This window comes from Hyperolius riggenbachi, chromosome 12 (genome assembly GCF_040937935.1).
Source record: "Hyperolius riggenbachi isolate aHypRig1 chromosome 12, aHypRig1.pri, whole genome shotgun sequence".
Classification (NCBI taxonomy): Eukaryota; Metazoa; Chordata; class Amphibia; order Anura; family Hyperoliidae; genus Hyperolius; species Hyperolius riggenbachi.
In genome coordinates this window covers 20,556,063-20,677,958 of record NC_090657.1, presented here as the reverse complement: position 1 = coordinate 20,677,958, position 121,896 = coordinate 20,556,063, and the positions used below count along the sequence as shown (strand labels likewise).

Genomic DNA, 121,896 nt, shown 5'->3' with positions numbered 1-121,896 from the left:
TGTACAACTGACATGCCACTTAAGCTAGCCATATCAGTTGAAAGGATCCGCACCATCTAAAAATAGGTATTTTATTAAAGCTCTTTAAAACATCATAGGCAAAATTCAAGTGCGGCCCGGATCACCATTGACGCACAGCGTTTCGGATATAATCCTTCCTCAGAATGGTTCCAGTACACACTGTTATATTCACGCATGTTATGCCCATTAAATACACAGGTAGAGGACCTGATAGAGGACTGCACCCTATCTCAACAATTTGCATATATACATATTCATGTCAGCAGGAGCCAATAGAAATGTACCAACTATTTGTAAACAGTATAGAGACCATCGTGCAAGAAGCAACCAATCAAATAAGTTACATCAGGCTGATCAGGTCAACGAAAGATATGCCGAAAGAGCGTTCCCTGGTCCATGTTCCCAGAATCGTTTACCACGGGAATGGACGTAAACGAGAATTTGAACGATTGTGCTAATAAGCGTGGGAGTCTATGGGGATCGGCGCCGGGATCCGTCACGGTGGTCGTGATCGCTGCACGTTGCTAAACATCATTTAGCTAAGACACGAGGAGAACCTACAAACTCTGTGCAGATAGTGCCCTGGCTGGGCACCCCGTGCTGCCAAGTTTGATGGAATTGGAAGCAAACTGATCTGTTTGCTCTGAATCTTGAAATACAGAACCATGTAGAGTCGTGATTTCAATAAATTTCCATTGGATTGGACTAGTCTGATCAGAACCAGACCACTCCATGTGAAAGGACTGGACCCTTGCTTGAGCCTTTGATCAGATTGTTCAGCAATAAGCGATGAATGGTTTGCAGATTCACTATTGTTTGACCAGATATAGAGGATTCCACCATCCCTAGCGCTCTGTCTCATTGGACACCAAGTTGCTGAAAGCAAAAGTTAATTTCTAACTATTATGGAGGTGGCTGAAGCCTTGTGTTCTTCTGATCCCTCCAGGGGAGCATTTTTAGGGTGAGTAAATCACAAGCTCCAGACACAAGTAACACAATAGCACAAACTAACAATTTAAGTGTTAGCTTAGTGATAATTGCAGACAGCTACATGTCACTTGTGAAATGTTCAGGGCTGTGAGGGGGTCACCAGTCCTGACCCCAGGCCTGACCTCAGCATGAGACATGAAAGGCTCTAATAGGTGGGGCAGTAGGCCTCTCAATCACTGCTAAGCCTCTGGCCTGGCAACATTTGAAGACCTGATTGCTACTGTTATGTAGATGACTCTGGCCCTGGGGCTGTCCATTCACATTATCTTAGGGAAGCTACTTATAGAACAGGTCCAGCACAGATAATCAGGGCTGCTCACCTCCTAGACAGGAAGCAGAGGGTGGATATGAAGACAAGAACCTTCACAGCCATTCAAGGTTTTATTCCCCTTAATGGTGACCTCAAACAACTCCCCAGTCTTAAGAATTTACAGCAGGAAAGTCCTGGCGGTTCTGCGGTTTTCCCCAGATCTGATAGTGTTAGTTTGGCCAATTTATGTGGAAACTCCAGAATGTTATGTTGGAAGAGCCAAAAGCAGCCTTAAAAATGTTCAAAAGTGAAGTATTGCCACCTTAAAGTAAGCCTAAAGGGCGATGAATGTGGAGGCTGCCATTGCTAACGCCCTCTAAAAATTCTACTTGCCTAGCTGTCATGCTGAACCCCTGTTTGTAATACTTGGTTGTACCTATGTTCCCCGTGTCGTCTTATTGTGCTTTGTAAAGCTCTGTGGAATATGTTGGCGCTATATGTTGGAATATGTTGGCGAATATTTTGGCGCTATAGAAATAAATAATAATACTTGCTGTTACTAAGTATGCGGATCAGGAGACCTCACGACTATGTGCTTAAAGGACAACTGAAGTCAGAGGGATATGGAGGCTGCCATATTTATTTCCCTGTAAGCAACACCAGCAGTGGGTAGCGACAAGCAGGAAATCATACAATAACGATAATCATAGCTCAGTGACATCTGGATCTAACCCTATTAGGTTAGCAGCAGCCCAAAAATAAATTGTGTCAGTACACACTACCAAGGGCTATCTCATATAAGCAATGCTGAAGTTCAAAAGGATGGTACCCTTTAACTTCCACTAGGGCTTATTTTCGGGGTAGGGCTTATATTTCAAGCATGCTCAAAATTCAGGGTAGGTCTTATTTTCAGGGAAAGAAGGTAACAGATGGACCCATGAATCTGCATGAGGAAAAAGGTCCGCTTACCACTGGGATCCACGTCTCTGCTACCGACTTAATGCCCCTGCCTCGCCTGTCTCACGCGTTCCGCAGATCCCTCAGCTTCCTCGGAGATGGGGGGAGTAGTGTATTGGGGGTCCATTACATTATGTGTCAGTAACGTATTGCTTATATGACATAGCCCTTGGTGGTACATTTATTTATTTTTGGGGCTGCTGCCAACCTGAGATTCAGACATAACTGATCTATGATTATTTTTACTACTGTTATAAGTATTGTATGATTTCCTGCTTGTTGCCACCCACTGCAGTGTTTTTAACTGTTTTTACTCGGGAATAACCTCCCTAATACACTTTGGTACACTGGACAATTGTTTTTGATTCGTTCCTTGCTATATGCATGACTTTGCTTTGTCTCACTGGTTTCTTTGCCCCATCTTTGGCAATTTATTTGACTTGGCTCTACACGTGTTTGTAGTGATCAGTGTAATTTACCAGAAATGGGAGCAGGCGAGACCTTGTAAGGGCGCCATAAATCACTCGATTTTTGGCATTGATATCTGGCCGTTTACAATAGATTTCATGCTGAAGTCTATTGGAAATCTGTCTGCAGTGTGTGGGCAGGCAATAGATGCCTCTCTGATCAGATGCAGAGAGAGATCCATTTGCAGCTGAATACTTATTGGAAGATGGATCAGAGTACCTCACAGCGACCCCTCCCGAAGAACGAGCGTTCTTTGATCCATCTTCCTACCCACGGGAACACGCTACGGCACACGCGGCACTTTGCGCAAGAGTCTTAAAGATACGATCTACCTTGACATACATAATCGTTGCAAAGCATTAGTTTAACTATGTATACGTACCCCTATCACAAGATCGTGACAGATCATTCGTCATTCAAAAAATTGCTGGTCAGCTGAAACATCCCACAAAAGGTCGTGACGTTGGTACGAGCCCTGGGGGTCGATCTGGTGGCATGGCACCTGCAGTGGACCATAGATTGCACAGAAGATCTATTGTGCAGATGTGTTCTTGTTTTGACATCCCATCTGATTAATTACTAACTGAAAAAAAAAAAAACAATCAAAGTTTGGCTGTGTGTCAGCATGGTTGACTGAGAGTCTTGCCTGACTCAAGTGGAGGAAGGGGGGGGGGGGGGATAGGCTGCCAGTGAGCTGCTCACCTCTTCCTATACCTGATCAGATTGCTGTAAAGAACAAGCAGATGGTAAGAAACACCTGAGAAAACAGACTATATAATCCCTCCCCCAGGGTAGGGTGGGGGGGGGGGGGGGGTGTCATTGTCACAGTCAGTAGGTGGAACACAATGCCTACCCTGAGTAATGTCTCATCCTGAGCTTTGAACAGACAGCTGTCACTCTGCCTTTCATTGACAACATGCCAGGACACTGGCCAGGGATGTGGAGAGATACCCCAGCTGGGACACGCCAACAGTCACATCTCTCTGAACCTAACAGTTGCCAACTCTGATGACTCCCTGGAGAGTCATGGATAGTCTGCTGCACCTTCATACAGTTTAAAGCAAATTCAACCAATGCTTAGGCCCTGTTCACACTTGCGTTTTGGCAAGTAAACGGACCGGATCCTGATCGGATCAGGACCTGATCCTGATCAGAACCGTACGGTTCCGATCCGGATCCGGTCCGTTTGTATCAGGCATGCATCAGGCTGCCATCCGGATCCGTGGGCAAACATTAGTTAAATTTAAATTAAAAAAAATGTTGGGGTCAGCAGAAGGTGCACCTGGTGCACATGTACAATCAGGTTCCTCCGCTGCAGGCCTCACCTCCACCTCCGACATTCTGCCAAACAGCTCCAGCACGTCTGTCACTGCTGCTCCACTCCAGACATGCTGGGCCCATGTGTCCCCATCCGAAATGGCCGCTTGGATACGCCTAGGAAGTGGGGTAGAATGTCAGGTTTTTGTAGGCAGTGTGTTCTGTGCCTTCCATTTCCCATTGGTTTCTGTGTTCCGGATGGTGCTGTCAGGCTCAGGTCCGGCTCCGGTCCGGATGCATGGGCCGGAGATCCGGACCCAAAAAATAGCGCATGTTGGAAAAGAGTCCGGATCCGGTCCGGCTCCGTACTCTACGGAACGGACGCGTGTGAACGTCTGCATAGACTTTACATTGCTATGCGGAACGTACGTTCCGTTTGTACAGTATGCGGTTCGGATCAGATCCGGAAAATCCGGATAGCGAACGCTAATGTGAACCGGGCCTTATACGTGGCTTGTTAATTGGGGCTGCATGACTCTGCATTGCACCTCTCTCTCGCTGCAGAGTTTGTGGGCTGCACTGGAGCCAGAGTAGACTAAGGCTCGGTTTCCATAGGTTTCGCTGGATGCAGCTACGGCAGCCAGAGCGTTTAGTCATCAAAGTACCCAGCATGGAAACTGGCCACCATGGCACCTCTCAGTAAATGTAACTGCAACATTTTAGGATGCACCGTTAAAGCACACCTAAACTGAGAGGGATATGGAGGCTGCCAGATTACCCGGCTCGCCTGCTGAGCCTCTGCCTCTAATACTTGTAGCCATAGATCCTGCAGATACAATACAATAACATTTATAAAGCACTTTTCTCCCATAGGAATCAAAGCGCATAGACATTGTATTGTCTCAGGGCAATACACAGTTGCAGGCTGGGACCGTGTTACAGAGGAAATAGTCAGGTGTTCATAAATGCCAGACCAAACCGGTGGCTTTTCAGTTTGGACTTAAAGGCTTCCAGTGATGGAGATGTCCTCATTGGGTGTGGTAGGTAGTTTCAAAAGCATAGAGGCAGCATGACAGAAGGCTCTGTTTCCAAAGGTCTGAACTCCCTATCCTTAGTGCTGCTGGCTGGGACTGGAGCTGCGTTGCTGTTGAGCACTGACTTCCCGATAACAAGAACCTCAGTTTTGTTGACATTTAGTTTTAGCCAGTTATCATGCATCCACTCCTGAAGCTCAGCTAAGCACACGTTTATTTGTGGAGTAGGGTCTATGATGCCAGGTTTGAATGATAAATATAGCTGGGTGTCATCAGCATAGCAGTAGTATGTCAAACCATGTTTTTGGAAGATTTTTCCAAGTGGCAGCATGTATATGGTGAACAGCAAAGCTTGGCTTCAAGTTGGAGATACACAGCCTTTTCTTAAAGAGGAACTTCAGCCTAAACAAACATACTGTCATTACGTTGCATTAGTTTTGTTAATTAAAATAGATAAGTAATATAATCTCTTACCCACCCTGTTTTAAAAGAACAGGCAAATGTTTGATTTCATGAGGGCAGCCATCTTTTTGGTTAAAAGGAGGTGACGGAGCATGAGATACAGTTCCAAATGTCCTGTGTGCTGGTCACCCCTCCCAGTTGCTAGGCAACATGAATAACAACATAGGAAATCCCATCATGCTTTGCACAGCATCAGGGCAGTTTTCTTTGATGGGTGGAGCTTAGCTAAAAATGCAGCTAAAAATGATACTTTGGTAAGAAAAACAAAGTTCTGACGCTGTTAAACTGTTAAAGAAACACCAAGCCTTTTCAGTTCTGCTGAGTAGATTTTTAGTCCGGAGGTTCACTTTAACTTTCATAACTTTCCCCAGAAAGGGGATTTTGGAGATAGATGTAGATGTTTAGAGCATCTGGGTCTAAAGGATGGTTTCTTGAGTAGCTGTCTGATGATTGCTTCTTTCAAACAGGTGAAAAACCTTGCTGCTTGTAAGGAAAGGTTGACTAGTTTATGGAATGCTGGTCTACATAGTTCAGTGCATTTTAACATGAACTTAGTTGGGCCAGGGTCCAGGTCGCAGGTAGTCTGACGAAGGTTTAAAAAGATATGTAAGATACCTTCTTCAGTAATTACCTTGAAATCAGAGCATGGTGGTAGGCTATTTTCACATCCATTATATGGTTCCACATAGGTTTCCGGTGCTGTGAATTAAATGGCAGATTGTACGGAGGAGACTTTGTCTTAGGAGAAGAGGGCACATTTCTTACACAAGTCCTGTGAAGGTCTGATGATGAGTTGCAGAGATTGTCAACTGTGCGGAAAAGCTGGGCTGGTCTGTTGGCTGCATTTGCAATCTCTTGAGACAGGGATAAGGACTTTTTCTTGTTGATCAGTATTTGATATTTTTTCACCTGAGCAATTAGGGAATGTTTGTCTTTAGAGGACTGATGTTTGCCCCTCTTGTGTTCCAGTCTGCGCCCCTCTGTCTTTAATTCTTTTACAGAGTTGTCGAACCAGCAAATGTAGTGTACAGCAAATGTAGTGTAGCGGTGCGGAACAAAAGCAGCTGAGTCATAGTGGTTATATGACCATGGAGTCAAGGCCTAAGTTGTGATCTGACAGTCCATCAAGATTGAGGTTGTTCTGCAGGTTTTGGGGGCGACAAATCTTTCAAGGAGTGTCAATTTATCAGTTTTTTCACTTGGTGTTTTACAGCTAGTGCTGTAGGGGATCAATAGAGGGTGTGGTGGTCTGACCAAACTACTGGATCAATTTCCACATTGGATATTAATGGTGTTTTTGACTGAAGTGTGACTGCATTTGCACACATGCTTGTTTCTGGTGTGAGATTCAGACGCTACTGCAGCCAAAGAGATCAGCAGGGCTGCCTGGACATTGGGATTGTTTAAAAGAAAATAAATATGGCAGCCTCCACATCCGTCTGAGTTCAGGTATACTGAAAAGCAGTCTCCACCTATCAGCAGACGAGAGACAAGATGGCTGCCCAGCGGCCTCCACTGATGAGAGCAGCACAGGGGGATGCAGTGATCAGGACACAGTGACTGACCTCTGGCCATATTGTACTCATCTGACAGCAACTGTGGACAATTATAAGAGTATGGATTTTATCTGAATGCCGGGGTCGCCTGGCCTCGGGCGCTGGAAGCTGCTTGACTTAAAGCCGCGCAGGTCTTTGAAGTTACAGGAGAAGAATTCTCGGGGCAATCACAGGAGCTTGAAGATGGCAAATTGAAGTCGGTGACACAATGCCGCGTTTCTGCTCACTTTAACACGATAATTCTTCTCTTCCTGTGCAAGGTGTGAGCCGCGGGCCCTGCAGGAAATGTTACCCCTGCTGACAAGGTAGCTCGTTTCAGCATTAACTCTCCATCTGCTGAGTGAAGGTTGCTGAGGTCACGGAGTTTGAGATAACTGCCGGGAAGAATGGTTACAGCAACAACTGACAAACATGAAGAGCTGATGAGGCCCAGTAATCGCAATAACGTTTGATCTGGCAGCATGCTGGCACTCTCTCGCAACACCCCATCACCTGCATCCAGATGTGAAGAGTGCAGAGAGGGGGGGGGGGGGGGGCACGACTGGCCAATCCTCAGATATCTCCTGGAAAATCTGGACTTGTGCGTCAGAAACTCATCAACCAGTCTGCTGTTTGTGGCCAGGTCATCAGTCTGATACAGTAAGTGCTACTGGGTGACTGATCTAGGAAAAGGTGATAGGCGGGTGCAGTGGTTAGCGCTCTCGCCTTGCAGCGCTGGGTCCCCGGCTTCAATCCCGGCCACAACACTATCTGCACGGAGTTTGTATGTTCTCCCCGTGTCTGGTGGGCTTCCTCCGGGTGCTCCGGTTTCCTCCCACATCCCAAAAACATACAGATAAGGATTAGATTGTGAACCCCTCTGAGGGACAGTTAGTGACAAGACAATAAACTCTGTACAGCGCTGCAGCAGATGTCGGCACTATATAAATACGTGTGTATATTTATATATACACTGTATATATGTATTATTTATATAATACTGGTAGTCCCCGACTTACGAACACCCGACTTATGAACGACATGCATTCTGTGTTTCCATGGGAACAAGTAAAAAAAAAATTGTTTTTGAGAAAATCGATTTAAAAAAAAAATTCAAAGAAAAATGGCTTTTAAAGTTGTATAAGCAGGCACAGGGGTCAGAGGTGACACAGGGGGACACTGGAGGCACAGGGGGGCACAGAGGAGGTACAGGGGACAGAGATGGCACAATGTTCTGACTTAAGAAAGGATTCAGGTTAAGAATGAGCCAACAATCCCTATCTCGTTCATTAACTGGGGACTACCTGTGTATACATAAATAAATATGTATTTTTGTACTGAAAAATGTGTTTGACTCTAAACTTTATTAATAATATTTAAATTAATCATTTCTTATTTTCAATAGTTAACATGAAGCCAAGCTTAATTAACATAGAGCCAAATTAATCCATGCCATGCACTGATGAGGATCAAACAATCCGAAACAGTCTGTATGCATGTTGGATTATTATGGCTCTGTACAAATTAAAGGGGAACTGAAGTAAGAGGTATACAGAGGCTGCCATATTTATTTCCTTTTAATCAATACCAGTTGCCTGGCTATCCTGCTGGTCTATTTCTCTGCAGTAGTATCTGAATAACACCAGAAACAAGCATGCAGCTAGTCTTGTCAGATCTGACAATGTCTAAAACACCTGATCTGCTGCATGCTTGTTTAGGGGCTATGGCTAATAGTATTAGAGGCAGAGGATCTGCAGGACTGCCAGGCAACTGGCATTGCTTAAAAGGAAATAAACATGACAGCCTCCATATCCCTCTAACTTCAGTTGTCCTTTAACAAGCTGACACATCATTGCATTCCAGCAGTTCTGGAGGTGTGTTTAGCTTCTAAGGGTACAATGGTTAATTTGCATATATTCAGCAGTGATGCACTGGGAGACATCTCAAGCTCACTCCAACCTGAATTATCGCAAATTCTTTCTGTTTTAAGAAAGCAAACTTTTGTTTTTCTTAACATCTTAGTAAGGGGGCTTTTAGGACCATTGTAGCCCCTCACACACTCCAATGAGTTCTGGGTCACCATGAGCTTGCTGGGTAGTCTGTACCTAACATGAAGGAAAATGAACAAGCTAAAAAAGGACCAGTGTGGTTTGAATTATAAAACAACAAATTTTTCTTATGAAATATTTATGGTATGGCTGACTAGGGGTGTGCCAGAGGCGTGAGGGGTGTGGCTCTTTCTCATCTGAGAGAGTTGGGTGGTATGGAAAAGAGTCTGAGGTCGCATTCACAGTGGGACGGTATGGTCGCGCATTATTAAGTCTTATAACGCAGCTTACCGCACTGCAATGATAATCCTATGCTCACAGTGCGACGTTAGTCGCATTAAAAAAAATGTTGCGTTGTGGTAACTCACTGCTTGCAGTGCGTTACCTCTTAACGCAGACACGTTGCGACTTTAACGTCGCATGAAACCACAACGTCCCACTGTGAATATGTCCTTATTCTTATTTACAGTTATATAGCTTTTTTTCATCATTCTTTCATATTTGCAGACTAGAAACCACACTCTGCCTCTTAGGCCGATTTCACAGTGGGACGTTACAGGCGCAGGTTACAGCAGCCTGCAACGCAGCCCAACTCACAGCAATGAAAAATCAATGGGCTGTTCACAGTGCCCATGTTGCTTTACATTGTTCTAAGAAAGTGCAGCATGCTGTACGTTATACACGGTTTTAGCCGCGTTAGACTGTTTGCACATGCTCAGTAATGTTGTTTTATTGTTTTTTGTGTGCAGGAGAGGAGGAGGGGAGAGACTGCTATTTTGCCTAGCCACATGGCTAATTAATATTCACTGCACTGCAATGCCAGTTCTCTGCCTGCTAGCAATGATTCATATGAATCATTCTCTGCCTGCTGGCAATGATTCATATCAATCATTGCCGGTTCTCTGCCTGCTAGCAATGATTCATATGAATCATTGCCGGTTCCCTGCCTGCTAGCAATGATTCATATGAATCATTCTCGGTTCCATGCCTGCTAGCAATGATTCATATGAATCATTCTCGGTTCTCTGCCTGCTAGCAATGATTCAAATGAATCATTCCCGGTTCTCTGCCTGCTAGCAATGATTCATATGAATCATTGCCATGTTTTCTGCCTGCTGGCAATGATTCATATGAATCATTGCTGGTTCACTGCCTGCTAGCAATGATTCATATGAATCATTCTCGGTTCCATGCCTGCTAGCAATGATTCATATGAATCATTCCTGGTTCCCAGCCTGCTAGCAATGATTCATATGAATCATTCTCGGTGCTCTGCCTGCTAGCAATGATTCATATGAATCATTCCCGGTTCTCTGCCTGCTAGCAATGATTCATATGAATCATTCCCGGTTCCCTGCCTGCTAGCAATAATTCATATAAATCATTCTCGGTTCTCTGCCTGCTAGCAATGATTCATATGAATCATTCTCGGTTCTCTGCCTGCTAGCCATGATTCATATGAATCATTGCCCGTTCTATCGAACGAAAGCGGCGCACCAAGAGCCGCATAACGAGGCTCTATGTAGCGTCCACCTTTAGCACCACCATACGTTGCGTTAGGGGAACGTTATGCGACCTTAACGTCCCCTGCAACGCAACGTCCCACTGCGTAAGAGCCCTTAAAGTGGACCCAAATTAAAAATACAAGATTTCAGAAATAAAATGTATTTTCTAAATTATAATAATAAATAGCAGCCTTTTTTCAGCTGCATGATGACAAATATAAAATATTTTACATTTATTGGAGAAACCACTCCCTTCCTTTCATATTGCCGGGACAGAATCCGGCAAACTGGTGGAGTAGATGGTGTCCGGCAAAGGAGGAATTGCTAATGGCTGCCCCCAGTATAACCCTAGTTATGAAAAGAAAAGGGTGAAAAGCATGCACTGAAATGCTCATAGGCTTGAAGGAGTGTTTATTTATCTTTGTATGTGTCAGAGTGGTGCTACTAAATATTTTGAATTAAAAAAAATGTTTGGTTTGGGTCCGCTTTGAGCTATAAACAAAACAGAAATAATAACCCTTTGAACTTCCCTGCAGTAAAACCTTATCACAAGCTGCCTCTCACTGTTTCTTGGCTGTTAAAGTGCTTCAGAAAACAGGGCTTCATTGTACCCAGTGGGTCATAGAGCTCAGAGAAGCTTTTGCATAGATAACTGGTAAAAAAAAGTTTTTTTTTAACTCTTTGTACTGAAAAATGTGTTTAAAGCGGATACGAGATGAAAAACTAACTATAACAAGTAACTTGTCTATATATCTTATTTAAAGTTTAGATAGTTTACACAGCAAATCTGTCTGCATACAGCTTCAACAGTTTATGATGATTTATTCCTGTGATACAATGAGAGCAGCCATGTTCTGTTTGTCACATTACACAGAGGCAAGCTGATCTGTATCTCCAGCCCTCAGCCTGTGAAATATCCACTCCCCTCTCCTCCTCCCCTCTGCCTCTGAAATCTCTGGCTAGTAACCTCCCATCCTCCTCCTGCCCAGACTGAGCTCCCATAAGCCCTTGCTACTAAGGCTCAGAGTGCCAAGGCTCTCTGGAGAAGCTGTGGGCGAGGCTTGTTTAGTTTATAGGGAATTAAAACAAAACAAAAAAAAGTATTTGGCTTGAGGAATGCCCTATAAACTATGTGAAAGGAACACAATTATGCAATGAGTAAAAGTTTATCTCGGATCCACTTTAACTGACTCTAAACTTTATTCCCATCCTTTAAATTGATATATTTCTTTTTTGCAATTGTTAACATGAAGGAAAATGACCCAGGATAAAAGGGGCCAATGTGGTTTGAATTATAAAATAACATATTTTGTTTACAAAATCCTTATGCTATGCGTGACTTGAGGTGTGATTAGAGGTGTGGCAAGGGCGTGGCTTAAGTGTCCCTCTTTCTTGTCTCAAAATGTTGGAAGGTATGCATTTCTTGCGACCAACGAGCGCATAACAACTGGACATGTGTGGTTAAGGTTCATGCATGCCCAGTAGTATGAAGTTGTGTACAACGTTTTTCCTGCATGAGTGCTGCGTTCTACTGGGCATGTGCAAATCTTACTCACACATGCCAAGTCAGGATGTGCTCATCCATGGCTGGAAGCGTGGCCAGAAGAACCTTGAGCCAAGTACGTTCAGAGGAACCATTCACTAGAATGGTGACCTGTCCATCGAATGGTCCCTCTAAACGTATTCGGCTCAAGTTTCTTGTGACCACACTTCCACCTGTGGACGAGCGCATCCTAACTTGGCATGTCTTTGGATGTACTTTAATACCTTGACTTTGAAGATAACGCTGGTCACATGACCCTTCTCCTCATCCCGCAGTGATCAGTCAGTATGGATTCCGGTGCCTCTCCCTCTCCGGACACGAGCAGTAATTCCCTGTACTCCCATGGCTGTTCTGTAGCATGAGGTTTCTCTGCTTGTCATGGCGGCGACCCTGCGGCCCATCTTGTGCTCAGATATTTCACAGCGAATGCCTCGTCTCCATGGAGGCCACAGACCTATTTCCATCAGGGATTCTCCCTACTGAGCTATTCACTTCTGTAAATGAGAAAAGGAGGGGCGGCCGCAGCCCAGGCTGGGAAATCATGGCATAGGCTTGTCACAGGGAGGCCAACGGAGAAAGGATGTCTGTATGCGGCTAGCCATAGACTGGTAGATGTACAGATTGGGGGGAATCTGCCTGTTCATACAGCCTGTCACACCTGCACATAGAATTGCTGCAAAGTTGTGCCTTATCCAATAAACAGAATGGCAGTAGCATGCTTAAAGGGCCATTATCACATACAATTGTAAAATATAAAATACAAGAAAACACATACTGTAAATAAAAAGTAAACTTCTCCCCGAGTAAAATGTACTATAAATTACCTTTTTCCTTTGTTGCTGTCACTTACTGTAGGCAGTAGAAATCTGACAGAACTGAGAGGTTTTGGACTAGCCCACCTCCTCATAGGAGATTTTAAGGGTTTACTTTATTTTGAAAAGCACTTAGTGAATGGCAGTTGCTCAGTCCAACTGCCAGAATAGTGTGAAAACAGGTAGGGGAGGGGGAGGCGGCCTGCATCCTTGTATAGATCCTTTTCAGGTAATGCTTTTGTAAAGGATATATTAAATACTGAGAATCCCCCATAAAGAGATGGACTAGTCAAGAATCTGTCAGATTTCTACTAACTGCTGTAAGTTATAGCAAGATAGAGGAAAGGTAATTTATAGCTCCTTTTACTCTGGAAGAAACATACTTCTTATTTGTATGTATTTACATGTATTTTAAATCTTTTACATTTTTCACGATAGTGGTCCTTTAAAGATTACCGTTATATACGGCATAGTTCAGATAAACTTGGTATTTTTGTGATTTTACAGAGGTAGACATGATGGTCACAGTATGTTTCCACATCCTTCCCATAGCTGCATGGGAGCTACCATATTGCTGGAGACATCAGTACTATGCTCAGAGCAGGGAGAGTCCACTTCATTTTAAAGCCTGCAATGCGCAATCATCTCAGCCTCACACAAAAGGGATTTCTTATCGCTTCTTTGTTCTGCATGGCTGTCCTAAATTGCGTTGGTGTCAACAGAAAGTTTCTGTAAGCCTAAATTAGATACCCATGTCAGCACAGGACCTTGACTAATGTTAAAGCAGTAGGATTAGCCATACTATGCCAGGGAAAAAAAACACGTATAAGTAGATAAATACTTGATCTACTTACATAACACCTGTATTGTACTGTCCACGTTTTGATTTCAGTGAATGTTATATAGTAAATGATGAGAATTCTGTTCCTGGTGGGGGCCATGTCTTTTGCCCACAGTTAAGGCTAACTCGTGATGTCATTTCTGCCCTTTACTTTTTTTCTTGTCTAATCCAATCGCTGAGTCGCCTCAGCCTTGCTTGTGAACGAAAGTGAATAGGGGATTAGGTTTCAGATAAGCAGCTGGCAGGGAAATAAAGGGAAGAGGAGGAATAGATTATAGATAAAAAGAACCCCCAGCATGCAATTCTTTGGCACGACTACTAAAGAGCCAGTGCTCTTTAACCCTCCTGGCGGTTAATTTTTTTTGCCATATAGGCAAAAATCCTTTTTTTTTGTTTGTTTCATGTAAAGCTACCAGAGTGGTAGCTACATGAAACACCACTAGAGGGCACATGTGTCCCTCTAGTGCGATCGTCGCCGGCATCAATAGCAAACAGGGGAACGCGTATATAACGCGCTCCCCTGTTTGGCTTCTCCTGTCGCCATGGCGACGATCGGAATGACGTCCTGACGTCAGACGCCTCCGATCCAGCCCATAGCGCTGCCCGGAACTCATTGGTCCGGGCAGCGCAGGGCTCTGGCGGGGGGGGGGGGGCCTCTTGCGCCGCTGCGTGCGGGCGTTCGCCGCAGAGCGGCGGCGATCAAGCTGTATGCGCGGCTAGCAAAGTGCTAGCTGCGCGTACAGCATTTTAAATGGAGCAAATTGCCCCACCAGGGGCTGAGATATCTTCCTGCGCGGCATAGCCCGAGCTCAGCTCGGGCTTACCGCCAGGAAGGTTAAGTATGTGATAACTCCAAATCATAACAGCAGAAAAAGTTTTGAAAGTTTTTAATGCAGCATTAGCATCTTTATCACTTAATACACTCAGACCAGTTGCTGTTGAAATTTGATTTTTATGGTGACGATACCGCTTTAACATGGACCACTGTGTATTCGGTCCGTTTTCTTGTTGGGTGACTAATATCTACAGGAAGGTGTGCTTCTTTCCCCTTTCTCTATAGAATCTGGAAATCTCGTCACCCTGGTCTTGTTGGGAATCTTTGAGCTATGTGAGGGAGGTTTCAGTTGGGGGTTTATATAAAGTTGTGAAATCAATCTACTGATTGGATGGTGCCATGTATTCTCGCCACCATCGTTATCGGGGAAATGTGAGGAACAGGAACATAAATGGCTGAATTCACTTCTTTTTCAGGAACACAACTGTTCACTAGTCATTGTGTGGAAGGGATTTTAAAGTGACACTGATGCGGAAAAAACCCCCGTATATAATGAACTGTATTTGTAGTACGGATACCGTAATTCATACAACATTAGTAGCAGAGAAAAGTGTCTCACATTTTAATTTTCAGTTACAGAGCTTTTTTTTGTTTTATAACATTGCTTCATTCTCTAATATTTGCAGTTTACAAACTACAGTATAATCTGTATTTTAAACTATGAAACAGAACAGGAAAGTTCAAAGGGTCATTGGCTCTGCAATAAAACTTTAAACAAACAAGAAACAGTGAGAGACAAGTTGAGATAAGTGCTACAGAAAATAGCACTGCTCTCTGACTAAATTAGTGGGAGAGCCCAGAGACGCTCTTTTGCATAGATTACAACTTAAGTTTCTTAACTCTTGCTGTACCGGAAACAATATTTAAAGCATATCTGTACTACTTATGTTCTTTTTTTTAGCTATCATAACTTTGTTTTTCACTTTAGATTCCCTATAACGTTCACATTGTTTATATAGCTAGCCAGAGACCCTAGTATTATTTAGCCAGATGTAGGCCCCCCCCCCCCCCCCCCCCCTGTAGATGGCCAGAGAGACCCCGTTTAGGTAGCCAGATAGTCCGAGTTTTGGGTAGCCAGAGAGACCCCCTGTTTAGGTGGCCTGAGTTAAAGAACACCCAAGGCGAAAATTAATAACATAAACGATTGTATGTATCTTCCGTATCTTAAAAATGACTTTTTAAGATATTCCACAGTTTTATTTTATGTTTAAATCTACTTTTTAAGTTTTAACTGTTTTATTGTTTTTGCTCAATGACACATTCATTGAAGTATGCCAGAGCTAAAATCTATGAACTATTGACCTTTTTTTATCCCTGTCCTGCTCTCAGAAGCTATTTTCTGCTAGGAAAGTGTTTTATAGTTGGAATTTCTTATCAGTGAGGGTCACACTGTAGTCACTTCCTGTCAGGAATGAGTCAGCCACTTACATACCTGATATTTAACTCTTCCAGGCAAAGAAAGAAAAAAAGGAACACAGCATAGTTATTTGTGTGCTAGGCACTGTACATACACGTCTATCTCATCATGTCACGTGTCACCTCGGGTATCCTTTAAGGCCAGGTTCACACTTGCGTTGCACTGGCAATTGGATCCGTGAAAACTGATCTGATCACCGGTCGATCGGATCCATTTTCACTCAGTTTCCATTCCGCTGCTTACGTTCTGTTTCCCCCCCCGACACCTACCCCCAATGTGTATTTTTCTATTTAGAGCGGTCCGTTTCTGCACTAGTGTGAAGAAACATTTCGTTTCCGTTCCATTGGTCCAGTTGGTCTGGAAAAACTGGTGGTGCAGAAAACTTGCGGTCCGTTCAGCGGAACCTACGGAACCGATCCATTCGAATGGATGGATGGATGGATGTGAGGGGTTCCAGAGGTTAACATTGGATCCGTTCGCATTCGTTCTGTTAGTACAGTATCCGTTTCATTCCCGCAAATGGACCATTTTTTAACGCAAGTGTGAACCGGGCCTTAGGTAGCCAGAGAGGCCCCTTCTTTAGGTAGCCAGAGAGTCCCCCCACCAAGGCAGCCTGAGGGCCCCCCTATTAAGGCCCGCCGATAAGCACTTTGCTTCCGCTCAACCTTCAGCCGCTGCACCCAGGGCAATGCCCTGCTTTGCCCGCACCTAGAAACAGGCATGATTACATGGACGCCACAAATCCCTGGTAATCGGTAGTGTGCAGCTCCTGAAATTCTGATAACCAGATTTGAACTTGGAATCCAGCACTGCAAGGCAAATGTGCTATCCAGTACACCACAGTTCCGCCATATGGTGTTTGGAGGAATATAATGTGTGCAGTATAGAGGGAGCATCCAATATCCCACCGATTATTGCGGGTGATAAAGCCTGGAGTATTATAGATGCTTCCCCCAGCCCTGTCCTTTCATCTCCAGCCCCCATTGTTGAGAATTTCCTCTGGCCACTAACAGATAAAAGGATTAATCACTTCAAAGGGAAGCATGACCCCCCTCCCAGCTACTCCAGAGTGGGCAATCAGGTAATTAAGCAATAAGTCAGCACAGGTTCTTTCTCTAGCAGAGGCCAACAGGTTTGAAGCTCAAGTGACAGCAATTCATGGATGGGATGCGGGTTTGAGAAATGTGTCCAATCATCAGAAAGCTGTAAATGGGATCATCAGGTAAGCTGTAAGCTGATACTAAACTCTGCTACCAGGAAAAACCTGCAAATACCTTCAGAAGTTTCTCTGCAGAATATTTGCTTTACACTTTCACCATGTCTATTTCACCTGTCCCAAAGCTGATGACACTGGTCTATAAATGTCCAGAGAAATGACATCACAGGACCTCAATCCAGAATGATGTATGCTGCCTGCAGTCATGCAGGCAATGTCGGCTGCCCTGTCACTGGAAATATAGGTGAGTATTCCCCAGTTTCCCCTGCAGTGTAAAGAAGAGTTATTGGTAGTAATTGGCTCTCACTATTATTATGCAATTAGATATTATTAGACAATAAATAAGGATACAGGATCATGCAAGTTTACAGAGACCCAGCAATTCAAGTCTGAATTAGTCCATTAGAAGGGTGTCTTGGCTGGGGTGAGACTAGACCCTGCCGAAGGCTTGCAATCTAAAGGGAAGGGGGAGGGGCACACTAGGTAGGGCTGCGGAATAGGTACTCAGCTGAGATAGTTAAGGGGGGGGGGGGCTGGCCATCTCAAAGAGTGGTGTTTTGAGGGCTTGCTTGAACGTTGTGAATAAAGGTGAGAGTCTGAAGGGGAGAGGGTGGGAGTTTCATAGGGTGGATCTGGAGAAGTCCTGCAGGCAAGCATGAGAGTGAGGAATACTTGGGACGGTCTGGCGGAGATCACTGGAGGTCCAAAGGAGGTGGGCAGGTATATATCTGTGGAAGAGATGTAGGTTGGGCAGGCTCTTGTGCAGACATTGGAGGTAATAATTAAGGCTTCATAGCCCATACTGGAAGGTTCTTGGCAGAGCCGCCACCTCTACCAAAAATCTATCCGAAGTGCCAGATCAGCATTGTCCTCATTAAGCCTTCCGCTCTGTGGCAACCCACGCTTCATCTTACCTGCTCCATATCAACTGGCGCATTGCTGGCCTAGATCCTCCTAAGGTTTCCCACATCCAGTACCACCGCTGGGCCACTGGAAGTTTGTGGCCAGGCTCCCGTCCGTGAACGAGCATGGCCGCACTGTGCAGTAGCATGGAACCGTTTGGGCTCAGCTTTTCCTGCCAAGCCCGAGCAGCTATCTGGCCTTGTCAAAGAGTTTTAGAGGGTCCTAGCTCTGGAGCAGCAAGGGGGAAGAGTAAAGTGTCTGGATTATCCAGAGGCTGCCCTCTACTGAGGTAAGTATCCATTTGGGGCACTATTTTTCCCCTTTAGATTTCCTAAAACTTGCAGTGAAATCAAACATATGAGATATTTAATTTTATGTGTAGTAGTAATGGTAAATACAAACTTCCTGGAGTCTCACATTCTCACAAACAACCATGTCAGTGTGACATAAAAACTGGTTCATTCAGCTCCCACACAGAGAGAAATTATTACCTTTTGAACTTTTCAGCACTATCCTGTTATCAGGAGTCTTTGTTCAGTCATGGACAAGTGTTTTGGCTTCTATTTACTTTCCAGGAAAGTGTCTGCTGCCTTCCACTGCTAATCTAACTGAGGATAGGTTGGGTGGAGACCAGCAAGAGATATGGCAAGGTTAGGATACAGGCCAAGGTCAGTGTTCAGGTAGAATATTGAGAGTAGTCAGATGGCCCTGGTCAGTATCTGGAGCAGGAGAAGTGGAGTCATTCAAGCCAGGTGAATAATGGGAGCAAGCACTAAGCACAACAGGAACAGCAATGTGCATTCAGGAAATTGGAGTGAGTGCTGTCAGGAGGTGTTTGACCTGTTATCTACATAGTCCCATGCATGTGTCCCCGCATGCATCAACATGCACAAAACCTGACATGACGACGTGCATATTTTCCCAGCCACAGTCATAAGACCATAGGTGGCAATGCACACATGCAGGAGTCTGCATAGGAGCCCGGGGAGTTCACCTAGGGTTATGCCTAACAACATCAAGCTTCAGATTTTTACCGTAGTCTCTTCTGTACTGATAAGTAAGGGTAAAAACTTCCTTCATGCATTACCAAGGAGGCAAATTCATTCTGCACCAGGACAGTTGGTCATACAGGCGCATAGAGAACTAACCTCAGAAAAAAAAAAGATCAAGCCGTACTGAAAAGAATTATTGTTGTACAGTACTGTGTGCCCGGAGAGGGGCTTTAAAGGAATACTGTAGGGGGGTCAGGGGAAATGGTCTAATGGTCCCCCGCAGACATCCTGTGCCTGCGCAGCCACTCACCAATGCTCCGGCCCCGCCTCCGGTTCACTAATGGAATTTCAGACTTTAAAGTCAGAAAACCACTGCGCCTGCGTTGCCATGTCCTCGCTCCCACTGATGTCACCAGGAGCGTACTGCGCAGGCACAGACCGTACTGGGACTGCGCAGTACGCTCCTGGTGACATCAGCGGGAGTGAGGACACGGCAACACAGGCGCAGTGGTTTTCAGACTTTAAAGTCTGAAATTCCAGAAGTGAACCGGAGGCGGGGCCGGAGCATCAGTGAGTGGCTGCGCGGGCGCAGGATGTCTGCGGGGGACCATTAGAAGCCCTGGGTAAGTTCAACTCATTTTCCCCCGACCCCCCTACAGTATCCCTTTAAGCATTATTTTTATGTCTCCGCAGGCCCTGTCATCTTTATATTTGTTATAGTGCTCAGCATCAGTGCTCCTCACAGGGCATGCTGGGTGGTCATGTGACCAGTGTGTGATCTCATCACTGCAGACATCCTTATAGCACTCACTCTGTTCCAGCTCCCATCTCTCTGTTTTGTGCAGCTTGGCGACACTTCCCGGAACTGCGACTCCTCTTGACAAGTAGAATGAGTCCACATTCTCCCGCCCTTCCCATTCACCGTCTACAGAACACTTTGATATCCAGTATGGGATGCAGAGATGAAACTGTTGGGTGAGTAGACACTGGGTCATATTCTTACTGTATAGTGTTTACCTGCATGTTCTGCTGATTGGCTGGCTTGTATAGATGCAGCAGCCAATCAGCAATCACCTTGGTTTTGGCTGCTGCCAGATGATGAAATGTAATTGGTTGTTTTGCATGTGTTAAATGCTCAGAAAAGTGTGCACGCCCAATGATGAATGGTAGGAAAGATGTCCAAGAAATCCAGTATTGATGTGTGCCTCAGTCAGCCAGAGCATGGGATGCTGCCAGGACATTGCACTGCCAGGGCCTGACACTCTGCCAACGCACAGCTCTATGCCAGTAAGGGCACTCTGTCATAATATGGCACCAATTCAGGAACGGGAATATGTCAGAACATGGCACTCTGCCAACACACGGCAATATGTCACACCTGTTCATGGCACAGAATATGAAATTATGACACAACACAACACTGCCATCAATGCTTTACATTCTCAACATATGGTACACGTATCTTGGAGGAGGTTAGTCAATCCATTATAGTTTGTTTTCAGATTAAAATACAATAAACAAACCTAAATGACTATTTATTGTCAACTGAAAGCATCAAGGAATGTTTGAAAAAAACATTTATAAGCAACGATGTTTTACACTCAGGGGTGTAGCAATAGCCATAGCAACTGTTGTGGGGCCCTGGAGCAGGGGGGGCCCAGGTTGTACTTGATGTGTTCACTTAAAGGGACACTGTAGGGGGTCGGGGGAAAATGAGTTGAACTTACCCAGGGCTTCTAATGGTCCCCCGCAGACATCCTGTGCCCGAGCAGCCACTCACCGATGCTCCGGCCCATCCTCCGGTTCACTTCTGGAATTTCAGACTTTAAAGTCTGAAAACCACTGCGCCTGTGTTGCCATGTCCTCGTTCCCGCTGATGTCACCAGGAGCGTACTGCGCAGGCACAGACCATACTGGGCTTGTGCTATACACTCCTGGTGACATCAGCGGGAGCGAGGACACGGCAACACAGGCGCAGTGGTTTTCAGACTTTAAAGTCTGAAATTCCAGAAGTGAACCGGAGGATGGGCCGGAGCATCGGTGAGTGGCTGTGCGAGCACAGGATGTCTGCGGGGGACCATTAGAAGCCCTGGGTAAGTTCAACTCATTTTCCCCCGACCCCCCTACAGTATCCCTTTAATATTAACTTTCCGTTTGTTTCTCCACCCTCTGACATTGGGCCTGATTCACAAAGCTTTTCTGTTAAATTATCTCACCGTATTTATTAATTCACAATTTATCTCTCCTTAAATGACTGAACTCAAGATTTATCTCTCCTTATCTAACTTAACTCGTGGTTTAGCTCTCCTTATTTGACATAACTCATAGTTTAGCTCTTCTTATTTGACATAACTCATGGTTTAGCTCTCCTTATTTGACATAACTCATGGTTTAGCTCTTCTTATTTGACATAACTTATAGTTCAGCTCTCCTTATTTTACATAACGCATGGTGTAGCTCTCCTTATTTGACATAACTCATGGTGTAGCTCTCCTTATTTGACATAACTCAGTTTAGCTCTCCTTTTGTGACATAACTCATGCTTTAGCTCTTCTTATTTGACATAACTCATAGTTTAGCTCTCCCTATTTGACATAACTCATGGTTTAGCTCTCCTTATTGGACATAACTCATGGTTAAGCTCTCCTTAGTTGACATAACTCATGGTTTAGCTTTCCTTTTTTGACATAACTCATGGTTTAGCTCTCCTTATTTGACATAACTCATGGTGTAGCTCTCCTTATTTGACATAACTCATGGTGTAGCTCTCCTTATTTGACATAACTCATTTTGTAGCGCTCCTTATTTGACATAACTCATAGTTTAGCTCTCCTTATTTGACATAACTCATAGTTCAGCTCTCCTTATTTGACATAACTCATAGTTCAGCTCTCCTTATTTGACATAACTCATGGTTTAGCTCTCCTTATTTGACATAACTCATGGTTTAGCTCTCCTTATTGGACATAACTCATGGTTAAGCTCTCCTTACTTGACATAACTCATGGTTAAGCTCTCCTTACTTGACATAACTCGTGGTTAAGCTCTCCTTACTTGACATAACTCATAGTTTAGCTCTCCTTATTTGACACAACACATAGTTTAGCTCTCCTTATTTGACACAACTCATGGTTTAGCTCTCCTTATTTGACATAACTCATGGTTTAGCTCTTCTTATTTGACATAACTCATAGTTCAGCTCTCCTTATTTGACATAACTCAGTTTAGCTCTCCGTATTTGACATAACTCATATTTTAGCTCTCCTTATTTGACATAACTCATGGTTTAGCTCTCCTTATTTGACATAACTCATAGTTTAGCTCTTCTTATCTGACACAACACATAGCTTAGCTCTCCTTATTTGACACAACTCATGGTTTAGCTCTCCTTATTTGACATAACTCATGGTTTAGCTCTCCTTATTTGACACAACACATAGTTTAGCTCTCCTTATTTGACACAACTCATGGTTTAGCTCTCCTTATTTGACATAACTCATGGTTTAGCTCTTCTTATTTGACATAACTCATGGTTTAGCTCTCCTTATTGGACATAACTCATGGTTAAGCTCTCATTAGACATAACTCATAGTTCAGCTCTCCTTATTTGACATAACTCAGTTTAGCTCTCCGTATTTGACATAACTCATATTTTAGCTCTCCTTATTTGACATAACTCATGGTTTAGCTCTTCTTATTTGACATAACTCATAGTTTAGCTCTCCTTATTTGACATAACTCATAGTTTAGCTCTCCTTATTTGACATAACTCATGGTTTAGCTCTTCTTATCTGACATAACTCATGGTTTAGCTCTTCTTATTTGACATAACTCATAGTTTAGCTCTTCTTATTTGACATAACTCATAGTTTAGCTCTCCTTATTTGACATAACTCATAGTTTAGCTCTAATTATTTGACATGACTCATAGTTTAGCTCTCCTTATTTGACATAATTCATGGTTTAGCTCTTCTTTTTGACATAACTCATGGTTTAGCTCTTCTTATCTGACATAACTCATGGTTTAGCTCTTCTTATTTGAAATAACTTATGGTTTAGCTCTCCTTATTTGACATAACTCATGGTTTAGCTCTTCTTATCTGACATAACTCATGGTTTAGCTCTTCTTATTTGACATAACTCATGGTTTAGCTCTCCTTATTTGACATAACTCATAGTTTAGCTCTCCTTATTTGACATAACTCATAGTTTAGCTCTTCTTATCTGACATAACTCATGGTTTAGCTCTTCTTATTTGACATAACTCATGGTTTAGCTCTTCTTATCTGACATAACTCATGGTTTAGCTCTTCTTATTTGACATAACTCATAGTTTAGCTCTCCTTATTTGACATAACTCATGGTTTAGCTCTCCTTATTTGACATAACTCATGGTTTAGCTCTTCTTATTTGACATAACTTATGGTTTAGCTCTTCTTATCTGACATAACTCATGGTTTAGCTCTTCTTATTTGACATAACTCATGGTTTAGCTCTCCTTATTTGACATAACTCATAGTTTAGCTCTCCTTATTTGACATAACTCATGGTTTAGCTCTCCTTATTTGACATAACTCATAGTTTAGCTCTTCTTATTTGACATAACTCATGGTTTAGCTCTCCTTATTTGACATAACTCATAGTTTAGCTCTTCTTATCTGACATAACTCATAGTTTAGCTCTTCTTATTTGACAAAACTCATAGTTTAGCTCTCCGTATTTGACATAACTCATAGTTTAGCTCTCCTTATTTGACATAACTCATAGTTTATCTCTCCTTATTTGACATAACTCATGGTTTAGCTCTTCTTATTTAACATATCTCATGGTTTAGTTCTTCTTATTTTACACAACTCATGGTTTAGCGCTCCTTATCTATTTATCTCATGAGTTATCTCTCCTTATTTGTTTATCTCCTGCATTAGCACTCCTTACAGTTAAGGTGAAAAATAAGCATCCTTTGTGAATCAACCTGAAGGTCTCTTAGCCCAAGAACTATACACAGTGTACACTGCACGGGAATGTAAATTGCCCAATCAATTCATATCCATAGGGCAGGGGCAGGTGGCATTGCTCAAGAGTGCCTAGTTGTGAGGGCCCCATAAATCATTTTGCTGTGGGGCCCCATAATTTGTAGCCACTGATTATGCCTAAAAATATATATGGGTGAAGGGGTACATGAGACAATAATATTCTCAGCAGGGCATGCAATGGGGAGAAAATGAAATGGTCGCGCATCTAACCAAGATGCACCTGATAGGTACTCACTGCATAGGGCTAAAAAGCCTCTCAAAGGCACAAGTGTGCTTATTGCAGTGAAACAGGTGCATTAAGAACTAATGCATCTCACAATACAAACAATGGAAGCAAATCCATGCGTTACACATTATGCGGGGACCAATCTCAGCAGGGGGTACCTGGCCAATGTAGCCAATAATAAAAGAGTCCATGCTATAATAATGTTGAGAAACACTGCTTTATGTCACCACTGTCCATGATTTTATGACCATCCACCAATGCTGAGCGCAGAGCTGCTGATGGCCCTGTCGGTGCCCGAGGCAAGACGCCTATTATCTCCCCAAATCTTGTGAATAGGAAGATCGGAGACCACTTACCACTTAACGACCGCCTAACGCCGATAGGCGTCGGCAGGCCGAAGTGGTGTTTCCAAACGAGCGGCCGTTCCATGTCAGTTCACGGAGGGTGTCTCCGTGAACAGCCTGCGAGCCTCCGATCGCAGCAGCACCGTAAAGGAGATCGGCGATCCCCGGCCTCTGATTGGCCAGGGATAGCCGGCATCTGAAGCCTATCAGAGGCGGTACAGGATGGATCGCCGTCCTGTGCCGCCCATAGCGAGAGGGAGGGAAGGAGAGGGAGGGAGGTATATCGCTGCGGAGGGGGGCTTTGAGGAGGCCCCCCCCCCAGCTCGGCCACAGAGAACGGCGGTGATCAGACCCCCCAGCAGGACATCCCCCTAGTGGGGAAAAAAGGGGGGAAGTCTGATCGCCCTGCCACAATCCAGATCTGTGCTGCGGGCTGGAGAGCCCACGCAGCACAGATCAGCCAATACAGCCCTGGTCCTTAAGTGGTTAATTAGTTTTGCAGGCATCAGTAAAAAACAGGTAATATAGGGAATGATGATTTTATCTCAAAATAAGTCTATAAAGGATACACAAATTACTACGAGGACTGACGCGTCTCTCTGTCAGGTGGATTCATTAAAAATCATCATGCGCACGCTACACTCGGTAGTGCTGCATAGAGTGCTCTCCTAAATTACGCGCGCTCCTTCCTAGTAACAGGCGCGCCTTTTATTTCACACGAGATGTGAAGTAGCGCAACCGCGATACTTTACTAGTGCAGTTACTACTGCGTTAATTAACAAACCTTTTCCATAACTGTTATGAGCGATGTGTATCCACTTTTATAAATATATGAAGTAAAACCTTGGATTGAGAGTAACTTAGTTTGAGAGCATTTTGCAAGACATGATATAAGCAAAGAACGTACACGGTACGTGTGCCACGTCATCACAACTGAGGCGATAGCTCTTCTCCTTTTGACGCTGCAGGATTGTACTTAAGGCCTCTTTCACAGTGCGACGTTAAAGTTGCACGTTAGAAAATGTTTTAACGCAGACTAACGCACAGCAATAGTAAGTCTGTGCGACATTCGCAGTGCACACGTTGCATTGTGTGTAACGTGTAGCAATATTTAGAAGGTGCTGCATGCTGTGCGTTTAGCAATACATTTGCTGCGTTGTGTGTTGCACATGCTCAGTAAGTTGTTTTTTTAAATGTAACGCATACCCCTGTTTTGTTCCATCAGTATGCGACAAAAACGGCGCACCGAGAGACACATAACGCAGTGCAAAATAACGTCCAATTTCATAACCTACATGCGCTGTGTTAGGGGCATGTTGTGCGACCTTAACGTCGCATCAAACGCAACGTCTTAGTGTGTAAGAGACCTAAAGGGACCCCGAGGAGAAAAAATAAATGAAATCGCTACTTACTTGGGGCTTTCTCCAGCCTACCGTAGGTCGGGAGGTCCCCCGGTGTCCTCCTGGCTCCTCTTCCAGTCCCGCTGGCGCATACAGCACCAGCGACGCCCGGGTGTCGGTCTGACGCTACGCGTCATCGTGGCAGCCGGCGTGACAGTACTGCGCATGCGCAGTTTTACCGTGCATGCGCAGTACTGTCACGCCGCTGTAATGACATATAGTGCAGCCCCGCATGCGAAGTAAGAGCCTACATCTCTTTTAATTTTTGTGCCACAGTAAATGTCACAAATATATCTGCAGCCACATCACCACCAACACTCCCCAAATTCTCAGGGTAGGGAGGGGACCCCCCGAACTACCACTGTGCCAAATTACAGCCCCCGAGCACCACTGATTCCTGAGATAGGTTTGCTGTAATCAATCCCAGAAACCAGCGGGGCTCGGGGGCTGCAATTTGACACAGAAGTAGATCGAGGGGTCCCCTCCCTACCCTGAACATTTTGTGAGTGTAAGTAGTGCGGAAGTGGAGATATTTTTGGGAAATAAAATTTAAGTTCCAACTGAGCATGCGTGAAGCTCAGTGAGAAGGCTGCTTCCTGGCTGCACTATCTGTCATTACACCGGCCGGCGTGATGACGCACAGCGTCAGAGATAAAGTTGAAGAGAAATCGAGAGCCCAATATGGTGTAGTATGTCAAAATTGATTGGATAAATGAAACAGTGAGATGGTAATACTCACAAACACGGGTTACCGCTCAGGTAACCACTCATTAGGCAGGTGAGGAGATTAGACCTGTCCTCACTCAGGATTAAGAATTCGCTCTCTGTAGATAGGAAGAAAGGGGGTAGATCACCCCTCCACCTGGGGTGGATTCAAATATATTGGTAGGTGAACAGAGGCGCCAGAAGGATAAAAATACATAACATTTTAAAAAAATTGCTGGGAGGAAGTGGTGGACTCGCCTCCGTTAAAGCAGACACCAAGGACTGTAAATATATAGATATACACATTTATTGAAAATACCCCAAAGATGCAACGCGTTTCGCGGGCACAGCCCACCTCTTCAGGCAATAAGCAGGGGATAAACAACAGCAATTCAGTTATAGCAAGCAGAGCACCTCTGTGATAGCGTCAGAGATAAGGAAGCTGCAGCCCGACTCCGGGTCGGGCGTCGCTGGTGCTGTATGCGGCAGAGGGACGGTGAGAGGAGCCAGAAGGACGCCGGAGGACCTTCCGACCTACGGTGGGCTGGAGAAAGCCCCAGGTAAGTAGCGATTTCATTTATTTTTACTCCTCAGGTCCCTTTAATCTGAGAGTAGGGACACTGCAGTGCAGTGTTGCCAACCGTCAGTAAAATTACTGACGGTCAGTAAAAAAGTCAACAAATCTGGGCTGTCAGTAAAGTCCATGAAACACTTTGTGGTGTCAGTAAAAAAAACCTGTCTTTTTCCCAGAAGATCACAGCACTTACTACCTATCAGTTCACATATCATTGTGGAATGTACACTGCTCTAGCTAAAGGTGGCCATACATCTGTAGACTTAGCGGCCGATCAACCATCAGATAAAACAATTATTATTGATATAAAAATCGATGCCACCAAGAGCATACCTAATTGACAATCAAACCAATTTCGGTTGCATGTACCGATCGCATTGGATCAATCGGACATGCTGGAAAATCTCAGGTTGGCATGCTCAATCGAGTGCGTGCAGCGGCAAGGACTGCTATAAAACAAACCTGACGGAAACCCCCGGTCACATCCCCCAAATCTAACTGTATCAGTGTCCCCTGCCCCCCCCCCCCTTAAATATGCCGTGCATTAATACTTTATCTGTCCGGTGTCCGCCACTGCACCTTTCTTCCTCATTCGCACCCCACGTGGTTGCCGCTGTATTGCACGTGGGGCGCACGTGTGATATATTTCATTTCAGTAATATTAGATGTCAGTAAAAAAAAGTGTTCTGTCAGTACATTTTTTGCGCTTTGCCAGTAAAAATTTATATCCAAGGTTGGCAACACTGCTGCAGAGTCACATTTCCATGGAATCCTCAAAGTAGGCAAAAGCAAGTGTCTTTGGATAAGTTCCTTGTGAAAGCCATACAAGGTTTACTACAAACATGGATGGCTGATGATGATAAACTATGAGGGCTGGTGCACACCGAGCGGCTTTTTCAGCGTTTCTGCGGATCCGCTTGGTCAATGTATCTCAATGGGCTGGTTCACACCAGAGCGGGAGGCGTTTTGCAGAAACGCATACTCCCGGGGTGAGGCATTTTTTGGATTGTGGATGCGTTTCTGCCTCAATGTTAAGTATAGGAAAAACGCAAACCGCTCTGAAAAACGTCAGTTCAGAACGGTTTTGCAGGCGTTTTTGTTACAGAAGCTGTTCAGTAACAGCTTTACTGTAACAATATCAGAAATCTACTACACCAAAAACGCTTCACAAAACCGCAAAACGCTAGCTGAAACGCTACAGAAAAATAACAAAAAGCGTTTGAAAATCTGCTAGCATTTTGCGGATCTGCTAGCGGGTTTTGGTGTGCACCAGGCCTGAGAAAGATTTTTGTAACAGGTGGTGATGGGTATTTGTCCCTCTTTCAGGACTGATGTGCAGACCTATATAAATATATACCGTATATTTGTTTACTGAAAAATGTGTTTAATTGAAGCTAAGCTTTATTCTTATCCTTTAAATGTATATATTTGTTAATTTCATATTTGAATATGAAGGAAAATGAAACAGGATACAAAGGACGACGTGTGGTTTGAATTATAAAGCAACAAATTTTTGTATAAAATGGTTATGGTATGGATAGTGGCTGGATAGTGGTTAAGAGCTCTGCCTCTGACACAGGAGACCAGGGTTCAAATCTCGGCTCTGCCTGTTCAGTAAGCCAGCACCTATTCAGTAGGAGACCTTGGGCAACACTCCCTAACACGGCTGCAGCTCTGGCGCTTTTCCGCCAGGAGAAAAGCACAATATAAATGTTCTGTCATGTCTTGTGTATGCGTGATTAGGGGTGTGTCAGAGATGTGACTAGTAGCATTGCTTAAAGTAAACACAAAACAATGCGATAAACAATTGTATCTGTCCTCCTTCTAAATATGACCCTTTTTTTTAGATATCCAAGAGTTTTATTTTATTTTTAAATCCACTTTTGAAGTTTTTACTGTTTCACTGTCTGCTCAATAACAGATTTATTGAAGTATGCCAGAGCTCAAATCTATTAACTATTGATGCTTGTTATGTCTCTCCTGCTCTCAGAAACAATTTTCTGACAGGAAAGTGTTTTATGGTTGCAATTCCTTATCAGTGAGGGTTATGCAGTGGCTGGATGGTGCAATGGTTAAGGGCTCTGCCTCTGACGCAGGAGACCAGGGTTCAAATCTCGGCTCTGCCTGTTCAGTAAGCCAGCACTAATTCAGTAGGAGACCTTAGGCAAGTCTGCCTAACACTGCTACTGCCTATAGAGCGCGTCCTAGTGGCTGCTGCTCTGGCGCTTTGAGTCCGTCAGGAGAAAAGCCCAATATAAATGTTATTTGTTTTGTCTTGTCTTATTCTGTCTGGGTCAGACCCAGTCCTGACCCAGACAGAAACTGTCATTTGCATACCTGATGTTTAACTCTTTCAGGTAGATAAAGGAAAGAAGGAACACAGCATAGTTATTTGTTTGCTTGGCACTGTACATGTCTTTCTCATCATATCACATGTCACCTCGGGTATCCTTTAAGTGCCCCCCTTTCTTATTTCAGAAAGTTAGAAGGTATACATTCCCTGTCATTCTCTATGAACAACGAGCCTGTTGGTGGGAGACAGGCAAGTGTTCGGACAGATATGAGATGACGTGAGAGAAATGTGCTGTTGATGAGGAATTGTTGATGTAGTATGTGATTTGTTGGTGGTCCCAGGATCCCTCCACCAGCCCAATCCTGCTTTTATCTGTTGTCCTGGGAGGTGTGGGAGGGGCTCATATCTTCCTGGAAGATATTACATTAATAACTGATCCTGGTTCCGTTACACCACAGAATGGTCCAGCAGAAGAACTGGCTGTATCAGTGCCATGACTAGTCGAGCCCAATTTATCAAGACATGGGCAAAGTAAAGTAGATCGGTGGCCCAAAGCAACCAGTTAGAATCCTTGTCGTTTAATAGCTGAAACCTGGTTGGTTGCTCTGGATAGCTGTTGCAGTTTCTTCTGCACCTGCCTTGATAAATTCCCCCCATGCCTCATTGAGTGACCAAAATATGAGGTTTATTTAACCCCCTTGGCGGTATGAAAAATACCGCCAGGGGGCAGCGCAGCAGTTTTTTTTTTTTTTTTTTTAAATCATGTAGCGAGCCCAGGGCTCGCTACATGATAGCCGCTGCTCAGCGGCATCCCCCCAGCCCCGCCAATCGCCTCCGGCGATAGGCGATCAGGAAATCCCGTTCAAAGAACGGGATTTCCTGGAGGGCTTCCCCCGTCGCCATGGCGACGGGGCGGGATGACGTCACCGACGTCAGCGACGTCGGGACGTCATTGGGAGACCCGATCCACCCCTTGGCGCTGCCTGGCACTGATTGGCAAGGCAGCGCAGGGGTCTGGGGGGGGGGGGCGCGCACCGCACCGGATAGCGGCGATCGGGCGCGCGGCGGCGGCGGCGATCGGGGTGCTGGCGCAGCTAGCAAAGTGCTAGCTGCGTCCAGCAAAAAAAAAAAATATTTAAATCGGCCCAGCAGGGCCTGAGCGGCACCCTCTGGCGGCTTACCCCGTGTCACACACAGGGTTACCGCTAAGGAGGTTAAAGGATACATTCAAGGAAAAATAAAAAACAAGACCTACTTACCTGGGGCTGCCTCCAGCCTATCTGTCCCTAGCCACAGCTCCAGTGTCCCCGGATCCCCTGCGTTGCAGATGCCGGCCTCACCAGGTTTTCATCTACAGCGCCTGCACGAGGCCGTGTCGCTCGTGATCGCACTCAGGTTGCCTAGAGTGTTCTGTGCAGGTGTAGAAATACTGAGCCTGCACAGAACGCTCTTGACTATGGGTGCGCGATCGCAAGCAGTGCGGCCGCTCGCTCACGCCATGTTCTGCTGCTACATAGCACCGGTTCTGCGATCTTCCCTGCTCGGGTTCATGCTGGAGATTCCAGTGTAATAGTGTAGTGAACAAAGTATGATCGCTACTTATCTTTAGCACCATGAGGCCTTCTGTAATGGCCCATACTCACGGGCAACATTTCTGGCCTGTCGCTAGCACACAGGAGCGTGTGCGCGACAGGCCGGCGACAGCTCGTCGCCAGGTCCCTCCGCATACACACGGCGCAGGGACCTGGCAACTGATGCGGCGGAAGCTGTCGCTGTTGTTCCTCCCCCCGCCGGCGGCGCCGGAAGCTCAATGTATTCCGATTGTTGCTGTCGCTAGTCTGCATACCCACACGGACTAGCGACAGTTGCGGCGGCAACTGTCACCAAGCGATTGACCGCGCCAATCGCCTGGCGACATCAGCGACGAGCGACTGTTCGGGGTGCGCGCCCGTGCAACACCTCATACTCACAGGCGACCTGTCGCCACAACACGCGCGCCGCGTGTTGCGGCGACAATTGTAGCCCGTGAGTATGGGCCATAAGACTGTGAATCTATTTTAGATAAAAAATATAACTGTTCTGGCATTTGAGCAGGGCTGCGCACTGTTCTGGAGTTTGAGCGGGGCTGCGCACTGTTCTGGCGGTTGAGCGGGCCTGCACACTGTTCTGGTGTTTATGCAGGGCTGCGCACTGTTCTGGCATTTATGCAGGGCTGCGCACTGTTCTGGCATTTATGCAGGGCTGCGCACTGTTCTGGCATTTATGCAGGGCTGCGCACTGTTCTGGCATGTATGCAGGGCTGCGCACTGTTCTGGCATTTATGCAGGGCTGCGCACTGTTCTGGCATGTATGCAGGGCTGCACACTGTTCTGTCGTTTACAGTATGCAGGGCTGCGCACTGTTCTGGCATTTATGCAGGGCTGTGCACTGTTCTGGCATTTATGCGGGGCTGCACACTGTTCTGGCGTTTATGCAGGGCTGCACACTGTTCTGGCATTTATGCGGGGCTGCACACTGTTCTGGCATTTATGCGGGGCTGCACACTGTTCTGGCATTTATGCAGGGCTGTGCACTGTTCTGGCATTTATGCGGGGCTGCACACTGTTCTGGCATTTATGCAGGGCTGTGCACTGTTCTGGCATGTATGCAGGGCTGCAAACTGTTCTGGCATTTGAGCAGGACTGCACACTGTTCTGGCATGTATGCAGGGCTGCGCACTGTTCTGGCATTTATGCAGGGCTGCACACTGTTCTGGCGTTTATGCAGGGCTGCACACTGTTTTGGCATTTATGCAGGGCTGCACACCGTTCTGACATTTACAGTATGCAGGGCTGTGCACTGTTCTGGCATTTATGCGGGGCTGCGCACTGTTCTGGCATTTATGCGGGGCTGCACACTGTTCTGGCATGTATGCAGGGCTGCACACTGTTCTGGCATGTATGCAGGGCTGCACACTGTTCTGGCATTTATGCAGGGCTGCGCACTGTTCTGGCATTTATGCAGGGCTGCGCACTTTTCTGGCATTTATGCAGGGCTGTGCACTGTTCTGGCATTTATGCAGGGCTGCACACTGTTCTGTCGTTTACAGTATGCAGGGCTGCGCACTGTTCTGGCATTTATGCAGGGCTGCACACTGTTCTGGCGTTTATGCAGGGCTGCGAACTGTTCTAGCATTTATGCAGGGCTGTGCACTGTTCTGGTGTTTATGCGGGGCTGTGCACTGTTCTGGCATTTATGCGGGGCTGCACACTGTTCTGGTGTTTATGCAGGGCTGCACACTGTTCTGGCATTTGAGCGGGGCTGCACACTGTTCTGGCATTTATGCAGGGCTGCGCACTGTTCTGGCATTTGAGCGGGGCTGCACACCGTTCTGGCATTTATGCAGGGCTGCAAACTGTTCTGGCATTTGAGCAGGGCTGCACACTGTTCTGGCATGTATGCAGGGCTGCACACTGTTCTGGCATTTATGCAGGGCTGCGCACTGTTCTGGCATTTATGCAGGGCTGCGCACTGTTCTGGCATTTATGCAGGGCTGCGCACTGTTCTGGCATGTATGCAGGGCTGCGCACTGTTCTGGCATTTATGCAGGACTGTGCACTGTTCTGGCGTTTATGCAGGGCTGCACACTGTTCTGGCATTTATGCAGGGCTGCACACTGTTCTGGCATTTATGCAGGGCTGCGAACTGTTCTGGCATTTATGCAGGGCTGTGCACTGTTCTGGTGTTTATGCAGGGCTGCACACTGTTCTGGCGTTTATGCAGGGCTGCACACTGTTCTGGTGTTTATGCAGGGCTGCACACTGTTCTGGCGTTTATGCGGGGCTGCACACTGTTCTGGCATTTATGCAGGGCTGCACACTGTTCTGGCATTTGAGCAGGGCTGCACACTGTTCTGGCATTTGAGCGGGGCTGCACACTGTTCTGGCATTTGAGCGGGCTGTGCACTGTTCTGGCATTTATGCAAGGCTGTGCACTGTTCTGGCATTTATGCAGGGCTGTGCACTGTTCTGGCATTTATGCAGGGCTGCGCACTGTTCTGGCATTTATGCGGGGCTGCGCACTGTTCTGGCATTTATGCGGGGCTGCACACTGTTCTGGTGTTTATGCGGGGCTGCACACTGTTCTGGCATTTATGCGGGGCTGCACACTGTTCTGGTGTTTATGCAGGGCTGCACACTGTTCTGGCATTTGAGCGGGGCTGCACACTGTTCTGGCATTTATGAAGGGCTGCGCACTGTTCTGGCATTTGAGCGGGGCTGCACACTGTTCTGGCGTTTATGCAGGACTGCGCACTGTTCTGGCATTTGAGCGGGGCTGCACACTGTTCTGGCGTTTATGCAGGGCTGCACACTGTTCTGGTGTTTATGCACGGCTGTGCACTGTTCTGGCATTTATGCAGGACTGTGCACTGTTCTGACATTTATGCAGGGCTGTGCACTGTTCTGACATTTATGCAGGGCTGTGCACTGTTCTGGCATTTATGCAGGGCTGTGCACTGTTCTGGCATTTATGCAGGACTGTGCACTGTTCTGGCATTTATGCAGGGCTGTGCACTGTTCTGGCATTTATGCAGGGCTGTGCACTGTTCTGGCATTTATGCAGGGCTGTGCACTGTTCTGGCATTTCTGCAGGACTGTGCACTGTTCTGGCATTTATGCAGGGCTGCACACTGTTCTGACATTTATGCAGGGCTGTGCACTGTTCTGGCATTTATGCAGGACTGTGCACTGTTCTGACATTTATGCAGGGCTGTGCACTGTTCTGACATTTATGCAGGGCTGTGCACTGTTCTGGCATTTATGCAGGGCTGTGCACTGTTCTGGCATTTATGCAGGACTGTGCACTGTTCTGGCATTTATGCAGGGCTGTGCACTGTTCTGGCATTTATGCAGGGCTGTGCACTGTTCTGGCATTTATGCAGGGCTGTGCACTGTTCTGGCATTTATGCAGGACTGTGCACTGTTCTGGCATTTATGCAGGGCTGTGCACTGTTCTGGCATTTATGCAGGGCTGTGCACTGTTCTGGCATTTATGCAGGGCTGTGCACTGTTCTGGCATTTATGCAGGGCTGTGCACTGTTCTGGCATTTATGCAGGGCTGTGCACTGTTCTGGCATTTATGCAGGGCTGTGCACTGTTCTGGCATTTATGCAGGGCTGTGCACTGTTCTGGCATTTATGCAGGGCTGTGCACTGTTCTGGCATTTATGCAGGGCTGCGCACTGTTCTGACATTTATGCAGGGCTGTGCACTGTTCTGGCATTTATGCAGGACTGTGCACTGTTCTGACATTTATGCAGGGCTGTGCACTGTTCTGACATTTATGCAGGGCTGTGCACTGTTCTGGCATTTATGCAGGGCTGTGCACTGTTCTGGCATTTATGCAGGACTGTGCACTGTTCTGGCATTTATGCAGGGCTGTGCACTGTTCTGGCATTTATGCAGGGCTGTGCACTGTTCTGGCATTTATGCAGGGCTGTGCACTGTTCTGGCATTTATGCAGGACTGTGCACTGTTCTGGCATTTATGCAGGGCTGTGCACTGTTCTGGCATTTATGCAGGGCTGTGCACTGTTCTGGCATTTATGCAGGGCTGTGCACTGTTCTGGCATTTATGCAGGGCTGTGCACTGTTCTGGCATTTATGCAGGGCTGTGCACTGTTCTGGCATTTATGCAGGGCTGTGCACTGTTCTAGCATGTATGCAGGGCTGCACACTCTTCTGGCATTTGAGCGGGGCTGCAAACTATTTTGACATTTGAATGGGGTGGAAACCATGTTTTGTTCTGTATTGCACAGATGTGCAATTAGCATAATTAGGGCGATATTCATTGAGGTTAGATATAAATTCATGCTTTGACAGGAGGATATAAGCCATGCATTTAGGAAAGAAGGGGGTATGAGCCATGGTTGAAGCAAGATAGAAGAAATATAAGCATGCACTGGGGACAGAAGATATATAAGCCATGCACTGGGAAGAATATAAGCCATGCACTGGGGACAGAAGATATATAAGCCATGCACTGGGGAGAATATAAGCCATGCACTGGGGACAGAAGATATATAAGCCATGCACTGGGGAGAATATAAGTCATGCACTGGGGAGAATATAAGTCATGCACTGGGGACAGAAGATATATAAGCCATGCACTGGGGAGAATATAAGCCATGCACTGGGGACAGAAGATATATAAGCCATGCACTGAGGAGAATATAAGCCATGCACTGGGGAGAATATAAGCCATGCACTGGGGGCTGGGGAGAATATAAACCATGCACTGGGGAGAATATAAGCTATGCACTGGGGGCTGGGGAGAATATAAGCCATGCACTGGGGAGAATATAAACCATGCACTGGGGGAGAATATACGTCATGCACTGGGGACAATATAAGCCATGCACTGGGCACAGAATATATATAAGCCATGCACTGGGGAGCATATAAGCCATGCACTGGGGACAGAAGATATATAGGCCATGCACTGGGGACAGAAGTCATGCACTGGGGAGAATATAAGCCATGCACTGGGGAGAATATAAGCCATGCACTGGGGGGAATATAAGCCATGCACTGGGGGGGATATAAGCCATGCACTAGGGCACTGGGGAGAATATAAGCCATGCACTGTGGAGAATAAAAGCCATGCACTGGGGAGAATATAAGCCATGCACTGGGGACAGAAGATATATAGGCCATGCACTGGGGACTGGGGAGAATATAAGCCATGCTCTGGGTAGAATATAAGTCATGCACTGGGGAGAATATAAGCCATGCACTGGGGACTGGGGAGAATATAAGCCATGCACTGGGGAGAATATAAGCCATGCACTGGGGAAAATATAAGCCATGCACTGGGGACTGGGGAGAATATAAGCCATGCACTGAGGGCTGGGGAGAATATAAGCCATGCACTGGGGGCTGGGGAGAATATAAGCCATGCACTGGGGGCTGGGGAGAATATAAGTCATGCACTGGGGACTGGGGAGAATATAAGTCATGCACTGGGGACTGGGGAGAATATAAGCCATGCACTGGGGAGAATATAAGCCATGCACTGGGGAGAATATAAGCCATGCACTGGGGAGAATATAAGCCATGCACTGGGGAGAATATAAGCCATGCTCTGGGGAATATATAAACCATGCACTGGGGAGAATATAAGCCACGCACTCGGGAGAATATAAGCCATGCACTGGGGAGAATATAAGACATGCACTGGGGACAGAAGATATATAAGGCATGCACTGGGGAAAATATAAGCCATGCACTGGGGAGAATATAAGTCATGCACTGGGGAGAATATAAGCCATGCACTGGGGAGAATATAAGCCATGCACTGAGGAGAATATAAGCCATGCACTGGGGGGAATATAAGCCATGCACTGGGGAGAATATAAGCCATGCACTGAGGAGAATATAAGCCATGCACTGGGGGGAATATAAGCCATGCTCTGGGGAGAGAAGATATATAAGCCATGCACTGGGGAGAATATAAGCCATGCTCTGGGGAATATATAAACCATGCACTGGGGAGAATATAAGCCATGCACTGGGGACAGAAGATATATAAGGCATGCACTGGGGACTGGGGAGAATATAAGTCATGCACTGGGGAGAATATAAGTCATGCACTGGGGAGAATATAAGCCATGCACTGGGGACTGGGGAGAATATAAGCCATGCACTGGGGACTGGGGAGAATATAAGCCATGCTCTGGGGAATATATAAGCCATGCACTGGGGAGAATATAAGTCATGCACTGGGGAGAATATAAGTCATGCACTGGGGACTGGGGAGAATATAAGCCATGCTCTGGGGAATATATAAACCATGCACTGGGGAGAATATAAGCCATGCACTGGGGAGAATATAAGTCATGCACTGGGGAGAATATAAGCCATGCACTGGGGAGAATATAAGCCATGCACTGGGGACTGGGGAGAATATAAGCCATGCACTGGAGACAGAAGATATATAAGCCATGCACTGGGGACTGGGGAGAATATAAGTCATGCACTGGGGACTGGGGAGAATATAAGCCATGCACTGGGGACTGGAGGGAATATAAGCCATGCACTGGGGACTGGGGAGAATATAAGCCATGCACTGGGGATTGGGGGGAATATAAGCCATGCACTTGGGACAGAAGATATATAAGCCATGCACTGGGGACTGTGGGGAATATAAGCCATGCACTGGGGACTGGGGAGAATATAAGCCATGCACTGGGGACTGGGGAGAATATAAGCCATGCACTGGGGACTGGGGAGAATATAAGCCATGCACTGGGACTGGGGAGAATATAAGCCATGCACTGGGGAGAATATAAGCCATGCACTGGGGACTGGGGGGAATATAAGCCATGCACTGGGGACTGGAGGGAATATAAGCCATGCACTGGGGACTGGGGAGAATATAAGCCATGCACTGGGGACTGGGGAGAATATAAGCCATGCACTGGGGAGAATATAAGCCATGCACTGGGGACAGAAGATATATAGGCCACGCACTGGGGACAGAAGTCATGCACTGGGGAGAATATAAGCCATGCACTGGGGGGAATATACGCCATGCACTGGGGGGATATAAGCCATGCACTAGGGCACTGGGGAGAATATAAGCCATGCACTGTGGAGAATATAAGCCATGCACTGGGGACAGAAGATATATAAGCCATGCTCTGGGTAGAATATAAGTCATGCACTGGGGAGAATATAAGCCATGCACTGGGGGGAATATAAGCCATGCTCTGGGTAGAATATAAGTCATGCACTGGGGAAAATATAAGCCATGCACTGGGGACTGGGGAGAATATAAGCCATGCACTGGGGGCTGAGGAGAATATAAGCCATGCACTGGGGGCTGGGGAGAATATAAGCCATGCACTGGGGGCTGGGGAGAATATAAGTCATGCACTGGGGACTGGAGAGAATATAAGTCATGCACTGGGGACTGGGGAGAATATAAGCCATGCACTGGGGAGAATATAAGCCATGCACTGGGGAGAATATAAGCCATGCACTGGGGAGAATATAAGCCATGCACTGGGGAGAATATAAGCCATGCACTGGGGAGAATATAAGCCATGCTCTGGGGAATATATAAACCATGCACTGGGGAGAATATAAGCCATGCACTGGGGAGAATATAAGCCATGCACTGGGGAAAATATAAGCCATGCACTGGGGAGAATATAAGCCATGCACTGGGGAGAATATAAGCCATGCACTGAGGAGAATATAAGCCATGCACTGGGGGGAATATAAGCCATGCACTGGGGAGAATATAAGCCATGCACTGAGGAGAATATAAGCCATGCACTGGGGGGAATATAAGCCATGCTCTGGGGAGAGAAGATATATAAGCCATGCACTGGGGAGAATATAAGCCATGCTCTGGGGAATATATAAACCATGCACTGGGGAGAATATAAGCCATGCACTGAGGAGAATATAAGCCATGCACTGGGGGGAATATAAGCCATGCTCTGGGGAGAGAAGATATATATAAGCCATGCACTGGGGGGAATATAAGCCATGCACTGAGGAGAATATAAGCCATGCACTGGGGGGAATATAAGCCATGCTCTGGGGAGAGAAGATATATAAGCCATGCACTGGGGGGAATATAAGCCATGCTCTGGGGAGAGAAGATATATAAGCCATGCACTGGGGAGAATATAAGCCATGCACTGGGGAGAATATAAGTCATGCACTGGGGAGAATATAAGCCATGCACTGGGGGGAATATAAGCCATGCACTGAGGAGAATATAAGCCATGCACTGGGGGGAATATAAGCCATGCTCTGGGGAGAGAAGATATATAAGCCATGCACTGGGGAGAATATAAGCCATGCTCTGGGGAATATATAAACCATGCACTGGGGAGAATATAAGCCATGCACTGGGGACAGAAGATATATAAGCCATGCACTGGGGAGAATATAAGCCATGCACTGGGGACAGAAGATATATAAGGCATGCACTGGGGACTGGGGAGAATATAAGTCATGCACTGGGGAGAATATAAGTCATGCACTGGGGAGAATATAACCCATGCACTGGGGACTGGGGAGAATATAAGCCATGCACTGGGGACTGGGGAGAATATAAGCCATGCTCTGGGGAATATATAAGCCATGCACTGGGGAGAATATAAGTCATGCACTGGGGAGAATATAAGTCATGGACTGGGGAGAATATAAGCCATGCTCTGGGGAATATATAAACCATGCACTGGGGAGAATATAAGCCATGCACTGGGGAGAATATAAGTCATGCACTGGGGAGAATATAAGCCATGCACTGGGGAGAATATAAGCCATGCACTGGGGACTGGGGAGAATATAAGCCATGCACTGGGGACAGAAGATATATAAGCCATGCACTGGGGACTGGGGAGAATATAAGTCATGCACTGGGGACTGGGGAGAATATAAGCCATGCACTGGGGACTGGAGGGAATATAAGCCATGCACTGGGGACTGGGGAGAATATAAGCCATGCACTGGGGAGAATATAAGTCATGCACTGGGGAGAATATAAGCCATGCACTGGGGAGAATATAAGCCATGCACTGGGGACTGGGGAGAATATAAGCCATGCACTGGGTACAGAAGATATATAAGCCATGCACTGGGGACTGGGGAGAATATAAGCCATGCACTGGGGACTGGGGAGAATATAAGCCATGCACTGGGGACTGGGGAGAATATAAGCCATGCACTGGGGACTGGAGGGAATATAAGCCATGCACTGGGGACTGGGGAGAATATAAGCCATGCACTGGAAATTGGGGGGAATATAAGCCATGCACTGGGGACAGAAGATATATAAGCCATGCACTGGGGACTGGGGAGAATATAAGTCATGCACTGGGGACTGGGGAGAATATAAGCCATGCACTGGGGACTGGAGGGAATATAAGCCATGCACTGGGGACTGGGGAGAATATAAGCCATGCACTGGAAATTAGGGGGAATATAAGCCATGCACTGGGGACAGAAGATATATAAGCCATGCACTGGGGACTGTGGGGAATATAAGCCATGCACTGGGGACTGGGGAGAATATAAGCCATGCACTGGGGACTGGAGGGAATATAAGCCATGCACTGGGGACTGGGGAGAATATAAGACATGCACTTGGGATTGGGGGGAATATAAGCCATGCACTGGGGACTGGGGAGAATATAAGTCATGCACTGGGGACAGAAGATATATAAGCCATGCACTGGGGACTGGGGAGAATATAAGTCATGCACTGGGGACTGGGGAGAATATAAGCCATGCACTGGGGAGAATATAAGCCATGCACTGGGGAGAATATAAGCCATGCACTGGGGACTGGGGAGAATATAAGCCATGCACTGGGGAGAATATAAGCCATGCACTGGGGACTGGGGGGAATATAAGCCATGCACTGGGGAGTGGAGGGAATATAAGCCATGCACTGGGGACTGGGGAGAATATAAGCCATGCACTGGAGACTGGGGAGAATATAAGTCATGCACTGGGCACTGGGGAGAATATAAGCCATGCACTGTGGATTGGGGGGAATATAAGCCATGCACTGGGGACAGAAGATATATAAGCCATGCACTGGGGACTGGGGGGAATATAAGCCATGCACTGGGGGCTGGGGAGAATATAAGCCATGCACTGTGGATTGGGGGGAATATAAGCCATGCACTGGGGACAGAAGATATATAAGCCATGCACTGGGGACTGGGGGGAATATAAGCCATGCACTGGGGACTGGGGAGAATATAAGTCATGCACTGGGGACTGGGGAGAATATAAGCCATGCTCTGGGGAATATATAAACCATGCACTGGGGAGAATATAAGTCATGCACTGGGGACTGGGGAGAATATAAGCCATGCTCTGGGGAATATATAAACCATGCACTGGGGAGAATATAAGCCATGCACTGGGGAGAATATAAGCCATGCACTGTGGAGAATATAAGCCATGCACTGGGGAGAAAATAAGCCATGCACTGAGGAGAATATAAGCCATGCACTGAGGAGAATATAAGCCATGCACTGGGACTGTGGAGAATATAAGCCATGCACTGGGGGGAATATAAGCCATGCACTGGGGGAATATAAGCCATGCTCTGGGGACAGAAGATATATAAGCCATGCACTGGGGGGAATATAAGCCATGCTCTGGGGAGAGAAGATATATAAGCCATGCACTGGGGGGAATATAAGCCATGCACTGTGGAGAATATAAGCCATGCACTGGGGACTGGGGAGAATATAAGCCATGCACTGGGACTGGGGAGAATATAAGCCATGCACTGTGGAGAATATAAGCCATGCACTGGGACTGGGGGGAATATAAGCCATGCACTGGGGGGAATATAAGCCATGCACTGGGGGAATATAAGCCATGCTCTGGGGACAGAAGATATATAAGCCATGCACTGGGGGGAATATAAGCCATGCTCTGGGGAGAGAAGATATATAAGCCATGCACTGGGGGGAATATAAGCCATGCACTGTGGAGAATATAAGCCATGCACTGGGGACTGGGGAGAATATAAGCCATGCACTGGGACTGGGGAGAATATAAGCCATGCACTGTGGAGAATATAAGCCATGCACTGGGACTGGGGAGAATATAAGCCATGCACTGTGGAGAATATAAGCCATGCACTGGGACTGTGGAGAATATAAGCCATGCACTGGGACTGGGGGGAATATAAGCCATGCACTGAGGAGAATATACGCCATGCACTGGGGGGAATATAACTTATAAGCCATGCACTGGGGGGAATATAAGCCATGCACTGGGGGGAATATAACTTATAAGCCATGCACTGGGGGGAATATAAGCCATGCACTGGGGGGAATATAAGCCATGCACTGGGGGGAATATAAGCCATGCACTGGGGAGAATATAAGCCATGCACTGGGGACAGAAGATATACAAGCCATGCATTAGGTCAGGGGGGAAATGCAGCCATGCATGGAGCACAAGCGGAATGCAGCCACACAGAGGCAGGGTTGAGTGAATGGAAGGACAGGCTCTCTTTGATGTGGAGTTGGAGAGGAGTGTCAGGAAATTTGGTATAGAGGGAGCAGAGGAGGGGGGAGGAGGAGGGAGCTGGATGGATTCTCAGCTTTCTGTACACATCATTCTCTGCTGCTCTGCCTGCAGCTCTCTGCCGCCTCCTGTAGTGCCAGGCTGGGGGGCTGCACACATGTGAGGGGCACCCTGGCACCCCCTGCAGGGATGGTAAGCTGCTTCCCTCCCCCTCCCTTTGATGCAGTTGTCCTTTGAAGTGTGTGCTGTGTGTGATACAATGTAGCAAGGTGGATAGTGTGACAAGTCCCTCCTCTCATCTCCCTCCGCCTCCTCCTCCTCTCTCAGCCTCCTATCATCATACCCCCCTGTCATCTCTCAAGAAGCTGTGCAGCTTGGCCAGGGGTCACTTCTCAGCCAGCACTGTGGAGGGCCCATAGCCCCATCTCTGGGTGCCCTCCCTGCCAGGACTGCCATGGGTGCTGAGGCCATCAGGTAACCCTGGGCTGGGAAGGGCTGGATGCATTTGCTGGGTGCCCATGCCATGCCCCTGGCCTCTGGATCAGGTGTATTGTGAACCTGGCTGTGGAGCGAGTTCTGGACACATCCTGCTGCTTTTATCCAGCTATTTGCCTTTATTTGCTGTCTTTGCTGATCCCTCAGCTGTGCTTTGTGTTGTGCTGGAGGTTTTGCATTGCTGTTGTTGCTGTAAGTTGGAGGTATTACTGGTAATATTAGAGCTGCTTGATGTCTAGCCGGTGTGTGGCTCCTGTGCTGCCTTTGCTATTTGATATATATTTCATGGCTTTGCATGTTGTTATTGCTCCGGTGGGGTTTAATGTTTCGTATAGCCAGGATTGCTGTACGGTATGTCAGCAGGGATATTATGCTGGGCTGTGTGCTTTTTTGCTGTTACTTTGTGCTGCTTGGTCACCTTCAGGATGAAGCATGTTTTACCAGTGATTATTCTTGTAGTATGTCCTCTATGGTGGTGCTGTGAAGCTGGGACTTGTTGTGCTTTGCGGTCGGATGGGTTCTATGCCGTCAGGTGGGAGCTTTGATGCTGGGGCATATTGAGAAGACGAGTGCCGTAAAGCGGGGAAGGTTCAGTACAGGCAGTCGGGTGGTGTGTGGCAGGGAAGGTGCTGTGCAGGAGGATGGGTGCTGTGCAGGAGGATGGGGGCTGTGTATGGCAGGGAAGGTGCTGTGTATGGCAGGGAAGGTGCTGTGCAGGAGGATGGGTGCTGTGCAGGAGGATGGGTGCTGTGCAGGAGGATGGGTGCTGTGTATGGCAGGGAAGGTGCTGTGCAGGAGGATGGGTGCTGTGCAGGAGGATGGGTGCTGTGTATGGCAGGGAAGGTGCTGTGTGGGAGGATGGGTGCTGTGTATGGCAGGGAAGGTGCTGTGTGGGAGGATGGGGCTGTGCAGGAGGATGGGTGCTGTGTATGGCAGGGAATGTGCTGTGCAGGAGGGTGGGTGCTGTGCAGGAGGATGGGTGCTGTGCAGGAGGATGGGTGCTGTGTATGGCAGGGAAGGTGCTGTGTGGGAGGATGGGTGCTGTGTATGGCAGGGAAGGTGCTGTGCAGGAGGATGGGGCTGTGCAGGAGGATGGGTGCTGTGCAGGAGGATGGGTGCTGTGCAGGAGGATGGGTGCTGTGTATGGCAGGGAAGGTGCTGTGTGGGAGGATGGGTGCTGTGTATGGCAGGGAAGGTGCTGTGCAGGAGGATGGGGCTGTGCAGGAGGATGGGTGCTGTGTATGGCAGGGAAGGTGCTGTGTGGGAGGATGGGTGCTGTGTATGGCAGGGAAGGTGCTGTGCAGGAGGATGGGGCTGTGCAGGAGGATGGGTGCTGTGCAGGAGGATGGGTGCTGTGTATGGCAGGGAATGTGCTGTGCAGGAGGATGGGGCTGTGCAGAAGGATGGGTGCTGTGTATGGCAGGGAAGGTGCTGTGCAGGAGGATGGGTGCTGTGTATGGCAGGGAAGGTGCTGTGCGGGAGGATGAGTGCTGTGCATGGCAGGGAAGGTGCTGTGCAGGAGGATGGGTGTTGTGCAGGAGGATGGGTGCTGTGTATGGCAGGAAAGGTGCTGTGCAGAAGGATGGGTGCTGTGCAGAAGGATGGGTGCTGTGCAGGGGGATGGGTGCTGTGTATAGCAGGGAAGGTGCTGTGCAGGAGGATGGGTGCAGTGCAGGAGGATGGGTGCTGTGTATAGCAGGGAAGGTGCTTGAAAGGCAGACTGATGATCAGGGAAGGTGTTCTGTATAGCAGGGAAGCTGTTTCACAGGCAGATTGGTTACTAGGGAAGGAGCTGTGCAGGCAGTTGGATGCTGTGAAGTAAGGAAGGAGCTCAGCAAAATGTTGGGTGCTAGGAAGCAGGAAAGGTGCTCTGCGGGCAGTTAGGTGCACTGCAGGTGGTTGGGTGCTATGAAGCAGGGAAGGTGCTATGAAGCAGGGAAGGGGCTCTGCAGGCGGTTAGGTGTTGTGTAGGCAGCTGATTACTGTGTATAGCAGGGAAGGTGCTGTGCAGGCTGTTGGGTGCTATGAAGCAGGGAAGGTGCTCTGCAGGCGGTTGGGTGCTATGAAGCAGGGAAGGTGCTCTGCAGGTGGTTGGGTGCTATGAAGTAGGGAAGGTGCTGTGCAGGCTGTTGTGGGCTATGAAGCATGGAATGTGTTCTGCAGGCGGTTGGGTGCTATGAAGTAGGGAAGGTACTCTGCAGGCGGTTGGGTGCTATGAAGCAGGGAAGGTGCTCTGCAGGCGGTTGGGTGCTATGAAGTAGGGAAGGTACTCTGCAGGCGGTTGGGTGCTATGAAGCAGGGAAGGTGCTCTGCAGGCGGTTGGGTGCTATGAAGTAGGGAAGGTACTCTGCAGGCGGTTGGGTGCTATGAATCAGGGAAGGTGCTCTGCAGGCGGTTGGGTGCTATGAAGCAGGGAAGATGTTCTGCAGGCGTTTAGGTGTTGTGTAAGCAGCTGGGTACTGTGTATAGCAGTGAAGGTGCTGTGCAGGCGGTTGGGTGCTATGTGTAAGCTGAGTGCTTGACTACTTCAAGCAGAGAATATGTTGTGAAGCAGGGAAGGTTGGTGACTGTGGAGCAGGGAAGGTTGGTGACTGTGGAGCAGGGAAAGTTGGTGACTGTGGAGCAGGGAAGGTTGGTGACTGTGAAGCAGGGAAGTGAATAGTGATCTCCAGTCTTTAGCTGGGTGGTTTCTTGTGATCGGAATCTGGGAATGAGAAACAGATGCCTCAGAGAAGCTCGGCTATGGCGGGGAGATGTCTGTGGCATAACTGCCTCTCTGTGCTTTCCTCTGCCTCATTATCTGTGTCTGATACCGCGCTAAACCCACCGCATCTATCTGCTGGCACCTGTGCGTTCTGTATTCAGGAGTCATTCTGAATGGTGTGTGATATACATTATATATCAACCCCTGCTAAAAGATCTGTCTGTCTGTCTGTCTATCTATCTATCTATCTATCTATCTATCTATCTATCTATCTATCTATCTCTGGTCTGTGTGGATGGAGAGGGTTAAGCCTAAGCGCTCACACTGTGTCCTTTGAAAGTGCTCTGTGATTTGCATTGTGTATGTCTGTGGCTCTCTCTGCCAGTGAGGAGTTGAAAAGACTGTTTACTCTTTCTTTTGATGTTGGGCGGATCTGGTTTTGATTAAATCAATACTTTCTTTTCATTTACAGAGGGAAGAAGGCTCACAGGATCCCCTGCTGACTTGAGAGAGGGAGAGCAGATTACAGAGGAATTTCACATCCACAATAGCAGCCAGAGAGCCATGAACAGTGCCTTGCTGGTGACTCACCTCTCGGATGAGAACAGCAGCTTTAGGGAAGACGCCCCACGTCCGCCAGTGCCAGGAGAGGAAGGCCAAGCACCATGCCAGCTGCCAGCACAAAGCCAAAGATCAAAGCCTGCGCCACTTTCTGATACCCACCGGAGAAATGAAGATGGTTTGGGGGAGCCGGAAGGCAGTGCGACCCCTGACTCTCCTCTGGCACGGTGGAATAAGTCCTTGCATTGCTTGCTTGGAGATCAGGATGGAGCCCATCTTTTCCGAACCTTCATGGAGAGGGAGAAATGTGTGGATTCTTTAGACTTTTGGTTTGCCTGCAATGGTTTCAGGCAGATGGACATCAAGGACACCAAAACACTAAGGGTGGCCAAGGCTATCCACAAGCGCTACATAGAGAACTGCGGCGTTGTGTCCAAACAGCTGAAGCCTCCGACCAAAGTTTTCATCCGGGACTCCGTCAAGAAACAGCATATCGATTCCACTATGTTTGATCAAGCTCAGGCGGAGATTCAGGTTCTTATGGAGGACAACGCTTATCAAATGTTCCTCACCTCCGATATATATCTTGAGTACGTCAGGACTGGAGGAGAGAACACAGCTTACTTCAATAATATAGGACCGGGGAGTTTGAAACTTGTGAGTGGCTATCTACCCACTTTAAATGAGGAGGAGGAACTGAACTGTGTGGACCTAAAACCCAAGAGCTCGCCATCAGTGGTGGCTCTGTCCAGTAAATCACTGAGGGCTTCAGCAGCTTCCCGAGCCAAGGAGGCCTTGGACCACTGCTACAGGTAGGTGCCAACCTCCATATCTGTGCTTCATCACCATCCATCCATGTTTATGGTTTTTCCATGGGGCATGTGGAGTTTTGTAGCTGTCCTTATTCCACGCATAGTTCCAGGGATAATTGAGTCATGGTTCCCTTCAGTAGTGCCGTTACACTGTTAATAATCCGTTCTCCGTGGTCACTGGTGTTCTGTACTGCATTACTGGTAGACGTTACCGTTAAATGTCCTCCTTAGTTTCCCCCTCATCTTTATGGGCTCTGCCGTTGTGACAGAAGCACAGGCAAGATCGCAGATGCTCATTAGCTCTATTACCGCCGACTGATAGTTCTCATTGTTTTAGTCTTTGGTGAAGAGAATGTTTGGCTGTCGTTAAGCGCTGGAGAGCATTTCAACTTACTTGGTCACGGTTTTCAGGAGTAGATATTGTGTTACGCTCATCATACAGCTGGTTCAGATACCAAGTTCACTGTCCATTGGTGAGGGTGCCACTAACTAGGTGACAGGGTCATATGGATACACACACAGCTGGTACCATGCTCACCCCAGGTGACCCTCCTGTGGAAGTGCTTACTGGGTGGAGGAGGTCGCCCCCTGCTGACACAGCTAGCACATACACCAACAGTGACAGCGCCAGGAACCACGCTGTTTCCCGCAACATGGAATATCAGACTGGATTGTCTGAAGAGCTGACATTTTATATGCATATACATACCATTTCATAATCAAAATAAACTTATAGACTGCCAAAAATGTTATAAAATACATTTTCAACATTTATATTGCTTTGCTCCATCTACCTACTGGAGAAGGCATATTGATATATCTTGTAGGTTATTCCATTGCTGACCTGTCTGGAGATCAGTAAAACATTGCCCTGTTTTATCTATTGCTTGATACGTGCATATGATATATTTTCTGAACACTATCCCATTACTGACCTGTCTAGGAGTCTGCACAGTGTTGCTTTGTACCATCTCCCCTCAGGTGCATAGTGTGTATTCTGAAGGTTTTTCCAATATTGGGATCTCTAGAGACTTGCAGAACATCGCCCTGCCCCATCTACCTCCTGATAGGTATACATTATACTGATTATTGGTTCTACAGTGTAACTGCAGAACATGGCTTTGTCCCATCTCCCCCCTGACAGGTACTTATTCTGCAAATTATTTTATTACTGACGCCTCAATATACTTGCAAAGAATTGCTGTTCCCTTTCTGCCTCGTGACACATAAAAATTGTACATTACATAGACCAGCGTTTCTTAACATGTTCAAATACTATATCCATCAATGAAAAATGGGGTTTGCTGACCAATTCCCCCCCATGTGAACAACATCATCTCAAGTCCATCTGAATACATTTACATTTGTTTGGTGTACTCAATATTGGTGTATAATCCATTACTGACTTCTCTAGATACCTGCAGAACATTGATCTGTCCCAGGTATCTCCTGACTGATAGAGTGACATAGTTTTCAGATTATTCCATTGCTTGGCTCTCAAGATATCTGCAAAACATTGATCTGTCCCAGGTACCCCCTGACTGATACAGAGTGATATAGTATTCAGATTATTCCATTGCTTGACTCTCTAGATACCAGCAGAATGTTGCGGACAGATACCTAGTGATATATTCTGTAGATTATCCCATTGCTTGCCTCTCTAGATATCTGCAAAATGTGTCTCTGTCCCATTTTTTTTTTTTTGGACAGAATTGATATACAGATTCCCATTGCTTGCCTCTCTATATATCTGAATGTTGCGCTATCATACCCTATGTGGACAGATACCTAGTGATATAAACTGTAGATTATGCCATTGCAAGCCTCTCTAGATATCTGCTGAATGTTGCTCGGTCCTATCTTCTCTGGACAGATACCTAGTGATATATTCTGCAGATTATCCCATTGCTTGCCTCTCTAGATATCTGCTGAATGTTGCTCGGTCCTATCTTCTCTGGACAGATACCTAGTGATATATTCTGCAGATTATTTCATTGCTTGCCTTTCTAGATAGCTACTGAACCTTTCTCTATCCAATCTTCTCTGGACAGATACCTAGTGATATATTCTACAGATTTTGCCATTGCTTGCCTCTCTAGATAGCTACTGAACCTTTCTCTATCCTATCTTCTCTGGACAGATACCTAGTGATATATTCTGCAGATTTTGCCATTGCTTGCCTCTCTAGATATCTGCTGAATGTTGCTCTGTCCTATCTTCTCTGGACAGATACCTAGTGATATATTCTACAGATTTTGCCATTGCTTGCCTCTCTAGATAGCTACTGAACCTTTCTCTATCCTATCTCTGCTGGACAGATACCTAGTGATATATTCTGCAGATGATGCCATTAATTGCCCCTCTAGATATATTGCAATGTCCCATCTTCCACCTGACATACACATAATGTATATAGTGTTTGGATTATGTCAGTAACAAACTCTCTAGAGATCTGAAGAGCGTGGCTCTGTCCCATCTACCTCCTGACAGATATCTGTATATTCTGCAGATTATTGCTAAGACTCTTCATTTCCTGGAATAATTATGTCCCGGAACCTCGGGAGGCTCCGGGTCACTTGACTGTTGGAACTGGGGTAGCACCCTGTCATATCATTTTGGTGGAGGTGTCTGGTGTGGTGCTGGAAGGGTTAAGCCGTGAAAGGCGGAGGTTAATTGGAAGGAATGTTGGGCCTTTGAAGTGGGATGACTTGGAAGAAGATCACCCCTCTGATCTGGGCCTCAGAGAAACCCTATAATGGATCCAGTATGTAGTTATAGTCGGCTCCGCTATTATCTCTGCATTCATTTCAATGTCTGATTCCGAGATGAAAGTAAGACTTCCCATCATATCTACAAAGCTCAGCGACAGTCCATTTATAGACGCGCCCGCGTGTCTCACACGGTCCGTTATGTGTTTCACACGCGTGTCCCTGGAGCACTTCCACACACGTGTAAAGGTGAGTCCTCTCAGCCAGCGCCACCCCCACAGCTTCCCCCCAATAGGAGTAGCTGCCTACGCCTGGGAAGGTGGCAGAAACTTACATTATTTCCAATGTATTCATAGCTCTGACATATTCCACAGCACTGTACAGAGATCACTGATACATGTACCCCATCTGCACCAGAGGAGCTTACACTCTAATGTCCTCAGAATAGTCACACACTACTATTTATTATACATTATATAACTCTGATATATTGCCCAGCACTGCACAGAAATCACTGATACATGTACCCCATCTGCATCAGAGAAGCTTACGCTCTAATGCCTCAGAATAATTACACACTACTAATTATTATACATTATATAACCCTGATATATTGCACAGCGCTGTACAGAGATCACTGACCCATTCACACTAGTCTCTGCACCAGAGGAGCTTACACTCTTATGTCCTCACCACACTCACACACTACTACATGTATAGAGCTCTGGCATATACAGTATCACACCTCTGTACAGAGGTGACCGATCCACTCCCATCACTCTCTGCACCAGAGAAGCTTTCACTCTAACGTCATCACACCCTACTATTTATTAATATACATTGTATAACCCTGATATATTACACAGCAGTGTACAGAGATCACTGACCAATTCCTATCAGTCTCTGCACCAGAGGAGCTTACACTCTAATGTCCACACCACACCCTCACACTACTACATGTCTATAGGTCATGCGTATATCACAGCGCTGTACAGAGGTGACCGATCCACTCCCATCACTCTCTGCACCAGAGAAGCTTTCACTCTAACGTCATCACACCCTACTATTTATTAATATACATTGTATAACCCTGATATATTACACAGCAGTGTACAGAGATCACTGACCAATTCCCATCAGTCTCTGCACCAGAGGAGCTTACACTCTAATGTCCACACCACACCCTCACACTACTACATGTCTATAGCTCATGCGTATATCACAGCGCTGTACAGAGGTCACCGACCCACTCCCATCAATCTCTGCACCAGAGGAGCTTACACTCTAATGTCCTCACTACAGTCACACGCTGCTAATATTATTATTTATGTTTACCTTTATATAGCTCTGACGTATGCTGTAGCTCTGTACAGAGATCACAGATCCGTTCATTTAAGTCTGCACAAGAGGAGCTTACACTCTAATGTCCTCCCCACACAGGGCAATCCAATGAGCTGCTATGCTTTCTTATTTACAACAACAACAAATAGCATTTGTAAAGCTTTGCTGTTTTGATCCTTAGTATGGAACACATCCTGCAGGTCAAGTGATAGTTACAGCTGTATTCCCAGTTGGAAATATTGGGATGACCTCTTACTAAAGCTAGAGGTTATATTTGGTAACTGAAGACCCCATAGACAGGCAAACAGGTTCATTCCAATAGCTGCGATCCAGGTTTGGGTATCAGTATTTCAGTGCTGGTAAATGTTGTTTCTCTTTTTCCTTGTAATATCACAGGCCCACATTTCATATGAAACTAGGGATGGTTATTGGTCTGTTCTGAGGGTATAGAGTCAAAGTTTATGGTGAGAATTTTGAGAGTGACCATGATTAGGCTACCCCACCTGGGGGACCTGAACGAGGCTGGGGACCTGAACGAGGCTGAGGACCTGTCACCTCTCATCTGTCCAGGATAGACCACGGCATCACCGGTCTTAGGTCATTATCATATTGGAAGATACATTTCTTCGAACCATTTGAAATTAACTTGTTCCCTTAGTGTCAGTTTTGAGCCTAAGCTGAATACATTAAGTTAGTTTTACACTTTATAGCTGACCCTGGTTAACAATATCTTCTCCACTTTTTACACAGTTGGAAACATTATTCCATATGTGGTTCACAGTGGGGTGTAACATCCACAGTGGATATCATTTGGGATATTTTTCCAATGATATCTCCGTCATTCTGGGCAGAGGATAATTGGCTCATTTCTGTAGGACAGAGTTTCCAAACTGGTCCTCAAGTCCCACCATCAATTCATGCTTTGTAGTCCTCTACACAGGCAGTATGTCAACTGTGTATATGTGAGGTTTACCTGCAGGACACACAATGCTTATGGATCTTGAGACCTGGTTTGGGAAACACTTTGATTATTAAATTGTAATGTCCGTTGGGGTCAGAAAGTATTTCTGCTCAATAATGGTGGAAAGTGGATGGAGTGGGGGGGAAAGAGCAGTGTGATACAAAAAACATAAAGTATAAAAACCTTAGTAGACCAATTCAACTTAAGAAGCTTACGTGGAATTTCCCTTTCTCGTCTTCCTCTGCTGAATGTCCAATTTGGGGTGGAGTCAACTATCCGTCAGACCATTCAATAATGATTAATTATTTTCACCATCACAAGATTTCAGAGTAGCTTCTTTAGCCAAACCAAGTCTAGTGTTTTTTTCTGAAATAAGCAGGGATATACCAATGTTTAGAAGGACCTTTGTATGTCGCTACTTCTGTCCTAGATTCTGGCAGTGTCATGTTATTTGACACCCAAGTAAGAGACTTGATAGTCAGTCGTCTGATCTCATTTCTCCTGTAGGTCCTGCAAGAGGAGTGGTGACCCCATCAACCCATACCATGTGACCTCCGGATATGTGTTTGCCCCAGCTACCAGCGCCAATGAGAGCGAGATTTCTAGTGATGCCATGACGGATGATTCCATGTCCATGACGGACAGTAGCGTGTAAGTGACCTTTTAACTCTTCTACCTGTTGTTTGCTCTGTAGGTCACAACTGTACGGCCCTCCTAACTTCCTGTCCCTCATCAGGACCTCTTTCGCGAAAATCGTACAAATTTAAATTCCATGTAAACATATTCAAAAAAGAAGTACTCTTCTTCCAGAGTAAAATGAGCCATAAATTACTTTTCTCCTATGTTGCTGACACTTACAGTAGGTACCGGTAGTAGAAATCTGACATTACCGACAGATTTTGGACTAGCCCATTTTCTCTTGGGGGAGTTCTCAGGGTTTTCTTTATTTTTTAAAAGCACTTAGTGATTGGCAGTTGCTCCGTCCAACTGCCAAAAAAGTGTGCAGCGAACAGGGAGGCCGGACCGCATCTTTGTATAAATCTTTTTCAGGGAATGTCTTTATAAAGGCCGTGCTGAAAACCCCCCCATGAAGAGGTGCACTACCTAAAACCTGTCGGTAATGTCAGATTTCTACTACCTACTGTAAGGGACAGCAACATAGGAGAGAAGTAAAGTATGGCTCATTTTACTCAGGAAGAAACGTACTTCTTATTTGAAAGTGTTTTAAATTTTAAGATTTTCGCGACAGTTCCTCTTTAAGTGCTTAAGAAAACAGGACCGTATTTGATCCAAGTTGGATCAAAAAGCTCACAGAAGCTCTTTTGCATAGATAACAACTGAAGTTTTTTAACTCTTCCTGTACTGGGAAACAATATGAGACTCTTTTCTTTGGTACTAATTACACATACAATTCACAATCTCATAAGTTTATTTTCGCTTCAGGTTTGCTTGAAGGGTGACGATGATCTGGCCAGATTTTGTTCTATGGAGAATATCCACTGGTTTACATTGTCATTTTTCTCCACCTCTAACCTGGCATTACTTTAATAATCCTACCACTTACTGTAGGGTTTAACATCTAATAGCACTGAAAGTGAAGGAAGAGTTCTGCTTACAGTAGAACTTGTAGAGAGTAAAATATGGAGGCTGCTATATTAGTGTCCTGTTTTAAGAATGCTGTTTACTTAAAGGACCACTATTGCGAAAATGTAAAATACATGTAAACACATACAAATGAGAAGCATGTTTCTTCCAGAGTAAAATGAGCCATACATTACTTTTTTCCTATAATGCTGTCACTTACAGTAGGTAGTAGAAATCTGACAGAACCGACAGGTTTTGAACTGTTCCATCTCTCCATAGGGGATTCTCAGCATGGCTTTATTGTTTATAAAGACACTCCCTGAAAAAGATTTATAAAAAGATGGTGACCAGCCTCCCTGCTCACCGTACACTTTTTTGGCGGTTAGACGGAGCAACTGCCGTTCACTAAATGCTTTTGAAAATTAAGAAAACCCTGAGAATCCCCAATGAGTAAATGGGCTAGTCCAAAACCTGTGATTATTTCAGATTATCTAATACTTACTGTTAGAGACAGCAACATAGGAGAAAAGTAATTTTTGGCTCATTTTACTCTGGAAGAAACGTACTTCTTATCTGTATATGTTTACATATATTTTACATTTTAAGATTTTTGTGACAGTGGTCCTTTAATTGCTGTGACAGTGGTCCTTTAATTGTTGTGCTGCGGTTTTGGCTTCAGTATTGTCACATAATGAACAAGCATGCAGCCAGCGGTATCCTCTGATCTGCATATTTGTTCTGTACTTTGTGATTTAGAATACAAGAATCTAAAGGAGAGTATAGCGGCCTGAATATCTACCAAGTGATCTCCGAATGGTTTGGAATGGTCGCTGTACCACCCTGCACCTCTTGATTTTGTATGGATTTCTGCAGAAATCTGATCCAGAGTAAATAGAGAAACTGCAGATGCCAGACGTAGCTATGGGGCATCGTCCCTATGGCACTCCTTATTCCTGCTAGGACACAACATTTATCATCATGCCCAATCATACTACTTCCTGGTATTGATTGGAACGTCATCAGTCAGGCCTATAGGCAGAGGCGGAACTACAGGTGAACAGACCTTGCAATTGCAGGGAGTAAGGGGACCCCAGACATGGCCACATTTCAGAGAAGGCCACATAGGCCATGGCCTAGGGCACCAGGAAAGCAAGAAGCGGCAGTGGGGTGCTAATTGTGTGCAGTGTGCTATACATAATTAAGAATCAAAATTTGGTACATGGTATTAAGTGTTTTCTTTTTTTGTTTTGTTTTTTCTTTGAAGTGCACTGCCCACTATCAGAGATAAGCAAGCTTGATTTTGCGAGAAGCAAACTCGTTCTGGGATTGGGGGGGGCTGTCACTGTATAAGCAAGTGTTCAATTGTCTATGCCGTCATTGCCTTCCTTCTGATACGATTCACGCTGCTCTCCAACTTCTGACACTTCTGTCTTCACATTTCTGCTGTCACCTGCTAATCCCTACAGTCACGCACTAACTGTCCTCAGTGGAGTTTACAATCTCATCCCTGCCATCATGTCGCTAACTGTCCTCAGATGTGTTTACAGTCTAATCCCTGCTGTGCTTGGGGCGGCTAAGATGCTTTTGGTCTGAGGGCAGCTGATGATAGTGGGCCTTGGGAGGTAAAAAGTACACATCCTGCCCTGACCCCAGATACTACTTCACCCCCTATGATAAAGGGGTCCATCCTTCAGATCAGGTGGTTTTGTGGCTATACAAAGGCTATTATGCCTTTGAAGATTATGATGGTCACACTTGATTTATGAACCTTGTGAGATGGGCCTCCAGGCTGTGAGGGTCACCAGAGGAAGGCAAGAGAAAGGGTGTGAGCATACAGAGGGGCTCCGGCTGATTCATACAAAGTGCTTGAATCTGATGATTGGTTTCCTTTAGAAGCAGAGTATTGGCTAGTCAATCTTTTAACATGAAGTCAGCTTTGGCTACTGCCAGGGGAGATTTTTGGGAAATTCTGGGGTCATGCTTCTCTATGGTGAGCCACAGACCAGTGTCCATGCAGAGGGCAGATGATCATTGTTGGAGCTGATCATTTGTGGTCAGATGAGTTTTGTATATCTGTACAGTAATTGCTTGTTCTCTAGAGCCCAATGTTCTCAGGGAATAATCATCAGCCATGTTTTCTCAGCCTGTCTGTGATGTTCTCCTCCCAGACAGAAGTCTCCCCTTTCTTCCCTCCCAGACAGAAGTCTCCCCTTTATCCCCTCCAATAGCTGAGCCAAGTTGTCCTGTCTGTGCAGAGACTGCTGGTCAGGCAGAGAAGTCAGATCAACCTCTCTACATCCAGCCACCACCTAATGTCTCATCCTCAGTGACTGTCCTGCTGGGACCCCACCCCCTTCCCTTCAGACAATCCCCCCCACTGCTCCATATATGAAAAGGCTTTTCTGCCCACAATGGCTGATTAAACCATCAGGGGGCAACTACAAAGCATTCCCAGGTCCCCCTCCCCTCCTCCCTCCTGTATTCATTACAGCTTCAAATAAACCTGTGATGTCACTGTGAGCATTGTCAGCTGCTCCCATCCATCTCTGTCCCGGCCAGCTCTGCTCAGAACCCAGCCTGGGCATCCACTACCCCTGAGGCATGTACTGCCAGCTCTGCCTTATATATTTAACCTGGGCATCCACTACCCCTGAGGCATGTGCTGCCAGCTCTGCCTTATATATCTAACCTGGGCATCCACTACCCCTAAGGGATGTGCTGCCAGCTCTACTATATACATATCTAACCTGAGCATCCACTACCCTTGAGGGATGTGCTGATATATATATATGAAGTTTTCCACATTTTGTCACATTACTGCCACAAACATGCATCAATTTTATTGGAATTCCACGTGAAAGACCAATACAAAGTGGTGACCATGTGAGAAGTGGATCGAAAATCATACATCATTCCAAACATTTTTTACAAATAAATAACTGCAAAGTGGGGTGTGCGTAATTATTCGGCCCTCTGAGCCAATACTTTTTCAGAACCACCTTTTGCTGCAATTACAGCTGCCAGTCTTTTAGGGTATGTCTCTACCAGCTTTGCACATCTAGAGACTGAAATCCTTGCCCATTCTTCTTTGCAAAATAGCTCCAGCTCAGTCAGATTAGATGGACAGCGTTTGTGAACAGCAGTTTTCAGATCTTGCCACAGATTCTCGAATTGGTTTTAGATCTGGACTTTGACTGGGCCATTCTAACACATAGATATGTTTTGTTTTAAACCATTCCATTGTTGCCCTGGCTTTATGTTTAGGGTCATTGTCCTGCTGGAAGGTGAACCTCCGCCCCAGTCTCAAGTCTTTTGCAGACTCCAAGAGGTTTTCTTCCAAGTTTGCCCTGTATTTGGCTCCATCTATCTTCCCATCAACTCTGACCAGCTTCCCTGTCCCTGCTGAAGAGATGCACCCCCCACGCATGATGCTGCCACCACCATATTTGACTGTGGGGATGGTGTGTTCAGAGTGATGTGCAGTGTTAGTTTTCCGCCCCCCATAGTGTTTTGCATTTTGGCCAAAAAGTTCCATTTTGGTCTCATCTGACCAGAAAACCTTCTTCCACATGTTTGCTGTGTCCCCCACATGGCTTGTGGCAAACTGCAAACGGGACTTCTTATGTTTTCTGTTAACAAAGCCTTTCTTCTTGCCACTCTTCCATAAAGGCCAACTTTGTGCAGTGCATGACTAATAGTTGTCCTATGGACAGATTCCCCCACCTGAGCTGTAGATCTCTGCAGCTCATCCAGAGTCACCATGGGCCTCTTGACTGCATTTCTGATCAGCGCTCTCCTTGTTTGGCCTGTGAGTTTAGGTGGACGGCCTTGTCTTGGTAGGTGTACAGTTGTGCCATACTCCTTCCATTTCTGAATGATCGCTTAAACAGTGCTCCGTGGGATCTTCAAGGCTTTGGAAATCTTTTTGTAGCCTAAGCCTGTTTTAAATTTCTCAATAACTTGATCCCTGACCTGTCTTGTGTGTTCTTTGGACTTCATGGTGTTGTTGCTCCCAATATTCTCTTAGACAACCTCTGAGGCCCTCACAGAGCAGCTGTATTTGTACTGACATTAGATTACACACAGGTGCACTCTATTTAGTCATTAGCACTCACCAGGCAATGTCTATAGGCAACTGACTGCACTCAGACCAAAGGGGGCCGAATAATTACGCACACACCACTTTGCAGTTATTTATTTGTAAAAAATGTTTGGAATCGTGTATGATTTTCGTTCCACTTCTCACGTGTACACCACTTTGTATTGGTCTTTCATGTGGAATAAAATGGATTCATGTTTGTGGCAGTAATGTGACAAAATGTGGAAAACTTCAAGGGGGACGAATACTTTTGCCACATCTACCTTATATCCGGTCTGGGCATCCACTACCCCCTAACTATTGTGCTGCCCCCTCTGCCTGTCATCTAAACTGGGCAGCCAATTTTCATGCTGCAGCTATATTGTTGGCTTGGCAACAATGTTGTGGGGTTCCACTTACAATTCTAGGGGATGTCTTCTGTATGGTTTAGAAAATCGTTAGTGATCATCTATCCCTTGGTCAATGATACCTCCTTTGAATACACTCCTGGTTCACAATTGGCACAGGTCATGGAGCTCAGGACATCTTCTCATTGGCTGTCAGGGAACATCCTGTCTATCAGTATCACTGTTCCTGTTCTCTGTGTGAAGTGTTAAACCAGTTGCCATTTAACCAAATTCATATCAGGAACCTGGCAACCTACCACCTATGTTCCAGCTCCCGCTTCCTCTCTGGTTTGCAGCACCTCTGAGGAACCACAGGTCTCATTTGGCTGTCTGAATATTCTGGACCTTCTAGTTCCCTCTGTTCTGAGATCTGTAGTGTCGTCCTTGTGAAGCAGGGAGCTGCAGGTTCCCCCTTTCCTTTCCCGCAGGCTATTTATATTGATTCTGTCCTAAGATGACAGCACTGCACATCCCTCAACAGGGTGCTGTAAATTCCTACATATTGTTCTCTTTGTAGGTCCAGCTCATCAGAAACATTTTAAGTGTTACAAGTCTGACCCCTACTGGCTGTGGTATATAACACTTTCTGACATAAGTTTTGATGGACTCATGATGACTGAATTACAATTTTGGTTTAAAGGGAAGGTTCAAGCAAAATAAAAAAATGAGTTTCACTTACCTGGGGCTTCTACCAGCCCCATGCAGCCATACTGTGCCCTCGTAGTCACTCACTGCTGCTCCAGTCCCCACTGGCAGCTTGCCGACCTCGGAGGTCAGCGGGTCGCATTGCGTACATTTTTACGCATTCCCGCCAGTGCAGGAACATTAACAAATACATTTTTACGCGTTACTGGTTGAACCAGCGGGAATGCGTAAAAATGTACGCAATGTGGCCCGCCGACCTCCCAGGTCGGCAAGCTGCCAGAGGGGGACTGGAGCAGCATTGAGTGACTACGAGGGCACAGGATGGCTGCATGGGGCAGGTAGAAGCCTTAGGTAAGTGAAACTCATTTTTTAATTTTGCTTGGACATTCCCTTTAAGACTGTGACAGCCAATCTGTAAACCGCTTCAATGTACCACACGCAAACAAAAACAGAATTTGTGTGATTTGTTGGTGATTTATGATACTCAATGTCTGTTTTTTTTAAGTAAAAGTGGCTATGCGTGCAATGGATTGGCCGATCAATTGATTGGCCGATCAATTGATTGAATTTACCAATGAGCTTATAACCCTAGCAGACCTGATCAATGAACTTCCGATTGAGTTCAGACAGTTTACTGTGCAAAGTGTAACTGGCACAGCAGTCATTTTTTTGTCCGGTCAGTAGAGGGCGAGGCTGTGAGAATTTGGCGGCTGTGTAGCTTAATGCGCCATTGAGTTGAACCACACTTCAGGGCAGAAGTTCATCCATTCTTAGTCATATTACTACTGAAATCTGATTGAGATTGGGTGGTATAAGATGGAAAATGAATTGCTATTCTCCAGTTGATGTCTAAATGTAAGGAATGAATAGTTCGCTGGCCACTATTATCCTGCGTATGGCTCGCTTTGCTGTACCAAGAATGTTTTTTGGGGAATCGGATAGACCGAAGAAGGTTAAAAATGTCAGTCAGGCTTTGTTGCTGTTTGGACCCACCCGGGGGAGATTTTCACTTCCTGTTCTTTCCAAGGATGTCACAAAGGACAGGAAGTGAAGGGGACATTTCTACAACAGGGGCACAGCAATACCAAAAGCTTTTTTTCAAGCACGGTCCTTGTTTTTATAGCCGTCTTATTCCCTGTTGATGATATTGTCCCTCTCATGGGTGTCACATGTGACAGGAAGTGACACGGGCATCAGTGAGAAGGTGGCAGTGGTTGTGAGTTTTTGGCAAACTTATGAAATGTTCTGCTGTGTTTATGCTCCATTTCACTCATGTAATGTGAGCGGAGATGCAGAGGTAGAAGAAAGTCTATAAACGTTTATATTTGTGGAGCCTCTTAAACTATCCATGAAATGTATAAGAAGGTGAAGGGGGTATCCAAAAACTTATATGTACAGTAAGGCTGGGTTCCCACTTACGCATAGCAAGAACTGACAGTGATCAGCTCCTATTTTATATTTAGGAGCTGATCACACTTGACAGTCTGCAGTGGATCCATTGGATCGTTCATTGTTGCAGTAAGCAGGCCGCACTTCTGTGCAGTCCGCAATAATCCCTGGCCAGGCTGATGCGTTCCCCCATATAACATATGGGGGTAACACATCTGCCCCAGGCTCCAGCCGGACCACAGTGGACCATCAGAATTGACATTACACTGTCCCCTCCCGCTGGCCGCATGTGATCCAGCAGCAGAGGCTACAGATGGGAATCGTACCGAATACACAAACAGTTTAGCCAATTGACACCCATTATGCAACAACAACAACAACAAATAACATTTGTAAGGCGCTTTTCTCCCATGGGATTCAAAGCGCAGTTGTTGAACCATGCTGAAGCTGTGTATTGTCTTCAAGACAATACACAGGTGGGTTACTTGTAGATGCTGGGTTACTGGTAGATGCTGGGTTACTTGTAGATGCTGGATTACTTGTAGATGCTGGGTTACTTGTAGATGCTGAGTTACTTGTAGATGCTGGGTTACTTGTAGATGCTGGGTTACTTGTAGATGCTGGGTTACTTGTAGATGCTGGGTTACTGGTAGATGCTGGGTTACTTGTAGATGCTGGGTTACTTGTAGATGCTGGGTTACTTGTAGATGCTGGGTTAGGTAGGTTACTTGTAGATGCTGGGTTACTTGTAGTCGCTGGGTTACTTGTAGATGGTGGGTTACTTGTAGATGCTGGGTTACTTGTAGATGCTGGGTTACTTGTAGATGGTGGGTTACTTGTAGTCGCTGGGTTACTTGTAGATGGTGGGTTACTTGTAGATGCTAGGTTACTTGTAGATGCTGGGTTAGGTAGGTTACTTGTAGATGCTAGGTTACTTGTAGATGCTGGGTTACTTGTAGATGCTGGGTTACTTGTAGATGCTGGGTTAGGTAGGTTACTTGTAGATGCTAGGTTACTTGTAGATGCTGGGTTACTTGTAGATGCTGGGTTACTTGTAGATGGTGGGTTACTTGTAGATGCTGGGTTACTTGTAGATGCTGGGTTACTTGTAGATGGTGGGTTACTTGTAGATGCTGGGTTACTTGTAGATGCTGGGTTACTTGTAGATGCTGGGTTACTTGTAGATGCTAGGTTACTTGTAGATGCTGGGTTACTGGTAGATGCTGGGTTACTTGTAGATGGTGGGTTACTGGTAGATGCTGGGTTACTTGTAGATGCTGGATTACTTGTAGATGCTGGGTTACTTGTAGATGGTTGGTTACTTGTAGATGCTGGGTTACTTGTAGATGGTAGGTTACTTGTAGATGGTGGGTTACTTGTAGATGCTGGGTTACTTGTAGATGCTGGGTTACTGGTAGATGCTGGGTTACTTGTAGATGCTGGGTTACTGGTAGATGCTGGGTTACTTGTAGATGCTGGGTTACTTGTAGATGCTGGGTTACTTGTAGATGCTGGGTTACTTGTAGATGCTGGGTTACTTGTAGATGGTGGGTTACTTGTAGTCGCTGGGTTACTTGTAGATGCTGGGTTACTTGTAGATGCTGGGTTACTTGTAGATGCTGAGTTACTTGTAGATGCTGGGTTACTTGTAGATGCTGGGTTACTTGTAGATGCTGGGTTACTTGTAGTCGCTGGGTTACTTGTAGATGCTGGGTTACTTGTAGTCGCTGGGTTACTTGTAGATGCTGGGTTACTTGTAGATGGTGGGTTACTTGTAGATGCTGGGTTACTTGTAGATGGTGGGTTACTTGTAGTCGCTGGGTTACTTGTAGATGGTGGGTTACTTGTAGATGCTGGGTTACTTGTAGATGCTGGGTTACTTGTAGATGCTGGGTTACTTGTAGATGCTGGGTTACTGGTAGATGCTGGGTTACTTGTAGATGCTGGGTTACTTGTAGATGCTGGGTTACTGGTAGATGCTGGGTTACTGGTAGATGCTGGGTTACTTGTAGATGGTGGGTTACTTGTAGATGGTGGGTTACTTGTAGATGGTGGGTTACTTGTAGATGCTGGGTTACTTGTAGATGGTGGGTTACTTGTAGATGCTGGGTTACTTGTAGATGGTGGGTTACTTGTAGATGCTGGGTTACTTGTAGATGCTGGGTTACTTGTAGATGCTGGGTTACTTGTAGATGCTGGGTTACTTGTAGATGCTGGGTTACTTGTAGATGGTGGGTTACTTATAGATGCTGGGTTAGGTAGGGTACTTGTAGATGCTGGGTTACTTGTAGATGGTTGGTTACTTGTAGATGGTTGGTTACTTGTAGATGGTGGGTTACTTGTAGATGCTGGGTTACTTGTAGATGCTGGGTTACTTGTAGATGCTGGGTTACTTGTAGTCGCTGGGTTACTTGTAGATGCTGGGTTACTTGTAGATGCTGGGTTACTGGTAGATGCTGGGTTACTTGTAGATGCTGGGTTACTTGTAGATGCTGGGTTACTTGTAGATGGTGGGTTACTTGTAGATGCTGGGTTACTTGTAGATGGTGGGTTACTTGTAGATGCTGAGTTACTGGTAGATGCTGGGTTACTGGTAGATGCTGGGTTACTTGCAGATGCTGGGTTACTGATAGATGCTGGGTTACTTGTAGATGCTGGGTTACTTGTAGATGGTGGGTTACTTGCAGATGCTGGGTTACTGATAGATGCTGGGTTACTTGTAGATGGTGGGTTACTGGTAGATGCTGGGTTACGTAGGTTACTTGTAGATGCTGGGTTACTTGTAGATGGTGGGTTACTTGCAGATGCTGGGTTACTGATAGATGCTGGGTTACTTGTAGATGGTGGGTTACTGGTAGATGCTGGGTTACGTAGGTTACTTGTAGATGCTGGGTTACTTGTAGATGCTGGGTTACTTGTAGATGCTGGGTTACTGGTAGATGCTGGGTTACTGGTAGATGCTGGGTTACTGGTAGATGCAGGGTTACTTGTAGATGCTGGGTTACTTGTAGATGCTGGGTTAGGTAGGTTACTTGTAGATGGTGGGTTACTGGTAGATGCTGGGTTACTGGTAGATGCTGGGTTACTGGTAGATGCTGGGTTACTGGTAGATGCTGGGTTACTTATAGATGGTGGGTTACTTGTAGATGCTGGGTTAGGTAGGTTACTTGTAGATGGTGGGTTACTGGTAGATGCTGGGTTACTGGTAGATGCTGGGTTACTGGTAGATGCTGGGTTACTGGTAGATGCTGGGTTACTGGTAGATGCTGGGTTACTTGTAGATGGTGGGTTACTTGTAGATGCTGGGTTAGGTAGGTTACTTGTAGATGCTGGGTTACTTGTAGATGCTGGGTTAGGTAGGTTACTTGTAGATGCTGGGTTACTTGTAGATGCTGGGTTACTTGTAGATGCTGGGTTAGGTAGGTTACTTGTAGATGCTGGGTTACTTGTAGATGCTGGGTTAGGTAGGTTACTTGTAGATGCTGGGTTACTTGTAGATGCTGGGTTAGGTAGGTTACTTGTAGATGCTGGGTTACTTGTAGATGCTGGGTTACTTGTAGATGCTGGGTTAGGTAGGTTACTTGTAGATGCTGGGTCAAGTAGGTTACTTGTAGATGGTTGGTTACTTGTAGATGGTTGGTTACTTGTAGATGGTTGGTTACTTGTAGATGGTTGGTTACTTGTAGATGCTGGGTTACTTGTAGATGGTTGGTTACTTGTAGATGCTGGGTTACTGGTAAATGCTGGGTTACTTGTAGATGCTGGGTTACTTGTAGATGCTGGGTTACTTGTAGATGCTGGGTTACTTGTAGATGCTGGATTACTTGTAGATGGTGGGTTACTTGTAGATGCCGGGTTACTTGTAGATGCTGGGTTACTTGTAGATGCTGGATTACTTGTAGATGGTGGGTTACTTGTAGATGCTGGGTTAGGTAGGTTACTTGTAGATGCTGGGTTACTTGTAGATGCTGGGTTACTTGTAGATGCTGGGTTACTGGTAGATGCTGGGTTACTGGTAGATGCTGGGTTACTGGTAGATGCTGGGTTACTGGTAGATGCTGGGTTACTTGTAGATGCTGGGTTACTTGTAGATGCTGGGTTAGGTAGGTTACTTGTAGATGGTGGGTTACTTGTAGATAAAAGTGTCTGGGTATTTCCTTCACCTCCTTAGAACTGGAGAAGCTGCTCTGTGGTTGGGTGCTCATACTTAATTTCAATCTTGTAGGACGATCGACCTTTTGATCCAATAATTTTATCAAATCAGAGGATAACCAATACCGCACCATGGCCACCTGATTGATCTTTCTATAGATTTCTGGCAGAAAGGATCGATCGGGCGTGCTGGTAAATTGATTGGGTGCAAAACCATAACGGCATTCAATGTCAAAATGACCTATGGACCCCCTAGCTGGTGTCATCGTCCCCACCCACCCACACCCTGTAATGGTTAATCTAGTGACAGATCAACTAATGTATTGGCGCCCTTAGAGGTTAATATGAACAAGTTGGATAAGAGTGCCTTAGTTCAGAGCAGCTAGATTGCTGACAGACAGGAGAATATAGCAAAGCTCCAGGTTCTGGTTTCTCCACCATATCCCCAAAACATATAGGAAAATTCATTGATTTCCCCCCCCCCCCCCCCCAAAAAAAAAAAAAACTGGCCTTAGGCTGTGGTCATGACACTATCCTGTGATTGTGGGAGGATTAGATTGGGAGCTCCTTGTAACGACATTTGTTGACCTGCATTTTTTATGTACTCCGTGAAGCACAACATGTTCTGCAGTAAAACATGGGATAGTAGGGAGGGGAGAGTGGTGGATTGCAGAGTGTATGAATGGATAAGAGATACCAGCGGCATATCTGACCTGCACCTTCTGTTGCTCCTGCAGGGACGGGATTCCGCCATATCGGTCAGGCAGCAAGAAGCAGTTACAGAGAGAGATGCATCGCAGCATGAAGGCGAACGGCCAGGTGTCTCTACCTCACTTCCCAGTAAGTACCACTGATCTTCACAGCCCACTGTGTCATTTATCACAAGAAGGGGCGGCCTTCTTGTTTGTTGGGTTACTATCGGTCATTCAGTTGGGTACACAGTGCTGGCAAGATGGCTGTCCTGTACTGGCCACAGTCTCCATTAAAGTGGACCTGAACTCAGAACTTCCTGTCCTCTCAAAAAGATCCGCAAGAACATTATTATGCTACATGCTGTTGCGGATCTTTTAGAGAAGACAGGAAGTTCTGAGTTAAAGAAAAACATTTCTTTGTCACAGCTGATACAAATCCTGCAATAAATTTACAGTGTGACTACTTCCTGCTTTCATGGAAGCAGCCATAGGGTTAACACCCTGTGTTCACCAATTAGCTGTTCTGCCGTGGCAGAGAAGAGATCAAATTACAACTTGTGATTAGTCACAGATGAGGGGGAATTAGACAGGTAAACTCTCTAAATGCATACAGGGTGTATTTCTTTCTGTTTTCCTTCTGTCCTCGGCAAGAGTTCAGGTCCACTTTAAAACTCCAGTCCTTCTATGGATAATGCAATATTCCCAAGGTCAGCTATAATTGGCCACACACTTTGCAATCTCGCTAATATCTTTAGGTATAAAAATCTAAATGAAACAATCTGTTTCCGTTACATCTGGTGGATCCTCACACCAGTTTACAGACTTTGCTAAAGCTTGGTACACACCATGCAAGTTTTACTTCCGATTCCTTTTGAGCGATTGATCAGATCAGTAATCAGATCTGACATTGATCAGCTATAAAACAAAGCTACCATACGCACGTATGGGATTTTTTCCAAATTCCGATCACATTTCTGATCATGTTTTCGAATGGATATTGATTGAAAGGACATGGAATGATAGCCAGTATTTCGATCGATATACGGTAACCAGTTAAACAAACAATCTTTTCCAACCTGTCCAATTTGCTTCGGATCGAGAAAGAGATTGATTTCGAGCTGGAATTGGTCACTGGTAATCAGTAGGCTGTACAATTTTTGTTTGCCTGATCTGATCTGTTTCTCGATTGGAAGTAGAATCTTAATTCCGGTGTGCATGGTGTGTACCCCCCACAAGATTGCACTAATGTTGTTCAATCACGATTGTGACATGTGTGGTCAGTCTAAACTACCTTTTCCTATATATTTGGTCTGATTGGTCATCACACTAAATTACTAAGTTTGGTAAGGTGGCCACACGTCAGGTGATGTATGGGCAGATCAATCAAGAGACAGATCTCTCTCTGATGGAATCTGATTGGAGAGAGATCTGTTGCAAATCACCATAGCAACGCCACCGCCTGCCTGGCTCCACCCCAAGTGTTTAATGTCCCGCCCTGGTGCCTGTGCTCTGTAAATTCTCACCTGTCCACTGCCGCGACTCCTAGCCTCTGCCGCTGTTACCGCCAGTACCTGTACCACGTGGCGCGTCACACATGTGTCTGGTGCCACGTGATACAGGCGCATACGGTAAGGGAGTTGATGGTGGAGGAGGCCGGGAATCACTCCAGTGGACAGGTGAGACAGACACAGAGGTGGTTCATTTAACACTTGGGGGGGGGGGGGACACATTGGCCAGGGGTCGCCACGTACGTCAGTAGTCTCGATATCACACGCCGGTACCGCCGCACATCCAATCGAGTGCGTGTGAACAAGATTTTCCAGCATGTCCGATAGACTGGACATGTTTGTGGCACAGAATTTCATCCAATCTAATAAAATGATCACATCAGATAATTGATTGGGCTGCCAAATCTGTAGAGGTATGGCTTGGTATATGGTATGCAACCAGTCTAATCATTGATGATTAGATTGTCATGTGTGTGACCAATAGTGGTTGAGAAGAAAGCTCTCCCTTTGGTTTAGCTCTGCTTATTGCAAAGAATAAGGGCAAGTGTTATTTCAGCTCGCTTAAAGTGGACCTGAACTCAGAACTCCTCTCTGCTCTAAAAGATACACAACAGCATTATAACATTTAAACCAAAAACATTTCCTTGCTACAGTTGATAGAAATCCTAAAATAAATGTGCACAGTTTCTACTTCCTGACTCATGGAAGCAGGCATATTGTTAACATCCTGGGCTTTCTAATGGGCTTATCTGTCATAGGCAGTCATGTGACACAGGGGGGGGGGGGGGGGGAGGGGGAGATCAAATTACAACTTGTGATTAGACAGAAATGAAGGGGAATTTAACAGGCTAAACTCTCTAAATACATACAGGATGCATTTCGCTATGTTTTCCTTCTGTCTTGTGCAAGAGTTCAGGTCCACTTTAACTTTATGTACATGCAAAAACCAGCCATTCCATTCCACAGTGTTCCTAGTGATAAATGCCAGATAGAACTGTCAGCCTGTTGTAATCTCTAGATTAGATTAGAGTGCAGCAGGAATCACAGGGACTCCCGTTCTGTGCAAGAAGATATGAATGTCCAGGGGCGTAGCGATAGGGGTTGTAGAGGTCTCCACCGCACTGGGGTCCTCCCTCAACTGCAGTATTAGCTCTTTATTGGCCCGGTGCTTGTACTGATCTCTTCTATTAATGCTTTGAATGATAATAATCATTAAAAAACTGATCCCCATCCCCATCCTCTGACACTGTGGTTGTCCTTGGCAGGTTTTGGTGTATAAATTGTTGTGTAGAGTGCTTGGGGGGCCCCATGTAAAACTTGCATTGGGGGCCCACAGCTCCTTAGCTACGCCACTGTGAATGTCTGAGAAGTCTGCTCCAAACACTCCCACTATATACTGATTGGTGACGGTGTGAAAGGTTAATGAAATAGCAGTGGTGAGATTGCAGGCATCACATATCTCATTGTATATTAAGAGTGTTCTGAATTTAGTTAAAGAATGAATAAAGATCTGTTCTAATGAGGTGAAGGGAATACCCAGACTGTTACATGTGCAGACAATCCAGTTACTGCAGCCAGCAAGCCATCTAGCTCAGGGCCCTTTTCCACTGGTTGCGATCGGATTCAAAAAGCGGACCGCAGCCGGTTTTCTAATCGCTAGAGCACTGTGATAACATGTAAATAGCGGTGCTCATTTTCCACTATGGCGATTCGATCGCGATTCGTTTTTCGACGAAATGCGATCGCCGTCCAGCGCGATTCTCGTGGCGAGCGCGTTACATTCCCGACGGCGGAACACGGAGTGCAGGTGATTTGCGCTTGTGTTCACGCTTGCTAGTGGAAAAGGGCCCTCACAAATACTAACTGACACTCATTATACAGATGTTAATTAGTTAAGGTGGCGATACATCTGTAGACTGTGATCAACTATCAGATGCAATCGTTATTATCTGATGAAAATTGATGCCACCAAGAGCTTGCCCAATTGTCAATTGTATCGATCAGACATGCTGGAAAATCTCGGGCCGACATGCTCAATTGGGTCCGTGGCGGTAACTGCATGCAGTAATGGCAAGCAACAAATGTGACGGAGACCCCCGGCTGTTGCCCCTTCCCCCTCTAATGTTTTATGCCCCATGATGCCCATGCAGCTATACGTTACCGGTCACACCGCCTGTCCCCTATTTCTGCATTTGGGCCCCACGTGACTGCTGGCATATAACACATGGGGTGTGTGACATCACACATGCGCCCCACATGCTATAAGCTGACCACCACGTGGGGGCGCAAATAGGGAAGTACAATGAGGACGGCGGACAGGTAACGTATAGCTGCATGGTGGTGGGGGGGGCATGAAACATTTGGAGGACAGCGGCCGAGGGCATCATGGCGGCACCACAAGGCCGATTCCCAATAGAAGACATGCTGAAATAGTTCGGGAATCGGCCTGCGGTTTATGGGGTCCAACAGATCTCTCTCCGATCAGGTCTGATCGAATCTGGTCAATCGACTGCCAAAATCGCTAGATGTATGCCCACCTTTATGCTAGGTACACACCATAACATTTCCTGTAAGATTTACCTGCCAGATAAATAATTTCCAACATGTTGGAAATTATCGATCAAACCATCTATCTTCCGAGCAATCAGGCATTGTTCTACTCAGCAGGAGATAACCAGACAATGCACCAGAGACAATGACCAGTCTCTACAGAAAATAATCTAACGCTGAAAATCTAACTGAAAAATCTCACAGAAAAAATCTAACAGAAAATTGTATGGTGTGTACTGGGCATTAGACTGCTGGTTGGAGTAGTAGATTATGTGTACATGTAAGTATTTGGGAAAATCTGCCACCAATTTAGAGCTGCAGCAGTTGCCAAATAACAGCGATGACATGTCTTACAGATCACAAAAGGTGTCTGCTTGATGCTACCTTATTTTCCATTTGGCTACATGAACATAGACAACATTAACCACTAATTCATACACTTCTTAACACCCTTAGTATGATCTGATATGACACTAACTGCCCTCTAGCTGCAGGTGCTACAACTGCTATATCACACAACAAGGAATTCACACACCTGTCAGCACCCCTTCACTGTGATCTAACATGGCCTAGGCTGCTCTCTAGTTGTAGATGGTGCTGCCCCAATCGCAGGTACTACCGTAATTAACATACCTCTCAACAACTCTTGCTATTATCTAATATGACCCTGGCTGCCATGTAGCTACAGATGCTACAACTGCAGTCACATATCCACTTAGTCACCCCTTATTCTGGGCTCATATGGCCCAGACTGTCCCCAATGCTACAGATACCACAACTGCAGTCACATACCATATATACTTGTGTATAAGCCGAGGTACCCACTTTTCCCTCAGTAAGCAGGAAAAAGTGATTGACTCGCATATAAGCCCCCTCCATAATCTAGCCCACTCCACAGTAGCCAGATGTTCCCCCAGTACCAGTCATCCCCTCTCCCCATAGCCAGAAATGCCCCAGGATCATACAGCTGTGTCTCAAGAAGCCACTAGATGGCGTCATAGAATTGAGACACAGCCATTGCCACACAGGAAGAATCCCCGATCATTGCACCGCTGACACATTGCTTGCACACTCCGCTCCACAAGCCGGGGACACAGGTAGTCTAGAGCAGCGCACTCTGCACACCATGTTGCAGAGGATGGGGGCACAGCAGGGTGCAAGCTGATAAGAGCAGGATCACTAGTGCACAATCCTTACGCTCCTCTGCCAGTAACACAACCTGCTCCACCATCAATTCTGCTCAACTGACTCCCATATAAGCCACCACCACACACACAGTTGTGTCGCTCTCTACTCCCCAGTCACCCCTTATTCTCACCCCCCCCCCCACCACACACACAGTTGTCACTCTCTACCCCCCTAGTCACCCCTTATTCTCCCCCCCCCCACCACACACACAGTTGTGTCACTCTCTACTCCCCAGTCACCCCTTATTCTCACCCCCCTCTATCCCCCACACACACATACACACACACTTTCTTCTTGCTTTCTTCCTGTCTTTGCCTCTTCTCCGCCCCCTCCCCCTTTTCTGTTCTCTTACACTTCACTCTCTCCTCCCCAGTCCACCCTTATTCTCTCCCCCCCCCCCCCACACACACACAGCTGTCACTCTCTACTCCCCAGTCACCCCTTATTCTCCCCCCCCCCAACACACAGTTGTGTCACTCTCTCCTCCCCAGTCACCCCTTATTCTCACCCCCCCCCCCCCTCCATCACACACACAGTTGTGTCACTCTCTCCTCCCCAGTCACCCCTTATTCTCCCCCCCCCCAACACACACACACACAGTTGTGTCACTCTCTCCTCCCCAGTCACCCCTTATTCTCCCCCCCCCCAACACACACACACACAGTTGTGTCACTCTCTCCTCCCCAGTCACCTCTTATTGCCCCCCCCCCCACCACACACACACACAGCTGTCACTCTCTCCTCCCCAGTCACCCCTTATTCTCCCCCCCCCCAACACACACACACAGTTGTGTCACTCTCTCCTCCCCAGTCACCCCTTATTGTCCCCACACACACACACACACAGCTGTCACTCTCTCCTCCCCAGTCACCCCTTATTCTCCCCCCCCCCCCAACACACACACACAGTTGTGTCACTCTCTCCTCCCCAGTCACCCCTTATTGTCCCCCCCCCCCCACACACACACACACAGCTGTCACTCTCTCCTCCCCGGTCACCCCTTATTCTCACCCCCTTCTTCCCCCCCCCCCCCCCCAACACACATACACACACTTTTGTGTCACCATCTCTTCCTCTTTAAACCTCTCTCTCACCTCTACCCTTGTTCCACTCTCTCTACTTCACTTTCCCTTTTCCTCTAATCCTCTCCACTCCATTCTTCCTCCTCTGCTCTCCGATTTTTTCCCCCATTAACCACATCCCCCCCCCCCTCACTTTTTTTTACATCTCTTATTTTCCATTCTTGTCTCTCTGCTCTGCATATTCCTGTTACTCCTCTCTCACCCATTCCCTCCCCCGCTTATCTAATAATTTCCCCTTGTTCCTCCCACTCACTCCATCTCTTCTCTCTTATCATTATCCATGTTTCTCCACTTGTTTCTCTCTCTCTCTGTATCTCTTGCTATCCTCTGCTTTGATCTCCTCTTCTCCATGCCCTCTCTCTTTCCCTCTTTTCTGTGCACCCTCCAATCCAACACCTCTCTTATACCCAATCTCATCCTTGTTCCTCTCCCGTCCTCTATCTCCCCTACTTTCCTCCATCTCTTTGCTCCTCTGCCATTGTTTGATCACCTCTCTCTTTGTATGGTGGTCTTAACCCTTCCCTTTGATTGCGGCCGTCTCTTGCTGGCCACCACTCTCTCTTTACCTCTCTCTTTCCCCGCCTGCCTTTTCCTCTCTGCTGTCTCATCCTCCTCTCTCCTCTCCGCCATCCCCTCCCCTCTCCCGGATTTCATTTGATGTCTGACAAGTGTCTTTGAAGATTTGCAACTACAGAGCAGCTCCTGATAGGCTGGTTGTAGTACAGAGGGAGCAAGCGGGGTTCCTCGCAGTGTAACCAACTGCTAGTGCCGTAGGCGAGGGCTGCCGGGCAGGATGCCTCTCCGTGAAGCCACTACGCTGGCTCATAAATATCCCAAGCAGTCACACAGCCACAGCGTTCTTCTCCGCCGCTCTCAGAGACGCAGACAGACCGAAACAGCTCCAGCTAAAGCATGTCCATCTCCTGTTCTTCTTCCCTCCGCTCTCTATAGAGGACGCACCGGCCGCCCAGAGAGATGACCCCCATCGAACCGTCCATCTTCGCGGCAGATCTCATCGCCCGGCTGGAGAAGGTCAGGCAGGAGCAAGAAACCATGAGCACACTGGAGGAGCGGCTGCAGAAGATCAAAGAGGTAGGAGGCATCTGTGCTGCTGTCCAGCATCTCAAATTACGCATGTGTTCCCTTCCCAACATAGCTTGCTTTCCATTCCATCATCGCTGGTAGATTTCATGTTCCTTCGTATCCTCATCCCATCTCCCCTGCATCCTCCACTGCAATGTTGTGCCAATCACAGCTCTCACTGGAGAGCCGCTGCCCGTTACTGTGTATGTAAAGATTTCTTTACTGCCATGTAAAGAATCTGCTTAATCCTCTTCAACAGAATTCCACCGGGTGTCAAATAAATCGTGCCCCTCAGATTGCGACTTGTCATTTTTTATTTAAATTCCATTTGCCCTTTAGGAATAACATTCTCTGACCATTTCAGAAAAGGCCTTCTGTATCAGTTCACGCATCTCTGGCTACATTTAAAAGACTTTTAGTGGGTGTGGCTTGCCCTGCATTACTGCTAAATTAAGAGGTTAACCCAACCTAACCTATGGTAATGGACTAATTTGTGCTCAGAGTTATTTGTTGGCAGGTGCTTTGGGCTGGTCCAGAAGCTGATTTCTGATCTGTTGGCAGGTGTTTTGGGCTGGTCCAGAAGCTGATTTCTGATCTGTTGGCAGGTGCTCTGGGTTGATGCAGAAGCTGATTCCTTATCTGTTGGCAGGTGCTCTGGGCTGGTCCAGAAGCTGATTTCTGATCTGTTGGCAGGTGTTTTGGGCTGGTCCAGAAGCTGATTTCTGATCTGTTGGCAGGTGCTCTGGGTTGATGCAGAAGCTGATTCCTTATCTGTTGGCAGGTGCTCTGGGCTGGTCCAAAAAGATGATTCCTTATCTGTTGGCAGGTGCTCTGGGCTGGTCCAGAAGACGATTCCTTATCTGTTGGCAGGTGCTCTGGGTTGATGCAGAAGCTGATTCCTTATCTGTTGGCAGGTGCTTTGGGTTGATGCAGAAGCTGATTCCTTATCTGTTGGCAGGTGCTTTGGGTTGATGCAGAAGCTGATTCCTTATCTGTTGGCAGGTGCTTTGGGTTGATGCAGAAGCTGATTCCTTATCTGTTGGCAGGTGCTTTGGGTTGATGCAGAAGCTGATTCCTTATCTGTTGGCAGGTGCTTTGGGTTGATCCAGAAGCTGATTCCTTATCTGTTGGCAGGTGCTTTGAGTTGATCCAGAAGCTGATTTCTGGTCTGTTGGCAGGTGCTTTGGGCTTGTCCAGAAGCTGATTCCATATCTGTTGGCAGGTGCTTTGGGTTGATCCAGAAGCTGATTCCTTATCTGTTGGCAGGTGCTTTGGGTTGATCCAGAAGCTGATTCCTTATCTGTTGGCAGGTTATCTGGGTTGATGCAGAAGCTGATTCCTTGTTTGTTGGCAGATGCCCTGGGTTGATCCAGATGCTGATTCCTGGCATTGATATTCTATAAAATGGGATGATGGTTATAAAATGATTGAGGGAGAGAAGTACACTTGGTGTACCTCATCAGTAAAGATCAGTTTATCAGTGCATCCTTTCCAGCCTTACATGTGAAAAAGAGTTGCTCTACCTATTTGCCGTCAGGTGGTGTCCATCTTCCAAATGCCAGGGAGACAGTGGAAAGTGGAACCTGACTGGCTGGCGATGGTTTGATGAGCTCGTCATTATTCATGAGTTATTTATAAAATGAATGATACTGGAATGGTGAACACAATATAACAAGGATGTGTAGCCCATGCTTTCTCCTGAGGAAGGGGAGGCTCCCCTCCTTAGGGTACCATTTTCTAGCCAACATAAATATCGATTGCTACTTGCTAGCCCTTCGCTGTCAATCCCAGAACACTGGTAGGAGTTAGGCCATGGCACTCACCAGGGCTTGATAGCATCCTTCATAACAGCTTCTGGTTAAATGGCTTCTGTTATATTTTACTTATGTTGCCATGGGTAACTGCTGTTGAGTGATGTTGCCTCTACTGAGGGATTAATCTGATTGGCTTTTCAGGATGTGTGTTTTGTCCACTCTCAAGGAAGAAGAACAGGAGGAATGTGAGACGCCCAGCTGTTTCCAGGCCACACAAGATCTCTCTGTGCCATCTCACCCACCGCTGGCTCTGGTGTCTTCCGCCATCTGCGAGGATGACCCACAGGCCATCTTGGATGACCACTTGTCCCGGGTGCTGAAGACCCCTGGCTGCCAATCTCCTGGCGTGTGCCGATCTCGCTCCCCTGACCGCTCCCGCCTCCTGCGACCTTCACTACCACCTGCTGCACCCCCAGTACACTGCCCCATGTTGGCCAAGAGTTTCGTCACCAGGCAGACCACCAAACACATCCATCACCACTACATCCACCACCACGGTTCGATGAAGAACCGAGAGGAGATGGAGGCAGAGGCAGCCCGCAGGGTGCATTGCTTCTGTGCCGGCTCCTCCGACTACTGCTGCTACATGCGGGGCCGAGCACACACCAAGGCTGCAGACCTGTCTCTACTACACGTGGACGGAGCTGGGTAAGAGTGGTCTATCAGTGGCGTATTGCAGGGTGGGGTTTTGTACACTTTCATCTTAACCCAAAGACTTATTGCAGATACAGGCTACAGAAGATGTCCGTTTGTGTGTTTAATCACCCTTCATAAACTCCTCTACTGTAGGATCATTTCTCTTCAAATTTTACATATTCTTCTAAGTTCTGGGCCTGCAATAAGTTCTTTCGTAATTTTGCTGCTAATTACAAGTGACCCTAAGGACCCATTTCCACTGAAAAGTATCAAATGCTTTTTTTGGATGTGTTTTTAAAAGGGTTTTCCATGCTTTTTATAATGCAATGTGTTTTTTTTTGTTCCCTATGCAATTCTGCATAGAGCAATATCCTTCTCAAGGTGTTTCCTGCAATAAAAGGCATGCCTAAGACGCATGCACCGAACTGCTTATGCATTTTCCATTGAAATACTGTACAAAGCGCAAGTGAAACGCAAATGCATCTGGCTAGCTGTTGCATGTTCTCAGTTTTTTCACACTTGCAAAATTCCCATGGAATGGAAATAATTAACACATGCAATTTTGTACAGCAGCTAATGCAATTGGTGGCAAAAACACACTCCATGCAAATTAACCCATCAATTTACACTGGTTCTAAGTTTTCCTATGCAGAAAACGTGCATAAAAACAGAAAAGTGTCCCATCCTTACAGTGAACTGAAGAGGGAATATTTGGGATGCAGTTTCTAGGATCCCAGCATCTTGCTGAAAATTACTGACATGAATAGATTGCTTGCAGCTGTTTTTAAAGGGGCACTATAGACAAAAAAATGAAAATGTAAAAACCATATGTATACTTACATACACTTGTCTCAGAGTAAATACACTGTCATTTCTTTTACTTCCTGTGTAGTTGTTACCTACAAATAGGTACTATAAACACACAACTCTGAACCTCTTACTAACAGGTTTTGGATTAGAACATCTCCTCATGGGGGGATTCTCAAAGTTTAATTTAATTGTTTCAAACAAAATTGTTTTCTATACAAAGATGCCAGATTCCATTCTGGCAGTTAGACTGTACTGTGCCCCTGCCAGGCAAGGAATGCTTATGAAAATAAAAGAAATGGATTAGTCCAAAAAACTGTCGGTAAGAGGTTCGGAATTGGTTGATTATAATGCCTACTGTAAGGAAGGGACATCTACATAAAAAGTGAAACATTTACATTGGAACAAATAAACCTATTATATGGAGATGAAAATATACATTTTCAATTTTACAGTTTTTCGCCATAGTGCCCCATTAAGTGGTCCAAAAAGCGTCTTAGGCGGAATCTGAGCAGTTGTCCAAAGCAGCCAATTAAATCCTTGTTTCATTGAACAGATGAAAGCTGATTGGCTGTTCCAGGTTGCTCCAGTTTGCTTTTCACCCCTCAGTGGCCCCTTCTTCTATGTTCCCCTCACCAGCTTTCTGTGACCCATCTGGGGAAATAGAAGGTAGACTAAGGAAAAACATTTTATTATCTCAAGTTCTTGTGTCAGCAGAGGAATTAAAAATGGCTGCAGTTTGGTTTTCTGCTGTGTTATGTAACAAGCCAGTATTTCTATTGACGGTCACATCTCTATTGTCTTACAGCAGTCGGGCTGGCACGTTATCAAGAAGGAACTGCAAGTTGGTATCAGAGTATTCAGTGGAGGGAGTGGACGGTACAACGATTATTTACCAGCTGCCAATAGAGGAACACGCCCCGGCAGCATGGCAGCGAGTGGTGGAGTGTGAGGCGGAGCGGCACTGCCGGCACAGGTCTCACAGGTATAACACTGAGATTCTCCAGGGCCGTCTATGAGGAAGGAGGGCGGAGTCTGGAGTACACAGGAAGCTTCAGGCCTCTGTGAGATGCAGCCTGTGGCCGGGACTAGCCCCTCCCTCATATGCCAATATCATACCATGGCTTATCTCCGAGCCTTTATTCATGGTATACACATTTTTCTTCCTGAATTTTCTAACAGAAGATATTTTCCACTAGGCAAAAAAAGTACTAAAAATTAGTCCCACATTTACGTAAATTTTTTGTTTTTATATCTTCCCTACTTTGTAGCAAATTTTCTTCTTGGCGAGGGGAGCAGCATGTTAATGAATGATCTATGTCTCCTCTTAAAGGTCACCTCAAGTGAAAGGGTTATGGAGGTTGCCATATTTTATTTCCTTTTAAACAATGCAAGTTGCCTGGCTGTCCTGCTGATCCTCTGCCTCTAATCCTTTTAGCTGTAGACCCTGACAAGCATACAGATTAGATGTTTCTGACTGAAGTTTGACTAGATTTACCGCATGCTAGTTTCAGGTATGTGATTCAGACACTACCGTTGCATGAAAGATCAGCAGGGCTGCCAGGCAACTGGTATTGTTTAAAAGGTAAATGTGCCCGTGCATTGTAATTCTTACCTTCTCATCTGCTCCAGCTGTGGTGACTCCCGGTCTGGTCCGCTGTCTTCCCTGAGCACCACCAGGTGCGTGTGTGTGATGTCATTCATGCACCACGTGCTATACCGTGTGATGGTGGGGCTTGGGGGAGACCGGGAATTAGTGAAGCTGGAACAAGTGAAATTGCAATGCATGGGCATGGGGGTATTAACAGTTGGGGGGAGGGGGGGGGGTCAGCGGGTCCCAAGGCTAATTCCCAAGAGATTTCATGCTGAAATCTGTCTCTTAGACAATCTCCCCCCTTAATTCATCTGTGAAGAAGAGATCATTTTTGATATCATGGGTTTGATATCATGGGTTGATATCATGGCTGTGCTTAGTCTAATGAGGGTTACCAATGTTATAAATCATTTCTGAAAATCCAATTTTCACAGAAGTTTTGATCTCAACAGTTTATTTTAACCATAAGCGTTTGTGTGTTTTGGTGTAGAAGTCATGTGACACAGACCCCCATGGCTATTGGGTCCTTGTATGTTTGCTATGTTTTGGTAGACCGTGTACTTGAATTTATTTGTGTCCTCTTATTAGTGCACAGAACACCAAGAGGAGCGCTTCCTGTGAGACCACCCGGGCGTCATCTGCAGAGAGGCCTGCTCGCCACCACCAGTGGATAGCCGGAAGCGGTCACTCTCGCACCCAGCAGTTGTCTCACACTATTGTTCAGGACTTGGCGGTGTCATCTCCAAACACCCTGGCTCAGCTAGAGGAAGCCTGCCGGAGACTGGCAGAAGTTTCCAGACCTATAAAACAAAGGTAGGAACCATGATTAGTATGTGCCCAACCCTTCATAGGGGACCTGTCCATAAGTATGCGCCCAACCCTTCATAGGCGACCTGTCTATTAGTATGTGCCCAACACTTCATAAAGGACCTGTTCATAAGTATGCGCCCAACCCTTCATAGGCGACCTGTCTATTAGTATGTGCCCAACACTTCATAGAGGACCTGTTCATAAGTATGTGCCCAACTCTTTCTAGGTGACCTGTGTATAAGTATGTGCCCAACCCTTCATAGGTGACATGTCTATAGCAATGTGCCCAATCCTTCATAGGTGACCTGTCCATAAGTATGTGCCCAACCCTTCATAAGTGACCTGTCTATTAGTATGTTCCAAATTCTTCATAAGTGACCTGTCTATAAGGATGTGCCCAGCCCTTCATAGGCGACCTGTCCGTAAGTATGTGCCCAACCCTTCATAGGTGACCTGTGTATAAGCAGGTGCCCAACCCTTTATAGGGGACCTGTGTATAAGTATGTGCCCAACCTTTTATAGGGGACCTGTGTATAAGTATGTGCCCAACCCTTCATAGGTGACCCGTGTATAAGTATGTGCCCAACCCTTCATAGGTGACCCATGTATAAGTATGTGCCCAACCCTTCATAGGTGACATGTCCATAAGTATGTGCCCAACCCTTCATAGGTGACCTGTGTATAAGTATGTGCCCATCCCTTCATAGGGGACCTGTGTATAAGTATGTGCCCAACCCTTCATAGGTGACCTGTCTATAAGTATGTGCCCAACCCTTCATAGGTGACCTGTCTATAAGTATGTGCCCAGCCCTTCATAGGTGACATGTCCATAAGTATGTGCCCAACCCTTCATAGGTGACCTGTGTATAAGTATGTACCCAACCCTTCATAGGTGGCCTGTGTATAAGTATGTGCCCAAACCTTCATAGGTGACCCGTGTATAAGTATGTGCCCAGCCCTTCATAGGTGACCTGTGTATAAGTATGTGCTCAACCCTTCATAGGTGACCTGTGTATAAGTATGTGCCCAACCCTTCATAGGTGACCCGTGTATAAGCATGTGCCCAACCCTTCATAGGTGACCTGTGTATAAGTATGTGCCCAGCCCTTCATAGGTGACCCATGTATAAGTATGTGCCCAACCCTTCATAGGTGACCTGTGTATAAGTATGTGCCCAACTCTTCATAGGTGACCTGTGTAAAAGTATATGCCCAACCCTTCATAGGTGACCTGTGTATAAGCATGTGCCCAACCCTTCATAGGTGACCCGTGTATAAGCAGGTGCCCAGCCCTTCATAGGTGACCCGTGTATAAGTATGTGCCCAACCCTTCATAGGTTACTTGTGTATAAGTATGTGCCCAACCCTTCATAGGTGACCTGTGTATAAGCAGGTGCCCAGCCCTTCATAGGTGACCCGTGTATAAGTATGTGCCCAACCCTTCATAGGTGACCCGTGTATAAGTATGTGCCCAACCCTTCATAGGTGACTTGTGTATAAGTATGTGCCCAACCCTTCATAGGTGACCCGTGTATAAGCATGTGCCCAACCCTTCATAGGTGACCCGTGTATAAGTATGCACCTAGTCCATGTATCATTGCCTCACTCTTCAGAGGTAACCTATTCATACATCTGTACCCCACCCCATCATAGGCAACCTGTACATATGTTTGTTCCACTCTTTGTTGGTGACCTGTCCATATATCTATGCCCTAGTCATCAGAGGTAACCTGTCTGTGAGTCATGACCTGTTCACCATCTTGTTTAATCATGGCTGATGGGTGGTGACACAAAAGCCCTCTGCATCTTCCATCTCTGTTCAGTGCCTGCTATATACAGAGCAGCAGTAGTGCTGCTCTAGGTGATGACGGCGCCCACTTCAAAGCTGTCCGCCCTCATCTATTTCCCCGCTGTCATGCTCTGCCCCCCCACGTCTCTTTCCTCTACTCTTGCCTTTATCAAGCCTCTGCGTGCGCGGCCTCCAACTGTCAGCACTACCTGCTGCTGCTGCAGAAATTCCTGACATGAAACGCACAGCGTGGGCCTTCGCTTTTATACTACGTGTGATTCTTCTTCCCATCTGCCCAGAAACTTTCTGTTTGCCTTCTTCATTTGCATTTTTACAGCAAGACGCCCGACATGAAAGCGGTGCGAGCGCAATAAACACATAGGCGCAATAATGGAGAGTACACAAGTCATTTCCAGTGCCGAAAGAGCGCTTTAACCCCTTCCTGCCTGTGCCAGTCCTCACATCACCGGCAGTTGCCCCGCATGATATGGGTGAGGGAGGGGGTAGCTGCATGCTGCTTTTTTTTTCCTAACAGCTGTGTCTGTTACAGGTGCCTGTCCAGCACTCACCAGCGGAGCCAGTCGGTGCCCTGCCAGGCCGGATCCTCCACTCCCGTGAATGAAGAGTAAGTGGCAGCTTCGTCTCTTTACCTGCAAGCAGGAGATATTTACTGATGCGTAATCCGTGTAATCATCATGTGGCATCAAACAGGCAGCACAGGATCCCCCCGCAGTGCAGCCCCGGGGGGCTGATGGATAAAAAACATCAGCAAAATTGAAGCAATTTCCCTTCCCAGCCAATCAGGTGCAGCGAGAGACCTGCCTGTGACAGGCTATGCTTGCAGCTGTCGTTACTTCTGTTTACGCAGATTGGTGGTAAAACCACAGATCACACAGCACAGCTACACTCACATGGAACACGGCAGATTTTAATGTCGTAGTTTTATGCAGTCTTTAATTTAAAAAAAAAACCGATAGAAGAGAAAATCACAAATCTGAAGCAGTTGTTCTTTTACTTTAAAAATCCATGGAAGTTCAAAGGGATACTCCAAATATTGCTGAAAAAATGCAGTCCATGATTTTCTATTGCAAGAATTAGCAGGAATACATTGTTTTAGCTTACTTACATTTCTTCTATGTGTATAATATTATTATTATTATGTTTTAGTACTTATATAGTGCCAACATCTTCCGCAGCGCTGTACAGATTATACTGTCTTGTCACTTAACTGTCCCTTGGAGGATCTCACAATGTAGCCCCTACCATAGTCCTATGTTTATGTATGTATCATGTAGTGTATGTATCGTAGACTAGGGCCAATTTAGGGGGAAGCTCATTAACTTATTTGTATGTTTTTGGATGTGGGAGGCAACCGGAGTGCCCGGGGAAACCCTCACAGACATGGGGGAAACCGTACAAACTCCATGCAGATAGTGCCCTGGCTGGGATTTAACATGGGGACCAAGCGCTGCAAGGCAAGAGTGCTATCTACTACACCACCGTGCTGCATATATGATCCATTGGGATCCTTACTGGAAACTGAAAGTTAGGACTGTCAACATTTTTTGGGTTGTCAAAAGTTTCTGGGTTGGTGTTGAAAACAGGAAACAGTAGCTCCCAATCTGTGGCTCTATAGTCTCATAAAGCAGCACAGCACCACACAGGGCAAGCAATATACGGTGAAATCTGTAATGATCATTGAACAATCAGAAGATTATCATATGTGTGCATCCTTCCAAATCATACTGGAAGCAGGCAAGAGATCAGCAATACTAATGCTGAAATTCTCTAACCTGGCCAAACAAGGGTCTTTTGATTCGACTGAGCAGTTTTAAGGTGCCCATTAGCGATAAAATCCCATGGACAATCAATTGTTTCCAATCATCTTTAGGATCGGTGGTGCCCACTTGCTAACCCATTTGATCAAATTAATGGAATCGATCAGTTTTTCAGATCAATCCCATCAGTCTGATTAGAATGGTTTGCAGGTTTTTGTCTGTTAGTGGGCATGGCTGATGCTAAAGATGATTGGAAACGATTGTCTGTGGGATTGTATCGCTAATGGGCACCTTAAACTGCGGAATTTAGAATCGACTTAGATTTGATTGGATGAAATGATCGAATGAAAGAATAGAGCCATGTAGGGCCAGCTATATACTAGGCCAGTCTTTCTCAACCATGGTTCCTTGAGGACTCTGCTGGGGTTCCTTGCCATTTGTCCCCATCGTGGGGGAAGTATAATAGAGAACATTATATTAGGTGGGACTGTAAAAAGAAACACTAAATTGGTGTCAGAATAATGAGTACAGTATAATGAGTGGCCGTGTAATAGGAGGTGGTGAAATTAACAGCCTCACCTACTTTTAAAGACCACGCCTCCTGAAAAATAAATGCAGGGGTTCCTCGAGATCCAAAAGTTATTTGCAGGGTTCCTCCAGGGTAAAAATATTGAGAAAGGCTGTACTAGGCTAATAGGTCTGCAGGTGCAATTGGTGTGCGGTCAGGGCCGGTTTAAGCAACAATGGGGCTGCAGGGCAAAATAAACCTGGGGGGGCCCCCTAACAGATACCCCGGAACAAAAATCGGCATTAGGGGACCTTTTTTGCAGCTGGTATAACAGGGTGTGAAGCCCCAATCGGTCGGAGCTCCATATTCTGGCTATCCCAGCCTGCATGGAGGAGAAGGGGTTAATTAGTTTCAGGAGGGGGGACCCCACATAATTTTTTGTAAAAAAATTCCCACACTCTAAACATAAAAAAATTGAGAAAATAGGAAAAAATGCCAGGGATCTTCATGCAGCCATATTGCGGCTGTATAGCGATCCCTAGCCAAAGCGCTGCAGCTGCGTATGGACCCCCTGGAAACCCCGTCAGGAAATTTATTGCTCTTTCGTTTGATGCATGTAAAATTACACTACCGTTAGGTTTGCTACTAAAAGTGACATTTACCGCAATTAAAAGTATACTTTTTTCCTTTGAAACTTTAAAATCGATTTTCTCATAAACTATAAGGTCTTTTTGAAAAATTGTTTTTTCCTCTTATTCCTAATGATCTCCTTAACATATCCTGCAAATTTAGGGTTTCTAGCATTTAAGGTGGATTTGCTATCAACCATTAAAGTCGGCGGGTTTTTAAATGTGTATTTTTTTCCTTTGAAACTTTAAAATCGATTTTCTCAAAAACTATAAGGTCGATTTGAAACATTTTTTTTTCCTCTTGTAGCCACTGGGGGCCCCTACAAGCTCTGGGGCCCTGGGGCAATTGCCCCCTTTGCCTGTATGGTAGCGCCGGCCGTGTGTGCGGTCACAGTACAGGAGAGGGGGAGGGGTTTTATGTATATGTACTATGACATGAGTCTGTACATACCGTGGCATAGCTGTGCTTCCACCTGGAGGTCAGGAAAACATGCTCTGCATTGAGGACTAAGCGGCTGCATGCAGCTCTCACAGGGTTAAACAGCGTCCCATGGAAAAATGTAATTACGTGACCCCAGTATCTCCATAGCAAGGTTTCTGACTGCAGTGGGGCTAATAGGGACCTGAATAATTATCGCTGATCCACGCTGCCCTATTCATCTCCAGAGCGCTGCCAGCTTTGCACACCTGTCGTCACTCTTTCATTTTTAATTGGTTGACCCCGGGATCCCCAGCTGTAGCCACAGCACATAATTCAGCCTTTCTTTAGCCTCACCTCCGGCAGCAGACACCGTGCGTCAAGTGACAGCTACCAATCAGATATTAGATTTTTTGGGACAACTTTTTATTGAATAGCTGTAAAATCGGATCATTTTATTGTATGGTGTGACGGTTTTCCTTTGTTCCTGATGATGTAGGGTACACTTCCTGTGATGTCACCAGGGCTGGGCCACAGACAGCAGTAAACACCTGTCAGGCCCCTGACCCTTCTGTATCATCCAGGACTGTAAACATAAAGTGCTGGCTAGAACTTCACGGATTGTACACTGCGATGAGCTCTGTGGGTAGATTGTACACTGCGATGAGCTGTGTGGGTAGATTGTACACTGCGATGAGCTCTGTGGGTAGATTGTACACTGCGATGAGCTGCGTGGGTAGATTGTACACTGCGATGAGCTGCGTGGGTAGATTGTACACTGCGATGAGCTGCGTGGGTAGATTGTACACTGCGATGAACTGCGTGGGTAGATTGTACACTGCGATGAGCTGTGTGGGTAGATTGTACACTGTGATGAGCTGTGTGGGTAGATTGTACACTGCGATGAGCTGCGTGGGTAGATTGTACACTGTGATGAGCTGCGTGGGTAGATTGTACACTGCGATGAGCTGCGTGGGTAGATTGTACACTGCGATGAGCTGCGTGGGTAGATTGTACACTGCGATGAGCTGCGTGGGTAGATTGTACACTGCGATGAGCTGTGTGGGTAGATTGTACACTGCGATGAGCTGTGTGGGTAGATTGTACACTGCGATGACCTGTGTGGGTAGATTGTACACTGTAGTGAGCTGTGTGGGTAGATTGTACACTGTGATGAGCTGTGTGGGTAGATTGTACACTGCGATGAGCTGTGTGGGTAGATTGTACACTGCAATGAGCTGCGTGGGTAGATTGTACACTGTGATGAGCTGTGTGGGTAGATTGTACACTGCAATGAGCTGCGTGGGTAGATTGTACACTGCGATGAGCTGTGTGGGTAGATTGTACACTGCAATGAGCTGCGTGGGTAGATTGTACACTGCGATGAGCTGTGTGGGTAGATTGTACACTGCGATGAGCTGTGTGGGTAGATTGTACACTGTGATGAGCTGTGTGGGTAGATTGTACACTGCGATGAGCTGTGTGGGTAGATTGTACACTGTGATGAGCTGTGTGGGTAGATTGTACACTGTGATGAGCTGTGTGGGTAGATTGTACACTGCGATGAGCTGTGTGGGCAGATTGTACACTGCGATGAGCTGTGTGGGTAGATTGTACACCTCGATGAGCTGTGTAGGTAGATTGTACACTGCGATGAGCTGCGTGGGTAGATTGTACACTGCGATGAGCTGTGTGGGTAGATTGTACACTGTGCTGAGCTGTGTGGGTAGATTGGACACTGTGATGAGCTGTGTGGGCAGATTGTACACTGTGATGAGCTGTGTGGGTAGATTGTACACTGTGGTGAGCTGTGTGGGTAGATTGTACACCTCGATGAGCTGTGTGGGTAGATTGTACACTGTGGTGAGCTGTGTGGGTAGATTGTACACTGTGATGAGCTGTGTGGGTAGATTGGACACACTGGTGAGCTGTGTGGGTAGATTGTACACCGCGATGAGCTGTGTGGGTAGATTGTACACTGTGATGAGCTGTGTGGGTAGATTGTACACTGTGATGAGCTGTGTGGGTAGATTGTACACTGCGATGAGCTGTGTGGGTAGATTGTACACTGCGATGAGCTGTGTGGGTAGATTGTACACTGCGATGAGCTGTGTGGGTAGATTGTACACTGCGATGAGCTGTGTGGGTAGATTGTACACTGCGATGAGCTGCGTAGGTAGATCTTACACTGCAATGAGCTGCGTGGGTAGATTGTACACTGCAATGAGCTGTGTGGGTAGATTGTACACTGCAATGAGCTGTGTGGGTAGATTGTACACCGCAATGAGCTGCGTAGGTAGATTGTACACTGCGATGAGCTGTGTGGGTAGATTGTACACTGCGATGAACTGCGTGGGTAGATTGTACACTGCGGTGAGCTGTGTGGGTAGATTGTACACTGCAATGAGCTGTGTGGGTAGATTGCACACTGTAGTGAGCTGTGTGGGTAGATTGTACACTGTGGTGAGCTTTGTGGGCAGATTGTACACTGCAATGAGCTGTGTGGGTAGATTGTACACTGTGATGAGCTGTGTGGGTAGATTGTACACTGCGGTAAGCTGTGTGGGTAGATTGTACACTGCAATGAGCTGTGTGGGTAGATTGCACACTGTAGTGAGCTGTGTGGGTAGATTGTACACTGTGGTGAGCTTTGTGGGCAGATTGTACACTGCAATGAGCTGCGTGGGTAGATCGTACACTGCAGTGAGCTGCGTGTGTATATTGTACACTGCAATGAGCTGCGTGGGTAGATTGTACACTGCAATGAGCTGTGTGGGTAGATTGTACACTGCAAGCTGCGTGGGTAGATTGTACACTGTGATGAGCTGTGTGGGTAGATTGTACACTGCGGTGAGCTGTGTGGGTATATTGTACACTGCAGTGAGCTGTGTGGGTAGATTGTACACTGTGGTGAGCTTTGTGGGTAGATTGTACACTGCAATGAGCTGCGTAGGTAGATTGTACACTGCGATGAGCTGTGTGGGTAGATTGTATACTGCAGTGAGCTGCGTAGGTAGATTGTACACTGCAATGAGCTGTGTGGGTAGATTGTACACTGTGGTGAGCTTTGTGGGTAGATTGTACACTGCAATGAGCTGCGTGGGTAGATTGTACACTGCAATGAGCTGCGTGGGTAGATTGTACACTGCGATGAGCTGTGTGGGTAGATTGTACACTGTGGTGAGCTGTGTGGGTAGATTGTACACTGCGATGAACTGTGTGGGTAGATTGTACACTGCGATGACCTGTGTGGGTAGATTGTACACTGCAATGAGCTGTGTGGGTAGATTGTACACTGCGATGACCTGTGTGGGTAGATTGTACACTGCAATGAGCTGCGTGGGTAGATTGTACACTGCGATGAGCTGCGTGGGTAGATTGTACACTGCGATGAACTGTGTGGGTAGATTGTACACTGCAATGAGCTGCGTGGGTAGATTGTACACTGCGATGAACTGTGTGGGTAGATTGTACACTGCGATGAGCTGCGTGGGTAGATTGTACACTGTGGTGAGCTTTGTGGGTAGATTGTACACTGCGATGATACACTGCAATGAGCTGCGTGGGTAGATTGTACACTGCAATGAGCTGCGTGGGTAGATTGTACACTGTGATGAGCTGTGTGGGTAGATTGTACACTGCAATGATACACTGCAATGAGCTGCGTGGGTAGATTGTACACTGCAATGAGCTGCGTGGGTAGATTGTACACTGTGATGAGCTGTGTGGGTAGATTGTACACTGTGATGAGCTGTGTGGGTAGATTGTACACTGTGATGAGCTGTGTGGGTAGATTGTACACTGCGATGAGCTGTGTGGGTAGATTGTACACTGTGATGAGCTGTGTGGGTAGATTGTACACTGCGATGAGCTGTGTGGGTAGATTGTACACTGTGATGAGCTGTGTGGGTAGATTGTACACTGCGATGAGCTGTGTGGGTAGATTGTACACTGCAATGAGCTGTGTGGGTAGATTGTACACTGCAATGAGCTGCGTGGGTAGATTGTACACTGCGATGAGCTGCGTGGGTAGATTGTACACTGCGATGACCTGTGTGGGTAGATTGTACACTGCAATGAGCTGTGTGGGTAGATTGTACACTGCGATGACCTGTGTGGGTAGATTGTACACTGCAATGAGCTGCGTGGGTAGATTGTACACTGCGATGACCTGTGTGGGTAGATTGTACACTGTGGTGAGCTTTGTGGGTAGATTGTACACTGCGATGAGCTGTGTGGGTAGATTGTACACTGCGATGAGCTGCGTGGGTAGATTGTACACTGCAATGAGCTGCGTGGGTAGATTGTACACTGCGATGAACTGTGTGGGTAGATTGTACACTGCGATGACCTGTGTGGGTAGATTGTACACTGCGATGACCTGTGTGGGTAGATTGTACACTGCGATGAGCTGTGTAGATAGATTGTACACTGCAATGAGCTGCGTGGGTAGATTGTACACTGCAATGAGCTGTGTGGGTAGATTGTACACTGCAATGAGCTGCGTGGGTAGATTGTACACTGCGATGAGCTGCGTGGGTAGATTGTACACTGCAATGAGCTGCGTGGGTAGATTGTACACTGCGATGAACTGTGTGGGTAGATTGTACACTGCGATGACCTGTGTGGGTAGATTGTACACTGTGATGAGCTGTGTGGGTAGATTGTACACTGCAGTGAGCTGTGTGGGTAGATTGTACACTGCAATGAGCTGCGTGGGTAGATTGTACACTGCAATGAGCTGCGTGGGTAGATTGTACACTGCAATGAGCTGTGTGAGTAGATTGTACACTGCAATGAGCTGTGTGGGTAGATTGTACACTGCAATGAGCTGCGTGGGTAGATTGTACACTGCAATGAGCTGTGTGGGTAGATTGTACACTGTGATGAGCTGTGTGGGTAGATTGTACACTGCGATGAGCTGTGTGGGTAGATTGTACACTGTGATGAGCTGTGTGGGTAGATTGTACACTGCGATGAGCTGTGTGGGTAGATTGTACACTGTGATGAGCTGTGTGGGTAGATTGTACACTGCGATGAGCTGTGTGGGTAGATTGTACACTGCGATGAGCTGTGTGGGTAGATTGTACACTGCAGTGAGCTGTGTGGGTAGATTGTACACTGCAATGAGCTGCGTGGGTAGATTGTACACTGCAATGAGCTGTGTGGGTAGATTGTACACTGCGATGACCTGTGTGGGTAGATTGTACACTGCAATGAGCTGTGTGGGTAGATTGTATTTACAGCTGTAATAATCTAATCATAATATGTTTTTCTGAAGATATAAAGAACCAAAGAGACAACCGGCCACCCCGGCCTCTTCCCCCGGAGAGCTGACAGTCACATATTTCTTCTGCGGGGAGGAGATCCCGTACCGGCGAATGCTGAAAGCCCACAGCCTCACACTCGGCCACTTCAAAGAGCAACTCAGCAAAAAAGGAAATTATAGGTACGAGGCCACAACTATTCCCGTGTAGGATGTCTCCGGACAGTGTGAGTCCAAGCTTCCCGCCTACCTTACCCACCCCCACCTGCCATCACCAGGCTCCGCCTCCATACCATCACCCATCATGTCGTGTAGCCAAGCCTGTGAGATAAGAACTGTCTGTGCAGCACCACCGCCAGCCAACTCTGCCTTCTGATTGGCTGCTTGGGAAGCACATACATATCTACATATTAATATGTATTATATTTTCTTAGAAATTCTTCATTTATAAGGCCATAGAAAAGACCTGTATTTTTCTCTCCTTCCTGTCTCCTCTCCCCGCCTTCTGCTATCTCCCCTCACTCCCCCATCTTAATTCTCCCCTCCCTCTTCCATCTCTTCTCCCCTCCCTCTTCCATTCCCCCCCCCCCCCTCCCTTTTCTCTCTTCCTTCTCGCCTCCCTCTTCCTTCTCGTCTCTTCTCTATCTTCCTTCATCTATCTCCTCCTTCTCCTATCTCCTCCTTCTCCTATCTCCTCCCACTTCCTTCTCTTCTCCCCTCCCTCTTCCATCTCCTCCCTTTTCTCTCTCCCATCTCTCCTCCTCCTCTCTCCTCCCTCTTCCTTTTCCTCTCCTCTATCTTCCTTCCCCTATCTCCCCCTCCTTCCTTCTATCTCCTCCCACTTCCTTCTCTTCTCCCCTCCCTCTTCCATCTCCCCCCCCCCCCTCCTCCCTTTTCTCTCTCACCTCTCTCTTCCTCCTCTCTCCCCCCTCTCTCTCCTCTCTCTTCCTTCTCTTCTCCCTCTTCCTTCTCTCCTCTCCACTATCTTCCTTCTCCTATCTCCTCCCACTTCCTTCTCTTCTCCCCTCCCTCTTCCATCTCCTCCCTTTTCTCTCTCCCATCTCTCCTCCTTCTCTCTCCTCCCTCTTCCTTCTCCTCTCCTCTATCTTCCTTCTCCTATCTTCTCCTCCTTTCTCCTCCTATCTCATCCCACTTCCTTCTCTTCTCCCTTCCCTCTTAATTCTCCTCTCTCCCTTCCTCTTCTCTCTCTCCCTTCTCTTTGCCCCTCGCTCTCCTCCCATTTTACCCCCCTCCCTATTCTCTCTCTTCCCTCTTCTTTTCTCAAAAGAGTTTATGCACTATATATATATATATATATATATATATATATATATATATATATATATATATATATATATATATATTTAGCCCATAGCATGCAAAGAAATAGTCACAATAACTTGACCCAAATGTATTAAAGAAGGACACCTGAACTGAGAGGGATATGGAGGCTGTGGACATATGTATTTCTTTTTAAGCAATGCATATTGCCTGGCTGTCCTGCTGAGCTTCTATTTCTAATAGTTGTAGCCGTAGATCGAGAAAAAATCAGGTTTTTCTGACTGCAGTCTGACTGGATTAGCCAGGAGCTTGTTTCAGGTGTGCGATACAGACACTACTGCAGCCAAAAAGGTCAGCAGAACTGCCAGGCAATTTGCATTTGCATTGTTTAAAAGGAAATAAATATGGCAGCCTCCGTATCCCTCTCTCTCCTAGTGTGCTTTAAAGTTTGACATTACTTTTCTCACCCACTTTTGTATCTGATTACTAGAAAACGCAGGAGAAAGGTTTATTGAATCAGCTCCTATACATAGAAGACTAATGATTATGTTATAGGAAGAGCTCTCTCTCGGAGGGGGGGGGGGGGGGGGGTCAGCAGCTGTGTACCCCTAATTTCTCTAGGACGCCATGTGGGAATATATATGGAAGCTCCAGAGTACAGAGGGTTTGCCATTGGAGTCCCCAAGAAATCCTGGTGGGGGGGAGAGGGAGGCTGGGTAGAGGGTACATCTAGTATTAGGTGGGGCAGGATTGTAGAGCTGGGAACTCGCATGTATAGAGATGTCCCAATCAGAGTCCCTAAGAGATTAAAGAATGCAGGAAGGGTGTCCCTAGTGATGTGTAACTCAGGTTAGCAGAGTTTCAAACTCAAATTTCTCACCACTAGAGTACCTGAGAGAGAGAACAATACAGCAGGTGTGGGGGAGCCCCCTGAGTGGGTGCAGCCTGTGTGCAGAGCTGGGGACTTGGGTCTGTAGAGATTTCACCGCCACAGACCTTGAGTTATAGAACAGATTTTTCTCTCTAGCTTCCACCAACCCCTAGATTATCAGTTCTAGGAGAATGACCTTTTTTTAATATCTTGATATAGTCAAGAATCCACCTTATTAGAATCTCCATCAAATTACAGAACTGTTTGCCAAGGTCTCACCAGTGTCTCTTCTCCTGGTCACTGGATGCCGAGCTCTGATTGGACACCCAGTGTACTTCACACCAACTCATGGAAGAACACTTACCTCCTGGACAGGTGCCCTTAACTCAGGGACAGTCCTTGGGGAAGGGGGGATCCAAATGATAGAAACTATTAAATTAGATTAACTACCTTATCGGTGCAAGTGGAGAAGCTGCTAACCAATCAGCGATCAGATCAGAACACACAGGTCTCCCCATCCTCCAGTATTGCCGGAAGAGATGTCCGTGTGTTTGGAGCTAGGGTATTCCCTCTGTTTTGCACTCACTCTTAAGATCTCTGTCTACGTAAAGTACAAATTCTATGACACTATTAACGTCATTAAAAAAAATTTGATTGGAAACTTAAATTTCCATCTCCCATTTAGGACATTTTATGACGTTGATTTGGATAGTTTCATAAAGGGAAGAGGAGGATGGGAACATATTGAGCAGTCCATTGGGGTCAGCAATAAGGTTACAAAAACTCGCCCTAGGCAGTCACTCTCAGTTTTGAAATGTTGAGGCAATAATTAGTCTGGTCTTTCTAGAAACTGGTTACTTATCCCCCAATCTTTTGTTTCTGGCTCTGTAGGTACTACTTCAAGAAAGTCAGCAATGAGTTTGAGTGTGGCGCAGTATTTGAGGAGATTCGAGAAGACGATACAATCCTTCCTACCTACGAGGGAAGGGTACTGGGCAAAGTGGAGCGTATTGATTGATGCCCAGTCCTCGGATCTGTGGCCTGTCTGCGTATCTCCGAGCACGTGGCCAATCACCGAAGGTGAAGGAGGAACATAAAATGTCTCTAGAGCTACAATGTCACATCCTGCGATGGGACAAGATGGGACAACCTCTGCTACATCTCATGTTCTGCCATGAAGGATCTCCCAACTCACGTCTGGAGGAGACATTACAATACGGGAGAGACATTCAGAGGCCACAGAAGGAAAACACAACTTCATGGATCTATGAAAGGATAAAATGTACTATTGGGTTATTTATGGTGAGGGAGGAGAGAACCACTACAAAGGGAAGACTCCGGCGCTTTCTGTAAATTATAGATGACCTCCTGGAGATTGCACGCTTGGACTGCTGTATAGTGGACCTGTCTATAAGTCATGTGTTTGATATTTATTGACCAGGAGGTACTCGCCATGACCTCTGCTGCTTATCGATTAGAAGAGACTGTGACGAACATTCACAACTAAAAGAGTACCTGCACTTTACTAGGAAACAGATGCTGTGAAAAGGGGAGAAGGCGAAGGAGACAACTTGGCTCTTAGTGTAGTTGGCTCTTTCTAAGTTTATTTTATCAGTGTTGTTCTAGACCTGTTCTAGTTCCATGTGCCTCTATTTGCCTGTTACCATGGCAGCACTTGGAAGTTAGGTCGTGGGAGAGTTGTGGTGACATTCAACACCTCCTGGAACTATCTCAGCCCAATCTTGGGTGTAAAGCCTAATCTACACGGTACGATTCTTTATACGATTCGATTAACGATCCAATTAAATCCGACATGTCCGATCGGGATTCAATTCAATTCGATTTGCCATTGCAAAACAACGGCAAATCGAATTGAATCGAATCCTGATCGGACATATTGGATTTAATCGGATAGTAAATAGAATCGTAATCGAATCGTATAAAGAATCGTATTGTGTAGATTGGACTTAAGGGGTTTGGCCTCATCTAGAATATGTGGGCATGGCTTGGATGAGACTAACATCACTCCTCCAAAGCTAAAACTCAACCTAATTTGAAGAGCCAAGCTTAACGTCTGTCTTGTGTCCCCACCTCCTTTCCAGAATACTGTTTCTGCCAATGATACAGGTGCTCTTTGATGGAAACCGGTAGTGAAAGGACTCTGGAGACTGACATGACTGCTTGCCTGGCTGTTGTGCTGATCCTTTGGCTCCAAATACCTTCTGAGTCGCCTACCCAGAATCAGTATTCAGTCCAGGCGTTATGACTGCATGCTTGTTCCAGGTGTGACTCGGGCAGTATGCTGGGCAGGTGTCATTTTCTACATGAGAATAAGGATGCTAGTCTCCATATTCCTTTCACTATTCTCTTTAAGCTAAACCAGTGAACTGCGCTACTTTCTGCTCACCATCCAATCAGCCAGACTCTTCTTGGACTTCACAGTGGGGAAGGTCTATTCTCACGTGAATGTCGTGCGGGGAATTCCATGCTGCTGTGTGACACGTCGGTGCGCTCTGTCCAGCACGTTGCCACCGTCTCGCTGTGCCTTTTTTTGTTTTCCTCGGTCTGTTGTCTGAATCTTTCCCTTAATTTATTTCCATTCCCTTCTTTTCCCATTTGCCATATCACCAGATCATCAGATGTTAAAGTGTATTCATATATTTGTCTAATGTGGAGACAGCGCAGCAGAGTTCTCCTGAGATGCTAAGAAAACAGAAACGTGTCTTGTGTGTAGGATGTGCAGAATACAAATGGGACACTAATGTTGGAGGAATATTTCACCATAGCAAGTATGAGAGGCATGCAGGGCCATTCTCTAGACTACTGGAGTACCAACACTAGAGAGTCTCTAGATAGCATGGCCATTCTCTAGAGAACTGGAGTACCAGCACTAGAGAGTCTCTAGATAGCATTGCCATTCTCTAGAGAACTGGAGTACCAACACTAGAGAGTCTCTAGATAGCATGGCCATTCTCTAGACTACTGGAGTACCAGCACTAGAGAGTCTCTAGATAGCATGGCCATTCTCTAGAGAACTGGAGTACCAACACTAGAGAGTCTCTAGATAGCATGGCCATTCTCTAGACTACTGGAGTACCAGCACTAGAGAGTCTCTAGATAGCATGGCCATTCTCTAGACTACTGGAGTACCAGCACTAGAGAGTCTCTAGATAGCATGGCCATTCTCTAGAGAACTGGAGTACCAACACTAGAGAGTCTCTAGATAGCATGGCCATTCCCTAGAGAACTGGAGTACCAACACTAGAGAGTCTCTAGATAGCATGGCCATTCTCTAGACTACTGGAGTACTAACGCTAAGGTATCTGTAGATATTATGGCCAGTCTGTAGACTATTGGAGTACCAGCACTGGGGCATCTATCACTACTGGAGTGCCAGCATGTGTGCTTCTATGTATAGCATAGTATTTCTCAGTTTTATGGGAGTACCAGTACTGGGGAAGATTTAGATGTTCTTCCTTTGTGTTCCTATGACAGTACAGTACTTCCAATGGAACATGCATAGATAGTGTGGTCTTTCGTGATCTTATGAGAGGACCAACACTAGTACATTTGTAACTAGTGGTCTTCTTTATCTTATGGGGTATCAATAGTAGTAATCTATAGATGGTATGGTTCTCTACCCTATGGATCTGATGACACTTGGCCATCTATAGATAGCATGATATTAGACTGTGGCATTGCCTATGTCTATACTTGCTATGGTCCTAATCTATTCTGTCTTCTACCAGTACTGGTCCATCCATGGAAATAACCTGAGAACATGGCCACCTAGCTAGAAGCATATATGAATGAGGTCTTCATCTGGCCAGTGACAGCCTGGATGTCACATATTGGGATGGGATACCCCAAGTTGCTATTCTGCCAGGTTTGGGACCATCAGATTTGTTATTGTAGACTCTGATATGTTGGACAGATAGGTGAGGCTGCTCAAGGAATGGTGATGGTAGGAAAAGTATCATTCTCCATAGATTTAAACTCACTGGAGCCAGATCAATAAAAGCTGGATTCTGATTGGCTGCATGCATTGAAAGTGAACTAATTCTGAAGTGAGAATGTAGCCAATCACTACACAGAAAAGTAATGGGGCAGGTGTGGCCTATTTATAGCAATCAGCACATTAGGTTGTTTTCTGTTTGGCTTCACGTTACAGTGAATCCACGATTTCACCCCAGGAATAAGGTCAGGAGACACTTGCCCTGCTGCTAAATTGACAACTGATTCTGAAAATTCATAATACATTTTATTTTACAGATTATGTTTACTTATTTGGAAACAGGTAAAATAGTATCCAGCGTAGCTTGAGGCCGGGGTCACACTTCGGTCTGCTGAAACCGGCAGCGTTTACCCGCCGACTAATCTGCAGTCCCTGCACACTTGTGGCTGACAGCAGCTGACTGTCCGCAATAGGCAATCGCATGCGTGTGCGAAAATAAAGCCAACAGAGCCGGTGTTTTTCTCCCTGCAGTGGGAAACGGCACATTACCCCACTTCCCTCCAATCCTCCATACAGAAGCATTATGTGTGTTTTCACTAGGAATGTTCAATGAGATGCAAATAATTTAGAGTTGATGCAGGATTATGCAAGTTTTGTATGCAAATGTCTGCAGCTTGAAAATGAACCAATCAAATCCTGCTGAGGTAATATAGGATTGGTCCATTTTCAAGCTACATGAATTTGCATACAAAACCTGCATAATCCTGCATCAATTCAAAGTTATTTGCATCTTATTGACCATCCCCAGTTTTCACGTTGCAAAAAAAGGCATGCAAATCTTTGCACGTGTGACCCCCGCCTCAGGATTCACCTGACCGGCATTTTCTGATGTTTCCTGTGATCTGATTGGCTGATTGCTCCTCCCACCCTTCTCACCAGTCTGCAGAGTGAGTGGCATCGGGGTATAGATCTATATATAAATCTGCACATTGTGAAGTCTGTACATTGTAATTATATGGATACTGTAGATAATGTGTAAGTATTGGCGGCTGTACAGTGATAAATTATAGCCCAGTATGTGTGCCTGCGGGTGAGCGATCACCGTCTATACATATATATCACCCTCATGTGGAGGGTCACAGCTTTCCCTTCTTATTCAAGGGTTTATTGTATATCATATATATAGATAAAGTATAAATATATGCCTCTTTTTCTTATGTAATTCCACTGCTGGCGGCGCTCTGGCAGCCGTTTGGCGTACGGCGTAGATGATGCGTTACGCAGAGCTCCCGGTCATGAAATGTGGTACAAGGATTATTCTAAGGAAGAGATGTAGCATTTAATAAAATTTTTATATTTTTCAAATGAAACTTTAGTCCGTCTTCCTTTCTTTGTTGCTCTGTCTGATCTTGTGCCGGCCGGCCAATGTAAAGAGGATCGGCGAATGCTCCAGAGAGTAACCAATCAGGCGGCAGCTGTCTCTTTCACCGCTCCCTTTCACAGTTGGGCAGGCGGTGAAATGACAACATCAGCAATAGGACAGTTTCTTGTATTATTTTGGTGTTATGTTGACCTTTGGGGGAGAGACTATATTACATTTCCAGGCTTGGATATCACAACCTGACACCACACGTCAGTAGAGATCTCCCATGTACAGTTTTCTGTGAGGCAATCGAGGCTCCTGCTGCTTTACACGAGGTGAGAGTTATATGGAGGCTGCCATATTTATTTCCTTTTAAGCAATACCAGTTGCCTGGCTGTCCTGCTGATCCTTTTGCCTAATACTTGTAGCCATAGACCCTGAACAAGCATGCAGCAGATCAGGTGTTTTGGACACTATTATCAGATCTGGCAAGATTAGCTGCATGCTGGTTTCTGGTGTGATTCAGACACTACTGCAGCCAAATAGACCAGCAGGGCTGCCAGGCAACTGGATTTGTTTAAAAGGAAACAAATATGGCAGCCTCCAAATCAGTCTCAACTTCGGTCCACTTTAAATCCTATTCTACAAATTCCATGTGACCTGAAGCAGCCCAGCTGAAGGAGGTGAGAACAGTCTCGATGGGTGGAATGACTACTGTTTCACTGGTCTTCAGGGATGGACGGTGATATGCTAATGATTCTGAATGGATGAACATTTTTTACAGCCTGGAAATGAACTCAGAAAAATCATCAGCGGCTGTATGAAGCTTGCATTAACTTCCAATGATTAGCATTTCACTGATCATCTCTACCTCTCTTCAGATTGCGAGGGGGTGGGACCCAGACAGGAGACGTCTCCGAAGATAACACCCTGCAGTCCCTTCAGTCTGTGCTGCAGATTGTGGCTGGTGTCAGGGCTCCTGATCAGGAAATGATCAGATCAGATTATCAAGGAACTTCTTCACAGATAAAAGCAAGCTCCGCCCCTAAGTGCTGCACAGGAAGAGGGACACGTATCTGCCTGAAGCAGGCCTTTAACTAAGTACATTAACACAGTTAAAGCACGTTTGTTTGTTTTTCATTATTTGAGTTTTGGACAATACACGAGGGTTAAGGGGCCCATACACTGGTCGATTTCAGCCATCGATCGATTGGAAATCGATTCTATCAAATATATCGATCAATCGATTTGTGGCCGATTTTGATGGATTTGATCTATCTGACAGGATGGAAAATCTAGGTCGATCTGCTGCTGGCAGTAGACTGATGGCCCATACAATTGCAATGGATCTAATGGTCCAATAATACATTTACATAGATTTCCAATATATTTTATTGTGAAATCTATTGGAAATCAGTTCCTAGAGTGTGGCACACATCAGATAGATTCCTGTCAGATTCGACTTGACAGGCATCTGACAGAAATCTATCTGATGGTCGAATCTGCTGCAAATCTATAAGTGTATGGCCACCTCTAGAAGCTTTTGGAGGATGTACAGCTGTCTGTGTCCTTACTGGGGAGATTTTCCCTCACGTCCTGCCCCTGGGATCCAGGGCTGTGGAGGGCTAGATAAATCCTTCAACTCCGACTCCTCAGTTTCTGGTACTTCCGGCTCCTCTGTAGGGATGGTCAGTGAGATGCAGCCCCGTTTCTATGGGCGTGTGATACGTGCAATCGCCCGGGGCACTGGATTGTTACGGCAGGAGGGGAGCGGGCATAATAGTAATAACTCATCTTTGTTCAGCAGAATAGCCGATCTCCCACAGCTTCAATGTACTTCCTTTCCCTGCATCTGTCTCAGTAACAGCGCCCCTTGTGATGATGTTCCGCATGTCAACACAGGGGGTGCTGTTACTGAGACAGATGTCGGGAAAGGAAGGACATTGAAGCTGCGTGGGATCTGCTATGTATTCGGCTGAAGGAAGGTGAGATATCACTATTATGCCCGCTCCCACCACACTGCAGTCACTTATCTACCTGGCACCTACCTATCTAACCTATACTGCAGCACCTACCTACCTAATCTATACTGCAGCACCTACCTACCTAACCTATACTGCAGCACCTACTTACCTAACCTATACTGCAGCACCTACTTACCTAACCTATACTGCAGTCATGTACCTATCTAACTTGTACTGCAGTAACTAACCTACCTAACCTATACTGCAGTCACGTACCTACCTAACCTGTACTGCAGTCACTTACCTACCTAACCTGTACTGCAGCACCTACTTACCTAACCTGTACTGCAGTCACTTACCTACCTAACCTGTACTGCAGCACCTACTTACCTAACCTGTACTGCAGTCACTTACCTACCTAACCTATACTGCAATCACTTACCTATCTAACCTATACTGCAATCACTTACCTACCTAACCTATACCACAGTCACTTACCTAGCTAACCTATACCGCAATCACTTACCTACCTAACCTATACAGCAGTCACTTACCTAGCTAATCTATACTGCAATCACTTACCTACCTAACCCCCGCAGCAGTCACTTACCTACCTAACCTGTACAGCCGTCACCTACCTATCTAAGTTATACTGGCACCTACCTATCTAAGCTATACTGCAGTCCCCTTCCTAATAAGCTATACTGCAATCACTTACCTACCTAACCTTTACAGCAGTCACTTACCTACCTAGCCTATACTGCAGTCACTTACCTGCCTAACCTATACAGCAGGCACCTACCAATCTAAGCTATACTGCAGTCACCTTCCTATCTAAGCTATACTGCAATCACCTTCCTATCTAAGCTATACTGCAATCACTTACCTACCTAACATATACTGCAGTCACCTACCTACCTAACCTATACTGCAGTCACCTACCTATCTAACCTATACTGGCACCTACCTATCTAAGCTGTACTGCAGTCACCTACCTATCTAACCTATACAGCAGTCACTTACCTACCTTACCTCTACTGCAGTCACTTACCTATCTAACCTATACTGGCACCTACCTATCTAACCTATACAGCAGTCACTTACCTACCTAACATATACTGCAGTCACCTACCTATCTAACCTATACTGCAGTCACCTACCTATCTAACCTATACTGGCACCTACCTATCTAACCTATACTGTAGGCACATACCTACCTATCTAACCTATACTGCAGTCACCTACCTGTCTAACTTATACTGCAGTCACTTACCCACCTAACCTATGCAGAAGACACCTACCTATCTAATCTATACTGCGGGCACCTACCTATCTAACCTATACTGCGGCCACCTACCTATCTAACCTATACAGCAGTCACTTACCTACCTAACCTCTACTGCAGTCACCTACCTATCTAACCTATACTGTCACCTACCTATCTAACCTATACTGCAGTCACTTACCTACCTAACATATACTGCAGTCACCTACCTATCTAACCTATACTGCAGTCACCTACCTATCTAACCTATACTGCAGTCATCTACCTGTCTAAACTATACTGCAGTCACTTACCCACCTAACATATACTGCAGTCACCTACCTATCTAATCTATACTGGCACCTACCTATCTAACCTATACAACAGTCACTTACCTACCTAACATATACTGCAGTCACCTACCTATCTAACCTATACTGCAGTCACCTACCTATCTAACCTATGCTGCAGTCACCTACCTGTCTAACCTATACTGCAGTGACTTACCCACCTAACCGATGCAGCAGACACCTACCTATCTAATCTATACTGCGGGCATCTAGCTAATTAACACATACTGGTGGCACCTACGTAGCTAACCTATACTGTGGTGGGCACCTATACCTGGCTCCACGGTGGGGAGGGGGGGAGGAGATTTTTTACACCCTTGCCCTGGGTGAAATTTAGCCTAGAAACTACCCTGGTGAAATGCAAATAAGTTCAAGTTCCTGGAAAATTATGCACATTTATACAGCTTGCAAAATTGACCAATCAAATCCTATTTTCAAGCTGTATAATCTTGCATAACTCGGCGGGAACTGCATGATAACCACAAATGTAATAGTCATATCAATGCATTTATTATAACCTGAATTCCATAAGGAGGACAGTTACTTGTTTGGGTTATTGTCCAGTGGAGGAATACAAACACATTCTAGTGTTAGAGACACAAGTGAGAGGGATATGGAGGCTGCCATGTTTCTTTCCTTATAAACAATTCCAGTTACCTGGCTGTCCTGTTGATTTTCTGGTTTACATAATGTCTGACTCAAAATCCTGGACCAAGCATATGGCTAATCCAGAAAAACCTGAGTCAGAGTACCTGATCTGCTGCATGCTTGTTCAGGGTATGTGGCTAAAAAGAGACACAGGATCAGGAGGACTGCCAGGCAACTGGTATAGTTTAAAATGAAATAAATATGGCAGCCTCCATCTACCTCACACTTCAGGTGTCCTTTATTATAAGGTATTTTAGGCTAGCGTCACACTGGGGCTTTGCATTGTGTTGCATTGTACCTTTCACATAACACAAAGCAATACAAATAAAAAACGCATTGACGCTTTGTTCACATCTAAAATCGAAATCGCTGACGGCAGTAACTTTCAAAGAGCTTTTGCAGAGCGATTAGTTTTTTCACTTCCTGAGGCAAGTCAGGAAGTGAACTCCTTGACCCGGAAAAGAATAAATATGTATTTAGTCTTAAAAGCGCTTGGGAAATCACTATACCAAGTGTTTTTTCAAGCGCTTAGCGATTTCTCTATACCTTCCATTGAGCAAAAATGCTCAGAAAATGGTACAGGCAGCGATTTGCTCAGCGGATCGGAAACAAACCGCTCAGATGTGAGCTCTCCCATAGGAAATCATTGCACAAGGTTTTGTTTTTTTAAATCACCGGGGGTTAAAAAAAAAAAACGCCCTAGGTGTGAACAAGCCTTAAAGGTGGCCAAGTGATGTAACGCAGGCATAGATGGAAATTATATTTTAAATAGGTTGACTGTAAGGTCGCACTTATTGCGCATGGGCACATACTTTACTGTGCATTGTCATTGGCTAACACAATCAATGTGTAGAAGCGTACATGTATCATGTTGTAATAGATGTGCATTACCCACATAGACATGTGCACTGGTAGCAACACACTGCAGATTTGTGCATTGATTGAACGCACTCCACTGCATCACACTGCAACTGATGCAGCGTGAGCTCCTGGGGAATTTATCATCACATTGGGCTCTATTCATATAAAATCTGTGGTGGAAAAACTCATGGAGGGAAAATAGTAATAGTAATATTTTAGACTTCTGGGTGGTCATTCATAAAATGTTGGCAGCTGCGATAGCAGTGCGGAGATTTCCCGCTGTAGGCTGTTGGTAGGCTGTCGGAAACACAGAAGCTGAGTCCCTCCATGCGCTGCTCTCTCTGCTGCTGCTTGGGAGGTCTTCTCTCTACATCCGAGGAAGCGGTATTTCCCGCCCGCATACCGCTTCCTCTAATCTTTATGAATGGACATTTTGTTAAATTTTCTAGATAAATCTAGAAAAACACAGCACAAGGCGAAAATGTATCGCTCTGCTGGGGAATTGTAGCTTATTATGCGGAAACAGCTTTTATGAATGCCCACTTTGCTAAATGGTCGGGAAAGTCAGCTGTTTTCAGCAGAAAACTGGCGGAAAAGCTTTATGAATAGAGCCCTTTGGGTTCTATTCATAAAAAATTGGGGGCGGAAAAAATCGTGGAGGGAAAATATCGCATCGGTATTTTAGACCTCTGGGTGGTCATTCATAAAAATGTTGCCAGCTGCAATGCAAGTGCGGAGATCTCCCGCTGAAGGCTAGCGGTAAGCAGTCGGAAGGCATGCGGTAACACTGAAGCCAGCAGAGTCCCTCCGTGCGCTGCTCTCCTTGGGAGGTCTGTCCCATCCACTTTCATGTAATCCGAACTCTTCTCGCTACATCAGAGGAAGCGGTATTTCCCGTCCATATACCGCTTCCTCTAATATTTATGAATTGACATTTCGTAACTTTTTCTGGATAAAATCTAGAAAAACACAGCAGAAGGCGGAAATTACTCGCACTGCTGGGGGAACAGCTTTTATGAATGCCCACTTTGCTAAATGGACGGGAAAGTCAGCTGTTTTGAGCGGAAAACTTGCGGGGAACGTTTTATGAATAAAGCCCTTTGTGTTAAAGCGTGCAAAATAGTGTCTGTTGCAACGCAATATATCAGTAGGGCTAGTTTCATACCGACACATAGGGATGGTCAATGAGATGCAAGTAATTTCGAGTTGATGCAGTATTATGCACATTTTGTATGCAAATTTATGCAACTTGAAAGTGAACCAGTCAAATCCTGCTGAGGTAATATTAAATTGGTCTATTTTCAAGTTGCATAAATTTGCATGCACCATTTTGCATGATCCTGCATCAACTCAAAATGACTTGCATCTCATTGACCAACCCTATGTGTCAGCATGAAACTACCCTTGCATGTTGACTGAGGGCTTATTCACAGTGGGATGTTGCTTTGTAATGAGGCGTCATAACGCAGCATTACGATGCAACGCAAAACAAAACGTGGTATTGCACATTAATGCCTCCTTACCGTTGCATACAGGCAATGAAACATATGCTTTCCTGTACCTGGTAGAGCAGTGCGTTACCATAATGCTACACACTACACGTTACCATGCAACGCTAAAGTCGCACTGTGAACATCCCCATAAGATTAGCATTGCAGTGCGGTAAGCTGCGTTAGACTTTATAACGCAGCTCCGCCGTGTCTCACAGTGAACATAGCCTGAAGGAAGGCAGCATGCATGATATTTAACCACAGAACTACTGGTAGCAAGCTGACACCCTACTTTATCAGCCTGTTTAGGGCCTCTTTTCCACGGACTGTTGATAGGCAGCGAAATACCTATCAAACTCTCTCAATTGCTCACTGCTGTATAAACAGGTACAGATACCACTGTATGTGGTACCCAGTATCAGGGGTCTAGTCCTGGGAAAATAAGTGAGTGGACTCACTTGGAAAACCCCTGCGGTACACCGGAAAATGGGTGTGGTCAAGCATACCGTGGGTGTGGTCATGGGTGGGGCCAAATATACATGACCTTAGCAGTGATGTAAAAGGTCTGCCGAGGAAGTTTGAGCTCTGCCGTAGTGTATTCCCCAAAAATAGATGTAATCTGACAGCATTTCACCAAAAAAGACACATAATCTGGTAGAAGTTCCTCCAAAATACAGATAATATGGAAGTGGTTCCCCCAAAATAGACAATGTGGCAGCAGCAGTTCCCCCAACATACACATAATTTGGAAGCAGTTCCCCAAAATACGCAAAAGCTGGCAGCGGAACACCCAAAATATGGACGAGCTCATTAATCCATGAGCACAGGATAGCTCAAGAGTTTAGGGCTCAGACTGTGGTGGTGATAAATTTGGAGTTCTGGGTTCTGGCCCAGATGGTTGCTCCTTCCTTTATAAATGTTTTGTTATTAAAAAAAACACAGAACACCGTGAGCACAACACTAATTCATAACCTGTATGTTACCTACATAGAATGAGGAAATGTGAGAGAACTGGGATTGAGCTACAGTCGTTCTTTATTAGCTCATAAACTGATGTTGGAAACTCAGTACTAGAGTTAGCGATGTTAAAGTGAAAGGCCTTTCTTTCTGTGAAATATGATGGACGAGCAGACAAGGCCATGAGCACAGGATAGCTCAGAAGATAAGGGCTTGGGCTATGGTGTTGAGAGACTTGAGTTCAATCACCACAAGAACTTTAGTCATTTATTAGTGTGTCCTACTGAGCTCATGATAACGACACCAATTTATAACTAGTAATTTATTTAATGTGTCCTTCTAAGCTCATGATAAACGAACTCATTTATAACTAGCATGTCTCATAGATGCATTGCTATATCCAGCAACAAACACACCACTTCTACCTCAGCATGTGGCACAACACATTAGCCACTTGCTTTTAGATTTGGAGACCCAAGTTCAAATACGAGCGCCGACATTTATTCATTTCCCTTGGGAGTTGGTAATCGTTGATGAGAATTTAGAAGTTATGACACAAAAGTAAGTTATAACCTGTATGGCGATCATCTAGCAATTGTGGTTTGTGGTTTCAATCACAATAATAAAAAAAAATCAGCCTATTTATAAGTTTGAGATGTAGCTCAGTGGATCAGTAACCAGCAGCAACGTGGGAGACCCGGGAACAAATCCCAGCAATCCTTTATTAGCTCTCTAATGTTAAATCTGATGGACCAGCACCAGAAGGGATAAACCAAGGCAATGGCTAGGTGCTAAGCACTAATGTCAGAGACTTCAGTACTAGCATTGGTAACTTCTTACTAACGTGCGAGGCCTTTCTTATTGTGAAATATGATGGCCGAGCACATTAAACCATCAGCACAGGATAGCTCAAGAGTTTAGGGCTCGGACTGTGGTGGTGATAATTTTGGAGTTCTGGGTTCTGGCCCAGATGGCTGCTCCTTACTTTATAAACATTTTGTTATTAAAAAAAAAACACAGAACACTGTGAGCACAACACTAATTCATAACCTTTATGTCGCCTACATAGAATGAGGAAATGTGAGAGAACTGGGATTGAGCCACAGTTGTTCTTTATTAGCTCATGAACTGATGTTGGAAACCTCAGTACTAGAGTTAGCGATGTTAAAGTGAAAGGCCTTTCTTTCTGTGAAATATGATGGACGAGCAGACAAGGACATGAGCACAAGATAGCTCAGAAGATAAGGGCTTGGACTATTGAGTTAAGAGACTTGAGTTCAATCACCACAAGAACTTTAGTCATTTATTTAGTGTGTCCTACTGAGCTCATGATAACGACACCAATTTATAACATTTATTTAATGTGTCCTTCTAAGCTCATGATAAACGAACTCATTTATAACTAGCATGTCTCATAGATACATTGATATATCCAGCAACAAACACAACACTTCTACCTCAGCATGTGGCACAACACAATAGCCACTTGCTTTTAGATTTGGAGACCCAAGTTCAAATACGAGCACCGACATTTATTCATTTCCCTTGGGAGTTGGTAATCGATGAGAATTTAGAAGTTATGACACAAAAGTAAGTTATAACCTGTATGGCGATCATCTAACAATTGTGGTTTGTGGTTTCAATCACAATAATGAAAAAAATCAGCTTATTTATAAGTCTGAGATGTAGCTTAGTGGCTCAGTAACCAGCAGCAACGTGGGAGACCCGGGATCAAATCCCAGCAATTCTTTATTTAAGTTAAATCTGATGGACCAGCACCAGAAGGGATAAACCAAGGCAATGGCTAGGTGCTAAGCACTAATGTCAGAGACTTCAGTACTAGCATTGGTAACTTCTTACTAACATGTGAGGCCTTTCTTTTTGTGAAATATGATGGACGAGCACATTAGGTTGTGAGCACAGAATAGCTCAAGTGGTAAGGGCTCTGACAGCAGTACTAAGGGTCCTGGGTTCGATACCCACAAGGACTCTACCAGTACTGCTAGGAAACCTAAACCCTGAGTTCCTGGCTCAAGAGGCAGCAGAAGGAGTGCTGTACAACAAGAGGTTGAACATCACCAGTGGAATGTGACAAGATGTGGTACAGTGGTGACACAGAACTGCAAAGGAAGAGTCACCAGTAAAAACACAGAAGATGAAAAGAAATAAGTTGAGTAAAGTTAAAAAATATATATATTTTTTAACCAAAAATGCGATTTACAAAAAACCAACAAAACAGTTTCTTCTCAGGCGCATTTTCCCACATTCTTCCTTGTACTCAACCCACCTCTTTCCACCATCTCAGGAACTCTGCTTGCCGTCTGATACATCCAGAGATCTCCACCTGCAGTCCAAGCACTCCAACTGCATCTTTCAGTGCCTGTGAGATCTGGACTACCCAGGGATTGAACCCAGGACACCTACGTAGTAGGACCTAGCTCCAACCAGCTGAGCCACCAGCTCTTCACACTCTCATTTGTTCGTCCATAATATTTCACATCAACAAAGGAAGCCAACAATGCAAAAAAAAAAAAAAAGATCAATTATAAGTCAGAGGAAGACACCATGCCAACAGTATATAAACCAGAGAAAGGCTCTATGCTTTGGGGGTGTCTAGTCTGGGAATTATTAGCAGGAAGATTAGAAGAATCCTGAACAAGGGTGAAAGTCACTGACATACACTATTAGATGCAAACAATGCAGAGTTAATGAATGTTTGTGTACATTCTGTATGAAAATATATGCAGATTAAAAACAGACCAATCAAACAAATAGCTATGGTGCACAACCAATGATCTGATTATGGTTTCATGCACAAGCAAGGATGGCAGTCCTCGTCCCTGGAACCCTCTTCTACTGTCCCTTCCCTCTTCTTTCTAACTCTCTCCTATTCTACTTTCTTCTAATCTCCACATAATCACGGGTTATCTTTCAACTTGCCTCTGCTTACGACGGCATTATAGATGTTAAGACACTAGATGTTTACTTGAATAAGTCTGTAAATTCAACAATATGCGAATATACTCCTCTTCCTATTACACACGTTGGCACTTACTATCGCAACTAGAACCTATTGAGCTGACCCTAGCTTATGCTAGGAAATTAGCAAAACCTATCTCGCTGGAGCTTAGGTTTCATAGCTATAGGTACTGGACAGGTATGATAGACTAGTCCTCTCCCGACCCCTTACGGGTTAGAGTTGGTAGATGGACTATCCTGCACGATAGCGTTTAGGAATTCCTTATCTGATTACTAATTGTAATAGTTGTTCTACCCACAGATTAGTATGTTGACATTACTAGTGTTATACTGGCTTTCACTCGCTCAAGCTAAAGATGAGTTGACTGTAAACAAAATTTTATGCTGTTTCTGTTCACCGTTGTTGAGACTTGTTCTTGTTGAAAATTGAACTGTAACACTTATAAAACTTTTCAATAAAAACAATTGAAACAAAAAAAAAACAGACCAATCAAACCCCACCACACCAGGATAGGAGTGGTCCATTTTCCAGCTGCATATATTGCATACAAAATTTGTATGAACTTGCTCAAAATTATTTGCATCTCAACAACCATCCCTATACATTATGATACCTGCTAAAGGCTGGCTACATTTTCTGGTCAAACCTATGTTATTTAATAACAATCATCTCCTAACATTATATACTGAGAAACCACCGAACATGAGGCACACAGCTAAGCCAAAGCTTAAAATGGATCTGTTGAGGTTAGCAGGTTTTATAAACTGTTTCTGAATGGGAACCTCCAGGAAGGAGTAAAATAAAAATATCATTTCACCCTCCCTTGCCATAGCCTTGGGAGATCCCACAAGTTTATACATTCCCAGGTACAGCATACAGGGCTTCCAGTAGAGGGCGCCTAACCCTAGATGCCTTTAGATGGCTGAACTTTCCACAGATGTCTATGAGGCCCTCATACAGACCAGCACTAAACACCATCTGGCCTTAAATTCAGTTCAGGATATTGTAATGGGTGGTGCAGTAGATTTGGAGAGGGAGAAGCTGCCTCCCCCACTTCATTGTCCTGTGCACATACAACCTATCCACACTTCTGTCAGTGGTTAGTGTCTCACAAGTGTTGCATATAATAATAAGTACACATTGGCTATCATTCATAAAAGTGTGGTCGGTAAAGTAAATCCATGCGGGAAAACACAGCTGTCGGTATTTTAGACTTCTGGCTGCTCATTCATAAAAATGTTGCCAGTTGTGATAGCAGTGCGGAGATTCCCCGAACTAGGCTGTCGGTAGGCTGGCGGAAGCACAGGAAGCTGCCGAGTTCATACATTTCTCCGTGTTCCGCTCTACTGCAGCTGCCTGGGAGGTCTGTGTGTCTCCATTCACTTACATTGTTATCGCCACATCAGAGTGAGCGCCGCGGTACTTCCCGACCTCACATCGCTTGCGGTAATCTTTATGAATTAACATTTTATTACATTTGTTACGATAGTCACCGCACAAGGCGGTGATTTATCACTCTGCTCGGTAATGTCAGCTTTTCATGCAGAAAGAGCCTTTATGAATAGAGATCTTGCTATGTGTTCGGTAAAGTCGGCTGTTTTCAGCATTTACGCATGTGGAAATGCTTTATGAATGATAGCCATTTACTCAAACATGCTCAACAATGTAGGGTCATGACCTGGAAATATCTTGCAAAGTACTCCACTGTCTACTATGAGAAGTGGCCTATCAACCCTTGCAGAACACTCAACTGAAGACCAGGGGGTAACGTGGACTCAATGCTCTGGGAGAGCTTGTGCCAGTGTAAGGTCAATATGGCAGTGTCAGGTTCATGCAATGTTCAAAGTTCTTTTAAGAAATGCCAGTTGTGACTGCTGAAGCAAAAAGATCAGCACCGCCAGACAAGTACAACAGGCATCCAGCCAGTGGTTGTCAGAGCTGTCAACTGATCTGTAAGATACACCGTCAATTTGTGGCAAAACTAAAGTTGGCCAAACACGAGTCAAGAGAAGCCCAATCTGGCGACGGATCGGTAAGTTAGAAATCAATCAGGAAACAGAGTGGTGCAAAGTGATGAATCGCTCACAATCAAATGTCTGCACATATCAAATAAAGAAATGATTGAATGGCTGAACCTGGTGGCTGTGGACCAATCAATGCCATACAAAACTATGAGGCCTGCTGAAAACATCCACCTCAAGCTCCTAACTGTCCACAATGCTTCTCCTCTGCACATCTCCACACATTACTAGATACCAATCCAACAGCAACCTCAGCTCTGCACCAGGCATGGGCTTCCGAATTCCGCGGAAGCTAAAATTCCGAAATTCCGCCGGAATTGGGGTTTCCGCATGGTTCCGCGGAATTCGGAATTTGCAATCCGGAATTCGGAATTTGCAATCCGGAATTCGGAATTCCAGCAAAATCGGAATCGGAATGAATTGACCAATCAGGAGATGCGGAATGAGTTGACCAATCATAATCAGCGGAGAGTTACTGCGCTAAAATAACGGTTTCAACATTTTTTTAATCCAAATTTACAAAATACAAATCAACTTTATTAACAATAGATATTTCAAATGAGCGATTGAGTGTTTCCTCCTAAATTTACGGAAATCCGTTTAAAAATACGGAAAGTGCACGTGGCGGAATACCGCGGAATGTAGCGGAATTCCACCGGAATGTAGCGGAAGCGGAATTTCGGTAGTGGTGGTATGCGGAATTACCGCGGAATCGGAAATTGGCTCTTCCGACCATGCCTGCTCTGCACATAGCCTTCTGTCTTCCACTAGAATCACCTTCTCACAGAGGGATAGTATTGCAGGCCTCAGAGAGGCAGACAGCAGCAAGACACTGGAGGCCAGATATAGTGAATAAGGTTTATCACAATAAGTGCACTATATACGACACAGCAAAGTAACCGACAAATAACCCAGCAAGCAGCACAAGACCTGAGAGAAAGCAATATTTACAAATGTATGGACTGAAGTAAACAGCATAAAATCAGGGGGCATCAGCGAAGTCAGAGGCAGAATGCAAAATGGTAATGGCCTTGCAAACACCTTCACTTCTGACTGGCGGCGAAATTTACCACCTGCATGTAGTACGATGGTGCGTACACACATGCGACTATAGTAGTTTGAAACAATCGTTCCCCGATCATTTCAAACGACGATCGGTTAAAAAAATAACCTCCAACGATCATTAAGCCAAACGATGGCCGAGCTAGATCGTTAAAAACAAAAGATCTGCCTTGGCGGATTTTTTTAAACGATCGTTTGCAAAACGAGTACATCGTTAGAAAACAGTCGTTTGTAATAGACTTGACAGGCGCATTTCGTTATATCTCCATAGTTTTCATGTTAAGCACAACACGTAGTTTTCGTTATTTAACGTTCGTTCTATGAATGTGTCCTGTAACACATTAATTGCTCCATGATTATACCATTTTAATGGACTCGAAAACACATAAAAAAAATACTGTCCTGTTTTAAACACTGTATTATCTAAATGCTCTACCTACAGACCTACAGTATGAGTTCTTGTACTGTAGTGTAATATATGTAACACAGGGGTCTAGTCCTGGAAAAAGAAGTGAGTGGACATCGTCAACTCGCCGGAACACTGGAGGAGGTAAGTCCGGCCCACTGATGCCCGCCGCCAGCCACTGCCGCAATCGTTATGGAGGGGAGAGCCAGGAAAATGAGCCTCAAGATGAGGGAAGGGGGGGGGAGAGACGTCCACCCTTCCCCGCTGCTCTGCCCATTGCTCCTCTCCACTGCGCTGCTCCCCTCCAGGGTGCTAGGGTGGACGACGTCCACTCTCCAAAAAAAGTGATTGGACGTCGTTCCCCCTCGTTCACGCAGGACTCGACCCCTGATGTAACGTTAGTTTTATAGTGTAACGTACATTTTGAACCGTTCGTTATGTGCGGGCGGAACTTCCTATGATGTCACTTCCAGGAACAGTATGTGACATCTTCACTGTACAGAAGATATAATAATGGCTAGACGTGAACCAAACGTTCGTTGGCATCACATCTATCGCAGAAAACATGCATTTTCCTGTATTCTACTTTGTTTGTTAACGAACGATCCAGAACAACGTCAATCAGATCGTTACACACTTTTAAAAGCTACTTTTGCTTAAGTCGTTCTTTCATCAATTAAAAGATCGTTCATAGCGAACGATCATTGTCGTATGTGTATATGTAGCTTGAGGGTCAATGGATTTGAAATATCTATGGAGCAGATTGTATAGGTAAACTCATACTACATGGCATTCAAATGCTAATTTTCATGTGCTAATTTTCATATGTAGCTGATGAAAGTCAATGGGAATGTGCAAATTTATGCGGCCAGATAGAAGGTGGGTTTTTAGCGTTTTTGAAAACGTGAACGCAATTTAGCAAATTTTAGCAAAAGTGAGCTTGACATTTATTAGATGTGTACTGAATGCATTTTTGCATGCAAATTTTAATAGACGTGAACCCTGCTCAAAGCCTGGTACACACCTTAATTTATGATTGGCCAATCACTGACCAATTTCACCACTTCCACATAGCGTGAGAGTTTATGTACACGATCTGCTCATAGTATTCAAAATCTGTTGGCCTTCATAATACTTCAGGTGGTAAAATTGGCCATCCGTTGGGCAATCAAAATTGGATGAGTGTACTCAGTTTTGTGGTAGAACTTATGTTGGTTTTGGACATGTCTGAAGGTTTTGATTGATCCGGATCATTGAGAATCAAAAGAGTACAAGTCTCAGCTTCATCCGTTTATATAATAAAAGACGTTTTGTTGATCTTACGCTTGGTACACACCTTCAATTTTAAATTTGCAAATCACTGACCAATTTTACCACCACCATGTAGTATGAGAGCTTTCCTACACAGTATTTACAGTATTTAAAATCTATTGACCCTCATACTATATGGAGGTGGTAAAATTGGCCAATCAAGCAATTGAAGGTGTGTATCAGACCTTATGCTGGGTACATACAATACTTTTTCTGCTCGATTTTCCACCAGATCGTTTTTTTCTGCTCAATTCTCTTATCTTCCGCTCGTTTTTCTTAACTTTTTTCCATTCACTTCTGTGAGAAATCGAGCTAAAAAACGATTGGAAGGATTATCAGACATTTCGGAAATTATCTATCGAGCCCATGTATTGGGGGTAAAAACCTATGGTGTATTTCCCAGCATTAGATCTCTTTCACACGGAAGGCTGAAGATGGATAATTCACCAACGTCAGCTCCTCCAGTTCACCACCAGGGGGCACTAACTAGAGCTGAGCAGAAGCAATGGAGAAGTGGCCTCCCTATGCAGTCACATCTGAGCGTGGCCATGCTCAGACACGTTGCGTTTTTTCTACCAAGTTGAATGGCGGACAAGCGCACATTTCGGCCTCCCATGTGAAAAAGTACAGAGGCTGCATACACACAACCAATTTTGATTGGACAATGAGCTGACCTACACAATCTGTTCATATTCTTCAAAATCAGTTGGCCCTTATAGTACATGGAGGTGGTAAAATTGGTCAGTGATTGGCCCATCAAAATTGGATGTGTGTATGAAACAGGTTGTTCAGAAATCAGCAACGCATGGAGGTTTAAGGTCTAGCGGTTTGGCTGTACAATCGACTATTCGATTTGATCATTTTATAGCATCGAGAGAGAGAGAATAGAGTGTGTTCCAGAATTCTCAATCAATGAAAAGTGACTGATTTCATTTTGAATCGACCAGCTTACTCGATCGATCAGGATGCAAGATAATCGGTCAGTTGCACAGGAATTGGCTACTGTTCACATCAAATTCAATCGACTCTGAATCGATTTTTGCATTCAGAGCATGGAGACGCAACATCGGCCACATTGAATGTGAAGCTGAATTGCATAGGATTTCGTTTGTAGTGTATGAGTTACTAGTCGATCGACTTTTGATCAACCATACTGAAGTCTATTCCTTAATAAAGTTTAAAACAAAAAGGAGAGTGGGCTGTGGCGAGTGCACTACATGCATATGCCATAAACCACATACAATAGGTGGTGCACATCCGGAATTATTGTAAACAGTCCATTCAATAGTGCAGAGAGAGAAAAGCAATTCCAGGAGCAGCTCATCCAATGTAAAAAACAACTTTTAATTATCTTCATTTAAAAAATGACAGTGGCAAAGCAATGGCATAAAAAGTTTTGCATGTGAAAAGAAAACCTGTGGTACTTATCCAATCACTGCAGCAGCATAGAGGTGCGGAGGTATAGTCGACGGCCGTTTCGCCCCCAAATTAGGGCTTTCTCGAGACCAAACACCCCATGTTGTGGCAAGCAGGGTCTTATACCAAGGGTCCCGCCCCCTTACTGGGATCGCACCTGGATGGCCCACCCATCAATACCCTCGCTGACCAATCATGTGGGCAATAGATACAAGGTGGAACTTAATAAAGTTGATCACTGTGTCGATTGAATCAGAATCGCTAGATGTATGGCTATCTAAAAGGGAAGGTCCAAGGTGAATACAAATCAAAAATATACTTACCGGGGGCTTCCTCCAGCAGCTGGCAGCCATCCTGTACCCTCGCCACAGCTCCGGTGGCTCCCGATCCCCTCCGGTGCAGATACTGGCCTTGCCAGGTCGGCATCTTACTGCGCTCCAGCGTGCGGCTCTCGGAGTCTCACTGCGCCTGCGCAGTACAGTCCGAATGGTGTCAGTGCGACTCCATGAGCAGCATGCTGGAGCCCAGTAAGCATCTGCACTGGAGAGGATTGGGAGCCACCGGAGCTGCGGCGAGGGCACAGGACGGCTGCCAGGGGCTGGAGGAAGCCAGAGGTAAGTAGATTCTTGATTCTTATTCACCTTGGACCTTCCCTTTAACCCCCCATGGCGGTAATCCCGAGCGTACCACGGGCTAAGAATTAAAAGCTGGGAGTGGTAGCTAAAAATCACTGCACCTGAAGCAGCAATCCACACTGCCCAGCGGGACTCCAGGGCTTTCCTGCAGGCCACCAGGATCACCAGCTTCTCTCTTCCTCCTGGATCCAAGTGGCCACTCAGGGGCGGTGCGGAGGTACGTGTGACATCATCAAGGGGGCGGCGCCGAAAATTACAGTGTACCCGAGCTGCACAGGACAGAAGGAAAAGGATTATGCACCCTGTATATAGAGAATTTAGCCTAGGCTGACCAGGCGTCCTCTTTTGCCCGGACAGGTCCACTTTTTCAGACCTGTCCGGGCTGTCCTCCCGGGTTTTTGAAATGTCCGGGTTAAGAGAGCGCGAACACGAGTGAGCCGAGCGGCAGAAGAGCCGCTTGAAGAGACAGAGAGCCAAACACGAGCCAACTCTTTGGGAGCCGAGCGGCCAAGCGCAAGCCAGAAGAGCCGATGCTTTTAAAGAGCCGGAATTCCCACCACTAGACTGAGTCTCAGTCTACTAGTGGGACATGTCGCCAGGAAGGAGCTGGACGAAGCCATGGGTGAATAGATCGTGGGCTTACAAAGCCTGATGATTCCTTTAAGTGAATGGCATCAGTGTGATTATATTTTAGGAGGAAAAGATGAGCTTTAAAGGATAACTGTAACGAGAAGGATATGGAGTCTGCCATAATTATTTACTTTTAATTAATACTAGTTGCCTGGCAGCCCTGCTGATCTAAGTATGGCAGCCTCCATATCCTTCGCTTCAGTTGTGCCATAAAGAGAGAGTCTGAAGCGAGAATAGATCTCGCTTCAGACCTCATAGCTAGCAGGGGCACGTGTGCCCCTGCTAAAACGCCGCTATCCCGCGGCTTAACGGGGGTCCCTGTCCCCCCAAATCCCCTCCGTAATGCGGGGGAGCGCTTCCGCATTGGGGCAGGGCTAACCACCGCAGCCCTGCCCCACGCGCGTCTGTCAGCGCGTATCTCCGCCTCTCCCCCGCCCCTCTCAGTCTTCCTTCACTGAGAGGGGCGGGGGAGAGGTGGCGATGCGCGTCTGATAGACGCGACTGGAGGCAGGGCTGCGGCCGTTTGCTTCCTGGAGGCAAGGGCTAAGTCCACGACCAACTTTGCGACCAACTTTTGCGGGGGGTGGGTTGGGGGTGAAGGGACCCCCGTTTAGCCGCGGGATAGCAGCGTTTTAGCAGGGGCACACGTGCTTCTGCTATATATGAGAGCTGAAGCGAGATTTAGTCTCGCTTCAGTGTCTCTTTAAAGGGAACCTTAACTGTGTGACTTTATGACCCCATAGGTCACCATGCGGTGGGTAAGTCAGGGGTTAGTGAAGGTGCCCATTAACAGTACAATCTCCCAAACGATCGACCATAAAGTCAGTACCGTTAAATTATTGTTTTTATTACTGATGAACAATCTATCTATTGATTATTCAGTCGATCATTTTGGAATGATTATTTCAGTCTGATCAGATTGCCTATCATTTCCCCCTCCGTTGGTGGTCCTGAACAACGATTTCCGATCAATCGCAATGATCAGATTGGATGGTCGATCTTCTGCCTCTGTATTATGTACCAGTGTCTATTATGCATGTATTTGTGTCTCTAACTTTGTACAGCACCATGGAAGACGATGCCCTTTTAAAAATCAAGAATAATAATAACAACAACAACCCTTTATTGTTGCCAACAGTCAAGATAAAGTTCATCAAGGGTCCCAAATTGGCATATTTTGCCTGTCTAAACATTTGTCAACTGGAGCAAATTGAAGGCAGGTCTCCATGGCAACCAGACAGTTCTTACATTGACTGCACTATTGGGTACAACAAAAGCCAATGGAAGAGGAACAATAGAAAATAGTCATTAGTGTTACTAAAAATAATTATAAACCGTGTTCTGTTTTCTCCCCGTTCTGCCTCACAACTTCACACATCTCACAAATGTGACGTTCCTCTTTATAGAGCATCAGAAACATGGCGGCAGCTAAAGCGGACCTATGTGGAAATATTCTGACTACCTGGTTATCATACTGATCCTCTGCCTCCAACTTCATCACAGCCCTGGATCAAGTCACCAGACTGAGAATATGGAGCATATGATCTGTTTATTTGTTCCAGGTGATATTCAAAGTATTAAATAAAATGTAGCTGCTTGTAGGAGGTCAGAAATGACTGCCTCCTTATTCCTCCCATGACAGGTGTCCTTTACTAGTGCATTTCCTCCAAGCCAAGGACAACTGAAACAAGAGAGGTATGGAGGCTGCCATATTTATTTCCTTTCACCAATACCAGTTTCCTGGCAGCCCTACTTATACTCAGCCTCTAATACTTTTAGCCATAGACCCAGCAGCATAGCTACAGACCTCGGGGCCCCAATGCAGAATTTGGATACCCAAGCCCCCTCCAATTCCTATATTAACTACTTCAGCGTTTTTCCACCTTAGGCATCCGAGCAATTTTCAACTCTCATTCATTCACCAATAATTTAATCACTACTTATCACAACGAAATGATGTTGTATTTATTTTGTTTTTTCCGCCACCAATTAGGCTTTCTTTGGGTGGTAAATTTTGATAAGAATTATTTTTTTATAAATGCATTAACAGTAATATTATGAAAAAAATGGAAAAAATATTTTTCAGTTTTCAGACATTATAGCTTTAAAATAATACATGCTACCATAATGAAAACCCACGTATTTTATTTGCCTATTTATCCCAGTTATTACACAATTTAAATTATGTCCCTATGACAATGTATGGCGCCAATATTTTATTTGGAAATAAAGGTGCAGTTTTGTGTCCATCACTATTTACAAGCTTATCATTTAAAAAACAATAGTAATATATCCTCTTGACATGCATATTAAAAAAGTTCAGACACTTAGGTAACTATTTACATTTTTTTTAATTGTTATTTTTTTTTGTTAAAAATTTTATTGGGGTATTTTTGGGAGAGTGGGGAGGTAAACAGTTAATTTTAAATGTGAGGCCCAGTGCTCACCAAAAACCTCTAGCAGATCTGCAAAACGCTAGAGGTTTTTGAACAGATTTCAGAGAGATTCTAGGCATGTTTAGAGACGTTTTCTAAACATGCCTAGCGTTTTTTAGAGCGTTTTTGTGTAGCAGATTTCATATATTGTTACAATAAAGCTGTTACTGAACAGCTTCTGTAACAAAAATGCCTGGAAAACCGCTCTGATCTAGCGTTTTTCAGAGCAGTTTTCGACTTTCCTATACTTTAACATTGAGGCAGAAACGCTTCAGAAATCTAAAAAATGCTGCAGCCCCCCCCTCCGAGTTTGCATTTGTGGAAAAAAGGACCCGCTCTGGTGTGCACCAGCCCATTCACTTTCATTAGCCAAGCGGTTTTCCCTCTGCAAGCATTTTAAAAAACGATTCAGAACCGCTCTGGTGTGCACCAGCCCTAAGTGTGGGTCTGATCATTACAAAAAAAAAAATGTATGTAGATGTAGTTTTTCGGCATCCTGTAAGCGTAGCATGTACGCTTACAGGAAGTGAAAAGGGGATGTGTGAAGTCTCTCGTAGAAGCCAGTGATCGTTCTAAAAGGGACTTAGATCAATGATCTCCGGGCCGACGGGCGGCGGCGCGGGAGCACGCAGCAGCCTTTTGGACGTAGCAGCTACGTCCAAAAGGCTTACATGGTTAAATAATGTGCTTCCTCCCAACCAAGTATGGTACCTAGATAGGTTCCCTTCTCTATCTCCAGTATGGTAGCCAGGTATTGGTGCCTCCAGTATAGCTAGTCAGGTATAGGTGTTCCCCGTATAGGTAGCCAGGTATAGGAGCTGCCAGTATAGGTTTCCAGGTATAAGTGCCCCCAGTATAGGTAGCCAGGCATAAGTGCCCCCAGTATAGGTAGCTAGGCCTAGTTATCCCCAGTATAGCTAGCAAGGTATACAGTGTTGCCCATAATTATTCATACCCCTGGCAAATTAAACAATACCAATTGCCTGGCAGCCCTGCTTATCTATTTGGCCCGTGCTCCAAGGGGCCTGCTTGTCCTCCCCATGTGCTGCGTGGAGGGAGCAGTGGTGGGAGCATGTTTTTATTGCTTCCAATAGAATCCTCTGAAAAGTCTTCACTGTGAGCAGCAACACATGATTACTGCTGCTTGACCAGCAAGTGGATTTCCTCAGCTTCCTCTTATCTAGCTACCTATACTGGGGGCACCTAGGCCTGGCTACCTATACTGGGGGCACCTATACCTGGCTACCTATACTGGGGGCACCTAGGCCTGGCTACCTATACTGGGGACACCTATACCTGGCTACCTATACTGGGGGCACCTATACCTGGCTACCTATACTGGGAGCACCTAGGCCTGGCTACCTATACTGGGGACACCTATACCTGGCTACCTATACTGGGGGCACCTATACCTGGCTACCTATACTGGGAGCACCTATACTAGGGACACTCATACCTGGCTACCTATACTGGGGGCAGCTGTGCCTGGCTAGCTATACTGGGGACACCTACAGTGCTGCCCATAATTATTCATACCCCTGGCAAATTTTGACTTAGTTACTTTTATTCAACCAGCAATTAATTTTTTGATGGGAAATGAAATGGTGTCTCCCAAAAGATAATAAGACGGTTTGCACATAAGAGATGGGTTGCTGTACATGAAGAGTGGGCTGCTGTGCATAGAAGGGGAACCAAAGGAAAGTTGGCCTAATGGCAGAAATAGCATAATCCAGCCTTACCCCTTCCATAGATAAAGGAACCTACACTCTACTAGTTATGCTGCTAAGGCATTTTTTTTTTTGTATTGACCCGAGGAAGCGGGCTATGACCCGCGGAATGCATTGTCATTTTTTTGAATAAATATTTTTCCAGTTGAACTGGTGTCTGTATCTTCTGGAGAGTTAAGCAATTACCTCTCGTTTGCACGTTATGTTTTAACATCCACCCCACCCCTCCTACCATGTGCTGTTCATGTCCCAACTGGAGCGGGATATTCTCGCCTTCTATCCATGATCACTGCACATAGAGTGGACAAAACCATCCTCAACAGTGACACACACAGTAATATAGCTCAGACAGGGAATCTCTGATAGCCTACTCCTTCACTCTGTTCAAAACTAAAGACTAAAGTAGATTTGGTTCAGAGCATTTCTTTAGTCCTTGTAGAGTTTTCTAGTCTATGTTGGGGAGAGATTTGCAGCACGGCCTGGCAGAGGGTGACCTCTGAGAAGTGATCGGATGCAGCCGTCTCCTCACTCTCGGTACAGCCCCCCCTCCCCCACACAAGTGGCAACATATGAAGTCTAACTGCGTGGCGGTGACATAAAACTACAACCCCCCCCCCCCCATCAGCAGCTGCTCTTTCCATCCTCGCCTGCCTGCACCACGTCCGCACATCGCCAGCAAAGCCGAGACTTTCTCTGCCGCCTTTTCTGAGTAGATCAGTCAAACTTTCACTTTTCACCAAAGGGAGCCCGCGCCACGCCGAGTTCACAAGAGCCCGCGCCGAATCCTCCAGTCAAGGAAGCCGCGGGCGTCTGCGCTTCTCAAAAGAACTTTTAAAATCGATAGATTCATTTAGATTTCCCCCCCCCCCTTTCCTCCTCCAGAATCGTCTTGTCTGATGCTGCGATTTTACATCTCCTTTTTAATTGAGTTTGATTAGGTCACTTTGTAACGGTCCGGTAAGTGGACATCAACCGTTCGGCGGCATAAAAGGCGGTTTTTGAAGTCGCGCCTTCAAAGGGTTGAAAGCTAACGTGATATTGCATATTATTTTCCAGCTATTAAAATGGATCACACTGAGCTCAGCCGCACTTCCTGGCAAGATTAATGTGTTCGGTGGCAGCTTGAGTCCGTTCCCTCTTCCACGCTCCCTCGCATCGTTATCCGGCGCGGTACCCACCCACCTGTGCGCGCCGGTTTGCGGCAGACAAGAAAGTCTCTTCGAGTCTTCTGACAGCCTGTTGTTTAACTTGAGATGAAAGACGGTTTTGGATCTTCTCTTAAAAGTGAACGACAAGCAAATATTGCCACTTCAATTCTAACGAGTTTGACAGCGCGAATCATTAAGACGAGAGCGCAACGGCGGGCCAGATTGAAGTGGATGAAGGGGGAAAATAAAAAAACGACAAGAATCTTGAAGATGCTGTCATCTGATTAGGTATGTACGTGGCGCTGGAGATAATTGTGGGGCTGCGGAAAATGGGACAATGTCGCCGTCGCTCATCACACGAGGCAGCCAGTAAACATACTGCTGTACTCCTCTGCTTAGAGAGAAACGGAAAGGGGGATGGGGACATGTTAGCGTTCACCTGAAAAAGTCGCTAAATACTAAGTAGCACTTAGCAAACGAGCCAAGTACAATTGGTTCGTGAAGTACCCTGCAGTGGAAAATGGAAGAGCAGCTCCATCTACTTAGAGGGAACCTAAAGCAAAGCTTCTGTATTGCACCCAAAAAATCAGCAGGACTGCCAGGCAACTGGTATTGCTTAAAAGGAAATAAATATGGCAGCCTCCATATCCCTCTCACCTCGGTTTCCCTTTCAAGATTTTTCCTGTAATTATGTATCGGTGCCACGGAAGTCCTTTTCTGCAAGTTAAATTACAGAATTAGACTTCAATTTCAACTCGCAGCTTGTTAATTATCACAACTGACTGAAGGCTGAAATTGCACTTTTTTTTGTTTTGTTTTAATGTAAGCCCAGAATCTGTGTTCTGTCTTGAGAAAGGATTGCCCTGAAACCTCCGGGGTTGCTGGAGAAAGAATTGGCCCCAAAGAAGCAGAGCCCTTGTTACTTATTTTCATTGCCTGAATTCAGCAACTGGCAGCAGGCAGTGACGCTCTTCCCAGACAGATAGGAACACTGTGCTATGGCTGTGGTCTACATGCACCCAAACAAGGAGAGGTGAAATATTGTTTGCTTTTAATGCTGCGAATACACGGCTCGATTCTGAGCCATTTAGATGGCTCGATAGATCATTTCTGACATGTCTGATCTCCCGCCCAATCGTTTCGCTGCTCGATTCTGCATGGAGGACAATGAGAAAAGATAAGACAAACGAGCGGAAGATAAGAGAATCACCTGCAGAATTGAGCACGCAAACAGATCAGGCGCGGAATCGAGCGGCAAAATCGAGCAGTGTATGCCCAGCATAACCCTTGCAATCTATTGAGCTGATCTGTTAGGTTTGGTTGTTTTTTTTCCACCAGTAAACGGAAATCTCTCATGGAAGATATATGAAGCCTGCTTCTATTGAACTCATTCCCAAAACGTTATTTGTGTGGTATTCATGCAGATCAGGAACCGCTCGAATAGCAAATTACTGCAGCACAGAATTCAAGAGATGCAGGCTGTGACCTTCTCATTGTTAGAGATTTAACAACATTATTAGCTAAGCTGCAGTATACTAAAGCAACCACAAGATGTCACTGTCTGTAGAATGATCTGAAGATCTCTATGGTATTGTGATTTCCTGTATTCACTCTGTGTTCCTCTCTGTTCCGCATAAGCTGCATTTCCTGATGGTGGTGTGCGATATATATCTCTGCATGTTTTTCTTCAGTAAAGAGTTCTAACTTGTTATTCTGGGTGCCAGACCACTCTGCTCCATCTCATACATATTATTATTTAATATTTATTTAGCGCCGATATTTTCCGCAGCGCCGTACAAAGTATATTGTCTCGTCCCTAACTGTCCCTCTGAGGAGCTCACATTTTAATCCCTACCATAATCCTATGTCTATGTATGTATCGTGTAGTGCATGTTTCGTAGTCTAGGGCCAATCTAGGGGGAAGCCAATTAACTTATCTGTATGTTTTTGGGATGTGGGAGGAAACCGGAGTGCCCAGAGGAAACCCACATAGACACGGGGAGAACATACAAACTCCTTGCAGATGTTGACCTGGCTGGGATTCGAACCGGTGACCCAGCACTGCAAGGCGAGATCGCTAACCACTACGCCACCGTGCTGCCCATACGCCACTGTGCTGCCCATACGCCACTGTGCTGCCCATGTGTCTGGGCCCAACCCTGCTGCTGTCTGAATAACACTGACATTTTGAATTTTATTTGCAAAATCCATTTTGACACAAAAAAGGTAACATCTGAGTGTTCTGCTCACTAAGCTAGTCACAAAAAGACCCGATAGTGCTGTATCGGCCTGTCACACACTCCATTATGATTGACTAATCACCAACCAATGTTACCACCTCTGAGCAGATTGTGTCGGTAAACCCTCATACTACACATAGTATTCAACATCTGTTGACCGTCATACCACATGGAGGTG

The 121,896-nt window shown here is 45.7% G+C and overlaps 1 protein-coding gene across 5 annotated transcripts; it reads left to right on the top strand.

Annotated features, from left to right (window-relative positions):
- Nucleotides 1-19,923: 19,923 nt before the first annotated feature.
- AXIN2 (axin 2) lies at nt 19,924-96,180 on the top strand. Of its 5 annotated transcripts, none has more exons than XM_068264196.1 (11): nt 19,924-20,061; nt 46,386-47,286; nt 52,804-52,947; nt 65,289-65,391; nt 72,524-72,664; nt 74,636-75,117; nt 76,721-76,897; nt 78,095-78,319; nt 80,655-80,729; nt 88,719-88,886; nt 91,747-96,180. In XM_068264196.1, the coding sequence occupies exons 1-11, from the start codon at nt 20,049-20,051 to the stop codon at nt 91,871-91,873; spliced, it is 2,556 nt and encodes an 851-aa protein (XP_068120297.1). In that variant the 5' UTR covers nt 19,924-20,048; the 3' UTR covers nt 91,874-96,180. The 5 variants fall into 5 exon arrangements, with proteins under 5 accessions (XP_068120297.1, XP_068120298.1, XP_068120301.1 ...); XM_068264197.1 differs by having other exon boundaries at nt 88,719-88,930; nt 91,747-91,829; XM_068264200.1 differs by lacking the exon at nt 19,924-20,061 and adding an exon at nt 42,888-42,906.
- The last annotated feature ends 25,716 nt before the right edge of the window (nt 96,181-121,896 follow it).

What these genes read in the sequence shown, in the direction of transcription:
- AXIN2 (XM_068264196.1), top strand. An exon ending in GCCTTGGACCACTGCTACAG is followed by an intron (nt 47,287 to 52,803) that starts GTAGGTGCCAAC and finishes TTTCTCCTGTAG; the next exon opens with GTCCTGCAAGAGGAGTGGTG. An exon ending in AGCAAAAAAGGAAATTATAG is followed by an intron (nt 88,887 to 91,746) that starts GTACGAGGCCAC and finishes CTGGCTCTGTAG; the next exon opens with GTACTACTTCAAGAAAGTCA.